Raw genomic sequence first — 144,179 nt, forward strand, 5'->3', positions numbered from 1 at the left:
CCTCAGGGATGGGTTTACTACTAGCTGTCAGAAAGCTATTGGGTATCCTAATGTGTTAATAGCTGAAACTCAGCTGTAATTTTCTCCTAAATCCTTCAGCATTTTGCATTCTGTACATTGTGGTGCTTTTTCCACCTTGTATTGTTATAACTGTAAGCTCCTAAGGGGCAGCCATTTGAAAGTCTTAGGCATGTACCCTGTTCAGTGCCTGGCAGCACCGTGTTTGAATCAGGGTCCTAATCTTCCTTTCCACTGATTTTCCCTGTACTTCGTGAAAGGATGCTCCAGCCATGCTGAACTACTTACGGTTCCTCTAACAAGCCAGGTATGGCTGATTCCGTGGCTTCAAGTGCCTTCACTTCCCTGAAGATAGACTTGCATCTGCATTCTCCTCACCACCCCCATCTCCCCCAAATCTCTTACCATCAAAACCATTTTTTTCAAGGCCTAGTTTGAGCTTTTTTTTTTTTTCTCCCCTAAGAGAAAAGATGTCTTACGAGAGGGTAGCCCCCTTCTCGGAGTTGATTTGTGCAGAATTTGAAGTGAGGAACAAATTTATTCTCATCTACTTTCCTTACACATTGTCCCTCCTGTTTGAAATTCTGTCCCAACCTTCACTTTAAAATGTGTTCCTAGAATACTTTATACCTTTCTCTTAGCTAATAACTTACCCCTTCAGCGTAGAATTAGAACAGACCTGCCTTATGAGACCATAATCTCCTGGAGGACAAGGACTTGAGGATTAATCTCTTTATTCCTCCTTCCTCCTGGAGGTACATGAAAGCATCCGTAAATGATGATTCACTCAATTAATAAGTTAATGTATTTCTGTTTTCTTTCTCACAAGGGAGGCATGCCTAGAGACCAGACTTAATTCAGTAAATTATAGGCCCTGTGCATTTCATAGTGGAGGGGATTGTTGGGAAATTTTGAGGGGTGGGTAGAGGAGGGAGGAAGTCACTGGTCATTTTGAAGTACTTCCATCCCCGGTCTGGGCCCTTAGCTATTTCTTTCTGATTGTGCGCAGTATATCCTGGGCACTTTGTGTTTATGCACAAGAATTGTATGCGCCAAATTTCAATTCCCAAACCTACTCTGTTCTCAGTTTGTCATCACCCATGCCATAAGTCTAAGTCACCTTAGACTTACATCTTAGTCACCTTAGACTCAGTCTTAGTCATCTGCTTCTTGCTTCCTTACTCCTCAAATCCAGTGTCCAGCTAAGTCCTGTCAGTTCTACCTCAGCAGTCTTTCACATCTTCCTCTTCACTTAGATAATTTCAGTGGCCTCTCAGCTTCCTTGACCTCTTCTTATTCCCAGCCTACTTTCTACATGATATTAGATACATCTTACTGAAACCTAGCTCTGACCATGTATCCCATGTATGTGCTCTATCCTCCCTACTAGACTGTAAGCTCCTTATGGGCAGGATCTGTGTCTGAGTCATCTTTGTATCTCCCATAGCACCTATCAATAAATATATCTTGAATGAACAGCATAAAGCCTTGTCTTAAGTGAAATGATGTTTTCCAGATGATATGTAGGTTCCTCTCGGGTAATGGGGAGATTTCAAAAGTTCTAATACAAAGTCGGTTAACTAGTAACAACTGTGAGTTAACCACAGGGAAAATTTCAGAAAACTTTAATTTTTTTTCCATTGGAATCAGCATGGATATGTGTATATGGATGGTTCAATAAATATATTTTTATATACATGTATCACAGAAATTTTACATTCCATCTTCAAACTGCAGAAATAGATTTTTTTTACAAGCCAAAAAATAACTGCCATAACATTTATGACTTCATGCAAAAAATGGGGAAGAATCAGGGACAAAGGGGAATTAATTGGTTGTTCAAGGTGAAGAGTCCAGTGAGAAGCAGAAAGGTACAGTAGGAAGCAATTGCTTAACATGCTGCTTCAGGTGGTAGCCAAACAAAGCCTTAACTGCAGCATTAAGGCCATACCAAGTGTGTACACATATACAAAGAAATTTCCATAGAAAAGGCATACTGTCACATTTTCTTCCAGGAGAGGATGAGGAGCTTTGTGACTAATCCTCACCCAATTTTCCAGGCCAATTAATTGTTTAAGATATCCCCAGGTTACTTAGAAATGTCTTCTACTTTGGCCGGCTGTCAGTTACTGCTCTGTGGGCTTGTGACTTTCGTAGTCTCTTACAGGGAAGGATGAATCATCTTGAACCTCTTCCATCATGGGTGATCAAGCACTTCGTAGCTTAACTAACACTGCCCAGCCCAGCATAGTTTTTGCATCTCCCCGAAGTATTGTAATTCGCATTTGTCTTAGCTGTAACAGACTGTGTAGCCAATGATGGCATTGTGACCTGAAGAACTAAACAGTGCCTTTCTGTTCTTTGGGGTTAAGGTAACTTTTTGAATAGTTAAAGTGTAATGAACCAAAGTGTGAGGTTTCAGGTAACGCCCCCTGGAGTTGTTGAAAGTTAATAATCAACTTTTATCCCCACTGTGTCACACATTTAAGTTGGCAGCTACCTTTTTGGAAAAAAGGAAATGTAAAATCACTTGCAGAAATATCGTAACATGGGACTTGCTCTTCTGCCTAAACATCAAGTCAGGCAACTTTTAAGACAAAGGGCATATTTTTTGTGCAAATATCAAATGGGTGAAATAGGGAAAACATGGGCAAGTCCTTTGGAGATGACTTCCAGTTATGCAGAAGTCATTTGCTTTGGCAAGGTTGGGGGGCAACTCTTGAGACTGGCCCATTTTAGTGGATGAATTGTCCAAAAACAAAAAAAATTAAATCTAAGATAAATTATGTAAATAAAATACAGTGACTGACTTTGAGCCTTTATTTGATGATGTTACCACTCATTTTGGAGTGTTTTAGATCAGTCTAACACTGCTTTTTCATTAGTGTTGTCTTAGCTGTGAATTGGATATCAAGTAGTCATGTTCGTCCCCAATTCTTTATGGACCAGTTTCCAAGTAGGGCCCAGGGTATTCACAACAACTGGCTGCAAGGTAATTCGTCTCCTCCTGTGGGTTCCCTGGGTCAGTCAAGTTTGAGAATGAGGTCTCTGGAAATGGCTTGTTCTGGGAGAGGACCAAATAATGTGTGATTTGGGAGCACTTTAGTATGTTTTGAACACTTAGAAAGTGAGCAGTCAGTATCCTTTCCAACTGCGTTTCACCGAAACTGATGCTAGTTATTTACATTGCAGTAATTTGCATCGGTTCTAGATAACAGCACTTTTGGACCAATCCAGACAATGAGACATGTGGATCCCCTTTGGCAACCTTGCTGAGAGGCTTAAAAGCATTAAGAGTTTTGTCTTGGACACTTTGTAGTTCATGTTGTACACCTCAAGTCTAATTACAGCAGGGAAGATGTGTATTGTGTTGTTTTTCAAACTTATTTGGAGGCTGCTGAGGTCCTTGGTATGTTTGTCTTGAAAGTAGAACTTGGCTATTTAACTTGCTTTAAAAAAATTTTTTTTTTTGAGAAAGTTGTACTTTTGTTTAATATGCGCAAGAATCACATTGGGTAGGTATTTAATCTGTGTCCAGTATACTAAGTAGCAAGACACACCCCTTTGGGATTTAATTCACTCATCTCATTTTCACTGTTGTTTATGCTGAAAATATTATAATGGATCACGTATTGGAAGGTTGAACCATTAAAATGTGAAATAGTCTGAATTTTAAATGCTCTGAAATGCATTGTGGGAATGTCCAATTTTTTTGTCTCTTGCATACTATTCTGGCTAAATGGCATGTTGAGCGTGGTACACCTTTAAATGTGGTAGAAATATATATCTAACATGGAAAAAACAGTTTAGCAAATTGATTATTTGATATATAAGCACCACTTCTAAAAAAGATGTGGGGCAGTCTTTCATCTATTACTAGGATAGGTAATACTAACCTTCTCTTTCCCCAAAATATTCTTTCTAAAGAAAGGCAAATCATTCTGAAAGAAATTATTCTTTTTACATACTTCCACAAGCAGTGACTTATTAAAAACCAGTTACGTTTTGTCTGTTTTTTTTGTTTTTTCTATTCATATTTGACTTTTTCACGCTCCATACCCTTTTTACTTTATAGTCATGATTTCGTGCTTTGAATAGATGCTCTTTGGGTTGGGAGAATCATTTTAGTTACAGCTGAAAATAAAAAGGACATGCTAGATTATTCTTTTCTTCTAGGTCATCTCTGTTTAATATTTCAGATCAACAAAATGTAATAGTACTAGGATCACAATCTCTTCCTTGCAAATAGCTACATTGTACTAAGAATTGCCTTGGTTTGAGATTTGACAAAAGAAGAAACTCTAGAAGTAACTTTTTTCAGAATCACTGTAGAATAGTGAGCTGAATGTAGAACCATGACTCTACTGTACCTTTATTGTCCCCTTTCTAGTGTCTACCTACCACAAACTAAATGCATAATACTTGGCTTGAATTGATGATGTCCTAGAAGATGTGAATTTCTAGTGGGTATTAACTATATCTGCTGCTGAGATGAAGGGAAAGGCAAGTTCCCTGCAACAAAGTACAGGTAAATTTGAATTAGGCTGGAAGTATCAGTTAATGGAGAGAGGGGATTGAATGAACTGCTTTGCAAACCATGAGGGAATATCCTATTGGTCTGTCTTTGAGAATTGCCATACTCAATAGAGTCCTGACCCTTTATTCTACATTTAAGGTTGTCCTGATGCATTCCAAGTCTGTCTTTCCAAACATGCCTACCGTTCATTAGACTTTAGCCGAATGGATAGTCACTGTGCCTTATATTGTGCCTCTTGTTATTTACCTCCATATTTTTTTTACTCATGTTCCTTCTGCTGGAATACTCGTACCATCCGTCAAAATCTCACATGTTTTTTAATCTTGCTACTGCTCAAATGGCTCTTAAGCCGTGAAACATATCATGTTTTATTTTCTGCATGGTCCGTGGTACCCTCCTTTGTCACATATTTCCTGCATTTCACATTAGTAAGTATTACCAAGTATTGGTAAGTACCAAGTATTTTGGTACTTCTTAGTAAGTACCAAGCTGCTTACTTATCAGTAAGTACCAAGTATTTTGGTACTTCTATTAGCCCCTCCTGTGATGTAGGAAAAGAAGGTCTGCTTTATTCTGGTGCCCTGCTTTCATTGTACACTGTCTTGCCACAGTAGATTTAATAAAGAGCAGGTAGGTGGAGACAGGCAGGTGTAGGGAGGTTAAAAACACAAAGCTGATAGAAAACCTGCACAGAATATGTACATTCTAGCCCTGGCTATGACACTTTCTTTTGAAACCTCCTCCTTGAGCTTTCAGCTCAAACCTTGAAGGGTTAAGCTGCTTTCTGTAGGCTGAGACATTTTGAAAAATCATCCAAAGGCAAGTACTTAACAGTTGCCAGGAGACCCGCTGAACCTGACTTGTGGTCACTAAACAGGGTCCATTCAGAGCGCCACTTTGCTCACCAGCATCCAGAGCTGCACAGAAGGAGCGGCCCTGGTCCTCAGAGCAGTCGCCAAGACCTTTCTGGTGTCACTGCTGGTAGCTGATGGTTCTGATAGGCCAGACGCCAAACTTGATGCAGCTGAAGAGTCATGGATGAGGCCAAAAGGGACGTCGGCAATGTAGTAAGAAGAAGCCTACCCCCATGAACTGGTCTGGCGAGATCATACACATCAAGTTACCTAGGCGATTGTTAAGTCAGGAACAAAAGGACTTGGAGACAAGCAGTAGCTTATTTATATTTTTTGAGTGTGTGGGGGAGGGTTACGTCCACATATTTACCTATGATTTTATTTTCCCACTTAATTTCCAGAGCCTGGATAGGAGTCAAGAGCTGTTAGAAGGCCCTCCTTTATTGGAACATTGGTCAGGCTGCCACTTGTCATACTCTTGTTTCAGTGGTACCTCATATAAACAGTTGCTCCATCTTTACCTCCGCAGCTGCCTGGGGGAAGTGGTTACCTTGTGTTTAACGCTTTCAAAGGTGGGTGAGACGACAGTTACATAAATCTAAAAAGTAAACTGCTGTGGAAAATAGTTTGTTTAGAGTCTGAGCTCAGATGTCCTATCCTGCAAGAGACCTGTCCTGAATTCTTTCTCTGCCTCATCTGTTATCAGATCTTCTCTTGAATTAGTTATTCATATCCATATCACATCTCACTTCACTAAATATAAGTTCTGTAGTTAGGAATGGTGCTTATCTTTGGTTCCTATGCCTTGTATTGTTTGTAGTAGGTTCTTAGTTGAGTGACTGTTTTACAGGGATTCTAGACTTAGGAAAGACTTTCAGAAAAGTTCTAGTCCTTACCCAGGAGTCCAGCCAAATCCAAGCCATTCCAGGACACAGTGACCTCTCATGCAAGACTACACACAAGGTGTTCTCGTGGTCCTCCAAATGCCATTTATTCCCATTCTGCCCTGTTTACTCATTTTGCTCTCTTCCACAATTCCTTTAGCCAGAAAATGGCCCCATATCAATTCCAAATCCTTCATGTACCAAAAACTGGATTAGTAGGCTCTCAACCTTTTAAGGTGGGCTGATTTATATTCATTGTTCATTACCAGGTTCTGAGAAGAGGAAGGCCAAGGATTGTCTTGGTTGGTTCTTGATCTAGAAGATGTTTGATTTCCAGTCTAGTACAAGATAGTATGCCTTGGCACATAACAGATTACAGGAGGTTAAATTTATGTGTATTGGAATGTACCTAGGCAAAAAGAACCATGTGCTTTATCAGTTAGAAGATACATTTGAGTTAAACTAATGTCTCTTCAATATACTTTTTAATGTAAACTAAACTAAATTATTTTAATGTAAACTACCACAACAATTACTTGATTTTATACTCAACAATTTGGGAAGATAAGAGCTTTTTACAGGCAGGTGACTAAGGTCACAGAGAGTGAAGTAATTTGTTGAAGTCAAAAACAGATGAGGTTAACACGTCATGCCTGTTCCAAAGCTTGGCTTCCCATCATCTCTATAATGATGTGAAACTTTCACAAGGCTGTGACTTGGGCTAGTAACGTAAGCTTTCTGAGCTGCAGTTTCCTGATCTATAAAAGGAGAAATAGGATTAGGGCCATTGTGAGAATTATATAATTTATAAGTTATATAATTTAAAGACACTGACATACAGTAGGTGCTCCGCAATATTATTGCGATATTCAAGGTTTGTTCATAATCTCTTAACGGTCTACGTATGAGTGACCACCATTCACAGAGCTTAATATGGTGCTTCTATTCAGCTGGTACTCATGGTATCCATGGGAAAAAGGGATGCAGGTGCTTGGTAACTGGAATTGGTTCTAGAATTTAGGTCTCTCAGTGTGTGTTCAGGCTCTGAGGCAAGTGTGGTGTAATTCGTCAGTGAGAATCCTTGGGGCTAGTCATGCAGTGCCACTGAATCGGCTGCTCTGCAGGGCGGGTGGATTTAGCCCTTTGGGAGCCAGCCTCAATTCTGAAAGAAAGATTTCTGGTGACCTCTTCTGGCAAACAGGAAGAAGTGATAAGGAGCTTCAGAGAGATTGAGATAACGGAAATGCTCTACAGGTTTACATCAAGGGGGTGGAGTTAGCATTCATTATGTCATTTTATCGAGACAGTGGGTCTGTGGTGTGAAGATTATCCCCAAATATATAAAGAAACTGAGGGCTGGAGAGGTGATGGTTTTGCTCAAGATCACTTGCCCACTTGTGTTTCAGCCTTCTAACTTGAAGCTCGTGGCTTTTCCACTGCACCAGGAAAATCACAAGTGGGTTTAGAGAGGAAAGCTGAGAGGAGAAAAGGGAGAGTGAGATCACCTTAGAGTCTGGGGATGTCTTTATGTTTTTTCTGCAACTATAAGGCAACTGGAGAAGTGGCCTTGAAAAAAACAACAGAAACTTTACAGCTGGGAAAACTCGTCAGGCTCAACTAATTCAGTACTTCTGTTTTACAGATAGGAAAACTGAGGGGAAAATAGGAAAGAATTTTACAGTGACTCTCTCTATTAACTACCCAGACTATACAACTACCATTTCACTGTATTTGTTTTATCACACATCTATCCATTCTAGAGGTCTTTTTAAATATCCCTGGGTTGAATCTTTCAGGGGCAAAGAAGGAAGTGGCTCTATGGTGACGGGGAGCAGGGGTAGGAAACGGTTTCCTAATGGAAACATTATGGTTTCTATTTTATTATCTTATGCAAAATCTATTAATTTATTTTTAACTTTGGAACCCGAAAAAAGTTCAATCTGCAATATTCTCATTAATTTCAGGGCCAGATGAAGGGAGAGTGAAGATCATTTGTCATAATGTCACCCTATAAATATTTTGAAGAGATTCTATTGCTATAAACCATAAACACATCCCTGTTGGGAAAGACAGGAGCAGTGTTTTCTGATTATAAGGAGTGTTTGTTGGAGCTACAGGCGTGTGGAAGCAATTTCAGGAACATCGCTGTGAGGGTGAGGTTTGTTTGGGGGTGGGGGGCGATTGGAGAGGGCTGGCTCAACTCCAGCCATACTTGCTGTAATATTTTTTCTCTTTCTTAGTATAACCTAGTTAGTGGTATGAATTTCAATGAACCTCCCCAGTGGTCTGGAGCAGTCCCATTTTTTTTCTGCCTGTAACTGCAACTAGAGTAATAGAGACAGAGGAAAATATTCATAAGTCTTGCTGGAATTTTCTTGTTATGATTAAACGGTGTGTGGGGGACAGGCTGGGAGGGGACTTGGAGTCATTGCAGTTATTTCCCCAGGGATATTTCATAAGTTCTGCTCTGATGCATTTCTCTTTGATCCTTCCAGAGTCTCTGGCAGAGAGAATTCAAACAACTGCCATAGGAAATGGGGTACAGTCTTCACAGGACATATATGCTAAAATACAGAGTGGAATGTTGTCCTGATGTTGGATGGGATTCTCAGGTGAGAAGCTAGTTTATCAGTACTGTGAAATAACTAGACTTTCACTGCCGGAAAATTAAGATTGTAATCTCCTTGAGGACCAAGACCCTCTGCTTTCTTAATTTCTCCCTACCTGCCTTCTGGGCAGGCCTGGGATGGGGTTCCAAGCCTGACACTGAAATGCGGAAACAGTGAAACCTTTTACAGCACACAGTACGCTCTTTTCTTCAGCCCATCAAAGTATACAGAATTTGGCTGTGATAAATCTCCTTCAACTCCCTCTTTTTACAGGGGGGTGATTGGGCCAAGGAAGGTGGAGTAGCTTACCCATGTTTCCATGATGAGCCTGAGGTAGCGCCAGAACGAGGACCCACTTCCCATTGACCTCTGTCTACTTCAGGAGGCAGGTGTGTTTAAATAGAACACTGGGTTTTGAAGTTGCATAAGGAAACAGTGGAATCTGAAGAAAGGCAGGCCTAAAACAAGGCAATGCGGGGAATTGGGAAGCAGGGCAATTGTGGGAATGGAAGACCCAATCTTGCTTGGAATCTGTATGTCGCCAGCGAATGTCTTTCATCCCCATTATTAGTTAGTTGGTTAATTAGCTGGTGTTGGTCTACAGCTGTTTAATGGCCTTACGTAGAATATAATTTTCATCACTGGGCTCTCTGAAGGGTATATTTTTGGCTTGCCATTCTCTATAGTCTGACTTTTCGACCCAGTGTTCCAGTGGAAATTTTCCAGAGCATTGAAATTTCAAAATGCAAGAGGAAGAATAGAAATCACAGCCTTAAAACAAATGAGACAGGAGCTACTAGTCCATTCTAGTCCCCATCCCAGCATCCCATTCTCCACCCCCTCAGAAATACATCAGCATATCTGGCAGAGCTGGGTTTCACAAAACAAGATGCACAGCTTGATGAAACAGGGATGCTGATGGAGGCAGTGAGAGGAGGCAGCGGTGGGGTGGAGAGCCAAGAGGGAGAAGGAGTGGTCTGGATGCTAGCTGAAGAAGCCTTAATGATCCTAAAAATTATTGGGCAATAATTGCTACCTTGGAACGCATTTTGCTGTTCCAAAGAATGATAAAGCACCTTAATTACTGCTTTAAATAACCACACAGCTCCATCAAAACAGCATGAAATAGCACCCACGTATGAGCAAACTTATCTACTGCCATTGCTGTTTACAGCCTGAGAAATCCTTAAGGAAACAACAGGATAATAACTTGGTAGAGTCATCATCTAGTCTGGGCCCTCAAGATTCTAGGTTACTCAGGCCTGGGAGAGGTGCTGGCACGTTGCCCTTGTTCTCCTTGACATTCTGAGATCTTTAACTGGGACAGTCAGAAAGAAGTCATTGCTTTCATTCTCTTAACCATTGGGCTGGGGTGGGGAGGGCAGTGTTTAGGGATTTTTTTAAAAGTTCCTCGTTACGACAGGAATTTCAACCTATCCACGGAGGTTCTTCCTATCCATTGGGATTTCAGGATACTCTGAGACCAAAGCCTTTGCAACACATGCTTTGCCTCACGGTGCTACAAGTAGTTAAGAGCAGCCCAGCTCAATCAAAACACAGCGTGTCTTTTACTCCTTCCTTGGTCAGGATAAGCTCCTGTTTCTGGCTTCCTAGAGCTGCAGGAAAATAGGAGGGTTCTTCATTTAAATTTCAGGAGTTGGTTTCTGAGAGAAGGGACTTAGTGGAAGAAAAAACAGCTAAATTATATTTTAGCTTTTCCCTGCTAGAGAATTTTTGGTCTGTTCCCTGTTTGGTCTGTTTCTCAGCAGACCTTACCAGCCCCTCAGAGTGCAAACCTTTTGGTCAACCTGAGAACCATAGCTCACAGAGGAAACCTCATCTTGCCTGCCTCTTCAGAGTTAGGGTAGAGGGCAGCCTTGTGAATGTGCAGAAGGTGCTCGTTGAATAAATCTGATAGCTTCCAGAGTGGTATTCATCGTCCCTGGGCTGGGCTTCCAGCCACACTAGGGGATATCTGCACATCTCAGATCTCCACCCCAGTCCTAAAGCTGATGCAGATTGTACCTGCTGCTTGCCAGCTTCTTCTCCTAAGGAGGCACTTACTGCAGACATGATAACTCCCTTCAATTTTGGTGTGTCGCAATTAACTAAGGAATCTAATTTTCACAAGACTGTTACCAGCGATGGTACCAGCTTAGCTGGGGCACCAATCTACTCTGCAATCAATATCGAGCCTCACAAAACACCATCTCATCTCTTTTTAATGACGTTCATAAAAGCACATACTTTCAAAGAAAGGAACCATCTCCCATCGTATATATTTTCTCCCCAGTATGAAAAAAGTAGCCTATGAAAAATATTGGTGAACTTCTTAGAGGGGTACATTTCTTATTTATTGACAGCTTAGAAGAAGAAATAATTCGGATCAAGTGACCTTTTGTCTTTGTAGACAAACTAAAAATAGAGTTAAGTTCAAGGTATCTATCTCACATATACACACACACATTTTGTGTTCTATTCATGCCTGTCCTTGGTCACTCCCTGTAGCGTTAGTCAAGAATGGACCCTTGAATATTTGAAAGGACCAGAGGATGGCAGAGCTGAGCCATTTATTTTGGCTGCTCTTGAAAAATGAGACATGTTGTAAACTAATAGATAAGAAGTTATTGGTATTATTATCTGCTTAATCGCTTTCTCCTAAATTTGGCTCCTAGGAGTTTGGGAGGTGGGTGAAATCACCCATTCGTCTATGCCAGTATCCAGTTTTTCCTTCATGCAGAAATAAATACTGGTCTATATACATAAGGGTTTGAAAACCAGTAAACCACTCATTATACCTAAATTAGTTTTCTCTGTACTGTAGCCCTTGGCATCTGTAGTCCCAAGGCATGATGTCCTCTGTGCACAAACTGAAGAGGAAATTAAGGAAGTATTGCCCTTTTTGTTAAAGCCAACTGAAAAGATATTGGGCTTAAATTACCTAGTTTGATTTTCTGTAATGATGAAATCCATGTAACTAGTTGCTAAATCCTTACTACATTACACATGAATGATAACGTGTTCTCCTTGAGCATATGCTCCATTCCTCATTCCTGATGGGATTTTTGGCATTATAATAATTGGTGTTCTTTCCCCACATTTGTTCACCTTTGATAAAGTGGAGCGAAAGGAAAAACAAATCTGCAAATTGTCCAAAGAAAGGCAACAAGAATTGTGTGTGTCCGTATACGTGTGCATATGTATATTCATAGCCACCCGGAGAGTTCAGAAGTCACAGTGACCTTAAACTTTCTGTTGTGTGAACTTCCTATAGACCAGTTCAAGCACATAGAGCAGTCGGTGCCAGGAGGGAGGTGGAAATCACCTGTACCACTCTCCCCATTATGTATTTAGAGAAACCAGAGCTTAGTGGTTTACCTGAGGTCACCCAGCATATTAGTGGCAGGACTAAAATTCACATTCTTCTTTTCACTGCTATCATGCATCCGCTCACGTTTACTTTCTATGAGAGATGCTGTGTTTGGAATAGTCTGAGAGAAGATCCCCTCTGTGTCTCAGAGAGATGATTCTGTTGTCTGTTGGGTACTATCAGCTAGACCTGGCGGCACCCACTGGGCACAGAGGTTGACTATTGTGGCAGAAGTTCAAGGATCCAGCAGAGGTTGGGCAAATGGCCCAGTGATTTCTCTGTCTTGAGGAGATTCCAGACACCTCATACAAGGAGTACGGTGTGATTTTGCAGTTTGAATGGAGGAAAAATGTCCTAGAACAATTGGTACTGTCTTTAGTTCCTGATAGTGGCCTAGCGCATTTGTTGCCTGATTCACCTAGACTTCAGACATTCTGAATTTAGTCTAATAATGAGTAAAGTAGAGAGAGTGGGTTCTTTAATTTTTTTAAATTAAAAAATGATTTGCCCCCTAAATTGAAAAAAGTGCTAGTGAAAGGGGATGTTAGCCTTTCCAGAGACCCATGCACCACTTGAGAATTGAGGGTTTTTTCCCCTCTCCCTTAAATAAAGTGAATATAGTGCTCATGAAAGGTGCTAATAGCAGTGCAAAGGCTGATATTCTAGTCTTGAACTGGCAGTATTTGTTCAAGTCCCTCTATTTAACTTTTCCTCCTTCAGACACATGTTAGTGGTGGGGAAAAGGATGGTCTTACATGAGAGACTCCTACTCACTTGGCTCCCATTCCTCAATGCTTCTTAGAAAAAAGGATTCCGGGTTCCCTCCCACATCCTCCACGGCTAGAATACAGTTTAGTTTTCTGGTCTACACAGGCCAAGAGAAGGGAAGGCAATGATTGGTTAACCTTGGAACTTGCATGGATGTAAACAGCTTTTTCATTAAAGCCACAAAGCCAAATCCTTTTTTGGCTGCATAGTGCATTTTCTTTACCTCGGTCACCTCTGGATCTTGTCTTAACCTGCTTCTTTGGGCTTCTGTGGGCATTAGTTATGGGCATAGGGAATGGGAGAAACTTCCCCTGGGGAAGGTGCTTTAGGGAGGAGTTAGGTTCCCAGTGTCTCATCTCTGTCCTGCCCTAAGTTGGGGATACTCTAAAGGCACAAGTGAACCCCAAGCCTCAGTACGACTGACTGTCAGCTGTGTCTCACCAGCTACCTACCACTTTGTTCCACTAAAGTGTAAAGAAAGAAATGTAACCCCAGTATTCTGGTCACGGGCCATAGCAGGGAGGATGCCACAAGCCATAGTGCAGTCGTTTCAGGTGCAGTGGTGTTGACAGAGGGTGGGCCAGAGGCTGCTGGACAGAGCGGCCCACCTTGAAGACCTCCCATCTGTGAACATCTGTGTCCTTGAGCGGGCTCCCCCACTCCTCGCAGTTCACTTCGCAGGCTCTCTCCTTTTTCCCCAGAACTATCCCACGATATCCCTAGCTATCTGGATAGTTCTGGCACTTCAGAGTTAGAAGGAGAGAGAAATGTTTGTCTAATGTTCTTAAATGTTAAAGCCAAACAAAGCACCAAAAAGGAAAACAAAAAAAAGACTTATAAAAATATAATGGGGTCTTCCCCCCTAAGCTTCCCACATTCTTTGTGGTATATGAAATGTCAGAATATAATGAACAGACTTTATAAACATTACTCTCTTTCCACCCGTATACACACACCTAAGTGGCAGCAGCCTCACTGCTACCCTTTCACCTCGCAAAACTTCACTCGGTAGAACCACGATATAATGCATCTGTTTCATCCTATGGACCCCACCTTCCCAAACATACACCCACTTGCAATTCCAGAGACTCTCCCCAAAAATAGACATCTGAAAAAAGTGCATCTGTTTATACTCAGTCTATCTGCATATTATTTCTTGAGATTATTACCTTTTTTTTTTTTAACCATAAAAAAGATTGCATATTAGCAATATGATGAGAAAAACCACAGCGGCCATTTCTGGGTGGTGGTGGAGGGTAAGTGGGGTGGGTGGTGAAGCACAGAAGCGTGAGGGCTCAGAGAGGGCCAGCTCAGAGAGACGTCCTCAGCCTGGAGATGTGAGGATGGAGTCTCAATCTTCGGGCCTCGGAAATGTTCCATCTCTTTAGTCACACCCTTCTCTTCTCTCCACTTTTCCCCATTTCCACTACCCATGCCTGGGCCGCACGACCCTCTTGAAGCAGAGGCAGAATGGCTTTTTGGCATGAGTCCGCCTGGGCGTTTGGAGGGGTGTGATGTGGGACACACACCAGAGCAAGCTTATTTGTGACTGTTTGCACTCTGGGAAAAATTGTCCATCACGTCTGTGACTTTAAAAATTTAAGCAGTTACTAGGCTGATAGGTTAAGAAACAAATCTTTTGTTCTTGTGGTTTTGGATTAATAATAAGCATGAATATATATCCTATATTCTATTGCTTCCCTTCTGCTCTGGGGCAGACTGCACGCTCCTTCCAAACAGGAAAACTGCACAGCCCACGGACTCAAATTTTTGAAAGCTGTTTTCTCCCACTCCCCCCGACCCACCCCGAACCCTCCCCTTCCTCCCTGGCCCCTCAGTTCCTGTATTAGAAAAGCCCCTCCCTCCCGCTCCCACCAGCCACCCGAGGTTAGATAGATAGTGCCGCATTCTAAGAGTCATGCATCGCCGCATGTGGAACTGCAGAGAAGGAGACGGTTGTGTGTGCGCCCCCTCCCTCCCGTCCCCTCCTTTTTGGCCCTCAGATTCCTGTGCTCTTCCCACTCTGCCCTCTCCCAGCCTCCCCCCATCCCAGACCCGTCACTGGTTGTGGACATCCTCCCTGCGGACGATCTTGTAGATGATCCAGTAGAACATGTTGAAGATGAGGAAGGCCATGGGGAAGCCTATGCGGGAGATTTTGTCAATCTTCTTGGCCCTCTGGATGAAGAGTTTTCGCATCTCCTCCGGGGACTTAGATGGCGCAGGAGGTGGGTTGGTGGTGGTGGTGTTGTTGGCGCCCTTGACCGAGATGCCGTCCTTGGCCTGAAGGCAGGCCGGGCCCATCCCATAGGCAGAGAAGTTGAAGCGGCCCTCTCCGGCCTCATCCTCCTGAAACAGATTCAACATGGGGCTCTACTTAAAATAAGACAGGGGCTGGGCACCCTCCCTGCAAGGCACTCCCCTGGGGGGCCAGGCCGTGCGCATCTGGCTCTCCCTGCCTCCATTCCAGGCTCCTGAAGGCTCTTTGGCTAGCTGGGGAGTTATGCCTTATAGAGGGGCGCCACTCACATACCAAAACAGATGCAAACCAGGGGATAGGAATGCAGCGTGGAGTCTGGAGACCTGTGTTCAGGTCTCTGCTCCATCATTTGCTGGCTGTGTGACCTTACGCAAGTCACTTCTTGGAAGACTTCCTTCCATGACTCTCAAAGAGTTTTTTAATTTCATTTTTTCCTTTAAGTGGGGATAAGATTCACTCCACTACTTCAAGGTGTTTTTCGACCGTCAGAGGTTATAGATGAGCGGATACTCTGAACGCTGTTTTGTTAGAAATCCAGGGGACAGTTTGGAGAGATCCCCTGCTTTGCCTCTGTTGCCTCCTTGCCCTCTCCCACCCACTCCATCCCCCAGTTAATGTCTTCTGTGCGTAGGTTGGGGGAGGGAGTGAATGGCCCAGGAGGGAGCAAGGGCTGTGGGCCTCACCTCCACTCACAAGCCAGGGCACCACAGCTGCTTCTTACCTCCATGTTCCTGTATCCCTGGCAGGTGTGACCTCAGACATACCTCTGGATTTTTATCACGTTATCATTCAAGCCCTTCATCATTTGGCTCCAACTTACCTTTGCAGATTTCCCCCCTCCCCCACCCTATGCTCTGCACCCCTGCCTGTTGTGTTGCATGTTCCCCCCTCCCTGCCTCATGCTCACTACCCAAATGTCTGCTCCCCTGAGCCTCCTCGCTTTTTCTGTTCCTCATCTGGATCGTGGAGACACTCTTGTCTGCGCTCATCATGTCCGGCTCTGTGGTCCTTCCTTGTGAGCTCTGAGGCACGCTGAGAGTCTCAGCTGGGCTGCTGATTCAGTGTGTGGCTCTGGGGGGTTTATGGGCTCACTCTGCCATCCTAGAGAGCGAGAGCTCTTCGGGTAGCCTCCCTGTCTTCTGCTTGTTCCTGTGAGGGGCAGGGCCAGCAGAGAGCAGGAAATGGAGCCCAGGGGCCCCAGTGCCTGTCCAGCTCTGCGCCTGCCACTCCATCCTGGGTCCCCATCTGGGCTTGTTGTGATGACGTCTAGCCTAGTTTCCCTCCTGCCTCCCATCTCCCCCCCCGCCCCCTCCAACCCATCTGGGTTGTTATGGCATAAATCTTACTGGTCGTCTTTTGCTTAGAACTTTTTAATAGGCTGCCACTGACTTGAGGATAATTAAAACTTTTACATGGTGACAAGGCCTTAGATGACTTGGGCAGTCCTGTCTGCGTATCTCCGTTGGGCACTTGGGCATTCTGTGCTCCAGCCACTCTGTGATATTTCCAGCTCTTGGAAAGTGCTGCACTCCTCTTTCACTCTGGCCTCTGGGAAGGTGGGTCTCTCTGCTGGAGCGCTCTCCCAGCCCCACCCCTGCTTCCATCTCCTTCTCTTTCCCTGAACTAATTCCTACTCAGAGGCCTTCCCTGAGCCCAAGGATAGGCTAGGTGTCCCTGCTGTGTGCTCCATAAACTCCCTCTACACCCCTCCCTCTTTTTCCTTTTTTGTATTTTAAAGCCCTTATCACATTGTTTTCCTTGATTAATGTCTGTCTCTTCCATTAGACTGTAAACTCCATGAAGTCAGAGGCAAAGTCTGTCATGAATATATTTCCTGGGCAGAAGTTCAAAACTCTGCCAATGTTTGTTGACTAAACGTTTACTTGTATACCCTCTCCAATCCCAGCTTCCCCACCTCCCAGCCTTTTTTTAAAATTTAAATGCGGTTGTATTCCTAGCGCCAGGAGGATTTTTTTTTTTAATTGGAGCATAGTTGCTTTACAATGTTGTGTTAGTTTCTGCCGTACAGCAAAGTGAATCAGCTACACATATGCATATATCCCCTCTTTTTTGGATTTCCTTCCCATTCAGGTCACCACAGAGCATAGAGTAGAGTTCCCTGTACTGTACAGTAGGTTCTCATTAGCTATCTATTTTATGCACAGTAGTCTGTATATGTCAATCCCAATCTCCCAGTTCATCCCACTCCCAACCTTCCCCCCTTGGTATCCATACGTTTGCTAGCACCAGGAGGATTTGACACATATGATGAATGCTCAAGAAATCTTGTGCAAATGACTGAATCTGGTCCAACACCCGTGTTGCACAAGTGAGGGAAAGAAGATGGGCTCCAGTGCCTGGCAGATCAGTGCTCAACCAATACTTGTCTATAAGGAGGACAACTAGAGGGTTTGTGCCAGAGCCGAGGAGAGGAGTTGGGGGAGGCTGGCCAGCTCCGACTCTGTTGCTTATCAGTATAAATAGCCCCCCCCCCCCCCCACCCCGCTGTGGTGGAGTGGGTGGGAGTGGGTGCTTGAAAATGTTTTCTCGCTGGGCTCCAGGTATGCAGGGGGTGGCCCAGGTTAACTCTCTGTATAGCTTTGGAAAGTTATTCTTTGCCTTCTTCATCTATTAAGCATGAGAGGGGATGGGATGGGGGTGTGGAGGCCTCATCTGGTGAGGAGATGACCAATTTCACATTGTATCCAGGAGAAAGGAAATTCCCTAGAAATGACTGGACCAAAGCTTGCTATTCCTATTTGAGCCAGTAGATGGCAGGAAATGAATGCCCAACTGCACCTGGGGCTGCGTGGGGCTGGAGCAGGGGAAATCTGATAGTTACTCTAGAGCCCAGGGAAGTTGGTAGTGTGCCTGCCCAGTCAGGCTCACAGAGGTTTCCTAATAATCTGAGTAATGAGGCTGGCCAGGAAATTCGAGGACCAGATGCTTTCTGCCCAGCAAATGAGGTAACATGGGAAGATAGAGGGAGATGAGGAGCCTGGCCAAGATCACAGGCTCCGAGAAACTCGGGCATATAAGCGAGTTCCTCTTCACTCCCATCTGGGGCTTAAAATCCCCCTAGGGCTCTGCGGTCCCAGCTTGTACACTGCCAGTGTACAGGCCGCATCCAGAGGGCCTTACTCCAAGGAACCTCTTCTTTATGGTGAGCCCGATTCTGTGTCCTTGTAGTTTCTGACATTTGTGCCAAGTTGGGAGCCCATGGGCACAAGGAAGGTCACGCTAATTCAGATGCACACCAGGGGCCAGGCAGGAGGAGAGCGTGATGAAGTGAGCCTGGGGCTGTGGAATGCATTCCCTACCTACAGGCATTTGCAGTGCGCCTGTACCACGTGGGATGTGAATCCAGCGGGACCAGAGGCTGCAATGTTTTGAGTGAAACTAGAAGTGTGACTTTTGAATGCAGGCACTTTCTTCCAGATTTTTAAGACACTGCTTAAAAACGGAAAGATATTTGCGTGGCAAATTTGACCTTCTAGGTACTAGTTTTTGACCTCCGCCTTGGGATGAATCTTAGTTTCTATTTAAGGTCTAATAAATGCAGGACTATTTTTATCTGCTTCGGGATGGAAACACTGATGAACAGATAAGCAGCAGCTGGTGGTATATGGTCAGTGTTTTGAGAATAGCCATGGGTCCTGGAAGGCCGCCTTGCCTTTGCCATCAGTGGCTCCATGAGCCTGGTAACTTGCCCCTCCTCTTTGTTGTCACCTCACAGGAGGAGTGGACCAGATGCTCTCTTGAGAGCGCTTCCAGCACCAGCGTGCTGTGAGAGAATGAGGAAGGAACCGAGCAGAGGAATCTGATCAAATCTGCATAGTGGCCTTATGCACACTTTACCTGGCCAGAGGTAAAACAAAGCTTCTGTTTTCCTCTAGTGTATAAAACTGGTAGGCATTTGGCAAGGGTGCAGGCAGCCTTTGGAAGTACTGTAGGCCCTGCATATTACATATCTGCAAGGAGCTTCATTCACATTTTCGTCTCTGTAAACGCTGCCCCCTGGAGTTGTGCAGGGCACAGTCTGGTGGACTGGTGCCAGTCAAATATTTTGGACATAGTCTTCCCAAATAACTGTCTCTGCAACACATTTTTGAACTTCTCTTAGCAGAGGGAAATGCAGAAAACGCTAGCCTATGGGGGAGAAAGGGAAAATAAAAAGTAAATCCCAGAGATAGTTGTGTTTGGTCAGTTCCTTGTTTAGACTACGTTAAGAGTCAGAGGCTAGGTATCTGGTGGACAGTAATGGAAGGACTAAAACTAGGGTCTTTCAAGAAGTCCTGTCTGGCTCGCTGCACCCAAGATGGTTTCCTCTTCCAGCGCAGGTTATATCCTAACTCCCATGGGCATCTTCTGTCTCGGAACGTCTGCCTGCCGCCTGCGGTTAACTGCTAGAAGTTAATTGAATCAGATTGCTGATGTTTAAGAAACATACTGAGGGAAATCTGTGCCTATGGAATCATTTTAATCCCTGGCACTTGTGTGGCAGGAACAAAACTTAAAGCTACTTTGGCATCTGATTTCATCTTCACCAGAGTCCCCCATTATACCCACTTAGTCCATTTTACAGATGGAGAAGCTGGGCCCCAAAAGAGGCTAGCTGAAAATCACATACCAAAGAGGCAGAGTCCTTTGTCACAGCACCTTGTAACTCGGTAGACAGCTATTTTCTGTAGGTCAACCTAAAGCAGCTAGGCCTTGGTGTGTGGCAGGTATGTGGTGTGTGGCCTGTATGAGCCCAGAGTGTATGAGCCCCTGGTTGTCCTTATCCATTGCTGGAAACACTTCCAAGTAACCTCTCTGACTGGCAGGTCTCCTCTTTTTTCATTAGGTTTTTTTTATCCCTTTGTCCATTTGTTCAACAAATGCCTATTGCGTGTTCACTATCTATCAGGCCTTGTGTTACGCACCAGGGATGTAGCACTGAGCAAGAGGAGACAGGGTCTCTGCCCTGAGGGAGCTTATCATTCAGTGGACGATGCGCAGTAAACAATCACATGATTGAATGCATAATTATAACTCAAGATAAATGTTCAGAAGGAAAGAAACCGAGTTCAACTAGAGTATGGTTTTCGCTGGCATAAACAGTGTCTTTGTGCAAATTAGAAGAAAGGCATCCGCCTCTTGGGGTGTATGAATCGAGATCCCTTCCTCTGGCTGATGGAGTCCACGCCAGGGCAGGATTTAGAGAAGAGCACCTCCTTGGCTGGGGGTCCTTGTAGGATACAACCTGCATGACCATACTTAACAGGCTGGCATACGCACCTCGGTACAGGACCTAACCTTGACTTAGGATATCAAGGAAAGATGCCTCAGCCGAGGACTGGAAAATGAGTGGGTTCATACCAGGCAGAGTGCGCTGGAAGAGCAACCCAGGAGGAGAGAACCAGACGCCTAACGTCCTGTGCGTATGCTTGAGGAACTATGGAAAAAGCCAGTGTAGGTGGTGCTCAGAGAGCAAAGGAGGAAGTGATGTGAAGATGAGGCTGGAGAGAAAAGCAGCTTCTCTGATCCGCAGGAGAAAGGTGTCCTGGGGAAGTAGTTATGGACCAGGAAGGATGTGGAGCCAGTTTTCTCCCACAGGCTGTATGCTCTCCAGTGGCGCTTGTTGGTTGGGACACACACAACCTCTGAATTAACAGAGGTTGGTGACTTTTCAGAGGTGGTGTGCCAAGTATTTCTTTATTCAGTTCCTCATAAGGTGAGAGGATCCACTCTGAGGGAGAATCTTGCTGGATGCCCTTTTCTTGGAAGTAGGAAACAAAGGTCTGGAAACTGGACATTCTACTCTAAGATCTCACCTTTTGTGGTGCAAATCCCTTCTGGAATCAGGCCCATTGAAATATTTTCCACCCTGTAGAAAACACCAACAGATACCCCCTCTGCCTGCCATGCTTTGGGTTTATAGCTAGTTTCTATCTTGACACCGTCAGTGTTTGCTCCCTCAGTTCTGTCTTCAGGTGTAACCTGATAGTGTTACTATCTGCCTATAGACCCAGTCGGCATTGTTTATGGGAGGGGAAGCTAGGACTTCCAGAACTTTGACCCCTATTTTGTGCGGGCTTTACCCACTGAGAAGGGTGGTCCAGTGAAACAAGTATCACAAGACAGGGTTGCCTGGCACTCTTCCGTTTGCCGCCAGCAGCGAGCCAAAGGCCTACCTTGTGATGTCTTCGCTTCCTCCTGAATCGGAGCAGCTCTTTGTGCTGCCGAGATACAAAGTTGACAGCGGCGTACTCGAGCAGGGCTGAGAACACGAAGAGCAGGCACACGGCCATCCAAATGTCAATGGCTTTCACATAGGACACCTGGGGCGGAGGTGGGGGGAAGAGCACAGGGAAGTGAGGAGAGAACAGAGTGAAGTCTTGAGTACCAAGGAATGTTTTCTGCTCGTTAGGACCCCCTCCCCCATCACTCACTCACTCACTGCTGTCCTCTCTCAGCTGGGATATTAGGGTGGAGGGTGCAGAGGGAAACAGAAGAGAAATGCATCAAGAAGACTGGACAGAATATTGGGGAAAAAAGAACATGGTGCCTAGAAGAGCACTAAAGAGAGGGGGACAGTGTGTCTAGCATTATTGTTCAGTGGAACAGAATGTGGTATTTAGACTAAAGCTCTAAATAGGAAGAGAATTTGTACCTAGGGTTAAAAGTAAGTAGAGGATGTCAGTGCGAATGGCAGAGTAAGATCTTCAAAAACTCTCTCTCCCCATAAAAGCAACTATCAAAAACGGTCAGAACCAACTTTTTTTCAGAACTCTGTTAATTAATCAAAGTCTAACAGCAATCCCGTAAGCATTTATTTAAGAAAATCAACTGGATCTCAGTAAGAACATCAAGCTTCATGGCATTAAAGAACCCCCAGCTTTATTGAGATATAATTCACATATCATACACATTTAAAGTGTACAATTCAAAGGTTTTATACATTCACAGATATGTGCAGTCATCATCACAGTCAATTTTAGAACATCTTCATCACCTCAAAAAGAAACCTGCTATCTTTTAGCTATCATTTCCTTATTCCCTCAGTTGTCTTCCTCCAGTCCTGGACATTTCATATGAATGGAATCATACAATTTGTGGCCTTTTGTGACTGGGTTCTTTCACTTAGCATAATGTTTTCAAGATTCATTCATATGGTAGCATGTGTCAGTATTTTATTCTTTTTTTATGGCCAAATAATATTCCATTGTATGGATATAACACATATTGTTGATCCATTTATCAGTTGATGGACAGTTGGGCTGTTTCTACCTTTTGGTTATTATGAGTAAAGCTGCTATGAACATTGGTGTGTAAGCTTTTGTGTGGATGTATGTTTTTATTTCCCTTGGGGCTTTGTGGTGTTTTAAGCTGCCCTATTCCCATCCTCTCATCCCCAGCTCTGTGCTAGCTTTGAAATCCAACAGCCTGCAAGCATGGTGAACACGAGTATCCTGACAGCCGCTGCATGGGGCAGAACAGAGTAGGAGCTTCTTTAAAGCTGCATTCTCAGGGAATTGTTATTGACCAGTTTTGTGGTTCTCGGAGAGACCCGGCTCACAAGGCTGTCTTTATTTGACCTGACTTGGAGCTGGTCCAGTGTGAACAGCCTTTTCCTTGAGGGCATTTGTTGAAAACAATCATCAGCAAGTGTTGAACATTACATCAGCCCCAGGCAGTTGGTAACAGTTGAGGCAAACAATAGGTTGAGCAAAAAGTATAAAAGGAAAATCTGGGGAATGAGCTGTCCATAGAGGGCTTTAGGAAGCTATGATATATTCCTGGGAATCTATGCACATTCTTAGGCCTGTTTGTATGCTCAGGGAAGACCTGAGAAGGCTCTTAGCACTCAACTCTGAATAAACAGGAAGTAAAGGCTAAGGCAAAGTTGTAAACTGCTTGGCTGAGTGTTGAAAGTACACACAGAGCCCCTAGGCAAAGGCTGGGAGATGTATAGGGTTCAGGCATTTAAGGAAATCTCTTAAATTCTTAGCTAACCACTAAGCTAACTGTAGAGACTTCAGTGGCCCCACACAGCAAAGAATACAGACATTACAGAATTAGTTCTGTAAAGTTACTAAACAAACAAACAACAACAAATCCTGAGGAGGGAGGAGAATCTGATTTCCAGAGATGCCACATTGTATAATGTAAAATGTGTAATTTTCAACAACAAATCTAATAAGACATACAAAGAAACAAGAACATACGGCGAATGCAATGGACTGAATGTTTGTGTCCTCCCAAAATTCATATGTTGAAATCCGACTCCCAATGCAATGGTATTTGGCAATGAAGCCATTGGGAAGTAATTAGGTCATGAGAATGGAGCCCTCATGCATGGGATTAGTGCCTTTATAAAAAGAGTCCAGAGAGCTAGCTAGCATACTCTCTTTCTGCCATGTGAGGATACAACAGTAAGTCAGCAGTTTGCAACTGGAAGAGGATCCTCACCAGAACCAGACTATGTTTGACACTCAGATCGCAGACTTCAAGCCTCCAGAACTGTGAGAAATAAATTTATGTCATTTATGAGCCACCCAGTCTATGGTACTTTGTTATAGAAGCCTGGATTGACTAAGTCAGGCCCATACATAGGAAAAAAAGCAGTCAAAAGAAGCTGTGCCTGGGCTTCCCTGGTGGCACAGTGGTTGAGAATCTGCCTGCCGCTGTAGGGGACACGGGTTTGAGCCCCGGTCTGGGAGGATCCCACATGCCGCGGAGCGGCTGGGCCCGTGAGCCACACTACTGAGCCTGCACGTCTGGAGCCTGTGCTCTGCAACAAGAGAGGCCGCGATAGCGAGAGGCCTGCACACCATGATGAAGAGTGGCCCTCTCTTGCCGCAACTAGATAAAGCCCTTGGACAGAAACGAAGACCCAACACAGCCAAAAGTAAAAAAAAAAAAAAAAAAGCTGTGCCTGAGGAAACCCAGATGTTGGACTTAACAGACAAAGACTTTAAATCAGTTACATTTTTACTATGTTCAAACAACTGAAAGAAACCTTGTCTACACAACTAAAGTATGAGAGGGAATTCCCTGGCCGTCCAATGGTTAAGACTCTGCGTTTCCACTGCAGGGGCCACAGGTTCAATCCCTGGTCAGGGAACTAAGATCCCACAAGCTGGGCACCCTGGCCGAAAAAAAAGTGTGACAACAAAGTCTCACCAAGTAGAGCATGAAATAGAAGTTACAAAAAAGAACCAAATAGAAATTCTGGAGTTAAAAAGTAAAATAACTGAACTGAAAATTTTACTAGAGAGGATAACAGCATATCTGAGTAGACAGAAGAAAGAATTAGTGAATCGGAATAAGAATCAATGAACTTGAGGTTATCCTGTTTGAGGAACAGAATGAAGAAAAGTTAACAGAGCCTCAGAGACATGCGGGGAACCATCAAGTGCACTAACGTATGTTTGATGGGTATTTCAGAAGAAGAGGAGCGAGAAAGAGGCAGAATATTTGAAGAAATAATGGCAAATATTTCCCCAAATTTGATGAAAAACACTAATGTACACATCTAAGAAACACAATATACTCCAAGCAAGATAAACTCAAAGAGATCCACACCTAGACATACCATAATCAAACTGTCAGAAGCCAAAGAAAAAGAATCTTGAAAGCAGAAAGAGAGAAGCAATGCATCATGTACAAGGTATCCTCAATAAGATTAACAGCTGATTTCTCTTTAGAAACCATGGGGTCTAGAAAGCAGTGGGATGAAATTAAAGATGACCTGAATAAATGGGAAGACATCCTGTGTTCATGGATTGAAAGACTTAATATTATTAAGATGGCAGTACTCCCCAAATTCCTATATGGACTCAATGCATTTTTAACTAAAATTCCTTTTTACTGTTGTTGCAGAAATTGACAAGCTGATCTTAAAATTTATATTCATGTTCATATGGAAATGCAGGTGACCCAGAATAGCCAAAACAATCTTTAAAAAGAACAAAGTTGAAGGACTCACACTCCCCAACTTCAAAACTCACTATAAAGCTATGGTAATCAAGAGAGTGATACTGACATAAAGATAAATATACTTACCAATGGAATAGAATTTAGAGTCCAGAAATAAATCCATACATCTATGGCCAATTGATTTTTGAGGAGAATATAAATTCAGTGGAGGGAAAGAATAGTCTTTTCAACAAATGGTGCTGGGATAACTGGATATCCACATGCAAAAGAATGATATCTCTCCATATACCATATACAAAAATAAACAAAAATGGATCGAAACCCTGTATTTAGAGCTAAACTATAAAACTCTTAGAAGAAAATGTATGTGTAAATCTTCATGATCTTGGATTAGGTATTAGTTTCTTAAGTACGATACCAAAAGCACAAGCAACAACAAAGTATAAATTAGACTTCATCAAAATTATAAACTTTTGTGCATAAAGAACTATCAAGTAAAAAGACAACCCACAGAATGGGAGAAAATATATGCAAATCACATATCTCATAAGGGTTTTAAATCCACAATACACAAAGAGCTATTACAACACAACAATAAAAAGGGAAATACCCCAATTAAAAAGCAGGGCAAGAGATTTGAATAGATTCTCCAAAGAAGATACAGAAATGGTCGATAAACACATGAAAAGATGCTCAACATTATTAGTTATTCAGAAAATGCAAATCAAAACTACAGTGAGATACCACTTCACTTCTATTAAGATATTGATAATCAAAGAGATAGAATAACAAGCGTTAACGAGAACGTGGAGAAATTGGAACTTTGGCAGGATTATAAAATGGTGTAGCCACTCTGGAAAATAGTTTGGCAGTTCCTCAAAAAGTTTAGCATATAATTACATATGACCCAACAATTCCACTCTTAGGTAGTATATACTTATAAGGGTTGAAAACATATGTCCACACAAAAACTTGTACACAGATGTTCATAGCAGCATTATTTAAAATAGGCAAAAATGGCATAACCCAAATGTCCATCAACTGATGAATAGATAAACAAAATGTGAAATATCCATACAATAGAATATTATTCATCCATAAAAAGAAATGAAGTAGTGATGCATTCTACAACATAAACCTTGAAAATATTATGCTAAATGAAAGAAGCCAGTCATAAAAGTACACATATTGTGTGATTCCCCTTAGCAGAAATGACTAGGATAGGCAAATTCATAGAGGTAGAAAGTGGATTAGTGGTTGCCAGGGGCTGGTGGGAGCGGAGAACAAGGAGTGACTGTTGATGAATATGGGGGTTTCTTTGTGGGGTGATGAAATGTTCTGGAATTAGACAGCGCTGAGGGTGTACAACTTTGTGAATATATTAAATGCCACTGAATTTTATGCTTTAAAAAAAGCAAAGGGGGAAGAATGTCAGGTTGAGTGTAATAGCAAACGAAGCCCAATATCAAGTCTAGTGTTAACAATGAGTGGAGTAGAATGTTGAGTCTCGTGAGGGGGAATGTGGCATCAACTATTAATAGAGAGTGGAGCAGCATGTTGAGCCTAACATAAGGAACAGGAAGCAGAATATTACTCCTTCTGTTGCAAATGAACAGAGCAGAAAGTGTTGTCCGTTGGTGACAGTAAACAGAATTTGGTTTCAAGCTTTTACAGTAAATGTAGCAGAATGAAAAGTCTAGCGTTAATAGTGCAAAGGGCAGATGGTTGAGTTTTCTCGTGAGGATGAATAGAGGAGAGAGTGGTGTCTAGTGTAGATGGCAAGTGGAGTAGAATGTCATGTCTCACATTAAAAGTTAATGGTAGAGGGACTTTCCTGGTAGCACAGTGGTTAAGAATCCGCCTGCTAATGCAGGGGACACAGGCTCGAGCCCTGGTCCAGGAAGATCCCACATGCTGTGGGGCAACTAAACCCGTGCACCACAACTACTGAGCCTGCGCTCTAGAGCCCACGAGCCACAAGTACTGAGCCCATGTGCCACGACTACTGAAGCCCACACGCCTAGAACCCATGCTCCACAACAGAGAAGCCGCCACAATGAGAAGCCGGTGCACCGCAAGGAAGAGTAGACCCCGCTCACCGCAACTAGAGAAAGCCCATGCGCAGCAACAAAGACCCAATGCAGCCAAAACAAAAAAAAAAGAAGAGTTCATGGAAGAGTCATGTCATGAAAAACAAAAAACAGTGAGGAGACTGTTCTAGATTAAAAGAGCAAGTGTATGCAGTATGAATGTTTATTGGATCCATGTCCATTGATGACAGTTTTTGGACAATTGGGAAATTTTAAAGGTTCTATATTAGATGAAATTATGGAATTATTTCTAATTCATTAATACTTATTCAATTAATGTTAATTTTTTAGATGTGATAATATCATTGTGATCGTTATTCCTTATTTAGAGGTGAATTGTCATGTCTGTAACCTTCAAATAATGCAGCAAAAGTTGCATCTATCTATCTACTTACCTACCTACCTACCTACCTATAAATAGAGATAATGTAAATGTGGCAAAACGATAACAATTGGCATGGAGGTGAAGGCTTTTAGGGTGTTTGTTGTATATTCTTACAACTTTTTCTGTATCAAAACAATGTTAAGTGCAGTACTGCATTGGAAATGGTGCAGAATGTTGCACTTAACATGAAGCTGAAGGGAGCAGAGTATGGCATCTGGCATTAACAGTAGAGCAGAGTGTTGTGTCTAGTGATGAGTGAGTAATGGGGAATGTGGCTCCAGTGACTGTAGTGAATGTAGCACCTAGCACACAGCACCTAGCATTAAAAGAGAGTAAAGCAGAATGAGGCATCAAGAGTTCATATGACAGAAATCTCTTGCATTCCTATACACGAATGATGAAAAATCTGAAATAAAAATTAAGGAAACACTCGCATTTCCCATTGCAACAAGAAGAATAAAATACCTAGGAGTAAACCTACCTAAGGAGACAAAAGGCCTGTATGCAAAAAAATGTAAGACACTGATCAAAGAAATTAAAGATGATACAAACAAATGGAGAGATATACCATGTTCTTGGTTTGGAAGAATCAACATTGTGAAAATGACTATACTACCCAAAGCAATCTACAGATTCAATGGAATCCCTATGAAACTACCAATGGCATTTTTCACAGAACTAGAACAAAAAATTTCACAATTTGTATGGAAACACAAAAGACCCCGAACAGCCAAAGCAATTTTGAGAAAGAAAAACGGAGCTGGAGGAATCAGGCTCCCGGACTTCAGACTATACTACAAAACTACAGTAATCAAGACAATATGGTACTGGCACAAAAACAGAAATATAGATCAGTGGAACAGAGTAGAAAGCCCAGAGATAAATCCACGCACCTATGGTCACCTTATCTTTGATAAAGGAGGCAAGAATATACAGTGGAGAAAAGACAGCCTCTTCAATAAGTGGTGCTGGGAAAACTGGACAGCTACATATAAAAGAATGAAATTAGAACACTCCCTAACATCATACACAAAAATAAACTCAAAATGGATTAAAGACCTAAATGTAAGGCCAGACACTATAAAACTCTTAGAGGAAAACATAGGCAGAACACTCCATGACATAAATCACAAGCAAGACCCTTATTGACCCACCTCCTAGAGAAATGGAAATAAAAACAAAAATAAACAAATGGGACCGAATGAAACTTAAAACCTTTTGCATAGCAAAGGAAACCATAAACAAGATGAAAAGACAACCCTCCGAATGGGAGAAGATATTTACAAACGAAGCAACTGACAAAGGATTAATCTCCAAAATATACAAGTAGCTCATGTAGCTCAATATCAAAAAGCAAACAACTCAATCCAAAAATGGGCAGAAGACCTAAATAGACATTTCTCCAAAGAAGATATACAGATTGCCAACAAACACATGAAAGGATGCTCAACATCACTAATCATTAGACAGATGCAAATCAAAACTACAATGAGGTATCACCTCACACCAGTCAGAATGGCCATCATCAAAAAATCTACAAACAATAAATGCTGGAGAGGGTGTGGAGAAAAGGGAACACTCTTGCACTTTTGGTGGGAGTGTCAATTGATACAGCCACTATGGAGAACAGTATGGAGGTTCCTCAAAAAACTAAAAATAGAACTACCATATGATCCAGCAATCCCACTACTGGACATATACCCTTAGAAAGCCATAATTCAAAGAGTCATGTACCACAATGTTCATTGCAGCTCTATTTACAATGGCCAGGACATGGACGCAACCTAAGTGCCCATCGACAGATGAATGGATAAAGAAGATGTGGCACATATATACAATGGAATATTACTCAGCCATAAAAAGAAATGAAATTGAGTTATCTGTAGTCAGGTGGATGGACCTAGAGACTGTCGTACAGAGTGGAGTAAGTCAGGAAGAGAAAAATACTGTATGCTAACACATACATATGGAATCTAAAAAAAAAAAAAAAGGTTCTGAAGAACCTAGGGGCAGGACAGGAATAAAGACTCAGACATAGAGAATGGACTTGAGGACACGGGGAGGGGGAAGGGTAAACTGGGACGAAGTGAGAGAGTGGCATGGACATATATACACTACCAAATGTAAAATAGATAGCTAGTGGGAAGCAGCCACATAGCATAGGGAGATCAGCTCTGTGCTTTGTGTCCACCTAGAGGGGTGGGATAGGGAAGATGGGAGGGAGACGCAAGATGGAGGGGATATGGGTATATCTGTATACATATAGCTGATTCACTTTGTTGTACAGCAGAAACTAGCACAACATTGTAAAGCAATTATACTCCAATAAAGATATTTTAAAATTTTTTGAAAAAAGGAGGAGATATGGGGATATATGTATATGTGTAGCTGATTCACTTTGTTATAAAGCAGAAACTAACACACCATTGTAAAGCAATTATACTCCAATAAAGATGTTAAAAAAAAAAAAACACGAAATAGTGACTAATTCCTTCTGCTCGCCTTGTCTCAGGCAGGGAAGGGAGATGTGTGTCCTCCTTATCTGTCCTGGTGTTCTGTGCTCTTGGGCAGTAGGACTTACCTTGGGCAGGGATGCTCGGGAGCCTGAGCTCTGGGTGGTCATGGTGAGCACGGTGGTGATGCCCAGGCCCACACGGGCTGGGGCAGCATCCATGTTGATCCAGAAGGAAATCCACGAGAGGATGACAATGAGCAGGCTGGGAATGTACATCTGGATCAGGTAGTAGCCCATCTGTCGCTCCAGGTGGAACCGGGCCTCGATGCAGGTGAATTTGCCTGCAAGAATTTATAGTGGGAAGGCCAGGTAGCCTTGGACAGGAACAAGACTTTGAGGTCAGAGCAACCTCGACTGGAGTCCTGGTTCAGCCTCACGATAGCTGTGTCCTTAGGTGAGTGTCTGAATCTTTCTGTGTATCAGTTTCCTCATCTTTGGTAAATTGGGGATAATGATAATGATGATAATAGTAATAATAATACCAACCTCATATGGTTACTCATGGTTACTGTGATGGTAAAATGAGATGATGCCTATGCCTATAAAGAACTTAGCACAGTCCTCACAAACCATTAATGCTGAGAATGTCATTTGCCATCATCCCCATCAACACTATTTTGTAGCTAAGAGTGGGCCCAAGTGGATCATTCTCTATCCTTCTGCCAGTTTTGTTCCCAAAAAGTGACTCATTTCTGTTACTTCCTCTTGTAGAACCTTTCTTTCCTTCCATCTCTCCCCATACAAGAAAGGCCCCATTACCTACAGGGAAAAGTTCAAACTCTAGTCTGCCCTTCACGGTCGACCTCTAGCCTGTTTCCACCCCATTTCCCTTGTTTCTTTACTCTACTCATGACCCCCTACACTCCATCCCTTGCCTTGAGCATCCTCTGTATTTTCTCACTTCTGAGTTTTTGAGCCTGATAATCCCTCTGCCCCGAATGTCCTTCTTCTGCCCCACAACCAGCCAAAGAAATCCTCCCTTTCCTTTATGGCAGTCTAACTGTGAAGTCTCCCCCAGGCAGGGGGCGCTTTTTTTCCTGTGTCCCTTCAGCTCTCTTCACATGATCATCAGAGCCTTTAAGGCATAGTACACTGAGTTAGTAGGCAAGTTGATCTCACTCTCTCTCTGTCTCTCTGTCCTCTGCACCAGACTGCGGACAGCTCGTCTCCTCCCAATCTGTGAATCCCTGGAACTGGGCTGGGCCATCCCATGGTGGCGTCTTAGCTCCAGTCCACTGATGCACAGTTACCAGGGGATTTTCTACAGCTCCCTGGACAGCCCCTTCCATGTGGACAGGGCCTTGCCAGTCTTCTCTCCTTGAATCCACAGAGCTAGCCCAGAACTCAGCTCTCACTTAAATGTGAATAGTGAAGGGCAACTGAGATGATGAATGAGAAAACGCTGTGTAAACAGTAAAGGGCTGTGTGTGGTATGTGAGAGTCTGTTGTGATTATTTGATTCATGGGGACTCACTGCTAAGGAGAGTACAGTTGGCCCTCTGTATCTGTGGGCCCTGCATCCTTCAGTGAGGAGGGCCAACTATGGTCTTGAGCATCCCTGGATTTTGGTAATTTAGCAGGTCCTGGAACCAGTTCCCCTTGGATACTGTCTCTGAGTCTCAGCTTGCCCAGGGATGAAGAGAGTATTTTTGAAGGTTCTAAGATATCTCCGAGGTCACTGGAAAGAGACAGCTGTCCTAAACAGACCAGCACCCAGGCTGCCTGCTTTTTCTCTGGGCCTTCTACTTGCATCAGAACCCACAGTGGTTTCTCTGAATCCCTCTCCTTCACCTCCTCTTCTCCTGGGCCCCTGTCCCAGCCTGTCATGTGTCTCTACTCCACTCGGCTGTGTTCAGACCGCAGCCCCCGGCCCAGCTCCCCAGCGTGGCATACTAACTGACTGCCTTTTGTCCACAATGTTCCACGAGCTCCTTCCCAGCCTGAAACAGGGCAGGCAAAGCCAGTCTTGATCCAGCCCCACTTCATCCCTGTGTTCAATCTTCCAACAAATGCTGGGCTAGGCGTGGGAGATAGAGAGCTGAGCTAAAAAGTGGGGTTTCCTCCTCATAGCTCACAGTCCAGGGGACCCTTTCCAACTTCACTGTTTACTAATCCTCAGTGCCAGCTCCCAGCTCCCAGCTCCCCACTGAGGTCTAATGTGAACATTCTCTGTGCTTTTGCCCTCTCAGAAATGCCAGTCCCGGGACTTCCCCAGCGGTCCAGTGGTTAAGAGTTCACCTTCCAATGCAGGGAGTGCAGGTTCGATCCCTGCTCGGGGAGCTAAAATCCCACATGCCTCACGGCCAAAAAAAACACAAAAAGAAAAACAAAACCAGAGCATAAAACAGAAGCAATATTGTAACAAATTCAGTAAAGACTTTAAAATGGTGCACATCAAAAAAAAAAATCTTAAAAAAAAAATAGAAATGCCAGTCCCTCTGTGATAGACACTGCTAGATGTCCTCCCACTGTCAGCTCTCCCTTCTGCCTTAGGGACAGGGTCCGTCCTGAGCTGGACATACAGCTACCTAGAAAAGAGACTGTATCTCCCAGCTCCCCTTGTCATGAGATGTGGCCCAAGCTCAAGTGACTTGTCCCAGGACTCACAGGAAGAAAGCGTGGGAGCCACTTTTTGGTTTCAAGGGACATTCTCTTGACCACTAGGTAATAAATACGGAGATAGATCCACCACAGGTACCTCGGAAGATCCGTTGGATCAGCGACTGAATGAATGTTTGCACTGACCTCTGGCCCTGGCTGGGTTGAGGTGGGCCCTCGCACGTACCTGTGTTGTAATGCTTGGTGCAGTACCTCAAGTCCTTCTCCTCCTTCAGGATAAACTGGGGCAGAGTCAGTCCATCTGCCACCTGCACAGCCCCCTGCTCCTGCCACTCAAAGATGAGGTCATTCATGGTGTATCCAACTGGGATGGGATGAGAAGGAGGAGAAGTCACCACCCGGAAGCTCTTATTTGAAGCATGTCAGGGGTGCTGCAGGAAGGGCGTCTAACATGAAGCATGTTAGAAGCAGAGAGGCATCAGACACTCAGTGGAACTCATGAGACTGTGTCGCTGCTGCGGTTTTTTTCTCCCCACACAAGAGGTTAGAGCTGGTTTCGTTGTTGACATCTACCCCACAGCCCTTCCACCTCTCTTACCCACCCCCGCCAGCCTCCCACCTTAGCTTGTCCTCTTGCCCTCACCCCTCAGTCCCATGTCAGATTCAGCTGACCTCCGCTCTTTTTGCCTGTGCACCATCCTTGCAAGCCCCCGTCTTGTGCCCCCAGCAGAGTTTCCTCTGGGGAATAACTGTATGGTATGCTATCCTGGTGGGGCTATCAGTTGGGGGCCAAGGTGTGAGATGGTGACTCAACTAGGCCAATCAGACTCTCTGCCCCAGGACTTTGTTGAGTAAAGTGACAAAGGGTTCGGAGATGGCTGGTGCAGACTCTCCTCAGAGGTGGTGCTCCGAGGGGATGGTCTGTTAGTTCCTGTTGCCTAAATGCTCTGGCCTGGTTCTTGTACTTTAGCTTTTCCTTCAAGTCCATGTGGAACCCCTATGTCCTTCCACTTAATTCCATTCTTTACATGAGTCAGATTGGTTTCTGTGTTTGCAGTCAAAGAAGTGAGCTCCCCCATCTGTTAAAATCTTGGTTCGCCTGTGATCTCCTCCATAAAGCCTTCTCCATACCCTGTCTCCTTCCCAGTCAGAAGGAAGTGCACTTTCTGCCTTGAGGCCACAGCATTTTGTACGTCTAACCACACACTTACCACTTGCTGCCTGCCTTAGAGTTACTTGTGCAGAAGACCTCTCCCTTGCTGGAGTGAGCATCCCTGTGAGTTCAAGGACCATGACTTATTCAAGCTATTGCTCCTCCATTCCTGGCGGGCATGTTCACAGGGGACATGGAACAGTGCCTCTTTGCAGAGTGCTGCTGGCTCCAGAGCTGAACTTCAGTCAGACAATGTTAGGGGAGTTATATTTCTAATGCGTTTTCTAAGAGCAAAGCTCCTCATCTGGTATTTTGGGCTATTACAGTAATCTCCTGGGGTCCAGTGGTTAGGAGCATCTGTGTGGGAATTTATGCTGGTCCCATGGGGATAGGAGAGTCTGGTTCTTTTAGAGGCCTCATGCAAGGGACTCACAGCTTTCCAGTTGCATAATGCACGTCTGGACGTCCATGGGGAAATTCTTCAAGTCCATGGGGCAGGCCAGTGTCAGGGTGATTCTGGGAAGAGAAAGGAGTTGTATGATGTTGAAACCACAAACCAGAGAAGCTGTGCCTCTGTTCCAGTTACTACTGGAAAATCAGTTATCTAGGAAAGGCCAAGGAGGCTAGGGAACCAGTATTTATTGAAATAATATATGTATATTTCCACGTCAGAGAGATAAAGTAGGTTGCCTAAAGTCACACAAGTCAGTGGAACTTCTGGGCTTCTTTGGCGTCTGTCTGGCTTCTAGAAACTTGCCTTTAGCAAGTTGCCTGAAGGCCTGTAGGCCATGGGCCACCTGCATCCCTTCTCTTCTGTAGAGCCCTCAGGTAGGGCAGAGCCTGAATTTTAAATTGAGCACCACCAGGCCTCAAGCATCCCCAGGTGCACCTGTATGTAGCAGGTGCGCAGGTGGTTCTTGGGTTCTCCCTTCACACACTAGGCTCATCAAAAGTGATTTCCAAGAGGCTCCCTGCACGCTGGGTGTCCAACACAGCCGACTCGCGTCTGCGGGCTCCTGCTGGGGTCAGTTGGGGAGTGGTGGTTGCTCCAGGCGTCTGGGCTAGCTGTTTATTTTGGGTTGTTCAGCCCTGGCAGAGACTGCAGCCTCAGAACCAGAGGGAGTCCCCTTAACAGAATCCGAGGTCTGCAGCTCAGCTGCGATGCGAGACTTCAGCTTGAAAGGCTTTGCCAGCATCTGAGCCCCTGCTGCAGGGAACAGAGAAGAAAGGCTCGTGGAGGCCAGAGAGACTTAGATCATCAGGCCAACTCCTGCACTGGACAGGTGAGAAAACGGGTGCAGAGAAGGCTAGGTGGGGAGGCAATGTGAGGTCACACAGCCAGCTGATGGCTCAGCCAGGGTTCAAAACCAGGTCTCCTGGCTTTTGGATTTTGAGCTTGTATGTTTGCTGGTGGGCTTTCTAGCACTGCTGTCCTGAAAAGCCAACCTCAATACCCGAAGACCCCTAACTGGTGGTCTTGTGGGGCTTAGCTGCTGGCACCTCGGCCCCACGTGGTGAGGCCCGCGGCCTGGCGCGAACTTCCTCCTCCAGCGCTCACCCACGGCTGTGGATGCGGGCCCTTTAAGCACAAGGCAGAGGCAGGGAGGGAAAGGGCAGGGAGAGGGAGGGGAAGAAGAGGGGAAAGAGGGAGCGGGAGAAGGAGGGGGAAGGGAAGGGAAAGTGCACGCAGTTGAATTTCTGAAGATAAAAGCTCCAAAGTGGGGCAGCCGTCACACTGGGTGAATTTCCTGAAGTTGAATGACCTTGGAACATCACTTTCTGCTGATTTGTCTTTCTGTCATGCTGCACTGGGGCTTAGCTTCCTGGAGATATGAAACTGAGCCTGCCTGCAGCAGAATCCAAGCCAGCCAGGCCTCGGTGGCCCTCCTGAGCCCGTCACCCTTCCAGTCTGGATGCGCACTGGGTGGGGCGGGCAATGGGTGAGGAAGGCCATGCTGGCCTCGGATTCCTCCCAGTCTGCCCTTCCATGGTGCCTCCTTTACCTGCTGAGGTCCCTGAGTCCCCTCTCCCACCCAGCCTGCTCTCAGGGGAGACTCTGAATCCATTCACATTTGGGGATTAGGATCTGTGCGGCCTCTCCAATGGGCTTGGACACTTAAAGCTCATCTCCTAATGGAAATAAAAAGATATATTCCCCTGAGGGACTGGAGGGGCAGGAGAGTCATTTAGGACCAGTGTCCCCCCCTCCTTTTTTTTTAACTGTTTATTTTATATTGGCGTATAGCCGATGAACAATGTTGTGATGGTTTCAGGTGCACAGCAAAGCGACTCAGCCACACATATACATGGATCCATTCTCCCCCAGACTCCCCTTCCATCCAGGCTGCCACATAACATTGAGCAGAGTTCCCTGTGCTACGCAGCAGTAGTAGGACCAGTGTCCCTTTAAGCTCTCTGAAATAAAAACATACTCATTCACTCATCAGATATTTGAGTGCCTGTTGAATGCTCTGCACTGTTCTTCTAGGCCCTGAGTGGGCATTAGGTGCACACTAACAGATGAGAATCTAGGTTCTGCTACTTTGTAGCTGTGGGAACTCTGGCAAGTTGCTTAAACTTTCAGATCCTCACTTGTCTAATCTGCAAAGTGGGCATAATAAAGCCTGCTTCATAGGGTTGTTAGGAGGATTATAAATAATACATACAAAGTCTGAGCCTAGTAGGTAAATTCCCAGTGAATGGTACGTAGTAAGGATATAACATGGACAGTGGTCCTTCTCTCCATGCCTTGGGGGAGGAGACTGAGAATTAGGTGGGTTGGGAGGGGCACAGAGTGTGGCAGGAAGCTCTGAAAGTTTGCCCATAACCAGTGTATGCAGGAGATCCCCCAACTGGGGAGGGGAGTCCCAGCAGACTCAGTGCAAGGAGTAGAGGATAGAAAGGCTTTCTAGAAGGGAAGGAGCAGCCCTGGCTTATCCCTGTGAGCAGCACCGTCCAGCTGGCAGGCCATTTATGTTGAAGTTGCTGTGATTTTTCAGACTTTGTGCCTTTGCTCGGCTATTATTTAAAATTATGATAGAAACGTTTAACATGAGATCCACCCTCTTATAAGTGTTTAAATGTACAGTATTGTTAGCTATAGGGTATCATTGTTCAGCAGCTCTCTGGAATTTATTCATCTTGAGTAACCGAATGTTCCTGGGGTCAGCATTGTCTTTGAGTATTCTTTTCCCATCTTGTTCGATTGAAATTCTGGGTAAGCTTGGGGGCCTAACTTTAACCTTCCCTCTCTAGGATGCTTCCTTGGTCCCCCTGGTTATAATGAACTACTCGCTTCTAGGAGTTCCCGTGGTATTTTATTCTTACTTGCTGAGTGTAAGCTGCAGAGCTGGCTCTGCCTATTCCGTAAAGGTGTTCGGTTGCCAGGGCCTGTTCACCTCTGTTTGGCCCTCCTCTTAGCGTCTGCCCCCACAGGGTATGTTCTGAGAATGGAGGGGATGAGCCTGTACAGAACTCACCGGATGCTGTAGAGGACATTCCCATTCCGGGAGATCCTCAGCAGTTTGTTGTCCGTGGTGATCTCGTGGAAGTGGGCCCCCTTCTCGTTGGCAAAGAACAAGTCAGGTTTCCAGATGGAGTCCAACATGGATGGGTCCAGGTCCAGAGAGTCATCCGGGTATTCGTTGTAGGCCAGCCGGGGGTCGTTCCACTGCTGCCGTAGGAAGATGTTGACCCTATAGTCCTACAGGCAGGAGATAAGGAGGTGGACTCAGAGTTAGGCCCTGGGATGTCACATCTTGGAAGGCCCAGGTGCTTTCGGTCAGCGCTTCCCAAAGCCCCTCCTGGAGGATGCTACCAGAGCATGGTTGCATCTTACATGGGGATGAGACGTAAAGTCTGTGCATCAGGCAAAAATCAGGGCAGTCATAATTATCCCTGAAAATTCTCTAGATGCCCTGTTAAGTATATTCAACTCTGAACTGAGATTAATTAGATGTTATTCTTTCTTCTGAAAAATTAAAAAAATGAAGTTCATACTGATGTAATAAACACCTGTTTTTCATCCTGTTAACATTTTGTTGTGTTTGCTTCAGTTTTTGTTAGGTAAGAGAAATAATACTTCACAGATAAAGCTGAAGTCCCCCTTTTATTATCAACCCCATCAGTGCAGTAATTCTTATGCCCACTAAGGTTTGAGAGTCACTATTCTAGACAGATTGAAGGAACAAAAGAAAAGACTAAAAGCTGATGCCTGAGCATTCACACCATTTTGCCCAATTCCCAAGCCGTGAAGGAAAGTTGGGTGGAGGGATTTTATAGTGTTCTGCTGGTCTTAGAGTTCACACCACTCTGTTTTAATACCGGCCTTCTGTTACCTTCTATAACGTGTTGATTTGTTTGTTTGGGGAGGACTAATAGATGCCACATCTTACTGGAACCCAGCGCTAAGTTAAATGCTCTCTGATGGGACAAAAAAAGTCACGATCAAACCAAGTAGGGAAGTGTTTGATTAAACCAAATGTATCAGATTTCTTTATGGCAGGACTTCTCAGAGGCCTTCATATGCTGAGGAGTTGTGTGCATCTCCAAGAGGGGAGTAGACTATGCAACATTTCCTTGATTTATTTTGGCCATAGGACTCTTTTGTTTTGTGCATGAGGCTCATCTTCTACAGAATGTGGGTTGGAAATTGCTGTCCTAGTCAAAACTACCCCCTTCCCCACCTTTTTTTTTTTTTTTCCAGATGAGGAAACTGAAATCTAGAGAGAGTTGAGACTGGCCGTGTCTCTCTGAAAAGGTAGAGCAGAGTTGATTTTGAAGCCCAGGTGCCTTGACTCCTAGCTGAGGATTTGTTCATTGGGTCTTAGAGGGTCTTAAAGGATCCATTTAGTTCCCATGAACAACCTGAGAAGCAATTTGTGGTAGGTCTCCACAGTGGGAAACTGGGTAATGAAGTTAAGAAATATTTCCATTAAGAAAAGTTTTAAATTTTGTTGGAGAGACATTGTAAACTTGGGGCCTGTGAATATTCCATTGCAAGTAGAATTTGGGGTGTATTTGTGTTTTCCTATGAAGAAGGGTATAGCTCTCTCTGTTGGATTCCCAAGAGGGTTTATAGTTCCCTAGAAGATTAATAACCTGTTCTCAGGGAATAATCTCTGCTCAGAAGCACCTGCTGCTGCGTTTTCTCTGAAGGTGCAGGATAAAGGAGGTTATGCTATATTTTCTTTTGGGGTGCTACCCGTAAATCCCGATCACCCTCGATCTGTCATCAGCAGGAATGGACTGAAGCAAACAGCCCTTCTGCCCCCCATGCTCCCACCCTGCCACTTCCTCCCACATTCTGTTTGCCTACAGGAATATCAGTAGCTTCCTGAAATGTTCCAAGACGTCTTATGGGACTGTTCTATAATTTAGTTGAAGCCTCTCCCTCCAGCCCCATAGAAAATGACATTTGGTCTCATAATCAGGAATAAAGACGCAGACGTAGAGAATGGACTTGAGGACACGGGGAGGGGGAAGGGTAAGCTGGGACGAAGTGAGAGAGTGGCATGGACATATATACACTACCAAATGTAAAATAGATAGCTAGTGGGAAGCAGCTGCATAGCATAGGGAGATCAGCTCGGTGCTTTGTGACCACCTAGCGGGGTTGGATAGGGGGGATGGGAGGGAGACGCAAGAGGGAGGAGGTATGGGAACATAGGTATATGTATAGCTGATTCACTTTGTTATAAAGCAGAAACTAACACACCATTGTAAAGCAATTAGACTCCAATAAAGATGTTAAAAAAATTTTTCCTATCTTATCAGTCCTGCGGTGGAGGGAAAACTTCAGGCCAGACTGGAGGTTGATTCTTTGTTTTTCCTGTTGATTGTAATAGCTCCCAACCTGGCCCCATCTCATCAGTTTGTCCTGTGGATTTTACATGAAGTGCGTGTGTTTGTGTGTGTGTGTGTGCGGGGGGTGTGGGTGAGAGAGAGGGAGAGAGGGAGAGAGGGAGGGAGGGAGGGAGGGAGGGAGAGATGAGGCACTGGGAGTCATGTCAGAGTAAACAGACTATGAATGGTTGGACAGAAAAAGCCTTCAGTCCCCAAACCCCAGCTGCACTTCTGATGTTCTTGCCAGCAACATGTCAAGCCAGTTTATGTGGCTGGAAGGAAGAAAAGAAAGTGGCATTTCTTAAAATGGCCTGTTAGGCACCAGGCACTGTTCTAGATACTGTCACATACATTTAATCCTTACAAAACCCCTGCAAGCTAGACATTCAGATTCTCCTAGTGAGGTTCAGGAAACTGAGGTTTGGAAAGGTTGAGCTAGTAAGCAGCAGAGCTGGAGTCTGAATCCACATCAGCCCGACCTTCTAGTGAGCACTTGTTGATTACATCCCCTGGCTATGGATGGCTGGTTCTGTGCTGGGGAGCCTCTTCTCTCACCCCCACTGCCTGCTCAGTTTAAGCCTTATCTCCTGTAGGAGGCTTGGTGCCCCCAGGCTTCCCTGACTTCTTCCTTTTCTGATCTCCTAGCAAAACAGAATGGCCAGAAACATTTAATTTAGCACTACCTCGCTGTGTGTGTCTTATCTCCTCAACCTGAAGGGCAACAGTTTGAGAGGATAAACCTGACCTTCTCTTTCTCTTGCACCATCCTACCTACTCACCCAGTCGGTGTACCTGGAGCTACCCACCACCCAGGAGGGGGAGCGGGAGGGGGAGGCAGAGCCGGAAAAAGTTGGGGTAGGAAGAGCTTTCCCCATTTTTTATTTATTTTTTATTTTTTTGACATACGCGGGCCTCTCCCGTTGTGGAGCACAGGCTCCAGACGCGCAGGCTCAGCGGCCGTGGCTCACAGGCCCAGCCTCTCCGTGGCATGTGGGATCTTCGCGGATCGGGGCACGAACCCGTGTCCCCTGTATTGGCAGGCAGACTCTCAACCACTGCACCACCAGGGAAGCCCGAGCTTTCCCCATTTTATAGCTGGAGAGACTGCGGGTCAGAGAGAGGAGGCATTGTCCAAGGTCACATAGCAATTCAGAAGAGACCTGGGATTAAAATCTGGATTTACTTCTCCGGGCCCCACTGTTAGAAGGAGGAGTTAGGCTAGATGGTCTCTGAGAACCCTTCCAAATCTAATAGGTGATCGTTATTAGTTTTATGTTTTCCAGCGACATTTAATGGAGCATCTAAGTGCCAGGCACTGTTCTCGGCACTGGAGAACACGTTGAGAACAAGAAAGACATGTTTATGCTGTCACAGAGCCTACGGTGTAGCGCTTACACCACACGGAGATTGGGCTCTGCTGGGGATTAGGTACAGGGCACTGGGGAGATACAGAAGTTAAGGTGAGACCAAATATGGCAGAGCCAAAAAGGAAAAGCATTTTGGGCAGTTGGAACTGCACCTGTGAAGGCCTAGAGACAAAGCAAGAGCACGGTGCTTTGGACAGAACAGCAAGTAGATGAGTGAGGGCAGGAGGGGGAGGAAGCATGCAGCGCCCAGCAGGCTGTCCTGGGGAATGCGGACTCCATCCTGGGACTAATGTGGAGTCTTCGAAGAATTTTAAGTAGGGAAGGACATTATTACAGTTGCATTTTATTACTGATATTTAAAAATACTTTATTTTTCCTATTACAGAAGTAATGCTTGTTGATTATAAAACAATAGAAACATACGTCACTTAAAAGGAGAAAGACAAAATGAAAACCATAGGGTCTTGCTTTGAAGCGATTCATGAGAAGTGAGGGTAAGAGCTGAGGAGACGGTGTCTGGTGTCCTCAGGCGACTTGTCCCCTTCTCCTAGTGCCCCCTTCTCCCCATAGCACCCGCTCCCCAGACGAGCTGCTGCATCGATTTTCTCCTCCCCGGTTGGTAAACAGCAGCAGGAAATGCCATTTGGAAGGGACCAATGTAACTGTTGTAATAGGCTGAAAGCTAAACGCCGTTTTGCTTACTTGGCTCTACAGTCACTCTGGTCAGTGTTCAACCTGATGGGGGTCCACGTTCAGGCCCAGAGGCTGGAAGAACAGCACTGGAGTTCTCCAGCTGAGAACCTCAGGTCCCACCTCTGGTAGTTGGCTTCCAGGCCTTGACCCTCAAGGTGACCCATCTTCTAAGTCCGAGGGGGAGGGACTGGTGGAGCTCTGGCTCAGCAGGCTCTAGCACCCACTCTCTAGTCTTGCATCTGAGATTCCCTGATGGCTTGATTTCTGGAAACTGGGCAGCTTCCATGCTTGCGAGACCAAGGTAGAGTATTAACTCATTCATTTGTTCGTCCTATCATTCAACAAACATGGATGGAAGACTTCCTGTGTGCACCCACCCCCGCGCCGTCCCCGCCCCGGTTATGTCTAATTTCAGACTCTAACCTCTCCCAGCAAACTCCTCTAAACTCAGTATTGTGGTGAAATAGGAAACATGAGGTGCTTTAGTAGGAAAGAGCTAAGAACCTGGTGGGTGTGTTGGTGGGAAGAGGACGTGAAGGGCAAGATGTGTGCCCACAGCAGGCAGAACCAAGAGCCATCACCCAAGAGGAGGATGAGGAATCAGATTCTTACACCCTCCTAAGTCTCAGCCTTCTAGCCGTTAAAGGGATGTTTCTTCTCTAAACTTGATTCAACTCTGTAAACACTTATGAGGCCCAGTGGGAGAACGGTGAGAGCAGAGGCTCAGGTCTTGGCTTCTACCCTCACAGAGCTCAGATTATCTAGCAAGCAAGGCAAGGTATGGACACAAATCTAACATACAAAACTGAAAGTGATAAGGGTCAGAAGAGGTTCTAACAAGCTGCTATTAGATATTGCTTTCAAGTCATTGACATTACTTCCAGGCAGGTTGGGTGATTCTGGAAGTGATTTTGGGGAGAAGGTGGCATTTGAAATGGCCCCTATCAGGTTGTTTCATCCTCCTGAAGTTAGCATCTCTAGATCTGGTGTTGTTCTGAGATATGAATAATACCTGATTTTGGCTGGAAAGGAGGCCAGTGATGTGTGAGGAGGAAGGACAGAGGTGAGGAATACAGGTGTAGAGCAGGACAGGACGTGAGGACCAGGGCTTTGGCCTTGGTGTATTTAGGGTTAGGATTTGTAGAGTTGGCGGGGGTGGGGTGAGGGGGGCAGGTTATCAGAGGAATTTCATGTGGAAGGAATAGCACCAGGAAAGGTGTATAGGCAGGGGCATTCAAACAGTTCAGTTTAGCTCAACCGTCAGCTGCGTAAGTAATAAAAGTCCCTCTTATTGAGGACCTACTAAGTACCAGGCATTGTACTAAGCATGCCACAAACTTCTGCTCATTTTATGTTTAAAACAGTCCTATGATTATAGGTGGTTTCACCTTAATTTTATAGATGAAGAAGGCTCAGGGAGATTAAGTAATTAGTCCAAATTCACACAGTAAATAATGGGCTTGGAATTCAAATCTGGTTTGTCTAATTATATAAAGCGCATTCTCTTAACCACTCTGCTGTGATGAGGCTGTAGAATGGATTGATTTGAAACTGTGGGTATCCTTAACTGCCAAACCAAGGTGTTTGGATCTTATTCTGTAGCCAGTTGGGCACCACTGAAGTCTTAAGCAGTGGAGCAATATCCCAGTTTGACTTCAGGAAGATCAGCGTGGGAGGCGTGACCGTGAAGTGCTGAATTGAGAGAAAACGGGACCAGGGAGACTTATTTTGAGGCCACTGTGACAGTTCAATGAAAGATAAGGAAGTGCTAAACTGAGATAGTAGGGATGGAGAGTGGGGCAGAGGAGAGAATCATTGTTCTTTGTCATCATCATCTTATCCTTCATCATTTTCATCACAAATATTACAGGTAGACTTCTGTCTCAACTCCTTCCTTTTACACACGGCCCAGAGAGGGAAAGAGACTTTTCTCAGGCCACACAGCAGTTCAGTGACTAAGGTGGGACTTGCATACAGAAATCTTGACCCCTTTCCCACTACTTTTCCTAATCCCTTGTACACCTTTAAGGGCAGGAGGAGGAGAACCGAGCTGAATCTGCCATCAGGCAGTCTCTGCTCTCCTTGGAGAAACTCTAATTTAGACTCAGCTCTGACAGGATTTGGGATTAAGATGTGTGAGAGCTGGAGCAGTCTGCTGAGAGCCAGGGACCAGGGGGCATTCAGAGTGGAGGGTCCCAGGCTTGGTTTATGAGCTGCTGCTGCTTCTCAAGCACTTTCCCAGACCTCTGGAATCAGAGTCAAAGATGTTGCCTTCAAATGTGAGAAGAGTCAGCCCCAGTCTCCTCACTGCCCTGTGAGAGTATGGACCTGGCTCACCGGCACATGGAGAGTTTACTGAATCTTGAGTGAGTGCCAGACACAGTGCTAAGGGCTTTAATGATCCCTCTCCCCAGATTCTCATAGGGATACCATTTTATGGATAAACTGAGCCTGGGGAGACGTAATGCTTTTTCTAAAGTTAGTGACAGAGCTGAGGCTCGAATCCATGACTGGCTGACTCCAAAGCCCTGTGCTTTTAAGTAGTACACTGTGTTCGCTTCTTTCTTTCTTTCTTTTTTGTTTTTCTTTTTTGTGTCAGTTCCTTTTATTAATAACGTCTCATACTTATTAACTGCTTTTTACTTTACAAAGCACCCTCACATTGGTTTTGTTCTATGAAGTTTGGCATGAAAGGGAAGATTCTTATCTCCATTGGATAGACGTGGACATTAAAGCCCTAACAGCTCAAGTTCCCAGCACTAGTTACTGGCAGATGCAGAATTGATAATAACAATGCACATAATACATTGAGATGTTACCACATGCAAGGGATGATGCTAAGTTCTTAATGTGTGTTGTTTTATATTTACAATAATCCTGTGATGTAGGTTCTATTATTCTCATTTTACAGTTAGGCAAATTAAGGCACACAGAAGTTAAAGTACTGTACCTGACGTCACACAGCTAGTAAGTGGCAAAGCTGGGATTTGAACCCAAGATGTTAATGCCAGAGCCCATGCATTTAGCTAGTAGACTACACCATCCAGAATCTCCCAGATTTGTACTGAGCGACACTTTTGTGATACCTCAATGCCATCAGCTACTGCCTCTGGCTGCTGTTATGTTCCTGTGGGTTTGTAGATACCCACAATTAGCAGGAAGTATTAAAACAAGGCAAAGGGAGGGGCGTGGGATGAATTGCGAGACTGGGCTGGATGGACATATATACACTATTGATACTATGTATAAAATAGATAACTAATGAGAACCTACTATATAGCACAGGGAACTCTACTCAATGCTCTGTGGTGACCTAAATGGGAAGGAAGTCCAAAAAAGAGGGGATATACGTATACGTATAGCTAATTCACTTTGCTGTACAGTGGAAACTAATAAAACATTGTAAAGCGGCTATACTCCAATAAAAATTAAAAAAAAAAAATAAAAACAGGCAAAGGACAAAAGGCTTCTGCCCCAGGTCCAGCAGTCTACTAGTACTCCTACATTGTTCCTGATTTGCCCCTTGAATTTTTTTTTTTTTTTTTTTTTTGGCCACGTCGCACAGCATGTGAGATCTTAGTTCCCTGACTAGGGATTGAACCTGCACCCCTTGCATTGAAAGCACAGAGTCTTAACCACTGGACCACCAGGGAAGTCCCTGCCCCTTGGATTTGACCCATTGTCTGCTCTACACTCAAGTACAGAGCTGGCAGACTCCCCGGATCCTGACCATTGCGTCCTTGGCTCCAGTTGCCTGCTCCATGCCTTCAACCTCTCCTAAGTCACCACCCTGCCTGTTGCATTCTCATTTGGATCGCACATAATCAGGGCTGCATTTGTTGTGAAGAACTGCCGATGGTTTGGACAAGTGGAGTGGAGCCTCTTTGTTTATCTTCAGGGGATCACTAAAGCCCAGCGTGAGTTTAATAATTACATAAAAATGCTAATTGCAGCCACTTTTATTGGATGTCTAACGTTTGCTAGATTTTATATGCATTGTATCTCTAAACTTTTCATCAGCCTAGCACACTGAATATTATTATACTCATTTTACAGGGGAGGAAACTGAAATTCAGAGAGGTTAAACAGAGCTTAAGTGTCTTGCCCAGAGTCCCATAGCTAGTAGGTGCTAGAGCAGGAATGTGAATCCACGGCTGTCTGGCTCCCAATTTCACATTCTTTTGACAATTGCATGCTGCCTATTTCCTTTTTTTTTTTTTGGCCACTCTGTGAGGCATGCGGGATCTTAGTTCCCCAACTGGGGATTGAACCCGTGTTCCCCGCAGTGGAAGTTCGGAGTCTTAACCACTGGACCACCAGGGAGTTCCCTCTGTTTCCTTTTTTTGAAAACCAAGTTCCTAGATGGGTAGGTGAAAGAAACGTAGTAGACATAGTATACTGGGATCTCACTGAGCCCATGTGACAGATTGGCTCATATGTATCCTCATAGTCAGTATCAGATGGAGAACTTTGTATTGTGATGCTAAACTGAGGTGGATCTGTAACTGGTTGCCAAAGGATGCAAATTGAAGTGTGGATATTAACCTGAAAAGGGGAAAGAGGACAGTATTGACAGTACAGGGCATAAAAGTGAGACATGCCACTAGCGAACTTGGAAATATGGAAAATAAGTTTGATCTCTGCGAGTTAAACTAACAGGTGAACATGCAGCAGAGAAATTTGGCAAGGCTCAGCATCAATCACTATGACCCATGTGTAATCTCAATGATTTAGAACAGGCCTGTGTTTGTAATTTATTAAGTGGAACCCTAGTTTATTGTATTATGTCTTTTTTTTTTTTTTTAAGGGTTTTTGCAGCTTTGGAGCTTTTTTTTTAAAATTTATTTATTTATTTTGGTTGCCCTGGGTCTTAGTTGCGGCAGGCAGGCTCCTTAGTTGCGGCTTGAGGGCTCCTTAGTTGTGGCTCGTGGGTTTCTTTGTTGTGGGTGGCCGGCTCCTTAGTTGTAGCACGCAGCCTCCTTAGTTGTGGCATGTGAACTCTTAGTTGTGGCATGCATGTGGGATCTAGTTCCCTGACTAGGGATCGAACCCGGGCCCCCTGCATTGGGAGCATGGAGTCTTAACCACTGCACCCCCAGGGAAGTCCCTACTGTGTCTTGTTTAGAGAACTATTTTATAAACATATTGGAGACATTCATTCGGTAGTATAAGAAAGGGCAGTTTGATGAGCAGGAATTTGGCAGTTGGTGGTCTAGCATCATCTGAAGGATAGGGTCGCACTGCTTGGGGGAACACCAACTTTTTTTGTGTCTGAAAAGAGGGTTTCTGTGTGGTGAGGAGGGATGGTTTCTTAGACCTCTCTCTGGCCCGGATGAGATTTTCCTCAAGACTGTCTACCTTCTTTTCCTCCAATTTGGTATGTCAAAAGCAACTTTTAATTTGTTTTCCCTGGTATTCGGCAAATGGCAAGGGAATGCTTTCATGGAGGACACAAGCATGTTGTTATTGGAATGGAAAGCCCCATCATAAAGTAAAATAACTTGATGGTCTTATTTACCCACTTCAGTCTTTTGTGGCTTTGATTGTCATTAGTCAGCCTTCCTGAATCTGATCTGATGGAGAGCCAACCCTGGGATGCCATAAATTCACGACTGTGATGCCTCCCATGGTGGTGTATTGGAGAGAGTCATCCAGCAGACGTTACCAAGACTGCCTATAACCCCATTTTCTGCCTCTTAGCAGACTCTATGGCATGTGTGAGGGCTCTCTCCTTGGCTTCCTCTCGGTCTGCGGTTTACCAAGGCTTTGGGAGTGTCGAGATATGTCTAACTGGATGGCCCTTAATAGACTTTTTCTTGGACTTCCCAAATCCCAGAGTGTAAATGGCCTAGCATTAGCTGTGTAGACAGACTGAACGTGTAATGGAAAAAGCAACAACAAACAAGGATCTCATCTACAATATTAACCAACCTCACACAATATTCAGTAATAAACCTAATGAGAAATGTGTGACTTGTGTGTATGTATATATATATATTTATATATATACACACACACAACGAAATGCTTCTAAAGCTTTACTGAAAGGCATGAAGGAATACCTATATAAATGGAGAGACATACCACATTTATATAATATTGTTAAGATGTCAGTTCTCTACAAGTGAATCTATAAATTCAGTGCAACCTCAATCAAAATCTGAGGCAATTTTTATAGCATCAACAAGCTGATTCTACAGTTCGTATGGAAGAGAAAATGGACTGGAAATGACAAGAAAACCTTATTAAAGAAGAAAAACAGAGGACTTTCTCTACCAGATATAGAAATACAGTGTTAAACCATAGTAATTAAAATAGAGTGGAAACAGATAATGGAGCAATGGACAATAAACTGAGACTAGAAAAAGATATATGTATATATGCGTGTGTGTGTGTGTGTGTGTGTGTGTGTGTGTATATATAGATAGATAGATAGATAGATAGATAGATTTAGTTTCTGAGAAAGGTAGCATTTCTGATCAGTGGAGAAATAATGGCTACTTAAGAATAATGCTGGAAAATTACTATCTAATCAGAGAAAAATAGAATTAAACCATCACCAAATACTTTACAGCAAACTAAACTCCAAATGGATTATGGAGGTATATGTAAAAGAAGAAACTTATAATATTATTCAAAATGCCCATTATGCAAAAAAAGAAAGAAAAAAAGCAAAGATACTCAAATCCACTTGGAATCTGGAGTGAAAATTAAAAATGACAGTGAAGTACCATTTAAAAAATCCCATTTGGTAAAATTAAAAATCTTGATAATATCTTGAGTTGGCAAGGATAAAAACGCTGTTGTGGGAACAATTATTGAAGCTTCTTTGGGAGCAAGTTGGGCAATAATATTTGTCAAAATAGTGCAGGTCCTTTGATAAAGTAATTCCACTTCTGTAATATATCCTAAGGAAGCACGCAGAGTCATGTGTAAGACTATTCATTGTGGCCCTTATTTGTAATAGTGAAAGCTGCATGAACCTACAGGCCCATCAGGAGACAAGTGGTTAAATACCATGAAGTGATGTTATGTCCAGAGCATGGAATTTTACAGGTGGGCTGTAAATCTGTAAATACTGATTAAAATCATTTTGTCACATACTGAATGTAATAATAATAAACCATTGTTATGTTTCCAAATTTGAGGGTGTGTAGAACGTTAAGAATGAGGTAGACCTGTATGTAGTGATGTGGAAAGATTCCAAGACATGGTGAAGTGAAAAAAGCAAATTGTATTGCACAATCCTATCTAGACAAAGATGTGTAATAACGAAGGGATGTATCGATACATTCAAGGAAAGAAGACCAGTAAGACATACACCAAAGTGTTTTCTGCAGTGGTTAACTCAGATGGGACAGGGGGAGACTGCAAAGCAGGGGCATTCCTGTTTCTCTCTCTCTTCTCTTTTTTACCGGACTTACTACAAAACTTGTTTTCATCTGTTGCTCATATACTTTAAAAAAAAGTTCCAGAGTTTTGCTGTCCATAAACATAGTGTCAGTCAACACTGTGACTTGTTACCTAAACTGAAATGTCTTTTTTTTTTTTTTGGCTGCACCTAGTTCCCTGACCAGGGATCGAACCCATGCCCTCGGCAGTGGAAGCTCAGATTCTTAACCACTGGATTGCCAGGGAAGTCCCTAAACTGAAAGGTCTTTAAGGTGGTGTGTGTAGAAATGATTTTAGGGTTCTGAGGAGGTCCCCAGAGCTACCTTGCAGGGGCCGATTGAGGAAAAGCCCCAGGCATTGAGATTTCTGGCTTTTGTTCCACTTCCTCCAGAATAGCCCATTTTCAAAAATCAGTGTCTTAAAGTGCTGCATAAGATTCACCTTAAAAATGGACTGTGGGGCTTCCCTGGTGGCGCAGTGGTTGAGAGTCTGCCTGCCGATGCAGGGGACGCGGGTTCGTGCCCCGGTCCGGGAAGATCCCACATGCCGCGGAGCGGCTGGGCCCGTGGGCCATGGCCGCTGAGCCTGCGCGTCCAGAGCCTGTGCTCCGCAACGGGAGGGGCCGCAACAGTGAGAGGCCTGCGTAACGCAAAAAAAAAAAGGACTGTGGTGGTGGGCTGCTGTTAAAAACAATGCTTTGAAGCCCACTAACCCAGAGTAAGGATGAGCATGGCCCTGGTGCGCTCTGCTCTAAGCACTCCTGAGGGTCTGGGTTCATTGCTTGGCCTTTCAGCTCAAGGTGGAAATTGACATGCTGGCTGTACTCGGAGAGCACCCTAGATGGGAAAGGGACTGAGAACTGGGGAGAATGGCCAAGGGAGCCAGGCATGGCCAGGGAGCGAGAGGACTGACCTCAGTTATTGGAAGGGCTGTCAGGTGCAGAGATTGGTTCTCTGTGGCCCCAGGATCAGAATGAAAGCCATGAGCAAATGGAGATGTCAGAGGTGTCCCAAGATGAAGTGGGCTGCCTGGGGGGGGTGCAGGGGTTCCCATCACTGGAGGTGTGCAAGCAGAAACTACAACATTTGTGGCAGAGGTTCTGACAAGAGATGGGGGTTCAAACTGGAGAACCTCCAATGTTAATTCTCTCTACAAATATTGATTGAGCTCCTATGGTCCAGGCAAAGTACTGGGCACTGGAAATATAGGGATGATTGAGAAAGACAGGGTCCCCACTCTCAATAAAAAAGCAAACAAGGGCTTCCCTGGTGGCGCAGGGGTTGAGAATCCGCCTGCCGATGCAGGGGACACGGGTTTGTGCCCCGGTCTGGGAAGATCCCACATGCCGCGGAGCGGCTGGGCCCGTGAACCATGGCCGCCGAGCCTGTGCTCCGCAACGGGAGAGACCACAACAGTGAGAGGCCCGCGTACTGCAAAAAAAAAAAAAAAAAAAAAAGCAAACAAAACAACAAACTAACAAGCAAACTTTTACTTTTTAGGTATTACTCCGAAGATAATAGAACATGATGCGACAGTGACCGGAAGGGGGGACATTTTTAGATAGGGAGTCAGGGAAGGACCTTCTGAAGAAATATCTGAGCTGAGACCTGAAGGATGAGAAAGAACCATTCATGCAAAGATTTTTCTGGGCAGAAGGAGCTGAGCGTAGTAAAAGGATTAAGCAGGTGTTGCAGGATTTGAAGCAGGGGAGTGCTGTGATGTGATTTAGGGTTTAAAAGGCACTATGGGAAGTGGTAGAGAAGGGGAGCAAGGGAGGCAGGGAGGCCGGTTAGGAGGCTGTTTCAGTCAAGCAGGATAGAGATGGTGCCAAGTTGAACTAGAGCTGACAGCAGCAGAGTTGGAAAGAAGTAGATGGATTTAAGTTTTATCTTCTATGATTCAAAATCAATTCATTCAATCAACTGATTCCAATTCATTCAATCAGTTGATTCAATTTAGTCAATTGATCCCAGAAGTAGGCTGGCGTTCAGAAATGACTGCTTCCTAAACAATGTGTTAACTTTTATGGTTGGACATAGGGGGCATTTAACCTCCTCGCATGGTAGCTGTTTTCATAGATCTTGAGGTCTCATTTGCAAATATCCAGAGGGATGGACAGCCAATGGCTTCTCTCAATACCAGTTCTGATAGAATTGCACAGATCCTACTTGTTAGCCAAACCAGAGTGCAGGTGAAGTCATGTCCTCCCACGACCCTGACACCCCCTTGGCTCTGCAGCCTCTCCTCTTGCCCCACACTCAGCAGGTGGCCTAGGCCAAGAGCAGGTCACCAGGATTCAGGCAGCCTGGGGATAATAACTGGTGATGGTGTTTATTGGCTGGAAAAGCTTGGGTGAATTAAGCCTCTCTGAGCTTCACTTTCCTCATCTATAAAATGGGATTGTTGTGTTATATGAAATGATCCCCATACTTTGCTAACCACAGATGCCTGGTTTTTAGAACAGTGCTCAGTAAATGACAAATGACGCCACCACCACCTCACCTTCTCTTTATAGCAGAGCTTTTTGAGAGAATTATCTTCCCACTGTCTTCACTTCCTTTTGTCTTGTGCTTTCGTCCTGCCCCTGAATCGCATTCTCTAATTTCATACACGCTCCCCTCCCCCATCCTCCATTGCCAAACCCATTGGATGAGATTCTCTTTTCTTACTTGACTTGTCTCCTCTTTTACTGCTGTTGAACACACACCAGCTTTTAATACCCCTCTCCTCTCTGGGTCATTCTACAACGCCATTCTCTCCTGGAAGGTTTTATTTTATTTTATTTATTTATTTTTAACATCTCTATTGGAGTATAATTGCTTTACAATGGTGTGCTCGTTTCTGCTGTATAACAGAGTAAATCAGCTATACGTATACATATATCCCCATATCCCCTCCCTCTTGCGTCTCCCTCCCAGCCTCCCTATCCCACCCCTCTAGGTGGTCACAAAGTACCGAGCTGATCTCCTTATGCTATGCAGCTGCTTTCCACTAGCTATTTTTTATTTGGTAGTGTATATGTAAGTCCATGCCACTCTCTCACTTCGTCCCAGCTTACCCTTCCCCCTCCCCGTGTCCTCAAGTCCATTCTCTACATCTGTGTCTTTATTCCTGTCCTGCTCCTAGGTTCTTCAGAACCATTTTTTTCCTCTTTCTGACTTACTTCACTCTGTATGACAGACTCCTGGAAGGTTTTAACATGCAGAGAACCATGATCAGATTTCTACTTCAGAAAAATGACTCAAAACCACACAACAGCATTTTCACAGCACCCAGCACATAATACATGTTCAGTAAGTGTTGCCTAGTATTGCTGTTGGTCACTGCTATTCTCTGTGTTCCATGGCATCCTGTGCATACCTCTGTAATCTCACTCATCATATTGCGGTATTCTCTTTGATTTCCTTGGCCACCTTCTCCAATAGACTCCTTGAAAGCAGAGACCTACCTGGCTCCTGTTTACTTCTGGGGACATGGGAGGATTTTACTTTTCTTCAGGTAGGGCCATGTGGCTCCCTTTGGGTAGTGAAATGTGAGCAGAAGTGCTATATGTCACTTCTGGGTGGAAAGCACTTACTTGCCGGTGTGCCACCCCTTAGTGCCTTCTTCCTCTCACAGCAAATGTGAAATCGCCTGTTGATGTGGAAATGCAAAGCTCAGCCATGACGTGGAGGACAGTAGTCCTGGAGAGTCCCCCAGATCTGTAGCAGACTTTAGGTGAGTGATACATCAGTCTTTGCTGTTCTAAGACACTGGGATTTCAGGGGTTGTTTGTTGCTGTAGGAAAGCCTAGCCTAATATGAGTAAAACGGATCTATATCCTTAGAGCCTATTCAGCACGTACAGTATAGGACCTTAAAAACGGAGGTGGAAACAATAAATGAATAAATAGGGAACAGAAGGAAAAAAAAAACTAGAAAGACATTTCCTTAGGCTTATGTGTTGGAGTCCTTGGCTGACTGGTTCAATAGTTAATAATCCTTTACATTTCTGTAGCATTCATAAAGGGCTCTCATACCCACTTCTTGTGTATTCCTACACGCCATTCTTAGAGCCAGGTGCCAAGGGGGAAGTGAGTCTCAGTGGTATTAAACTGTGGCAGAGCTAGAGCTCAAACCTTGGTCTCTTGTTTCCTGGTTCAGGGCTCTGTCCATTGCCCCCCTAATATCGACAAATAAGGCCAAACGTGTGGACGGTAGTTGCATAGGCCATTGCCAATCGCCAGGGGTCCTGGCCACAGTGTGCCTGTCTCTGTGCCAGGCTAGCCCGGCCCTTGGCAAGAGAGGCTGGAGCACACGTCCTCATAATGGAAATGCTGAGATTCATGCCCAAAGGACGTCAAGACCCACACACAGACACTCACAAACATATGCACACTCTGTCTCTCTCACATCTGCTGACATTTAGTTCCACATGAATTCCAGCTGTCTGCATGTCCCCACGTGTGCACACTCACATGTACACCTGAACACATGTATCGACATACTCGTACACACATACTGTTACACATTAAATATTCTTTCACTTATTCCTGTGTTTTTGTATTTACGCATTCACAGGCACATGCATATAGACATGTTGCTGGCTCAGATGCTGCTACATACTTAAGTATGTGCTTCACAAATATCCACACACAATTACCTATGTGAAAATAATACCCTTCATGCATTTTCACTCTTAAGCACTTTCACGTAGTCCTATATATATACTCAGATACGTGCACATCCTCACTACACACATTCACATGTGCATTTATAACCACAGAAGTACACATACTTATGTTCATACCTGTACGTGGTCAGATACATCTCTCTCTGAGGTTACCTGTCTAAATCTGTTCAAACTAGCATACACATATACACAGGCCAATGTGTACATTTGCACAAACACATGGTCCCACAATATACACATGCACACACATGCTCCATGACGTATAGATGCTGCAGAGCACACACTTAGGTGCACTCGTAAGCACACGTGTCAAGACAAGCTGGATGGTTCCCTCTAGGTCCTAGCTCCAGATCTTTCTCTTGTAGAGTGCCGAAGTTGCTGCTCTAGGCCAGGACTCCCTTCCCTCTTCTCCCTCGTCCATTCCTGTCCCTGCTTCTACCTTCGTCTCACTGCATAGACTCAGAGAGTCGCTGGAAAGGTCAGATGAAGGCCAGCCAGACTCAGCCCTCCCCTTGTCAGGAACGGATAGAGACCCCTGTTGCTTTGCTGGCTGCCTTCTCTGCTCTCAGCTCTGGTGAATAAAGCCAGGCTCTGAGAGGCAGACAGTCAGGCCTGGGGACTCCAGCTGTTTACAGAGTGGCTCTGCACTCCTGTTGATCTTAGAGAACAGACACAGCCTGGAAAGTTTCTGACATTGGGACTATGTCCATATTACCGTGGACCCAGGGTGCATGACCAGCTCTTTGCGTGGCTGGTGAGGCAGAGCCCTGGGATGAAAATCTGGGGGCCTGGTCATGTCTGTTCAATGAAGTTCCCCTTAGCTCTAACTTCTTTATGATGAAAAGAAACAAGCAAAGGCTGGGTAATCCCAAACATCCGGAAATTAAATGTTTCTGTTTGGCTCAGGAGGACCTGGGGTTTGGGGTGATATAGATCTGAATTCAATTCCCACTTCTGCTACCGATTAGCCGCATGTCCTTATGCAAGTGACCTAACCTTTCTGAGCCTCAGTTTACTTATCTGTAAAATGGGGATAACATGTCCTGCCTCATGGGGGTTGTGAGGTCTAAATGAGATGAAACATGTGGAAGTGCTCTGCATACTGCCTGGCACACAGTAGCATTTAATGTGTGGTTGTTGCCCTTGTTACTATATTTTTTTGTTTTTGTTCTTGTTTTTGTTTTGCGGTACGCGGGCCTCTCACTGTCGTGGCCTCTCCCATTGCGGAGCACAGGCTCTGGATGCGCAGGCTCAGCGGCCATGGCTCACGGGCCCAGCCGCTCCGCGGCATGTGGGATCCTCCTGGACCGGGGCACGAACCTGTGTCCCCTGCATTGACAGGTGGACTGCGCCACCAGGGAAGCCCTGTCTAAACATTATTGATCTCCACTCCAGGGGGCCATCTCTCTGTGCTCCCCTTGTTGGTTATCTCCGTTTTCATTACTTACTATTTTCTCCTGAGGCATGCTGAGCCTACCATGATTTGAGGTTGGATTTCCACATTTGAGAACGCTTAGGTTGTTGCTTAAGTGTGCTTTGTGGGCCTGGGGTCCCTCAGTTTCCCCCGTCTGTGCTCTTCAATGTTCTGGCAGTTACAAGGATTGGATCTTAATCCCTGCCTGGTCAATAACTAGTTCTGGGATGTGATTTCACCAAATCTTGGTTTCCTCTGCTGTAAATTGGGGAATATTGTGTCTGCCATGTCTACTTTGTAGAGTGGTCATTACAGTAAGTGTTTGGTGAAGGAATCAAGTGAGAGAATGAGTGTGAAAATGTGTTGAAAATTACTAGTGGCATTTAATAATAATAACTGACATTCATTGTGTGTGTACTATGTGTCAGACCCTGCACTTAGCACTTCTGTGCCTTATCTCCTAATCCTCACAACAGGTCACAAGGTGGCTGCTGTTGGTCCCCTGCTCTGCAGATGAGGAGGCTAACTTAGGCTACCTTGTCCAAAGCCACAGAGCTGAGCCTCAGATTTTGTCTGGGCATGGAAGACTGTGTCCTAACTGCTATACTGTCTCTGTAGAAAGCAGTATGCAGCAGGAATGAAGTCTGGAAAGGTAGACAAGAGATACCAGAGAAGGGTAAGGTTCAGAGAAGTCTAGGAATTGCTCAGGATCACACAGCTAATCAGTGGTGGCTTTGGGGCTTCAGTGCCCAGAGCCTCCATCATCGCCACCATCATCATCATCATCGAAAACATTTAGAGCACTTAACAAAGCATTTACTGTGATAAACACTTCCCTGCACGTAATTTCCATCCATAATAACTTGAGGAGGTAAAAAAAAAACAACAACTTGGTGAAGTAGTATGATGTTAATCACCCCTGGGATTTTACATACAACGAAGCTGAGGCTTAAAGATACGAACCAAATCAGCTTCTTACATATAGTGAGTGAACCCAGGTCTACGTCACTTCAGAGTCTCGGCTTTTAACCACCACACAAAATAAGGGCAAACCACTACGCCTTTAGTAATCTGTAACAAGGAAATAGGTCTCCGTGTGACAATTACAGGGAAACAGGTGGGGGTGGTATTGGAGTGCAGATATGTACACCTGTCCTCAGATAACCAAGTTCTTAACGTAACTGGGTGGCCCCTGACTTGGTTTGATGACTCTTTACCATTTCAGAAGAAGAGAGGAAGTGTCAACACTCACCGCACAGGGACTATGAAATGCAGATGTCAATGCACTTCTGATTTGGGAGGGAGAAGAAGAAAAGCAGAGTTCATTAGAAGCTCTAATAAGATATCCATTCACAGAGTGGAAAGACTTGGCTTTCGAACCTGGAGGCCCAGTGAAAAGCAGCCATGCTTGTTCCTAGTCGACAGGTAGGACCATCTCCATATGGAGATAAAAGACCTATGAGTTTTAGGGAATTGATCGCTTTTCCTTTGGATGTGGGCAGGGTCTCTTGACCATATTAAGACAGACCTCTCTGCAGGAGCATAGATTTTGGACCATTTGCCCCATGACATACGGAGCTCAGTGATTTTTGCCAGTCTGGGACTAGAAGGTTAGATCTAATCTCCATAAATGTTTAGGACCAAATAATGGTTTGAATCAATAGACAATATATCTGATTTGGCTTATTTATTTTAGAAAATGACTGAGACCTGTTATTAGATCACTGTGCCAGCTGCCAAGGTTACCACAGGAAATGAGACAAGATTCTGGCCCCCAGAGAACTGACATTATAGTGAGAGGAGGGACACATGAGCAGACTGTGAGAATGTAAGTGCAGGTGGTCAGTGCTGTTACGGGAATTGTAGCACGTGTCACAAGAATGGGTAGGAGGGACCCATCGCAGGCTTAGGTCAAGCGCACACATGAGCTCACACACGTGTACACACGTGTTAGAGTGTGAAGCCTTCCTGTGGAGGTCATTCTTTCTTTCTTTTTTTTTTTTTAAAGAATAGCTTTATTGCTTTGCCAGGCAAAGGGGGACACAGAGGGCTCCTGCCCTTGAAAACTATATGTCCCCTTGCGGAGGTCATTCTAAGCGGAGAGTTAAGGGAGCCTGGAGACTGGCAGTGGAAAGGAGGCTGGAGCGGGTGCTCTGGGCAGAGGCCTCAGCAGCATCAAGAGAAGGCTGAAAACCAGAGGGCGAGCATGGCCCGCGTGGAGAACGCCGGACAATTCCATTAATCCATAATGGGAAGCAAGAGGGAAGAGATGCAGCCGCGCAGAATCAGAGGGGCCCTCTAAGCTTAATGCTGACGGGGAGGGGGGTCCACAGGGAGGCGTTAATGCAGGGGACTGGCGTAGTTAGGTTTGTATCTGAGAAAGACCACGGTGTGAGGAAGAATGGATTGGAGGCGGGCAAGATGCAAGTCTTGGGACGCTTGCAGTAATGTGGGCCAGGCACCATGGAAGCCTGAGCTGGACCAGGGTCAGGCGGACATAGGGGAATGGGTGGTTTAGAGGATTTCAAGGCAGGAACATCTACAGGGCTTGGTGATCGACTGGCTGCTTCTGCCTCTGCTCATAAAGAGATGATTGAAACTGCCTTAATTATTTTCTCACAAGCTAGATTGCTCCCTTCAAAACAAGTATAATTGATTTTTTGTTTTCAAGGATTGAGGAAAAAAAATGAAAGTAGCATTACATTTAGTTATAATCACTAGTGTAAGATTTACTCTTTGTAGAGATGAGAAAAACATAGAAATACTGAAGGATATGAAATCATGCATAAGTCTACGATCCAGGGATAATTGCTGTTAACATTTTGGTATTTTTCCTTCTAGTCTTTTTTTCTAGAATAACTGATTTACTTTAAACTTTTTACTATGGGAATTTAAAAATACATACAAAAGTAGAGAGAAGAATCAATATACCCATTTTAGCTTCTGTGACCAGTCTTCTGCTGTTGCAGAGTTGAATTTTAAACTTAAAAGCAGGTCTTTACATTTGCTTTAATCTAAAACTTTCACCTGTTGATAGAATTTTGCTTTTGTAATCCTGAGTGTTTAGCATGTGCTAGCCCTGCTAGCTCTTTGGCCATTTTCAGATGTATGTCTTTACCCAAAACATTGACTAGGACAGTAAAAATGTCCAAATCCCACAGTATACCACTGAAGATGTGAAAAAACACCAGATTTTCCACCTCCTTGGGGAAGACCAGCGCAGAGGGTAGATATTTCAGGGAGAGAGATATCCCGAGCAGGAAATAGCAGCTTGTGTTTTGACTCACTCACCATAGTTGTCTCAGCAATGGAACCGAAGCTGTTGATGAAAATGTTGCAGCTCACGTTCACCGGGGGACCTGCCAATCAAGAGAGATTCCTGCTTAGTTCCAAGGCCAAGAAGAAATCCCCAGGATAGGACCAGTTTGTGGGATTTTGACTTCAGGGATGGATCCCCCTTGGTGGAGGAGACCATTGCTTGACCTGCACCGCACCCCCGAGCAGCGGGGACTCCCAGCCACATTGCTATGCCAGATTCCCTGGTCCCCAAGTGAGCACCAGGTATAGAGCACCAGAGGCTGAGCTGGGATGCACTTTCATTAACAGGATAATTCATCATCCTGCCATATGGTTGAAATCCCTTCCCCAAACCCCATCGGCTGCCTTCTAATTTGCGGCTGCAAGGTTACAGCTATAACATTTGGAGGCCATCTTGGGAATCGCAAGGAACAGCAAGTTCCTTGCCTTGAACTTATGAACCAAGAATGATTGTCTGAAAGGGCATTGATGGGAATTAACAGCTGCGGTATCCAGAGGGAACCTCAAAGGAAGTCCATAAGTCTTTGTTAAATACTTTCCAGGCAAGCTTTTTGAATGCTACTGCAAGGGCAGGAAGGAAGTGGAGGAATATTTGCTCTTTGGAATCTCATTGCTAGCGGGACCTCTGTCCAATTGAAGCCCAGTCTCTTCATTTTATACTATTAATCACAGCAGCTACCATTTACTGAGCACGTTTTGCTGTTGTGCTGAGAGTATTACTAACATTATCTCATTCTATCCTCTCAACAACTCCATGAGAAGACATGGTTATTCCCTCCATTTTACAGATGAGGAAACAGAGGCACAGAGAGGTTATTTGCCCACGGCTACACAGCTAGTAAATGGTCAAGCTTGAGCTCAGATTGATCTAATTCCAAAGCTAGTGGTCTTAATGGCTATACTTTCTGAAAGAGGTTCAGAGAAAGGAAGGGGCATCCTCAAGGTCACAGAGTGGCAGAATCCAGGATTTTAAGCACTGGGCTTCCACATGTGCTGAGAAGAGGGCCGGCATCAAATAACCAGGGAGGAATGTGAGAACGTGGGTAAGGGTCATAGAAGCAGTAGGAGTCTAGGTGTGAGAGAGGTTCTGAAGAGTGAGGCATTAGGGAAGACCTCATGAAGGTGATGACCTGGAGCTGACCTTGAAGGTGGGTAGGACTTGGATAATAGGTCATAATCCTTCACTTGAAGATTGTGACATGCCATTTGTGAATTTTTTCAGGTCCACTTTCTTGTTGATCCCCATGAGGTCCTGAGGTTGGCAGGGCAAAGTTACTGTCCCAGCTTCGTAAGTGGAGCACAGAGAGTTTTAGTAACTCACCTGGGCTTATTTACCTAGCAAGTGGTGGAGCCAGGACTCAAACCCAAGTTTTCTGATACCTACTTCTCTCTGTCCCTCTTGAAAAAGTAGCGCAAGCATTTCGCCCAAACTCAGCCAAGACTTCCTTCTTTTCAGAAATCCTGGTGTATAGAAAGGGACTCAATCCTGCTGTGAGAATCCAGGTTTTCCTTCCAAGGGATTGCCAGGATTCCTGGGTTTTAGACATAGCCCCAAGCTCTCCTTGGCTCTTTGCCCTGAGACACGCCCCTTCCCTTTCCTGGGTTGCAATTTCCCCATCAATTTGGTAGAGTAGATCTTGATCTGGGCAGTCATTCTCAGCTCCATGGGGTTGCAATTCCCTTATGGAAGCTACCCATTTGAATTATGATGTTACTGTATAGAATTTCAGGGCTGGAAGTTCTCTCTCTTTTTCTTTTTCTTTTTAACATCTTCATTGGAGTATAATTGCTTTACAGTGGTGTGTTAATTTCTGCTTTATAACAAAGTGAATCAGTTATACATATATCCCCATATCTCTTCCCTCTTGTGTCACCCTCCCTCTCAACCCTCCCTATCCCACCCCTCTAGGTGGTCACTCGGTGCTTTGGAAGGTCTCTTAAAAGTCACCTAGTCTATTGCTTCCCAAACTGAGGTGCAGACGGGATTGTCTGCCGTAGCATCATCTGGGAAACTTGTTAAACTACAGATTCCTGGGCCCACGTTCAGCCCCAGACCCAGTGAACCCAAACCTGTGAGGATTAGCCCAGAGTTTATTGTTTAACGAGCGATCTGGGTGATCCTCATGCAGAGCCAGGTTTAGGAACCGCTGCTACCCATGCAAGGCTTAGTGCTTGATCACCTCCAGCAGTGGGGAACTCATTTTGTCTCGAGCAGCCCTTTCCATAGTTGGATCTCTCTGCTTGCTAAAAACTTTGTCCTTATGCTGAGCGGGAATCTGCCTGCCTCCTTGGTTACTTTCACCCAAACAAAGGCCCACTAGGGTTTTCTTCCCCTCATTTAGACTCAGATCCAGGTTTTTCTTTTCATTTAGCTTCATACCATTAAGATGCCCCAAAGAATTACTGCCTGTTCCTTGAAATGACGTACACAGAGTTCCCACCTAGGCCCTGTGCCTTGAAATGACGTGCACAGAGTTCCCACCCAGGCCCTGCAAGTGTCTGGTGCTGTGACTCCCATATAAATTAGATCCTGATTTATGTGTGCGAGAGGACGCCAGCCAAAAATGATCCCATGGGGAGGTGCGGTTCATTGAAATAAATCTGAAATTAAATTATCCTCAAGAAAATTACAATCTGGCTGCCTTTGGCAGCAGCATAATGTATATATTTCATTAAATATTAAAGTTTAACTTTGCTTTTGTGTATATGTTTGCATTGGGCTGTACCCCTGATCCTGGGAGCCATTGTGATATGCAAAGTCTTAGCAAAGATACAGAATACCGATGCTGACAGGGCCTGGTCCTACTGGACCATTGTATAGATGCAGAGACAGAGGCCCAGATGTGTCAAGTGATTTACTCTGGGTCACAGATATCAGGTAAGTAGCGGGAGGGTTAGAATCCAATTTTCGAGCTCTTTACTTCAGTATTTCGAGTTACATTGCCACTATGTTCCGCAGACGGAGGCTGCTCTCCCCAGCCCCCCTATCTTTTTGTTTTTTCTTTTTTCAGGGTTGGATCTCATCTTTATTGAACATTTTGATATTTTGCTCATCGTGCCTTTTGTGCATTAGCTTTGATTTTTTCTTTTTTTTTTAAACATCTTTATTGGAGTATAATTGCTTTACAATGGTGTGTTAGTTTCTGCTGTATAACAAAGTGAATCAGTTATACATATACATATATCCCCATATCCCCTCCCTCTATCTAGAGAGTCAGGAGCAGGCAATTTCCGGTGCTTGAAGGAACCTGCTGTGTGATTAATCACGCTGTGGAGTTTTCAAAGCAGGCAGGCCTCTTCCTGTTGTGTCAGGGTCACGGGGCCTACTTGGCCTGGCCTTTTCAGGAGCTCTGTAGTTTGCGGGGGGCTTTTGGGAATCTCATGTGTGCCTGGGTGGAAGCATGAAAGAGGCCATGGGGCTCAGGGGCAGGGGTCCCCTGCAACCAGTGTCTCAGCCCTCACCACAGGGAGAGTAGAGAAAGCTTGCTCCCTGCCTCCTGGGGTGAGGTTCCAAGAAGCTGCACTTGTTGCTCAAAGCCCACATCGTCGAGGGGATTGTAGGGGTTAGAGATAGTGCAGGGTTGCGAGAGGACTAAGAGATTATCTAGTACTGTATATTTTGGGCCCAAGTGCTTGGAATAAGGTTTTCAAAGCGAGGAGGGGAAGGGCCCCGATTCAACGGTCTTATAGTCTGGGTGAAATTTTATTTCTTAAACATGTTCACTGCTAAGTAAGTAAGTAAATAAATAAACGAATCAGGAAATAAGCAAATAAATAAATCAGTAGTATTAGAGAATTGAGTCAGAGCAGCTAGCTGGGTTAAATTCCCCAGTCTTGGCAGTCTGACTTGGGAAAGTCACTTAACAGCTCTACTTAGCATATTTGTGGGGTCATTCGTTCATTCATTCATTTATGACAGACTTATTGAGGGCCTTCTTTGTGCCAAATACAGTGGTATGCACAAAGGATCACTAACACATGAACCCTGGATGCACCCACGTTCAGCAAACGAGCAGAAGACCAAGGCACTTCTACTCAGGCTGGAGTTCCAAGAGAGCCCACCAGGGGGCGCACTGGGATGGAATTCCTGAAAACTGCTGCAGATGCAACCTGGTGGTCGGTTCTCTGGTGTGTTTGATTTGGCCAATGGTGTTTCAAAGATGTGATTTAGCTGCGAACTTGGAAGATTTCACATAAACCCCCCGACTTAAGTCTTATCTTGGAAGGTCCACTGCCCAGGGCCTGCATTCCTACCTGGCAGCTCTGGGCAGGAGCTGAGAAGCGGCAGCCCTTAGAGGAGCCTGTGCTTTCTGGTTTTCTCTGCTTATCCCCAACCCACTTCAATCATGTACCATATCTGCCGGGCCCCTCTGGGTGTTGGGGGTGTTTGAGATTGTGACCCTGGTGAAGGGCTTGGGTGCTGACTTATCTGCCCTTGAGGGAAGAAAGTTTATGCTAACGATCCTGGAGGATAACGGCCTTAGGAGCAAGGCACCTTGAGGTAAACAGGGGTGGGAGGTGGGCCCCCAAACAAACCTCACTGCATTTCCCAGACTGTTTTCTGTTTGCAGAGCGCTTTGAGAAGGGGACTTACAGGGTGGGGGACAGAGTGAGCAGATATTAGGAGGCTGTTACCAGCTGTCACATCCCTTGTTTGGTCTTGGACTTGAGCCAAAAGGAACAGTGAGGAAGGGCATCTGGAATCAAGAATTGATTAGGAGGTTGTCTGTGGGTCTTTGAAATAAGATTTTTGCAGGGGTGCTAGGAGGAAGGTGAGGGTCACAGACTCCCAAGGAGGTCCTTAAGACTGTGCCTGCAGAAAACCTGCCCAGCAGTTAGAGATGGTTAGAGCCTCCTAAGGCATCAGTGGACAAAGGGAACTGGTCCGCTCTTGATGTAAGACATTAAGATCTCATAGGATTGTGAGCTGAAAGAAACTTCCCAAATCACTTCAGTTATGGTTTGTAAATTGGCTACCCCACAGGGCATATCTGGCTCCCAAACGTGTTTTGTTTGAATTTACATGTTTTAGGATTCAAGACGTTTCACGTAAATCTTGATTTCTGGCTCTCGTTGGACTTTTGGATGGTCTGGCAACATGGGACCCACATTCCTGTAGGTTAACTACTCGCTGGGGTTAAGCAGGCGCTGCCCACTTTCGAGGGGACTGCTCCTCTATTTCTTCATAGTCTCTCCCTGTCGCCTTATTAGGCATTTGAAATTGAGACTGTGATTGGGCAAGAGAGTTCCAAAATTATTTGTTAATCCAGGGGAAGCTTTCAGTGGATGAATGGTAGTTGGCAGCTTCTCATGTAAGACGAATAAAAGTGCAGCTGCTTGGGGGAGAAGCAAGGGTGGGCTTGCTCATCCCGTCCTCTGTTTCTCCCTTTTGGGACACAGGGTAAAAGCCCCAGAACTCCACGAAGCATAGTTTAAAAAACACAGAGACAGCCAACTCCATGCCTGCGGAGAAGAGGAGACTGTGAGGCCCAGCAAAAGCAAGAGGCTTATCTAAGCTCAGAGACTAATTTTGTGCCTGAAGCAAAACTTGAACCCATTTTTCCACATTCCACATTAATCTCTTGTCCATTATACCGGAGCTAGCAAGTAGGTTTAATTCACGTACTGACTCTGGTAACCAGAGATACTGTTGAGTTGGACTCTCCGAGCCTTTGTTTGGTCTTGGTGAATTGACGAACAGTATCTGCCTCCGGTAGAGGAAAGAGTCATGGAATTCATACCCTGTATATATCATCTGCATACAATTCCATGCGGCTCGCTGCCACAATCTAGGAAAGCAGACCCCTGGGGCTCCGAAAGGCAAGTTTATCTACCTTTAAAATTGGGCCTGATCCTGGCATCGTATCCAGAGGTCCTCCCCATTAGCTTATCCAGGAAATCCGAGGGTGACATAGGCTTGGATGCGGAACGGGCAGCTTCAGCCTCCTTAGAAGCAGCAAGGCTAAGAAAGGAGAGAGAAAGCAGAGGGTTAATGATGGCCCTTTCTCACACTGTGATCAGATCCCAGTCTTGCTCAGCCCCTGTCGCTTACCCAGCCATAAGAGCCACTAGAGAAATAGGTGATAGGAGTCCTTAATGAGGTAAGGCCCACGCAACCTTGTTTACCCAGCCTAGGTATTAGCCAGTGTGGGATCCTGGCAGGCAGCCGAGTGTCTGATTGATGCTGAGAAGCTGCTGACTCTTTTAAGGCTGTATCTCTAAGGTTTAGGGCAATCACAGTTGGCTGCTGGTTTCCCTGGGAGAGGAGATTGAAGGGTTAACCTCCCACTAGGCCCAGCCCTGTGCTTTGGGTGCCTGTACTTTCATAGGTCCGTGGAACAGTGCAGCCAGAAAGAATGTTAGAGATCAAATAGTCCAGCCTTACCCCAGAGTTTCTCTTCAGAATCAGTTACTAATTTTCTAAAAAAAGATGCCAAAGTCAAATGCATTTGGGAACACACATTGAATCAGGCGTCTTTACCTTGGGTCTTCTCAGAACCTGCAACAAGTCTAGATCCTGTACTTATGGGACTATCTCATATACTTTCAAAAATGCTCAGTTGGGGGCTTCCCTGGTGGTGCAGTGGTTGAGAGTCCGCCTGCCCATGCAGGGGACACGTGTTCGTGCCCTGGCCCGGGAAGATCCCACATGCCGCGGAGTGGCTGTGCCCGTGAGCCATGGCCGCTGAGCCTGCGTGTCCGGAGACTGTGCTCCGCAACAGGAGAGGCCACAACAGTGAGAGGCCCGCGTACTGCAAGAAAAAAAAAAAAAGCTCAGTTGGGAAAACTGAGGCACAGCTAGTGAAGGGACTGACATAGGTCCCAGAGTCAATCAGTGGCAGCTTGCCTCAGTGTATCAAGAGTTGGGGGATTTGAAATCCAACTGCCGGGGATGCTACACATTGTTTCTGTCACCACCACCCTCAACAAAGTAGTTATAGGTCTTCATTCGTGCCACAGTAAGAATTATTGATATCTAAGAACAGCGGCCCTTCCCCTGCCACACTCTCAGAGGCATGCACATTCTTAGAACCGTCAAGACTGGAAGCTTAAGGGTTGAGGATCAATTATTTCTCAGTTGCTTTGGGCAACTGAGCTTCCCTGTCTTGAAATTATACCCAGGAGTTAGCTGGAAGCTAGTGCAGCCCTGCTGTGCATGCTGTAGGGCTGGTACGTTGGAGGAAGTGCATGTATAGAGATGCCTGTGTGTGTCGCATAAAATGAGAGCTTCTGTCACCTAGCCAAGCAGGACGTCCTGTCCCCCAAGGGTTTGTACTGCCTGTCTTGTTCTTTGCCTCGGTTCCTTTTCTGATCTCAGAGTTGTAACTGTTTAAGTGATCCCCTCTAATGGGTGGCTCTCAAATCTCTCTCTCCACCCTGGCCTCTCCCTTAAGCCCCCTTTCTTCATTTGCAAATGCCTGGGGGTGGGGGCGCGTGTCCATCTCGATGTCCTGCCAGGCCTCAAGTTCATTCCAAACCAAATGCCGCAGTTTCCTTCCCAAACTTGTTTCTCCAGACCACAGATGCCCAGGTGGCACCGACGTCGTCTTCCCATTCTCTAGGACTAGATGCTTCAGAGCCATCTAGTCTCTGTGTCCCCTCTCCTCTCGCGTCCCCTCACTCACGGGGGCCTTTCCTGTCTTGCACATGTCATGGCCATGCTACCTTGTCAGGTAGTTACTTGTGTTTTTGTTCCAAGACCAGCAATCATGGTGGTTGTATTTATTGTTTGTTTATTTAATCTCCTATTGTGTCTACCACAGTGTGTCTCCCACATAACGTGCTCAGTAATAGCACAGTGAATGAACGAATGAATAATAGGCTACTTTAATTAATCACATGTCCTGGTTAGTAGAAGTATTCATAAATATACATACATGGACTAACAATTTTAAAATAATTAGACCATTATACCCACTAATGAAAAATAGTGAAAATAATCTGTTATTCCTCTGAAGGTTCAGAGGTATTCCAGGATGATTTAGACACTCATGCTTAGTAATCTGAACATTCCTTATTTATATCCTGAAGGGCTCGTTTTGATGAACAGAATGAGGGACAAATGCATTATCCTGTTTTCGTAGGTGTGAATATGGATATTTGTGAGTTTGTGTGATGTGGGTAGGTTTCTAGGTGTGATGTGTATGCATGTTATGTGAATAAATGGATGGATGTGTACGAGTGTGTGTGGGGACTAGAGCATGCATGGGGGCATCTGTGGATGTACAGTGGATTGTGTTACAGAGATTCAGATATGCAGAAATGTGAAGACCTGTGTTCCTGTCAAAATGTGTTGTTAAACGTGGTATTTAGTGTGGACATTTTTGTGTGTACATGTGGCATGTATGTGGACATGGGGTATAGAGTGTGAAAGTGTCAAATGCTTTCATGGCTGTATGTATGCGGTGGGTATATTATGTTTGTGTTACTGAAACGTACTGTCACATGTAATGGAGAATACTTCAAAAAGAGTGGAAAGAACAGGTGATATGGAATCAATCCTGTCTCAGTCATTTACTAGCTGTGTGACCATGGGAAAATTACCTAGCCTCTCTGAACTTTGGTTGCCTGATATGTCAAAGAAGTTTTGCACAAGTAGTAACTGAGATAGCACAGGTAAAAAACGCCAAGGATGGTTCGCCGTGTGTGTGTGTGTGTGTGTGTGTGTGCGTGCGTGTGTAGCAGTTGAGATTCAGGCTGGAGGTTCTTCTGGCCTCACTGCTGCTTTCAGCTGCACCATAGTCCCCACATGATGGGGAAGTCCTGCCAGATGCCTTCCATGGCTCACAGTTGGTACCACAGTCCCAGCCTTTTCTCCTTTCAGCACCACACCCATGGCTGCTATGTGGCTCTGGTGTGGCAAAGGGGACCACAGGCACGCAACTGGTGATTTATGACTTTGCTGCTGCTATGATTCACTTCTCAAACCACTCTAGGAGTGGCAGTTATGAAGCTTTCATAAGCTCCTGTTCTCTCTAAGCCCCTGCTCTCAGATAATAAGATTTGGGAACGTGGTACTCCCTCCCAGCAATTACTACAGCGCAGCCATCTCTGGCCCTTAGGACTCTTTAATAAGCCTGAATCCCATTAGGCAGTACAGTGAGAGAATGAATTCACCCCAAATTATCTGCTGCCATTTGCTGTTAGCAAAATATGCCATTTAATATCGGAATACTCCACAAATCTGAAGCGTCATCTGGTTATTCTAGCTCACACATCTGCAGCAAGGTGTTTACAGTCTGGTCACCTGGCCATTGCCTCTCTAACAACCCTTGCATGGGGAGCTGAATTGGTGGGAATGGAGACTCGAGAGGTTAAGTAACTGGCCTCAGGTCACACAGCACTCTAATGAAAGGATTAGAACTCAGATTTTCACGTCCTGCCTCATCCAAATGCTACAATGTATAGGAAAAAACTTTTATAACCTGTGAAGGGTATAGATCATGATAGTAGCTATTATTACTACTTGTTTGTGAAGCTTGTCGTGTTGTTATCCAAGAAAATCAAAACACGTATCCGACTGCCGGCAATCCCGACATACACAACTCTAATTTTCCCACATTTAAAAATGGGGAAGAAGTAGTTGTGACTTGTCGAACGGTCCTGTGTTTTGTCAGGTGATTCACAGCAGAATTCTTGGAAATTTTGAGATTCTCTAGTCTAGCCTCTCTCATGTAACGTGGACCAGTGGTTTCTTGGATATCATCACGTTCACAATTCTCGCCCTGTTTCTGTACCACTTCAACTATTAGTCACTTAAAAGTTTTCATTGAATTGTCTCACTTCTTTAAAAAAAAAAAACTTACTTCACTCTTCCCAAACGAAAAACCAGTATTACTTGCCGTGATAGAGGACAGCCATAACAGTGTGTACAGTGAAAACCAAACAGAAAGAGAAGTGTTTAAAAATCCTAGTTATATACTGTTGCTGGCTGAAGTCCCGAACCCGAGGCCTCCCCTCAGTTCCAAAGGAAGATCAGCTAGTGTAAGAAAGGTGTGAGAGCATAGTAACGCCTAACTGAGACTTTTCTTCCCGAGATAATGAGAAGGACTGAAATAATCATTCTACGTTATTATGTGTTGGACGACCTAAAATCATCCCCCCATCCCTTACTGCCCTAGTCCAAAATTTCTCTAATTCTTTTTCAGATAAATCCTCCATTTGAATGTCGAAATAGCCATGCCTTTCCACTTGATGGTCATTGTACATTTCTGGCTATATTTAGACAGCACATTTTGCACAGAATTATTTCCAGGGCCCTCTCAAGTAAATCTATGCTTTGCGCCTTTGTGCAGAGAAAATATGCATCCAGGGGCCCTTTGTGCACATTCGGAGCCACTGCCTCTGGTGAGCTGAAGACTTTGCTTATAGACAGTAAGGTACTGGACACGGAAGCTGGGAATGAGTCCGAGAAATGAAACACGTGATTGTTAGGATTTGCTGACCCTATAAAAGTATTTGGAAATGATGCAAATTGTTTCAGGGATTACTGAAATGTCATGTGGTGAATCAGACTTGGTTTAGACAGATTTGATTACTAGTCATTTTCAGAAGGACCGTAAGGTCTCCCGGGACCAAGCATTCTGTCCCTCGCTGAGAGGGCTTATGGGGATGGCTGCACTGACTGGACAGAGCCTGGAACTGTCTATCGCCTTTTAGTGGGGGCATTTGTCACACTAGGAGACTTTGGCACTTAAAGGACCATCAGCTTTCACTCCTGATGACAGAGACTGTGGAAGAGTCCAGGGGCCGGTTCCACAGTGGCACTGGAGGCAAGGTGACAAAGATGAGTGGGAGCTTCAAGACCTTTGGTGAATCACTTCCCTTTCCAGCTTTCAGTTTCCCAAGCTATGAAATGAGGGGATTAGAATAATCTCTAAGAGTCCTTCTGGCTCTAAACCATCCTTCTAGTAACTGTTAATATTCCCTCTCTTGTTTTTTTTCTTCTTTTTGCATCTGGTCTCGGGACCTGAATTTGTCTGGACCCCTTTGGGGGAGTATGATTGTGTTCGTGTCTTGCTTCCTCTCCACGCAGTCTCCACATTTCTCTCCAGTAGAACAGCTCATTTCTCAGGGATTTGCTGGAAGACCGGCCAGATCAATGCTCAGATTCTCATTCTCTAGTTGCAGCATCGTTTGGAAATAGGGAATCAATATGCAGCTGTCAATCTGAATTTCAAATGAGCTGGGGTTGGCAGTGAGGCTGGGGAGAAACAGTTTCAGTTAGACCCTTCATGGCACCACACACCCGAGTTCCCCATGGGCAGAGAAGTCAGGAGGTCGGGTGGGAACAAGGGAGGAAGGACGAAGTGAGGGGCAGAAGAGGGACTCCGAGGCTGAGGATAGCCAAGGGAGGGGTGCATAGGGCTGGGGGAGGGAGTCGGAGGTGCAGAGTGAGAAGAGAAGGGAGGTAGGAAGGAGAGAGGAAGAGGCAAGTGGAGGTGTCTGAGGTGTGGCCAGTACTGTAACCGAGGAAGTCTGTGAGCACAGAGGACGGGCACCCAACTGCACTTGGTGGGAGTGGGGTGGTCTCCAAGAAGCTTTGTGGCGAAAGTGGCTTTTACAGTAAAATATGAAGGTTGGGTATGGAATTGGCCCGGAAGAAATAGGGAAGGAAAGTGTTTTGAGTAGAAGGAACAGCATGTATAAAGTCTAGAGGTGAGTGAGGACTTGGAGAATTAAGAGAAGTTTAGTGTGCGTGTGAGGAAGTGAAGGGGGAGTGAAGGAGAGAGAGAAAAAGGGCAAAGATGAGAGCTGAGGATGGAACACTGAGTCTGCAAGGTTGGGAGTAGCCAGGGTTTGACCCCCTGTTCTGTGTCCTTATGGTGCGTCTGAAAGTTAATGAAGACTGTGCCTCCTCAGTGCCTTTACAGGAAGAATAATCCATCTGGATTTCTCAGCTGTTCGCTGGTTAAATTGACTTGTGGCCTGGCCAAGCTTGGGAAATGCACTCTCCAAAGACACCTCCAAATGGTGGGTGTCCAACTTGGTTCCCAGGCGGTATGTCCTCTGACTTGGGCCAGAACATCCCCTTTGCCTTGGCAGGGAGGTAATCTAATGAGCTGGTTTTTATTCCGTGCAGAAAGTATTGTACCAAGTCAACTAGTTGGATGTTGTTTGAAGGTCTCTTCTTCCATGAGCATTTACTTAAGATACAATTTCACTGTGGGATAGAGGGAAAAACATGAAGGCTGGGCTGGGAAACAGGGATATAGTCTCGGCTCTGTATCTAACTTTCTCTCTGGTCATGGGCTAATTCTTTTTCTTTTCTCAGATGGTTCCCAGTTTCTTCATCTGTGAAATGGAAGTTTTGGATTAGATCAGGCATGGTAAACAGTTTTACTTTGAATGATTGCTCAGAGATGGGTTCTGGGGCCTGACCCAGCTGGGAAGGGTAGCAGGATGGATTATCAGTCTCTGTCAAGGGACTAGATTGTGGAGTGGGGGGCTCCTCTGATCTCCAGGGGTCCTCTTGCTCTACAGTCCTCTCATCCTTTAAATTTATTACACACCCACTATCTGAATAAGGCACTGTGGAGGAGAGGCAGATCCATATGTCACTGCCCACAGACGAGGCCCTCTATGTGGACCGGGTTTGTGTCTGTCTCATTCAGTGCCTGACAGGTGGTAGCAATCAATGATCAAGTCTTCTTTTTTTCTTGGCCGTGCAGTGAGGCTTGTGGCATTTTAGTTCCCCAACCAGGGACTGAACCCAGGCCCTCAGCAGTGAGAGCGCGGAGTCCTAACCACTGGACCGCCAGGGAATTCCCAATGATCATTTGTTGATGAATAGCTTTTGTCCTCTTGTTGTTTATAGTTCAGCAGATAGACTAGGCTAGGTAAGTATAAACAATTATAAGAGGTTGCCACCTAGCCCAGGGACATAATTGGAGTGCCATAGTGCTTCAGAGGAGGAAGGTAGTATTTGGGGGCCGGTGGGGACAGGAATCAGAATTTTTCTGAGTTTTATGAATTTTTGCCTCTGTGCACTTTTGGAAAGACCTGACATTTGTCAGTGTCCACGTTGTGTATTTTGGGGGAGAAAGCTTTCTTCTGCCTGTAGGCTGTCCTTGGAAAGGAATGGAGAGATGGTGGGAGGGCTGGGTGTCCTAGACTCCTGGGAAGGAGTGGGGCTGGGTGAGGCTGGCACTCTCTGGCCTTATGGGCTGAACCAGTTTCCTGTCCATGGCTCTGACACCGGGGGCTTGGGCCTTGCTGGTCACCATCAGCTTTGCCTGGGTTGCATCCTCAGGTCAACAGCTGGCTTCCCCTGGCCAGCTGTGCAATTCTGATTTTATTTGATTGCAGTAAGGGGCTTAGGCTGACCTGGGAGTGCTTGACATTTTATTAGTCTCACTTCATGATCTGCTAAGCACCCCCGGGAGCAGAATGTCACAGTTGGCATGCCCTGAGCCCACTTCTCCCCAAGGTCTTATGAAACAAGACACCCTTCTCCCTTCCTGTCCCACCTCCTACAGCTGTATCTGCCTCTTTTAAGGAACCGTTATCTGGGTAAGAAGCACAAGTATTTGAACATGATTCTCTCTGCAGTAAGATAAAATCTTGGATCTTTGGAGCTGAAAGGAACCTTGAGATTCCATCTTGTTCTTCCCCTGTCCCTAGGGAAGTCTGATTCTCTAGGGATGTCTCGTATTCCTTATCGTTGTCTCCAGAGTGGTGTTCTCCATAGCCTTCCCTCCACAAACAGAGAGGCATGGACATATATACACTACCAAACGTAAGGTAGATAGCTAGTGGGAAGCAGCCGCATAGCACAGGGAGATCAGCTTGGTGCTTTGTGACCGCCTGGAGGGGTGGGAGGGAGGGAGACACAAGAGGGAAGCGATATGGGAACATATGTATATGTATAACTGATTCACTTTGTTATAAAGCAGAAACTAACACACCATTGTAAAGCAATTATACCCCAATAAAGATGTTAAAAAACAAAACAAAAAACTATTGCTGAAAAAAAAAAAAAAGTATCCCCACAAACTAGGGTGAGACGAGTGAGGCTCCTGGCAAAATTTAAGGAGGCGCTCACTCTCAGGGTTGTGTACATTCCAGCCCTGCACCTGCGGAGACCTGAGAGTGAGCGCCTCCTTAAACTTTGTGCCCTGGGTGCCTCACTTGCTTCACCCCAGCCCTGGTCCTCCTAGAGCATCATAGCTCTTTAAACCCAGTCTATCTAGGGTAGAGTTTCCTGCAGATAATCAAGTGTGTTCTGGAGAGGGAGTGTCTACCACTCACAGCATCTCATTTTATTTTCAGAAAGCTTCATTTTAATTATTCTTGTCCAGTGGCAAAAGACAACATTACATATTTTATCACAGTTTATCCTTTCAACAACCTGAGAGGTAGGGATGTCTGTCTCCATTTTACAGATAAGCAAATTAAGTCTTAAGGAACATGTGGCTTGATTGTGTAACTCTGGCATACCGCACTGCATTTGCTTAAACTATATCGATGTTTTCTCTTTTCTCACTTCCCTTCTTCTTACCCCCTGTGCATGTTTCAAGGCTGGAATCATGGCAGCCCTTGGTGTTTTCTGGTTCAAGCTCAACCTTCAGCTCTCTAACCTTCCTTTCCCCCAAATTGAGGCAATCATGTGTTATGTAGACAAGACCCCGAGAGCATGACTTAGGCAAGCTTCTTCCGTGTGGTTTTCATGAAGTACAGAGCCTGGCACATGGTCAGGGCTCAGTAAATATTTGTTCCATGGATGATTATACACCTGGCACTTCAGAGGAAGTGGAATTCAGCTGTGTGGGTACTTGGGATCAATGATGTGATTTGACTGGAGTCAAAAAGCCCTGAACTCTGGCCCTGATATCTTTAATCAGTCCCTGGGGAAAACCCTAATGTCCTCTGGGAAAATCCAAGGCAAGAAAATAGAAGAAACCATCCCATTTTCTTTTAGGAGCATCTACGGCCCTCCCACAGAATGACTCAGATCAGTGTCCAAGGTCAAACCTATGTCTGCGCATTTCTCCTCCCTTAGGTCACTAATTATAATGCTACAACAGCCATCGCACTTTGCCCTGACTGTCCCTGTGTATCTCACTTAGGGAAGTTTTCCTGTGCCTCTGACCTTCAGTGTCATTCTGCAATCTGGTTCCATGGTTAAAGAATTCTTGGCTTAGGGCTGTGGGCATCAAGTAGCCTCCCAGATGAGTTACAATGAGAGGAATTCGGGGCTGGTGGGGGGGTTTCTTCAGAGGCTTGAGTGCTGAGGAACAGGCCTATGGGGCTTACTCTGCCTGAGTCTAAGCTCTTATCAGGCCTTGGGTAATCAGCGTGCATCCCACAAGTCGGACAGGAGAGCAAATGGCTCTCATTACCTTCAATGCAGTTTTCTTTTTAATCAGATAAATCTCCCTGGAAAAGTATGTCTTTGCAGAGAATGGAGCTCAGGGATTCTAGACAAAAAGTTTTGGGAAAAAATATTGCATTGATCAGCAGGTAATGGTCATTTTGTTGAAAAGACCCAGGAGTGTAAATATTGAGGAGAAATAGTAATATGATAAAAATAGATAAAGTTGTGATATTAGCTAATGATACTAATAGCTACTACTCACTAAGTACTTACTATGTGCTGGGTCCTTTACATATGTTACTGTATTTAATCTTCTCAACAATCCTATGAAGATGACAGCATTACCTCCTTTTTGTGGATGGGGAAACTGATGCTTGCATTTTCGGAAATTTAGCTGAGGTCGTATAGCTTATAAGTGTCAGAGCCGAACAGTCTGCTGGTCTCTAAAGCCCACACTACTCTGTTGACTCTCCCAAATGATGGAGGTTTGCAGAGTCCCTCTGAGGAGCTGCTCTTGTTTATAATAGAAATGTTTGTATGATTCTTTGGAACTATGAGTGAGAACTCGTGGAGCTCTGGGAATTGGAAATTACGGATTGAGAAGAATATGTTATTTGTGTGAAAGTGTGATCCCTTTCACACAAATAACACTTTCGGTTTACTTGGCGCTTCCAATTCATTTGATCCCCATGCCACCCCCATGACAGCATCTCCATGTACAGGTGATGACATTGAGGACCAACCGAAAGGTTAAGAGACCTTCTCAGAGTCTCAGATGGCAGAGACCTAACATGACCAGGGTCTGGGGCATCTTCCGCTTGACTATTTGGCCAGTCCCAAAAGACGGGAAGGGGATGGATAAACCCTTCTTGACTATTTATTAAATTGTCACTCAGAATTTCTCTGTAGTCAACTTGTCTTTCATTTTATTTTTCTCTGTCTCAGTTCACCCATCTTTAAAATACCACCTGCCTTTATCAACTGCAGGTGTCATTTGAATGGCAAAAGGCCATGGTGCTTAAAGATGCTGTGGGAATAAATTCTTTCCCTTAGGCCAGTGAAATTTTTTCATTCACTAGGTACATTGAGATAATCATCTCGTTTGAGATGGCATTAATTTGTTACTTCACTTATTTACTTATCTCAAGTAATTAGGAAGTGCCTACTGTGTGTCAGAGACTGTGCTAGGTGACTGAGCAGAATATAAATAATAAAAATATAACAGCCCTTATTGAGTGGTTATAAAGTACCAGGCCGTACACAAAGAGCTTTGTCTGCAGTATTTAATCCTGAATATAATGCTTTGGGTTGGATATCGTTACCCTCATTTTACTCATGAGGAAATTGAGGTTCATAGAGGTTAAATAACCTACCTAGGTACACCTGACCCCAGAGTCTTCTCTTAAAAGTATCTCAGTAATAGATATGCCATAGCCTTTGTTTTCCAAGAACTCCCAAATTAATAGAGAGAGTGTGAAGACAAGTAAGTACTTGAATATCTGAGCCTATTAGAAAAATATATCACTTCTCCCTCCGAGATCTATACTAGTTCAAACTTATAGTGGAAAATAAGCCAAGGTGCAATGAACCCATAGGAAATGCATCAGCAAAAGGGATCTGTTTGTCCCAGAGAAAAAAAGAGGTTTTCATAAGAGTGAAGCTTGGACGTGTGTGGTCTTCAAGCATCCAGGAGACTGTGATTCAAAGGAGGATGTTGAGAAAATAATAAATAATCTTCACTGGGCACTGAGGAAGAAATGACCTTAAATTGTAGAAAAAGCAACTTGGATTAAAATCTGCATCTGCCTTTAATAAACTGAGTGACTGGTCTTCAGAAAGAGAATACTTTACTGTGAGTGGAGAGGATTTAGTTGAAGTGGGTATTTGTATGTAAATACAGAGTTTTACAGAAGCTCTGGGGCTCTAATAACTCTCTAAATAGCCCTCCTTGATTCCCCTGTATCCTCTAAGATAAAGAGCTGCAGCTATGCTCAGCGGGGTGGAACTTCTTTGTCTCACTCAGCAGGTTCCAACATCTTGGGGAAGAAGTGGGAAGAAGAGTCATAGAATTATGGGACCGGGACATCCTGTGCATTAAGAAAAGATGTTTTTTGAGCACCTGCTATAAATTAATGACTGTATATTACGGCTCTGCAATGTCAGTAGGGATGATCATCTTCGTTTATAGATGAGGAAATTGACTCAGAGATTAACTAACAATGATAGCAATGGCTACCAATGATCAAACGCTTTCTGGGTGCCATGCACAATGCTAAGAACTTTCCCATACATGCTTTGTAATCCACCCAGCCACTCTATGAGGTGGATACCATTTTCTTCTCTAGTTTTCACTTGAGGAAACCGAGGCTTGGAAAGCTTAAATGACATAATCAAGGTAATTTGGTGGCTGAGTTGATATATCAATCTAATTGAGGTGGAATTTTGCCATATGTTTTGGAGCAGCTGTTCAAATGTGCTAATACAGCTCACTCAACTTTAATATATGCATTGTTTTAAGTTCCTGCTCCTCTGTGGTTTAGTATAAGCTCCTATAAGGAATATTTACTGAGGAGTGTTGAGGAGAAGACGTGTCAGTGAAGCCTGTGGGACTCAATGAGCTGAAAGCAAGGTAGGTGTACGATGAGGGAAGGACAAGGTGCCGTGGCTAGTGTCCCTTCCTGATTTTAGGAGGAAGGAGGGCTAATGGTGAAAGCATGGCAAGGGTCATTACTGAGACTTCTTTTCCTTCTGGGATTTCCTTCCTTTCTACCCTGTACCTTCAGGATCCTCCAGCAGGGTCACCTCCCTGTAGCTCATAGGAGGACAAAACGTGGGGCCCAAATTCCACTGCCCTCTGTTTCTTGTTGCACGGCTCAGAGGCAAATGGGACAAGCTGTGGCTGTAGAGTCAGAAGTCTTAGGTTTGGCTACTACCTCTTTTGACTTTTTCTTCTGTGATTGTGAGCATGTCCTTTAGTATATTGAAGCATCACTTTCCTCATCTATAGAGTGTAGATCCCTCCTATCCTAACTTATAAATCACTATTTGAAATTATGTGGAACTTCCCTGGTGGTCCAGTGGTTAAGAATTCACACTTGCACTGCAGAGGGCGCGGGTTCAATCCCTGGTCGGGGGACTAAGTTCCCACATGATGTGCGGTATGGCCAAGTGGGGGGAAAAAAAAAGAAATCATGTTGAAGAGAGCATAAGATACTACACAAATAAGAACTCATTTCTGGATTGAAACAGGAGCATGGTCCAGGGTTAAGCATACGAATTCTGCCAGGCTCTGCTGTTTACTAGCTGTGCGGCTTCGGACAAGTTACTTATCCTGTCCGTCTTTGTTTCTGCATCTGTAAAATGGGTAAAAGTTGTTGCTGCTCACAGGGTTGTGGTACAGAATAAATAATTCTTCTGCAGTGTTTCTTTGGTGCCTGGAACATTGTAAATGTTCAGTACAATTTTTATTGATTCAGATTTTCATTGGTTGATCTAAGCTCTATGACAGGGAATGAATATATGAACTTCCAGAGGCTTCTTTGCATTTTATGCTTGAATCTACAAGGACCACCCACACTCACATCTAGAGGAGTACCACAACATTTTCTGGTAATTCTCCTGCTCTGTTCTTAGTAATTTATCGCTTAAGTAGTAAATTAATAGAATTACTTTGACATTTCAATCAATAGGATTAAGATGATCTGATGATAACGGAGTAGTAATCGCTGCCGCACAGATGGAAACCGTCCAGTGGCAAAAACTGTTCTTCACAAGCTGGCCGGCAGCCCTCAGACCAGATTCTTTCAATCCTTTAAAAAATAACGTTTTCCTCTGATGATAAAAGCAATGAACACGCATTGGAAAAATACAATGCGGTTCAAAGAAAAAAAAAAAAAACCCACCTGGAAATCCCATTATCTAGATACCTACTGTTAACATATTAGTAAATTTCCTCTAGGTTTTTTTTTTCCCTCTATAGATTATAATCAGTTTTGTTTCCTGGTTTTTTACTGAAGATTCTAAGGAGAATTTTGTTTTCTCTTGTTATTACACCTTTAGAAACACGATTTTAGATGACTGCGTATTTCAGTGTGTGGTGGTATTAGCATTCATTTAGCCACCCCTCTTTGATGGCCATTTATATTGTTTCCAATTTTTTTTTTTTTTTTTTTTTTTTTTGCGGTACGCGGGCCTCTCACTGTTGTGGCCTCTCCTGTTGCAGAGCACAGGCTCCGGACGTACAGGCTCAGCGGCCATGGCTCACGGGCCCAGCCGCTCCGTGGCATGTGGGATCTTCCCGGACTGGGGCACGAACCCGCGTCCCCTGCATCGGCAGGCGGACTCTCAACCACTGTGCCACCAGGGAAGCCCCTATTTCCAATTTTAAGCTATTATAATCTATGCTGTGAAAAGCCCCCTTGGTCACAAACCTCTGTCCATGCCCTGGAAGCAAAATTGCTGAGTCAAAGGGTATGAATATTTCTAAGGCAGAAAGACTCTACCAGTGTAAATGGGCCCGTCCCCACCGCAGGACCAGCAGCTTGGCTCCTTTTTGAAAATGAATTTTTCATCAGGTGGAGTCTACTAGGGGCCAGGGCTGAAGGTAGTGGTGAGTAAGTGAAAGAAGAGTAAGTGAAGAAGAGAGATGACCAATTCTTTTTCCTTTTTCTCCTTTAACTCACATTGCCCGAGAAGCCATAGACACTGGAATGTGCTGGAGGGGAGTAGGAGAGATCTTTGTGACAGTGTAGTTCAGAAGACCAGTGTAGCTTGGTGCCATACATTTCCTTTTCTATTAAACTGCCCTGCCTATGTCTTCTCCCTGTGTCATATTCTTTTTATCCCCGAAAGTGCATGTATATAGTAAGCATCCCATAAACGCTTGAAACGGGAGGTAGGATAGCTTGGTGAACTTAAATCTGATTCTGACACATAGCTGTGTGATCTTGGGCAAGTCACTTAACCTCTTCACATCTGTTTTATTAATTTTTTATCAGTAAAGTAAGGGTAATGATAGTGCTCTTAGGATTGCTGGGGTTAAAGGAGAAAATCAAGTGTTGATGCAGTGATAGATAGAAACCACTTAGTATCTTAGCCATTATTACAAATAAAAATAAAAATTTCTGTTTGTAAGATTCAAATATTCTTCACTAAAATTTTATGCCAGTCTAGGTTACACCTGATGATTCTGAAGAACTTCAGAAAAACCTGAAGACTAAAAGAAGCAGGTATGGCAGGAAATACTGGATGTGGGCTGTACTTCAAATCGTGGCTAATTTATTCTGCATCTTAAGAGGGACATTAATAGGTTGGAGCAGGTCCAGAAAGGAACAACTAGGCTGGTAAACAAACTTGAAATTGACCTGTAAGGAATAATTTGGCTCAGAGAAAACATAGACAGATCATTTTAAACAAATCTCTGTAGGCTATCATGGGAAGAGAGACTCAAATTAGTAAAATAATATTCTTGAATATTTACTATTTGCCAGGCACTGAACTAAGCCCTTTGCAAATACTATTTATTTCTTCTTCTCCAAAAGACTATGCGAGGTACATATATGTGTTACTATTGTCCAGGTGAAGCAAACAAGGCACAGATGGTGGAAGTTACATGGCTAGTAGGTGGTAGGGGAGGAATAGAAAGAGATCTTTCTGATTCCACAGTTTAGGTACCTTCTATAGCCCACTCACTTGTTCCAAGTGACCAGGGAAGGCAGATGGGACTCTCCTATAGGGAGGTGGCTGCCTGATACATGTGAGGAAAGAATATTTTACCCATTACATCTAGCCGGTAATAGGAGAGGCTGCCTAAGGAGATGGTGAGTTTCTTGTCTCCGGCAGTGTCCACGTACAGGCTGAACTCTTGGTATCATCTTGTAAGGATGAATCAGCTGACGAGTGGGTTAGAATCATGAATTTGCTACTTACTTGTATGACCTTGAAAGTTGCTTAACCTCTCTGAGCCTCAGCTTCTTCATCTGTAAACTAGGAATCCTTAATTCTAATTTTAGGTCTGTTGGAGGAGTAAAAGGTTCAGATAAACTGCCTAGCCAAGAACCTGGCTCATTCTATGTTAAGTGAACAATTATCTATGGTCTTTTAAATTTATTTGTACCTGTGCTTCTCATTTCATAGGGTGATCCTATCTATTTATTTCTTCCTTGAGGTCAGTTCCAGATTTGGAGATGTCACCTGCAGGGTGAGTATTCTAGCTCACTTCTGCAGAGGCAGGTATCTGCCAGGCTCTGTCCCCTCAGGCAAATGACAGGTTGGACTTTGGAACAGGGGCAGTGGAGTAAGCAGAAGGAAGGATGTTTGGACTGTAGTGTTAAGCAACAGGATAGATATTATTGAGAGAGCAAGAAATTAGAAGCATTTTATTCTATTATCAATTATCAGATGGGTGTGAAAAGCCCACTGTGTGCCCAGCACCTGCCATGTGGATTAAGGGTATATTCAATCAGTTGGAAGCATTCTCTTTGTCTTCAAGGGCCTCAATGCCTGGGATGCCTCAGACAACTATGAAAAGATTAGAGAATAGGACTGAGTGTCATTCTGTGCTAAGTCCTTTGGCACAGGGCAGTTAGGGAAGGGCTGCTTAGAGGCAGGAGGTTGGAAAGAAATGACCTTGGAAGATTGCTTCCTGGCCTGGGGGATTTTCTCAGTTTTATGGTTCTCTGGATTGCATCCTCGCAGGCACAATGTGGTAATGTTGCTGTTGTAGCTCCCTTGGGCATATTTTCTAGTCATTTCCCTAGGACATCTCCCAGAACCTGGGAATATGCTAATCATTTTTGCCCATTGTCAGGGAGGGGCTGTCCTCTTTCTCAGGCCAGAGAATAAGGCAACATCCTCCCTCCTTCCACAGTTCCCTTCAGGCCCCTGTTCCTTAGACATCAGTCATGCCCCCCACCAGCATCAGCCATGCCCCCAGCCAGCATCAGCCATGCCTCTCACCAACATCAACCATGGCCCCCACCAACATCAGCCATGGGCCCCACCAACATCGGCCATGGCCCTCACCAACATCGGCCATGGCCCCCACCAACATCGGCCATGTCCCCCACCAACATCAGCCATGGCCCTCACCAGCATCAGCCATGGCCCTCACCAACATCAGCCATGGCCCTCACCAGCATCAGCCATGGCCCCCACCAACATCAGCCATGGCTCTCACCCCCTCACCAACATCAGCCATGGCCCCCACCGATATCAGCCATGGCTCTCACTGATGAGACATGGAGTTGGCTGCCTGAGAATAAAGTTTTTATTGTTGTAATTTTTGATGTGAAAGTCCTTCCATCTCCTCTTTCAACAAAATAAGCAGAATCCACCTGCTTTGGGAGATGCCTCCTTTTTTCCTCCTCCTTTCATTTTTCCTCCTTAACATTTGCTTCTTCCCACCAACATTTCTCTCCCCTTCTGTTCCTCTACCTTCTTCCTTTCCCTTCATTTGTTTCTGAATCCTAGAATGATGGAGTTGAGAGAGATCTTAAAAGTCATCTTGTACAGTCTACCCATGCATTTTACAGATGATGAGAATACTGTAGTCCAGGGAGGGAAAGAGACTTCCACAGTGAGTTCTTGGCTGAACCCAGAGTAGACCTGTGTTGAGCGCTCTTTCCTCTTTATTTTCTGCGTGTCTCCCACTTTTCTCCCACTTCTTGTCCTTTCCCCCCTTTTATTTCTTGCCTAGTATTATTTCTTATATTCTTTAGTGTCTTCATAAACCCAATGGTGATAGATGGGAAGGAAATCAGGGCCTCGGGTAGCAGAACTGAGGGGAAGTGTGTTGTCAGGTTCTCCTCACCTCTCTTCCTCACTGGGAAAGGCTGTGGTTTGGAGTGAGCCTCTCAGTTTTCTTCCTCAGAGACTCTACTCCGTCTACCCTGCCCCTCCACATCTCTGGAGAGGTTTGTACAATGTCTTTCTGCATATGAAGACTTTGAGCTGGATTGGCAGGGTGGCCTACAGGCATCCCAGATTGGGAAGATCCCCACCTCAGTTTCCTCATCCACAAAAGGGGTATGATAACAGTGCCTACTTCATAGCATTGCTATAAAGATTAAATAGTTAATGCATATGGCACTTTTAGAGAAGTTCCTGGCAACCTATTGGTAGGTTTTAAATACATGTTATGTAAATATTATTATTTAGAGGAATTCCTGTCTGTCAGGCACAGGGTTGGGAGTCACAGATGTCATTTTCACATGAAAAGGGAATGGAAGGGACTTCTCTGGCAGTCCAGTGGTTAGGAATCCACGTTCTGAGCCCACTGCAAGGGGCACGGATTCGATCCCTGGTGGGGGAACGAAGGTCCTGCATGCCACATGGTGTGGCCAAAAAAAACAAAGAAGGGAATGGAAAACTATGAATGTAGCTTAAATAGACACTCGTTGGTGACCTTGTCCCCGCTGTGCTCTGCCTCCAAGTTTGATTTTGTGCCCATGCTTTCTGATATCCTCTTTTTGTTTTTGAAAAAAACAAAACAAAACTACTTTTCAGCTTTCAAAAGTAATATACATTGTTGTAAAACATCCAAGCATTACTAAAATATGTAATGTAGGAAATAAAAGTCCCCCATAGTCTCATTCTCAAGAGATAATAACAACTATAAACAGTTTTGGGTCCATTTCTCTAGACTTTTTTCCCCATATGAGAACAATAAAACATTAAAAAAATAAAAACAGGATCCTACTATACATACTATTATGCTACTTGCTTTTTTCCCCTATTTAATCTTTCATCCTCAGTATTTTTGACTTTTCTGCATGGAATGAGGTCATCTGCCTTTGGCACTTACTGGCTGTGAGAGTTTAGATGAATCACTGCTCCTCTCAGAGTTTCAGTTTCCTCATCGGTAAAAGGAAACAGTCCTTTCCCACCTGCTCACCTCCATGTGATATAAGCTTTAAGGGAGATAGTGGGCATGTGTGAAAGTGTAGGCATCCTGTGATGGACTCCAGTGGACCATTCTCTGTCCTATACTCCTGTTTGACTGGGTTTGGAGCACTGACCGTGGCCTGAAATTCTGTAGTTTCCCAAGTTGTTCCTTTGTTTGTACCCACCTGTAGAAGTTAAGCTGTGTGAGAGCAAGGACCACATCTGTTCTGCTTGTCACTGTATCTGTCCCCAGAATGTAGAAAGATTACTGGCTTATAGTAGGAAGTCAATAAATATTTTTTGGATAGTGAAGAAATTATCCACGCTTAGCCAGGCTTCCAATTGATAAAAGACCAATTGGGAGAGAGCAAGGCTGAGCAGGACTGGAGTGAGCCTAGGTGATGGTGGACGGCTGGCCCATCAGTGTCCTTGAACTCCACATCACCCAGCTTGCCTGTTCTGTAAGCCCTTGTCCTTTGCCTGCATCATCCTCTCTTGGCACTCTTTGCCACCTGGTGAATTAGTCATTCTTTATGGCCCAGTTTAAGTGTCCTGACTCCTATTAAAATTGTCTTCAACTTTGTACTGTCCTCCCACCTCCAGGCAGAGTTAGTCAGACTCTTCTTGATGCTCCCACAATGCTTTGTACCTATCCCTTTTTAATAATAGTAATCATGGTTTTCCCGCTTTGCACAGTTGCTATGTGCCATAAGCAGTGCTAACACTCTACATGCCTTCTCATATTGAATTCTTAGGGTGATTTGTCAGGGTAGGGTGATTTGGCAGGGAAGGATAATTATTATTGACATTTTATTTATTTTTATTTGTTTAAATAAATTTATTTATTTATTTTTGGCTGCGTTGGGTCTTCGTTGCTGCGCGTGGGCTTTCTCTAGTTGTGGCGAGCAGTGGCTACTCTTCATTGTGGTGCGCGGGCTTCTCATTGCTGCGGAGCACGGGCTCTAGGTGCACGGGCTTCAGTAGTTGTGGCAAGTTGTGGCTCGTGGGCTCAGTAGTTGTGGCATGAGGGCTCAGTAGTTGTGGCGCATGAGCTTAGCTGCTCCGCGGCATGTGGGATCTTCCTGGACCAGGGCTCGAACCCATGTCCCTTGCATTGGCAGGTGGATTCTTAACCACTGCGCCACCAGGGAAGTCCCCAAGCCAGAGTTTTTAACTTCTGGGTCTTCTATGAGCCAACTTAATTTAAGAATTATGCAATGACAGCTGGAAAGACATGGAGTCTTTATGTAGTCCAGTCTTATTTTAGGGATGGAAAAACTGTGACTCAGTTACAAAGAGCAGCGCTTACAGGGGGAGGAAGATCTTTTCTAATCTCTAGGCTGTACAATTTTGAGGTAGAATGGGGATTGACTCTTTTACTAAACCTTGTTGCCTTCTTTGTCAGGAAGTGTAGCTTTTCATATTTCAAGGCATTTTCCATGAATTCCTCCAAGCACCTTCTCTCTGGGCATGATGCAGTCTTTTCTTGGCTCCTGTGAAGAGTTTTTCTTTTCTACTAGATGTTCTAGGTCACATCAAGAAAACTATCTCCAATGAGGTCCATGTTTTCTGCACGATTGAAAACCATTTAAGAAGTTTGCCTTGTCCTATGGAAGGGGCCTCTCTGCAGACCCAGGTCATGGTGGGAAGCAGCCTTATCTGCAATGGCTTCGATGTTTTGAGAGGCCCAGAGTTTGAACATGCTTGGCCAGACAGCAAGGATAAGGCTGAAGAACTCACTGCAACAGCTCCTGAACCAGGGCTGAGCTGCATGTCTAGCTCACTCTCACTGTGACTCATTTCTTGGAGCAAAAAGGGGTCATGGTGAGACATAGCACCAGTGCTTTGGGTTGGCTGGTTGGAAGCCTCCAGTCCTGGGCCTCTTCAGAGTCAATAAAAGAAGGATAGGAGCAGGCATATGGGGGCAAAATAATTCAATTCAATAAGCACTGGATATCTAACATACAGTTCATGAACCCCTGGGGTGATACTATCTATGAGGAGAAATAGAGCAAGTTGAAAACTCTGGGACGCACCAGGGGATGTGTCCCTTGTCTTCGTGTTGGCCTTTCACATGAACCAAGAAATCCATTAAGTTCCTAGCCTTTGAAGGGCTTGCAATCCAGCAGGAAGGTTAGAAGGGCACCCAAATGTATGGAAGGCCACATTGAGCAAACTGACTGCTGAGGGTTAATGCCTACATTTCCCAGGGGGTTTAGGAAGGAGAATCCATGCCCAGTTGGGGGTAGTGATGGTGGCAGTCTGGGGTTGCTTCGTGGAGGAAGTGTTGCTAGCAGGAGCTCTTGAGGCGTGGATGAGATCTCAGAGAAGTGGAAAGGGAATTCACTCAGGGCTTGTGCTTTGCTCAGAAAAAGGGCTTAAAGGTGACTGCATTTATCTATCAGTAAAGGTGTTATCTCCATTTTTTAAGATGAGGAACCCGAGGCTCAGAAAGTTTGAGCAAACTGTCAAGATAATACAGCAAGGAAGTGACAGAGGTGGGATTCAAAAATCACCTGAGCTTGAATCCAGAGTTGGTGGGTGTGCCTTTCAGGGCAGAAGTGAGGGGAGGGGTTTTTCTAGATATGTGGAGGGAGAGGGACCAGTGTGAGAAAAGTACAGAGCTGAGCACAGTGGGCGTGTAGCAGACCAATAAGAAATTCATCTGAGGTGGAATTTGGTTTGTGTGAAGGAAAGGAGCTGGAGGTGGAGGTGCGGTTACATTGTGGCAAAGCTGAGAGTGGGAGCGCACTAAAGCCCCGTGTTCTCAGCGAAGGGCAGCACAAACACACGAGATGCATCTGTATGTGCACTGACACAGTATTGCTGAGGGTAAAAAAGGGACGTCACAGAGCTTGGTGTTTAGTATAACCCCATTTTTGTCAAATAGGAACAGCTTACGCCCGCAGCACAGCAGTTAAAGACTCTCTGAAGCTGGACTGCTTGGATTTCAATCTGACACTGCCATTTCCAAGCTGGCAACCCTAGGAAAATTATTTAACTTCTCTGTTTCCTCATCTGTAGCCTCATCTATACAATGGGATGAATAATAGTATATCCTTGCAGGATTGTTCTGAAGATTACATGGGTTAATACATAGTCAACTTTGAGAAAGGGGTCAGGCACACAGTAAGCATTCTTGCCATTATTATGTTATTAAAATTATTTGGAAAGATGAATATTGAATTGTTAAGTGATTTCCCTTAGGGAGTAGGATTTCTGTGCCTTTTGGTTGTAAACACATCTCCCTATGTGGTTTAAATATTTTATGGCGAATGAATAATGTTTATAATACAAAAAAAACAAACCAGCAAGTTTATTTCAAAAGTTGACATTAGGAGACTTTATTTCTATTGTATTTTTTCTTCTACTAGCAACAGGCCTGCTAGTGACACATTCAGAACTGTCTCTGGTGTCACTCAGACAGCTATTGGAAACAGGTGTCGGAGACAGAGTTGTTTAGGCTTCCCACAGGCCTTGTCTGGAGTGATGTTCCTGATTATAAAGGAGAACTAGCCCAGTCCTTGCTGCCTCGCTCCATGCTGCTCCCCTGCCCTCATCTGGACTGGGTATGTTTTCCTGGCCTAGAGATGTTCTGAGAAGTCCTTTAGGTCTGCTTTGGGAGCAGCAATTCTGGAGCTTGTGGTGAGATCTCCGATGCTGGAGATCGGGCTGCCTCTCCAACCTCCCATACAGAAGATGAAGGGAAACTGGGTACCCTCAGTCTTGTGTGTCTGGGGGTTAGAGCCTGAGGCTTGAGAAGGTCTTTGGTCTGAGTACTAGAGATCCGCAATGAAAAACAATTTAAAAACGGGCCCGAGATTATGCTGCCTTTCTCCCTTGCGTCCCCACTCAATCAGACATTCTCTCCCATAATCCCCGATAGCTCTTTCATTGGAGTGATTTGGGGACGAAGAAGCAAGGATGTGCTGCAGGGACCTGTCCCTACCCTGAGACGGAGCTCTAACCACATACTCTCTGCCAGGGGTGGAAGGTAGTGCAATTTCCCTCCTCTGTGAAGGATGGAGATTAAAAACTCACATCTATTTTTGGATGTGTGTTAACTTTACTGTTATCTAGAACCACCTGCAGGAGATGAGTCCTTGGTGTTTTGAAGAGGCAAACTCCTCCCTTTTTTGCCTCCATCTTCCTCATCCAGTTCAGTCTCCTCCCTCCTCCTCCTGGGTTCATTCTTGGAGTAATAGTGGCAGTACAATGGTTAAAAGAATGTTTTCTGCAGTCAGACTTATTTTTGAATCATGGCTCTGCCTCTTATGAGTTGTTTTACCTTGGGAAAACTATATAACCTATTTATGCCTCAGTTTTGTCACCTGTAAAATGGAAATATAACAGTACTTTTGTCTAAGGATTTATGACATGAGGCATGTGATGTTAGCACAGTAGCTAGCATTCAATAAACACTCAATAAATAGTAACGATTATTGTTGAGTTGTTGCAGTCAAGGCTGAGATGGAGCATCATAAGGGAAGAAAGGAATGTCTGCCTGCAGTGTCTGTTAACACAAAACATGCACATGCCCTGTGACCCAGCTAGTCCATTTCTGTTCTTGTTATCTGCCTGGAAAAATGTCTTGTGTTCGTTCACAAAGATGTAGGTACACTGTGGTTATTGCAGCACTGATTTCAGTGGAAAAATCAGAAGCAAGTAGAAATGCCCATCAATACAGGAATGGCTGGAAAACAATGGGATATCCATAACATAAAATGTATTGCTGTAGTTAAAAGAATGAGGTGGAGATATATGCCTCGACAGATAAAGCTTTCCAAGACATGTTGATATGTGAACAGAATAGGTTGCAGAATCACATGGGCAATTTGATTCCATGAAATGATAGTATATATATTTCAATAGATAGTATATATAGTTCAATAGATTTCAATATTTATGTCAACATGTGTATAACTATTGAAATATACATACTGTCATTTCATATGTGCATATATATATGAATAAAAATGATCAAGTAGGATACCCCTTAAAGAAATAAAAGCTGGGAGGGACCTGGAGATCATCATCAAAGGGGATTTTAGGTTTAAGTCTAGTATCAGAGTTTTTTAAAAAGAGAATGTATGCATATATTGTACAATTAAAAGCGATCAAGAAGAGAGAAGGAAATACCTATCTGGCTAAGAACTGGAAAACTATGACTTTGTCAAACCAAAACCCTGATGGGAAATTCCCAGCTCATAGGCTTTTTTCTACCCCCGTGGCCCACTGGTAGAGGGTGAGGGCTATTAGCCTGATATCTACATCAGCTCACAGTGGTTGCAGCTTTGAGAATATATAAAAGAGGAATACCTATATCTATCTATCTCTATCTATGTCTATATCTATCTATCTTTCTATCTCTCTACTGATCATCTATATATTTAGGGATGTATATATTCCAGCTGTAGGTTAGGAATATAGACATATGCCAGCTTTAAAAGGAAAGAGGCAGTGTGGTGAGCTAGGAGGAAGGAGATTTGTATTTGAGTCCTGACTTTACCCTGAGATAAACAGCATTGTCTTAGGGAAGTCACTTTTCTTCTCCAAGTCTCAGTTTTCTCAACTCTAAAATGTGGATAGTAACCACTGCCTCGTATCTATTTTTTAAGGTGATTGGGAAGCTCATATGAGATTGCGAAATACTCTATAAACTGTAAAGTGCTCTTGTAAGAGAATTCTGCAAGTCTGCCTGGCAGCCAGGGTTGCAGCAGCCTTGCTGCATTCCTCTGGAGCTGGGGACTGTTGTAGAACTGAGCGCACAGCAATAAACACGGAGCTTTCAAAGGCTGAAGATCATGACAGTCACTCTATTTGATGTATAAGATACTAATATGCTTTCTGGAAAGAATGACAGGTCAGAGGGAGAGAGAGGAAGGAAGGACATGGTTTTCAGAGGTCAGACAGATGGCAGAACGGGGCGGCATTCTCTGAACATCTGGGAGTCCTAAGTAAGCGTCCAGTTATGCAGAGTTGATAGTGCAATGTGCACAGGAAGACTGGCCAGTGAGATCATCCTTGGAGGAAGAACCCACCGATTCCCTCCTTCTGACCCCCTTTGCTCTACCTCTTCCATCCATCCCTATAGGCTCTCACTGCTGTGTCCCAGGGCCCCTTGGTGCCAGGATTCAAAGCCAGTTCCTCAGTTGCCCCTTCTCTTTATCCAGATGTCACACAACTGTAGTTGCCATCTGTGTGAATGAGAACTTTCTGGTGCACCAAGACTGCCTTCAGTGTGGGGATGGGGATAGTTCCCTGAGGAACCCTTCTTGAGGTGCATGTTTATGTTTATGAGGGAGCACAGTGTGTGAAAGGGCTGAAGGACGGAAAGCACAGTGGCAGAGTTCAGGGCACGTGGGCTGTAGCGGAATAAGTCTGGGGGATGAGCACAACTGTGTAGGGCTTTGGGAGCACTGACATTCACTCTGTAGTCTTGAGGAAGTCATTTATCCTCTCCTGATCTGCAAAATAAAAGGGTTGGTCTATGTCCAGGGTCCCCAGTCAGAATGATTCAGAGCCCTGGTACGCAAAAACATTCGGTCCACAGAAGCATCAGCATCACGTGGTGGCTGCTAGAAATGCAGTCTCTCAGGCCCCACCCCAGACCTCCTGAGTCCGAATTAGCATCTTAATGAGATCCTCAGGTGATTCGTACACACACTGAAGTGTGAAAAGCACTGACTTAGAGACTCTTGTTACCTTTAGAGGTTTCTGGGTCCCCATCCTGAAAGATTCTGTTTCAGTAGTCTAGTATGATGGTAGGAAGCTGTACGTTTGATAATCCCCTCACAGCTAGATTTGAGAGCTGTTGAATTATAGGACTGCTCTAAGTCTTCATGATTCTGTTGGTACCTAAGACCCCCTGAAAGAAAGTGCGATTCTCTGTGGGTGAATGCGTGGGAGATGGAGAAAGGACCTTGCGAGTAAGGAGACTTGTTCTCTCGGTGCCTGGGGCTGCCCAGTGTATGAGGCAAGAGAGAACCACTGCCCATTTCACAGCTGGGATTAATGACTGTCAGCAGCTCCCCTTTAAGACGGTAAACTCGTTTAGCAACGGACACTGAAAACCAGCCGAATTCAAAGGCAGAGAGTGGTAATCTACTTGCACTGAATTAGCCTTGGGAGACTCGGACAATATCAACTTCAGAAAACCACAAAGGGATCCTTTATAAGGAGTTTCAAAAGCGTTGGGGCCTCAGCACCCCTCATTAGGGCTTGCATTACAAAGCGTAGGCACTGTGCGCATAAGCCCCTCTCCTCATCATCTCAGGGCACTGGTCCCTTCTCATGTGCTTTCTGAATGAATTTCCTGGCTGGCCCGATGGTGTTTACAGTTGTGTGTCAGGCTTAACAGGAAGTTTGTTCAGGAGAGACAGCTGGAGTTCAGGGCTGAGAGGCCTTTAGCCATACAGGCCATCAGTCCTGTGAACACCATCTGTGCCTGAGGACTTGTCCGTGGACCAGTGCATTTTCTCGTGGTCTTTCTGGTTCTGACGTTTTCTTATTCTGAGGTCCTTCTCATATCTTAAGACCAGATTCTTACATCACCAAGGTGATTTCCTTTTAATAATCCTTTGTCGCATCGTGAGTTTGTGTGTTTGCGTGCGTGTTCATTGCCCAATTTATTTATTATCCAATCCATTTTAGAGAAGGAAAAGGCATGAGTGAGTGTGTGTTTATGGCATGACTCCGAGAGCTTACGATCAGATGGGTAATTTGTTGATGAGGAAAGGGGGGGAGCATAAGTATCGTGAAGATTTGTCTCTGACCTGCATTCTATTTACTTTTCTGTTGCAAATTGCAAATCTCAATGCACAAAAGTGGCTTGAATTTCTTCTGCATCCCTCCTGGGAGGTGGATTTCCAGTCTCTGCTTGCACGCCTCCACTGACAGGGACCCTCACTACCACTGAGGCAGCTGGTACACATTTGACAGATCTATCAGAAGGTTCCGAATTACATTAAAACAGAATTTGTGCATGCACCTTAAAAATATATTTATCTATTTACTGCAGTTCTTCTCTTGGAGCCATATAGAATAAATCAAATCTAATGTTTCCCAAATGGGGTCTCTGGGTACCTAGGGAGTTCATGAAATAGTAATGAGGACTCAGAATCCATTTTAAACATTTCAGAGACTAACAAATTACATATTTATTTCTGACAAGGCTCTATGGGCTAACAAAAAAGCATTACACCTTTTCTTTTGTTTTTTCTTAGGTTAACTCAGCGTGGTGACATTGCTTATCCCATGATGTTCAGTATTTCTGGCAGTTATGTATGCCTTTGGTTGATAAAGATGGGGAAAACAAGTTAATGGTGAATGGGGTTTGGTAAACAAAATTTAAAAAACATAGTCTTATAGGGGAGGAAAAAACCAAACAGAGTCACTGATAAAAGTATAGAAACCTTTGGTCTTTTTCTCAGGCCCCTCTGCAGATCTCTGAGAATAGTGATCAGACATCATGTTTTCTCATCATACAAAGCATTTCCTGGGGAAACTGACATATTTATAAATGGGATCTGTCAGTAATTGTGTCCAGATCGGGATAAATCTCCAGGGAGTGAAGTTGTTCATTGAGGGCCTCAATTCTTTTAGATCTTTGAGCCTGAATATAATTCTTGTAATAATTGAAATATACTGCAATAGCTGTAACCAAAACTATTCTATCATGAAGGAGATTGGGAGGCGATAATCCTTGACTGGCACAGGTAAAAATGATTTTAGGGACAGTGATTTGTCAATTCTCTTTATGTTAGAGCTGAGGAAACTGAGGCCAGAAAGGTCATGAAACCCTCTCAAGGGCATGCCACTAGCTAAATTCTGGATCCTAGGTCTTGTGCCCTTGGTGCCAAGGCCGCTTTGCCTAAAGCAGCAGAAAACCTGCAGAATAGCATCAAGATGGCCAGGCAGGAGACAGTGCCATCCATCTTCAAAATCATTCTGACTTCTGCCAGCTGATGAAGGAAATAAAGTTAATGACGCCCACATAAATGTGATGCTGTCGCAGGCCGTGCTCGCTGTCTGGAGGGGAGCTCTGTCTGAAGGAGGAAAAAGGTTTTTAATGTCGCTTTAAAGGGAGCAGTGTCTCCCCTTTCTGCAAGGACACGGACTGTGGCATCTGTTACCTCTGTCTCCCCTGCAGAGTGCCTAGTTTCGGACTGGACACGTAAACACATAATAAATAAATGCGTGATGTAGAAATGAAGGCAGTGTCAGCACTGATGTAAATTCAGCCTGAGCCTTCATGGGTATGGGCCTCTGTCTTTCATGAAGACCTTATCTGAGACTGGGGGGAACTTAGGGGTTTTGGAGTCAGTTACTTGAGTTGATTGGTAAGAAACCTGAGTCCCCATGAAGGAAAGAGATTCGCCAAAGCTGTGCTGCAGGGTAAGAGCAGAGCTGACTCTACCAGGAAGACTCTCAAGTCGTAGCCTAACTGCTCTTTCCACGGCACTGCTTGGTCGCAACCTCTTTCATCAAGTGGTCTCAAAAATAAAATTCCCTACATTTCCCCTGATAGTTCATTACCAGTTTTGCAAATATGCAGAAGTTATGTGCTGATTCATAACTCCATTTACCAGCCTAAGGTTCTTGTCCAAGATGTCCCTCGGGAACAAAAACACGCCATTTTCTTTTCTCTGTCTCAAGTTTCCTAAGCCCCCCAAAGAGGGCAGACTGACATTTTGATTGGCCCTAATGCGAACTTGCCCAAGGGGCATCTTTCCTTAGGGAAAAGTCCTTGGCCCACCCCAGAAGCTCCTAGGCTCTTTCTGCAGTGCCCAAAATGCAGCGGGTAAGATTTGAGGAAGAATACGGGTATGCTACCAGGAGGAAAAGATCCAGGCGGTCACGTGCTTCTCTTGGCAAGCTTGGAGAACGGGAAGCCGGAAGGGTCACCTCAGAAGAAAGCTCATTTACCTTTCAACTGGGTGGTTTTTCAGGACTGAGGTATGAAGCAATCTACTTGCCATGCTCCTTTTGACCCTAGAGTGGGTAGAGACATCTTTCCTTCAAGGTTCTGTTGACCTTTCTTAGCAAGTGAGTACCATATTCAGTACAAAACCCTGTTCAAAGAAACATCTACTGGGTTGGCAGATGGAAATGACACATAAAGAAAAGCACATAAAGATCGTCTTTTGGGAAAACCACCCATGGGTTAGACTTGGTTTATCTCCTCTGCCTTTATTCGCTTCTCAAGCACAAGCTAGGTCTCTGTTTGCTTCACTCTGGTGCTTTGTGTGTTCCACGGGGGCATTTTCTCAAGGAAACTAGACTTTCCTCCTCATTACAATTGGTTCATCAGAGCCCCGGGTTAAATATTTGGTCATTCTATACCAGTGGTTCCCAACTGTGGGCAATTTTTTGCCCCACCAATCCCATCCCAGATTTCTGGCAGCGTTTGGAGACATTTTTGACTGTCATGACTGAGGGGGGCGGTTATGGGTGCTGAGGATTCTGATAAACATCTTCTAATGCACAGTTCAGCCTTCATAACACAGAATTTTCCAAAATGTTCAAAATGTCAGTAGTGCCAAGATTGAGAAACATGGTTATATACCATGGGTCTATCTGAGTTACTCAGAAGGTGAGAAAAATTGAGGGTCACCCTGAACCCTTCCCAGTCATAAGCCAGTGTAAAGGCTCTGGGAATGAAATCAAGTGTCCTTTGACTTGAAAGGAGGTTTGAAAGGAATATGCTTCCATAAGAAACCATATCTTTGCCTATTATTTTTTAACCGGTCTGGATATAAAGCCCCATCCCCAATTGAAAACAAAGAGACAAAATTTAGTTTATTGAATACTTGAATATCACTCATAGAATTTTAGAACCACAGGCTTTTAAAATATCAGAGCAAGAAGTTCAGCCTCATTTTACTTATGGGGACACAGCTGGTGAGCACTGCAATGCTGTTTGTCCCCCAGTACCCTCTTTCTCTCTCCCCCTCAGGGCTTCCTAAGGCCTCAGTTCATTCTCTTTGTTGGCACTGTGTGAGATTTCTCCCTTACTCACTTCAGTTGTTGTTTTGTTTGTTTTGCTGTCATGATTGCCATTTTGCTGGTTATGTGCTGATGCACCAGCACTTCTGTTATCGAGAGCCTTTCCCTTTCTAGCCCCCAGATTTCCCCAACAAGGTGAGCAGCTGGCATCATTTAATCTAAGGAGTACCTGGGTGTCTGAGATGATTGGATTGGCTCGTTCCAACGCGGTGCCTGTCCCTTGGGGGAGAAGGGGTTATTCACATGGAACCTGCTAGGGAGCCAGTCTCCATTTACCCCTACACACATTCTATTGAGCCCCCAGATTTTAATGCTTCTGTATTTTCACCTAAACTTAAAAAAATGAGAGAGTTAGTAATGAAAATGCCAATTAGACAAAGAATACCTTCCCTCTTTGTGACCTTTTTTTTCTCGTCTCTCTGAAAAATTGCTGAGGGTATTTCGCTAGTTCAATTCTTTTTATTATTGTTATGTTTCATGTTCTAAAACAACATTTATTCCCCAAATGATGTAGCCATTTCTATATTTTGAAAATGCAACAGTACCATCCCCTTTCCAGCTCTCCATAGTCATGACTCTTCTTATAAACACATGGCATTATATCCCATATCCATTGTAGCTCATGTCTGCCTTGATATACGTAGGGGAAGGAGATGTGGAGTGATACTTCCTGATAGGCCACCACCAGTAACTTAAAGAATTAACACGGTAAATTCATAACCTTATCAAAATGACTACGATGCAAACCTTTTAGACTGTCTCCCTATTGCAAAAGACAATGTCTGGGAGAAGAAAATCAAGCATTACATACTGTTCATCAAGAAAAAAGGAGTTGGGGGGGGAGGATGTGCTTGGTCCTATTAATTTGCTCTTTAATCTCTCTGGTTCAGTTCTGTCTCAGAAAGCCAAACAGAGCATCAATTTGCATACAAATGTTACTAAGTATCCCACCTCCACAGCATTTTACAGTTCTACTATGTATGTAGAGGAGAAATGATTTGATATTGTTAAGAGGATACTTCCTGCCCTCTTGCCAATAGTGTAGCTATATTTCACAAGGCCCTGGATTGTTGCACTTTTTTCCGTTCTGACTCCTTAGCTATTTGTATTCTGAGTAGTGGGCAGGACTATGACCTATCAAAGAATTATTTGAACTGGAGATTAGAAGCTTTAGCATTGGGTATCTCAGAGAAGGAGAGAGGTCTTGTCTTCATCTCAAGAGAAAGACATGAAGAGAGGTTCACATATAGACCCTTACGACCTGGAGAGAGTTGTCATTCATTTAATTAATCCAACCACTGGATTAGTCAAACCAACAATTCATATGCAGAGTTCTCTATAATGTAAAAAAGAAAACAACAACAAGAATTGTTTGCTGGTTTATGATGGGAGAGACTAACATTTGTTGGTTACTTATTTTTAAAAACAACCTAGAGTGGGTTTTTCAAATGACTGTTAATCCAATGCCATGGTAAAACATGAGAGTCAGACATCTAAAATGAAGAAGATTAATGATCCCTGCAGGTCATAGAAGAAGACTAATTTTTTTTCAATTCATATAAATGGAATTTATCATAACAATCTCTGAAGATGGCATGATTCGCCCACTTACAAAAAGACTGTATATTTCAATGCTTCCTGAAGAGGTGATTTTTCACTTGTGCTGTCATAAGAATGCTAAGCCTATAGGCAGAAAATTTTAACCTGGGAGACCATGGGTGGGGGAACTCAGCTACTGAGTTGCAGATAGACATAAATTAAAAAAACAAAGCAAACGAGACTTGTCCATCAGTTCAGGATCTGCAGCTAGCAAGTAGAGTTTGGAAAGGTGAATGGGGGAGAGGAGGGAGTCAAAGTTTCAAAAGAGAAATGTTTCCCGGAATCTGTTCCCGAGTAGATCCACTCTGCCCGCAAGTTCAGGGCTTTCCAGCCTGAGGTCATAACGCTGTTGTTTCCAAGCACTGAGCCTCAGCAACACTCCCACCCCCACCCCGCAGCGAAAGAAAACAACAAAAAAGGAGAGAGAATGATTTTTCTGTGTCCAGCGAGTTCGAGTGCAACCTTCCCCGTCACCGCTAGTTGTCACTTGGCTCCCAGACGGGAGAGCTGAGGTTTTCGGCACTGCGGTTAGAGAGAATGCAGTCCTAATTAAACTGAGTAACTCCTAAAGCTTCCCCTTAAAGTCCTCAGCCGAGCGAGAGCCGATATGCAGGGGGGTTGGGGGCCAGTGATGGGGCGGGGGTATAGCAGGCAGAAGGACAAACAAATCACAAGAAACAGGCAAACAGCTGCCAGGGTAGCGACTGTCTCAGACCTCCACGCACAAGCCAGACACCCTGCGGGCGGGAGGGGTGGGGAGGGGGGAGGGAGGGAGCGGGGATGGAAGGACCCGATTGCAGCGGTATACAGCACCCTCCTCCCCCGAAAAGAGGGGACCACGGACAGATTCAGCCTCCGTGCTCCTCTTCCCCATTTCCATCAGAGCGATGTGGTCAGTAGAAAATTGCATACCTGAAGAATACCAGGGTCTCCCAAAGGTAGAGGCGAAGAGTATTGAAGCTGTACATTTTTCAGGTCCTTGTGCTTTGTAGTCCACGAGTTACGGGGGCAAAAATGTTTCAAATTGGCACTTACAAAACAGCGCTGTTGAAAAAAATAATCCAAATCCTAAGGGGAGGTGGGGAACAGGGGCGCGTAGGGAGAGCCCCAGGGGAAATTGGAGCGAGGGGGGCTCTAGGTACCACGGACAGAGACAGCCTCGAAGCGGTTCAGCACCACGGAGAGCGTCCAGCCCTGCTTTTCAGGAGCGCGAAGAGTATTGCTGTTTGTGAAACTCCAGCGTGTCTGTTGGCTCCCTGCGGCGCTGGGGAGGCACGTCTGGGGGCGGGTATATTTTCTTTTTTACCCCTGTTTTTCTGTTTAAACGGCCAGCCCCGTGAAGGGAAGAAAAAAAGATCTTCTGTGGAGATCAGAGCGCTGGCCTCGGACCGTTAGATTGGGCGAGCATCCTGGGTAGGGAGAGCAGGGCTTTATGCCCCTGGGCTGGCCTGAGGGGGTTACGGGCGAGGGGAAGCGATTGATGGTGCTGCCTTCAGTTAAATCCCAGAGAATGTGCCAGGCTGGCGCATCGCGACAGAGTCCCGGAATCTCATTCCCCTGGCTGCGTACCCGTCTGCTGTTGCCTTGCGATCCCTGTTCTCTGGTCCTCGCCGAATAAGTTATGATCGCTGCAGGAAAGGTGTCCCATTGCTCGGGGCTGCAGGCGTGAGACAGCTCAGGGCAAGTTTCAGGGGCTGCCGGGGTCCATGGCAACCCCGCGGGGCTCAGGAGCCCAAGGCTTCAGATGCATCTCGGTTTTCTGAGCTCGCCCATCTTCCTTTGGCCAGGACTCCCTTAGATCTTCAGACTTTCTTACTGCATTAATTTAACAAACTGGTGGCGAGGGGGATTGGGGGGGGGGGGCGGGCGATGGCCGACGGGAGGGGGTGGAGAGGAAAAAAAGGGGGGAAAAACTCCTTAGTATCTTCAAACCCTCCCACTCGAGGTGTTCATTGGCCCGCGGCTGCGAAAACCAGATCTTTTCCCGGTTCGGCCAATCGAGTATTAGACTCTGGGTTGAGTTTAACGCTTAGAGTGCTGGAGGAGATCCGTGTCTCCCCTCTCCACTGCAGGCTGGTGGTGGAGTGGAGGAGGTTATGGAGTTAATCTCTCGAGGTCTCTCAAATTATTGCCTTTATTTTTAAGGAATGTAGTTGTATGTGAGTAAAACAAACACCACGGGTCCCAGTTCAGACGTGCTTTTTGGCTCAATTTATCATCTTAAAAGGGAAGCATTGAACCAGATCCCTGAGTTTCTTTAGAGCCCCGAAGTAGTAATATTTGGCTCCAGAAAGAAAACGGAGAGGTTTCAAAAAGAAGTCTGATCTATAAAGGAAGAGTCCCCCCTCTCCCTCCCCAGGGCCTCAGCGAAAGGAAAATACAGGAGAAATTCCTTGAGCAGTTTTCAGGGTCAAGAGAGAGCAGCCCTGGCCTCACTGCTGGCACTCTTTGGGGAGATAAGGAAGATATGCCCTCTTTTAACTGGACAGGAGACAGTTTTATTTACACTCACAGGTTTGGGAAACAGAGCCTCAGAGAGCTGTGGCTTGCTACAAAATAATGGTAGTGCCAACCTGTACATACAGGTATCCAGTACTTACCAACTCCCCTCTGTTTTTTCTTCCTCCTGCTTCTCTGTTTTCCCAGCTTATTTGAATCTCAGAAAGCAACTATACATTTCACTCTAGAGCCCAGCTGGGGAGGTGGAATTAATCAGATTTTCTCCAAGCTACTGGACTTTAGTGGATTAATAGCCTCTGCAGGATTTTCTGGCGGATTTGAACTGACTGGGACAGTGGGGTCTCTCTCTCCCAGCCTACTGAAAGGGGATAACCCCTCCCGCTCACCTAGTAGCTTTACGAATTCCTTCTTCTGAGTTTTTGGAGGCTGGTTCTCCCTAGAATAGTTCTTGACAGCTCAGTTCTCTCCAAGCCCAGGCTTTCTTCCCAGGAAAGAAGTCTGGAAATCTTTGTTCACTAGCCTCCTATCAGCATAGATTCACCCCCTACCCGCTACACTGTTACAGCACACCCTACATTACTTCCTTTTTCGTTGGCTGCCACACACCAGAACAGTGAGAGGTTGCTTAGAATTTCCATGAGATTCCGAGTAGTGACTGAGAAGGAAATTTTGCTTTGAAGGTGAATATTCACACGAGTTTGATACAAATTTATATTGTCAATCTATTATCTATCTATCATCTATCTATCTATCTATCTCTAACCCTTATTAACGTGTCTTCAATGTACCAGGCACTATTGTGCACCTCATATAATCTCATTTACTTCTTATAGTCATACCTTGAGGTAAATATTATCTTTGTGAATGTGTTTGTATACTTATGTATGTGCACATTTGTGAGTTTGCTTGGGAAAGACAAACACACATATTTCTGTGTATATAACGTCACTTGCCACACCTGACTAATTCTGAAGTGAATGTGAAGTACATATGTGTATTTGTACATTTGGGTTTGTAAATGGGTTTCTGCCCACATAGGCACATATGTATGCATGTATGTGTGTCATTGGTGTGCCCCTAGAGGTACTGAAGTAAACTGCGAGCTGACAACTTTGTTTTTCCTCCTCACCTGGCTAGGAAGCACCTGTGTACGTGGGTGTGGATGCAGTGTGTAGAGTTGGGTTTTCTTCTCCTTTAAGAGATGCTGTGTGTGTGCGCGCGCGCGCGCACGTGTGTGTCTGTGTGGTGTTGCTGTTCGTGGGTGTGAATGGCTCTAAGGCTGTGGCCTGTGCAGGAGATGAGACTAATTATTACCCGTTTTCTAGTAGGCGTTTAATCTGAGGGTGCTACTTTTGTTTAGCCAGCACGCATGAACTGAGAGTGTACCAAGCATTGGGGATATGACAATACGTAAGATAAACAATAACTTGAACCTCTGGAATATGCGGTCACTTCAGAGGTTCTGTGGGAAAAGTTCCTCATGTTTTACCTCGTACCTCACATATTTCTTATGCCTATAAACAGTATACCCAGGTCTTCCTGTCTTGTGTAGGTCACTTTTGAAAATAAACAACCATAGACTTGGAGGTCAGGGATTTATGTTCTTATTATCTCTCTGCCTCCAAAAGCCTGGCTGACATTGGATAAATGACCAAACCTCTCTGGCCTAAGTCGAACGAAGATAGTCATGCCCACTCTTCTCCCCACAAGAAGCTGTAGAGAAGCAATGGCATTCAGGTCTAATCTTAGGGTGACTACCATGCTATGAAACAGAACTCTTAATGGAATGGGATGGACTGGCTTCCTCTGATGGTCCATTTCTAGTGGTAAGCATCCTTTGTAGCCTAATTCCAATACTTGATTGGTCCCTTATAGGTCCCAGTAGCCAGATTTGAGCCCTCCTAAGTATGACTAAATTATGACATGCACTGATAGTTATTTTATTACTAGAGGAGACTCATTCTTTCATTAACTCAGCAAACAATTATTGAACATTTACTATGTGTCAGGAGCTGCTCTAGGCACTGGGGATATAGCAGAGAACAAAACAGGTAAAGATCCCTCTTCTATTGAAGTATATCTTCTAGAAGATGGAGGCAGAAGATAAACAAATTAAGATGTATCAGGCAATCATAAGGATTAAAAAGAAAAAAAGCAGGGTAAACCTGGGTAAAAGGCAGAGACTAACACAGAGATGCTTGTTTCTACAGGGTGGTCAGATCAGGGACTGACTTCTGAAAAGGAGACATTTGAAAAAATGACTGAAGGAAGCGAGGGAATGAGCCTTGTAAACCTCAGGGAGGGGAGGAAGAGCTTTCCAGGCAGTAGAAAAGAAAATGCAAAGGCTGGGCTTCCCTGGTGGCGCAGTGGTAGAGAGTCCACCTGCCGATGCAGGGGACACGGGTTTGTGCCCCAGTCCGGGAGGATCCCACATGCCGCAGAGCAGCTGGGCCCTTGAGCCATGGCCGCTGAGCCTGCGCGTCTGGAGCCTGTGCTCCGCAACGGGAGAGGCCACAACAGTGAGAGGCCCGCGTGCCGCAAAAAAAGAAAATGCAAAGGCCCTGAGCGGGGAGTATGCTTAGAGTGTGCAAGAAAAAGCAAGGAGGCCAGTGTGCCTGGATGGAGTGAGTGAAGGGGACGGTGCCAGGAAAGAGGTTAGGAAGTAGTTAGGGGCTAGATCGTGTTCTACATTCAAGGCATAGCAAGGGCTTTGGGTCGTATTTTGAATGAGACCCATTGGAAGGTTTTGAGCAAAGCATTAACAATATCTGACAACATTTTAACAAGATTAGTCTGGCTACTGTGTTTAGATTCAATGTACAGGGAGGAGAGGGGCAAAATGAAAGCTGGAGACTAGTTAGGGGCTAACTGAAAAAAAAAAATCTATGTGACACTCTTAGAGACTGCTCTTGTTTCACTCCAGAGAGGTTAAACAACTTACCCCTTAAACTAGTAGCAGAGTTGGGATAAGAATACAGGTACTGTAATTATGGCTAAAGGATCTTTCCACTGTTTTTTGCTCCAACTAAGATAAAGTTTAAGGAAATCTACAAGGGAAGAACTTTACCTGGCTTGTTACTGATATATACCTAGCACTTGGCACACCTAGTGCCTGACATATAGCAGGTGCGCAGCAACTTTCTTGCAAGGATAAATGAGTGAATAAATGAAAGCATAACAAAAAAATTCAGGCAGAGGGCCTGAAGGGAGGAAAAGAAAAGAAAGGAGTAGTGTTAATCAGGTGCGATTATGTTGTCCTGAGCCAGCTAATGTAATTAACACAATGGCAAGCCTCTGTCCAAAATGACATTCACAGAGGAGAGTGCTTGGGGCTTCAACACTGCTTTGACAGGCTCCAGTGATACTTTGTAAAGAGAGATGGATATTTGGAGCAACTAAGCGGCTTGCCTAATTGTGCTGAAGTATTATGATGAATATGGGTCTGAAAATGGGACTGTGGAAGAGCCTTTCCTCCAAGGAGCTGGTGGCTTACTGCCAGCCTTTCCTAATCCAACTTAGAAAATGAACTTGCTATTTTTTAATTTTAATTGCAAAGCAATAGTCTCTTCTTTGTGCTTTAAAGAAGGGAACTCAGAGCTACTTAGGAAATCTCAGTGGCACCAGAGAATTTTTAGCCATAGGGAGTAGATGATAAAATACTGAGAGACCGTTCCTCCCATTTTACAGACTAGTCACCCAGGGGCCAGGAAAGTGATGTGACTGGCTTAATGTATCACCACAAAGTTGAATCTAGAACTCAGGATTCCTATCTTTCAAGTTGTAGCTCCCAACTCCTTCACTCAGAGACCTAAAATAAAAGAAGAGAAGGTAAGATGAGAGAGGACAAAAGCTTCATATCACGGCTGATCAGAACCTGGATTTCTGCCTGAAGACTCCTGGATTTTCTTTCTCTGCTGGGTCTGTGCTTGTACCCTGTAGCTTGACATCCATGTGAGACTTTTTATAACCTCCTAGTTCTATATTTTCTTCTTTCTTTCCCTCAAGCCATCTCTGCCCCTTTCTTTCCGGCTTTCTGCTCAGTCTGCCCTTAACTCTGATTTCATGTTTCTTCAGTCTGTTCCTCTTATTGCGGCTCTCATCTTCTACTGCCTCTGCAAGGACTTTTGGCATCAAGAAGGTTCGACAGAGGATACACCATTTTTTCTGAGTTTTCACTCAGTGGTTCATTCATTTGTTTAAAAAGGACGTGTATTTTGAATACTGGCTGTGTGTCTGACATGGTGCTGAGGTTTTACATGTCTAGCAAATGATTTGTTCAGTTTATTTAAAAAATTTTTTATATATATACATTTTTAACATCTTTATTGGAGTATAATTGCTTTACAATGGTGTGTTAGTTTCTGCTTTATTTAGTTTTTAAATTTAATTTTATTTATTTTTTTATACAGCAGGTTCTTATTAGTCATCTATTTTATACACATCAGTGTATACATGTCAATCCAAATCGCTCAATTCATCACACCACCAGCCCCACCCCCCCACCGCTTTCCCCATTTGGTGTCCATACATTTGTTCTCTACATCTGTGTCTCAATTTCTGCCCTGCAAACCAGTTCATCTGTACCATTTTTCTGTGTTCCTCATATATGCGTTAATATATGATATTTGTGTTTCTCTTTCTGACTTACTTCACTCTGTATGACAGTCACTAGATCCATCCACATCTCTACAAATGAGCCAATTTCGTTCCCTTTTATGGCTGAGTAGTATTCCATTGTATATATATACACCATATCTTCTTTATCCATTCATCTGTCAATGGGCATTTAGGTTGCTTCCATGACCTGGCTATTGTAAATAGAGCTGCAATGAACATCGTGGTACATGACTCTTTGAATTATGGTTTTCTAAGGGTATATGCCCAGTAGTGGGATTGCTGGGTCATATGGTAGTTCTATTTTTAGTTTTATGAGGAACCTCCATACTGTTCTCCATAGTGGCTGTATCAATTGACACTCTCACCAACAGTGCTAAAGGGTTGCCTTTTCTCCACACCCTCTCCAGCATTTGTTGTTTGTAGATTTTCTGATGATGACCATTCTAACTGGTGTGAGGTGATACCTCATTGTAGTTTTGATTTGCATTTCTCTAATGATTAGTGATGTTGAACAGCTTTTTTTTTTTTTGCAGTACGCAGGCCTCTCACTGTTGCAGCCTCTCCCGTTGCGGAGCACAGCCTCCGGACGCGCAGGCTCAGCGGCCATGGCTCACGGGCCCAGCCACTCCGCGGCATGTGGGATCTTCCCGGACCGGGGCACGAACCCACGCCCCCTGCATCGGCAGGCGGACTCAACCACTGCGCTACCAGGGAAGCCCCTGAGCAGCTTTTCATATGCTTCTTGGCCATCTGTATGTCTTCTTTGGAGAAATGTCTATTTAGGTCTTCTGCCCACTTTTGGATTGGGTTGTTTGTTTTTTTGATATTCAGCTGCATGAGCTGCTTGTAAATTTTGGAGATTAATCCTTTGTCAGTTGCTTCATTTGCAAATATTTTCTCCCATTCTGAGGGTTGTTTATGGTTTCCTTTGTTGTGCAAAAGCTTTTAAGTTTCATGAGGTCCCATTTGTTTATTTTTGTTTTTATTTCCATTTATCTAGGAGGTGGGTCAAAAAGGATCTTGCTGTGATTTATGTCATAGAGTGTTCTGCCTATGTTTTCCTCTAAGAGTTTGATAGTGTCTGGCCTTACATTTAGGTCTTTAATCCATTTTGAGTTTATTTTTGTGTATGATATTAGAGAATGTTCTAATTTCATTCTTTTACATGTAGCTGTCCAGTTTTCCCAGCACCACTTATTGAAGAGGCTGTCTTTTCTCCATTGTATATTCTTGCCTCCTTTATCAAAAATAAGGTGACCATATGTGCGTGGGTTTATCTCTGGGCTTTCTATCCTGTTCCACTGATCTGTATTTCTGTTTTTGTGCCAGTACCATGCTGTCTTGATTACTGTAGCTTTGTACTATAGTCTGAAGTCAGGGAACCTGATTCCTCCCCCTCCATTTTTCTTTCTCAAAGTTGCTTTGGCTATTCGGGGTCTTTTGTGTTTACATACAAGTTGTGAAATTTTTTGTTCTAGTGCTGTGAAAAATGCCATTGGTAGTTTGATAGGGATTGCATTGAATCTGTAGATTGTTTTGCGTAGTGTGGTCATTTTCACAATGTTGTTTCTACCAATCCAAGACATGGTATATCTCTCCATCTATTTGTATCATTTTTAATTTCTTTGATCAGTGTCTTACAGTTTTCTGCATACAGGTCTTTTGTCTCCCTAGGTAGGTTTATTCCTAGGTATTTTATTCTTTTTGTTGCAATGGTAAATGGGAGTGTTTTTTTGATTTCACTTTCAGATTTTTCATCATTAGTGTATAGGAATGCCAGGGATTTCTGTGCATTAATTTTGTATCCTGCTCCTTTACCAAATTCATTGATTAGCTCTAGTAGTTTTCTGGCAGCATCTTTAGGATTCTCTAAGTATAGTATCATGTCATCTGCAAACAGTGACAGCTTTACTTCTTCTTTTCCGATTTGGATTCCTTTTATTTCTTTTTCTTCTCTTATTGCTGTGGCTAAAACTTCCAAAATGATGTTGAATAATAGAGTGGTCAAGCTTGTCTTTTTCCTGATCTTAGTGGAAATGGTTTCAGTTGTTCACCATTGAGGATGATGTTGGCTGTGGGTTTGTCATATTATATGGCTTTTATTATGTTGAGGCAAGTTCCCTCTATGCCCTCTATGCCTGCTTTCTCAAGGATTTTTATCATAAATCGGTGTTAAATTTTGTCGAAAGATTTTTCTCCATCTATTGAGATGATCATATGATTTTTATTGTTTAATTTGTTAATATGGTGTATCACATTGACTGATATGCATATATTGAAGAATCCTTGCATTCCTGGGATAAACCCCACTTGATCATGGTGTATGATCCTTTTAATGTGCTGTTGGATTCTGTTTGCTAGTATTTTGTTGAGGATTTTTGCATCTATATTCATCAGTGATATTGGCCTGTAGTTTTCCTTCTTTGTGACATCTTTGTCTGGTTTTGGTATCAGGGTGATGGTGGCCTCATAGAATGAGTTTGGGAGTGTTACTCCCTCTGCTATATTTTGGAAGAGTTTGAGAAGGATGGGTGTTAGCTCTTCTCTAAATGTTTGATAGAATTCGCCTGTGAAGCCCTGTGGTCCTGGGCTTTTGTTTGTTGGAAGATTTTTAATCACAGTTTCAATTTCAGTGCTTGTGATTGGTGTCCTTATACTTTCTAATTCTTCCTGGTTCAGACTTAGAAGGTTGTGCTTTTCTAAGAATTTGTCCATTTCTTCCAGGTTGTCCATTTTATTGGCATATAGTTGCTTGTAATAATCTCTCATGATCCTTTGTATTTCTGCAGTGTCAGTTGTTACTTCTCCTTTTTCATTTCTAATTTTATTGATTTGAGTCTTCTCCCTTTTTTTCTTGATGAGTCTGGCTAATGGTTTATCAATTTTGTTTATCTTCTCAAAGAACCAGCTTTTAGTTTTATTGATCTTTGCTATCGTTTCCTTCGTTTCTTTTTCATTTATTTCTGATCTGATTTTTATGATTTCTTTCCTTCTGCTAACTGGGTTTTTTTTGTTCTTCTTTCTCTAATTGCTTTAGGTGCAAGGTTAGGTTGTTTATTTGAGATGTTTCTTTTTTCTTGAGGTAGGATTGTAGTGCTTTAAACTTACCTCTTAGAACTGCTTTTGCTGCATCCCATAGATTTTGGGTCGTTGTGTTTTCATTGTCATTTGTTTCTAGGTATTTTTTGATTTCCTCTTTGATATCTTCAGTTATCTCCTGGTTATTAAGTAGTGTATTGTTTAGCCTGCATGTGTTTGTATTTTTTACTGACTTTTTCCTGTAATTGATATCTACTCTCATAGCGTTGTGGTCGGAAAAGATACTTGATACAATTTTAATTTTCTTGAATTTACGAAGGCTGGATTTGTGACCCAAGATATGATCTATCCTAGAGAGTGTTCCATGAGCACTTGAGAAGAAAGTGTATTCTCTTGTTTTTGGATGGAATGTCCTATAAATATCAGTTAAGTCCATCTTGTTTAATGTATCATTTAAAGCTTGTCTTCCTTATTATTTTCATTTTGGATGATATGTCCCTTGGTGAAAGTGGGGTGTTATAGTCCCCTACTATGATTGTGTAACTGTCAATTTCCCCCTTTAGGGCCGTTAGCATCTGCCCCATGTTTTGAGGTGCTCCCACGTTGGGTGCATAAGTATTTACAATTGTTATATCTTCTTCTTGGATTGATCCCTTGATCACTATGCAGTGTCCTTCCCTGTCTCTTGTAATAGTCTTTATTTTAAGGTCTATTTTGTCTGATATGAGAACCGCTACTCCAGCTCTCGTTGGACTTCCACCTGCATGGAACATCCCCTTTCATCCCCTCACTTTCAGTCTGAATATGTCCCTAGGTCTGAAGTGGGTCTCCCATAGCACATATATGGGTCTTGTTTTTGTATCCATTCAGGCAGTCTATGTCTTTTGGTTGGAGCATTTAATCCATTTACATTTAAGGTAATTATCGATATGTATGTTCCCATTACCATCCTGCCAATTATTTGGGGTTTGTTATTTTAGGTCTTTTCCCTCTCCTGTGATTCCTGCCTAGAGAAGTTCCTTTAGCATTTGTTGTAAAGCTGGTTTGGTGGTGCTGAATTCTTTTAGCCTTTGCCTGTGTGTAAAGGTTTTAATTTCTCCATCGAATCTGAATGAGATCCTTGCTGGGTAGAGTAATGTTGCTTGTAGGTTTTTCCCTTTCATCACTTTAAATATGTCCTGTCAGTTCCTTCTGGCTTGCAGAGTTTCTGCTGAAAGATCAGCTGTTAACCTTATGGGGATTCCCTTGTACGTTATTTGTTGTTTTTCCCTTGCTGCTTTTAATATTTTTTCTTTGTATTTAATTTCTGTTAGTTTGATTTATATGTGTCTTGGCGTGTTTCTGTTTGGATTTATCCTGTATGCGACTCTCTGTACTTCCTGCACTTGATTAACTATTTCCTTTCCCATATTAGGGAAGCCTTCATCTATAATTGCTTCAAATATCTTTCTCAGTCCCTTTGTTTTTCTCTTCATCTTCTGGGACCTCTACAGTTTGAATGTTGATGCATTTAATGTTGTCCCAGAGGTCTCTGAGACTGGCCTCAATTCTTCTCATTCTCTTTTCTTTACTCTGCTCTGCAGTAGTTATTTCCACTATTTTATCTTCCAGGTCACTTATCCGTTCCTCTGCCCAAGCTATTCTGCCATTGCTTCCTTGTAGAGAATTTTTAATTTCATTTATTGTGTTGTTCATCATTGTTTGTTTGCTCTTCAGTTCTATGTCCTTGTTAAACATTTCTTGTATTTTCTCCATTCTGTTTCCAAGGTTTTGGATCATCTTTACTATCATTACTGTGAATTCCTTTTCAGGTAGACCGCCTATTTCCTCTTCATTTGTTTGGTGTGGTGGGTTTTTACCTTGCTCCTTCATCTGCTGTGTGTTTTTCTGTCTTCTCGTTTTGCTTAACTTACTGTGTTTTGGGTCTCCTTTTTGCAGGCTTCAGGCTTGTAGTTCCCGTTGTTTTTGGTGTCTGTCCCCAGTGGCTAAAGTTGGTTCAGTGGGTTGTGTGGGCTTCCTGGTGGAGGGGACTGGTGCCTGTGTTCTGGAGGATGAGGCTGGATCTTATCTTTCTGGTGGGCAGGACCGTGTCCGGTGGTGTGTTTTGGGGTGTCTGCGACCTTATATTGATTTTGGCAGCCTTTCTGCTAATGGGTGGGGTTGTGTTCCTGTCTTGCTAGTTGTTTGGCAAAAGGTGTCCAGCACTGTACCTTGCTGGTTGTTGAGTGGAGCTGGGTCTTAGCGTTGAGATGGAGATCTCTGGGAGAGTTTTTGCTGTTTGATATTACATGGAGCTGGGTGGTCTCTGGAGCACCAATGTCCTGAGCTAGGCTCTCTCACCTCAGAGGTACAGGCCTGACACCCAGCTGGAGCACCAAGACCCTGTCAGCTACACAGCTCAGAGGACAAGGGAGAAAAAAAAGAAGCAAACAAAGAAACATAAAATAAAATAAAAAAGTTATTAAAATAAAAAATAATTATTAAAAATAAAAAAATTAAAAAGTAAGAAAAAATGAAAGAAAGAAAAGAGCAACCAAACCAAAAAACAAATCCACCAATGATAACAAGGGCTAAAAACTATACTAAAAACAAACAAACATACAAAACGTACAGACAGAACCCTAGGACAGATGGTAAAAGCAAAGCTATACAGACAAAATCATAGAAAGAAGCATACATATACACACTCACAAAAAGAGTAAAAGGAAAAAAATATATATATCGTTGCTCCCAAAGTCCACCTTCTCAATGTGGGATGATTCGTTGTCTATTCAGGTATTCCACAGTTGCAGGGTACATCAAGTTGATTGTGGAGATTTAATCCGCTGCTCCTGAGGCTGCTGGGAGAGATTTCCTTTTCTCTTCTTTGTTCACACAACTCCCGGGGTTCAGCTTTGGATTTGGCCCTGCCTCTGCCTGTAGGTCCCCTGAGGGCGTCTGTTCTTCGCTCAGACAGGACGGGGTTAGAGGAGCAGCTGATTAGGGGGCCCTGGCTCACTCAGGCCGGGGGGAGGGAGGGGTACGGAATGCAGGGCGAGCCTGCGGCGGCAGAGGGCAGCGTGACGTTGCACCAGCCTGATGCGTGCCGTGTGTTCTCCCGGGAAAGTTGGCCCTGGATCATGGGACCCTGGCAGTGGTGGGCCGCACAGGCTCCTGGGAGGGGAGGTGTGGATAGGGACCCGTGCTTGCATATAGGCTTCTTGGTGGCTGCAGCAGCAGCCTTAGCGTCTCATGCCCGTCTCTGGGGTCCGTGCTGATAACCGCGGCCCCGAGCCTGTCTCTGGAGCTCGTTTAGGCGGTGCTCTGAATCCCCTCTCCTCGTGCACCCCGAAACAATGGTCTCTTGCCCCTTAGGCAGTTCCAGACTTTTTCCCGGACTCCCTCTCGGCTAGCTGTGGCACACTAGCCCCCTTCAGGTTGTGTTCATGCAGCCAACCCCAGTCTTCTCCCTGGGATCCGACCTCCGAAGCTCGAGCCTCAGCGCCCAGCCCCCGCCCCCCACGGCGGGTGAGCAGACAAGTCTCTCGGGCTGGTGAGTGCTGGTCGGCACCGATCCTCTGTGCGGGAGGAGTCTCTCTGCTTTGCCCTCTGCACCCCTGTTGCTGCGCTTTCCTCCGTGGCTGCAAAGCTTCCCCCCCCTGCCCACCCCCCATCTCCGCCAGTGAAGGAGCTTCCTAGTGTGTGGAAACGTTTCCTCCTTCACCTCGCAGAGGTGCAGGTCCCATCCCTATTCTTCTGTCTGTTTTTTCTTTTTCCCTATCCAGGTACGTGGGGAGTTTCTTGCCTTTTGGGAACTCTGACGTCTTCTGCCAGCGTTCAGTAGGTGTTTTTTAGGAGTTGTTCCACATGTAGATGTATTTCTGATGCATTTGTGGGGAGGAAGGTGATCTCCACGTCTTATTCTTCTGCCATCTTGAAGGTCTCTCTGTTCAGTTTTTAACAAACATTTAAGTACCTTCTCAGTGCTAGGAACTATGACAAATGGTAAAACAAGAATTTTACCATTGAAAGAGATTTCAGTGATGAAAAGAGATTCTTGTACTACATATTTAAAAACCATTTAATATGGAAATACACACATATAAAGTGCATAAATTATTTCTAAAATGGAAGTTTTCCGTATCATGACAGAACATTACCAGCCCTTTAGAAGCCTGCCTCACATCCCCTCCCAGTCATTATCTGCCAAAGGGATCTACTATTCCACATTCTATTACTTCTGATTTGCTTGTTTTTTTTTTTTTTCTGATTATAATCGTCTTTGTTCACAATAGGGATTGACTTGTAACTTTCCTTTTTAAAAATGTCTTCAGGTTTTGATATAAAGATTGTGGTGGCTTCATCAACAAGCTGTGAATATTTCCTCCTTTCTCTTCTTTAGAAATGTTTGTATAAGATTGGTGTTATTTCTCTTTAACAGTGTTTGGAAGTGTTCATTGGTGAAGCCATTTGGACCTGGTGGTTTCTTAGTGGAAGGTTTTAATTTACACATTTAGTAGATGTAAGACTGTTAAGACTGTATATTTCTTCTTGTATCTATTTTAATAAGTTGTATTTTCCTAGGCATTTGTCCATTTTAGATAAATTTTCACATTTAATTGCATAAAATTTCTATCACCCTCTTATCTTGTTAGTCTATAGAATCTGTAGTGATGTCTTCTTTTGTTGTTGTTGTTATATTGGTAATTTGTGCTTTCTCTTTTTCTTCTTGATTACTCTTTCTAGGGGATTATCCATTTTATTTGTTTATTTATTTATTTTTTATTTCAAATAACCAGCTTTAATTTTTTTCTATATTATAAATTTGTTTTCTATTTCGTTTTTTTCCCCTCTCAACTTATGCATTTTTTTGGGGGGGCGTTAATTTGCTTGTTTTTCTGGCTTCTTAAAAATGGATGCTTAGATAATTGATTTTTAACTTTTCTTATTTTATATATATATAACTTTGTATTTTCTCCTGAGCTTTACTTTAGGTACATCTCCCAAATTGTTATATTTTCAATATCATTCAGTTCAAAATATTTTCTAGTTAAAATATTAAATCCTTAGGGGTATTTGGAAGTGTACTGTTCAATGATATAATTCCATTTTTTTTTTCTGCCTTACATCGTGTGTTTGGAAAGTCAGCTAAAAGTCTTATTTTTGATTCTTTAAAGATAATGCATCATTTTTTCCTGGTGATTTTTAATATTTTACTGTCTTTGGTTTTTGTCAGTTGTTTTAAAATTGAGGTATAGTTGATGTACAATATTTATAAGTTTCAAGTGTACAACATAGTGATTCATAATTTTTAAAGGTTATACTCCATTTATAGTTATTATAAAATATTGGCTATATTCCCTGTATTGTACAATATGCAGCTTACTTTTAGCTTATTTATACACAATAGTTTGTACCTCTTAATCTCCTACTCCTATCTTGCCCTTCCACCCTTTCCTCTCCTTCCTGGTAACCACTAGTTTATTTTCTGTATCTGTGAGTCTGTTTCTTATTATATTCATTAGTTTGTTTTTAGATTCCACATATAAGTGATATCATACAGTATTTATCTTTCTCTGTCTGACTTATTTCACTTAGCATAATACCCTCCAAGTCTACCCATGTTGTTACATATGGCAAAATTTCATTATTTTTTATGGCTAAGTGATACTCAATTGAATATATACACCACATCTTATTTATCCATTCATCTGTTGATGGACACTTAGGTTGATACTATATCTTTGCAATTGTAAATAATGCTACTATAAACATTGGGGTACAATGTATCTTTTTGAGTTAGTGTTTTCAGTTTTTTTTCAGATATATACCCAGGAGTGGAATTGCTGGGCCATATATTAGTTCTATTTTTAATTTTTTGAGACACTCCATACTGTTTTCCACAGTGGCTGCATCAAATTACATTCCTACCAACAGTGTACAAGGGTTCCCTTTTCTCCATATCCTCACTAGCATTTATTATTTGTAGTCTTTTTGATGATGGCCATCCTGAAAGGTGTGAGGTGATACCTTTTTGTGGTTTTGCTTTACACTTCTCTGATGATTAGCAATGTTGAGCATCTTTTCATGTGCCTGTTAGCCATCTGTGTGTCTTCTTTGGAAAAATGTCTGTTCAGGTCTTCTGCTCATTTTAAAACTGGGTTGTTTGGTTTTTTGAGGTTGAGTTGTATGAGATGTTTATATATTTTGGGTATTAACCCCTATGGGTTATATCATTTGCAAATATTTTCTTCTATCAGGAGGTTGTCTTTTCATTTTGTCGATGGCTCCTTTGCTGTGCAAAAGCTTTTAAGTTTAATTAGGTCCCATTTATTTATTTTTCCTTTTGTTTCCCTTGCTTGAGGAGACAGATCTGAAAATATATTGCTAGGACAATATATCACAGAGTGTACTGCCTGTATTTTCTTCTCGGAGTTTTAGGGTTTCAGGTCTTACGTTTTAGGTCTTTAATCCATTTTGAGTTTATTTTTGTTTATGGTGTTAGAGACTGTTCTAATCTCATTGTTTTATGTGTAGCTGTCTAGTTTTCCCAGCACCACTTATTGAAGAGACTGTCATCTCTCCATTGTATATTTTGTCTCCTTTGTTGTAGATTAATTGACCATAAGTGTGTAGGTTTATTTCTGGGCTCTGTATTCTGTTCTACTGATCTATGTGTCTGTTTTTGTTCCAGTACCATACTGTTTTGATGACTGTAGCTTTGTAGTATAGTCTGAAGTCAGCAGCATGATTCCTCCAGTATTTATTACTTTTATATGACATGCCTACATTTGGTTTTCTTTTTCTTTTTCCTGAGGAGTCAAACACAATTTATTTTAGAACTAAATAGAACACATTGAATAAACGAAAGTTTTATCCTAAAATTTCCCAATAGATTTTCTTACCAGGCTGCAAGTTATTGATTGTATCAGTCCCAGCAGTGCCCATCATAATATTAACAAAGATGTACAAATTGTGTCAGTTGATTGAAGAGTCAAGTTTGAAAATAACAGTCTTTTTATTCTTTGTGCCTTAGAATAATTTTCAAAATACATCTATTATGGGCTTCGCTGGTGGCACAGTGGTTGAGAGTCCGCCTGCCAATGCAGGGGACACGGGTTCGTGCCCCGGTCTGGGAAGATCCCACGTGCCGCAGAGCCGCTGGGCCCGTGAGCCATGGCTGCTGGGCCTGCGCGTCCAGAGCCTGTGCTCCACAACGGGTGAGGCCACAACAGTGAGAGGCCCGCGTACCGTAAAAAAAAAAAAAAAATCTATTATGCTCTTAGCCCATACTTGTTCAATTAAAATTTTCTTCTAAAAATAACTTAGAGCAAGAGAATAATTTATTCATACTGAAAAACAGAACTCATCCATTTTCTCCAGTGCTCCATGGAGGAAAAAACTCGTCCAACCACATAGATGTAGCAATAACCATGTTTCCTATTTTGGCTTCTTTGTTTTAATAACCAGAGAAAATCCTTTGTTCTTATCTTAGTTTGAACACAATGGTATCAACATCCTTTTCTTCCTCTGAATCTTGATTTGGGATACAAAATTGATCTTTTACATTTGAAAAATGGGTATTTCAAAGTTTTGCAGTTTCCTTCCTTCAAAAAAGGTACTTCCCAAGTACTTCTCAGTGTACTTCCTTTCCTTGAGCACACAGTGCAACTGAAGCAGACATGTGCCTTGATCCTTTATCATGCCTGTGTGTGAGCTGCTCACTGGCTTTTCCTTGTAATACTGGGACGGCATCTCCCTCTGCTGCAGCCTTAATCTGCTTCAGTCCACAATGACTGCCTAGGTTGTTTTCCTTCCTCCCTTCCTTCCTCCCTTCCTTCCTCCCTTCCTTCCTTCCTTCCTTCCTTCCTTCCTTCCTTCCTTCCTCTCTTCTTTCTTTCATTGAATTATAGTTGATTTACAATGTTGTGTTAGTTTCTGGTATACAGCAATATGATTCAGATATATATATATTCTTTTTCATATCTTTTCCATTATGGTTTATCACAAGATATTGAATATAGTTCCCTGTGCTTATATGATCTGTTGTTTATCTGTTTTATACATAGCAGTTTGTATCTGCTAATGTCAAACTCCTAATATATCCCTCCCTCTGGTTCCCCCTTGGTAACCATAAGTTTGTTTTCTATGTCTGTGAGTCTGTCTGTTTTGTAAATAAGTTCATATCTGTGTCATATTTTAGATTCCTCATATAAGTGATATCACATGGTATTTTCCTTTCTCTTTCTGACTTATTTCACTTAGTATGATAAGTTCTAGGTCCATCCATGTTGCGTAAATGGCATTATTTCATTCTTTTTTATGGCTGAGTAATATTCCATTGTATATATGTACCATATCTTCTTTATCCCTTCTTCTGCTGATGGACATTTAGGTTGCTTCCATGTCTTGGCTATTGTAAATAGTGCTGCTATGAACATAGGGGTGCATGTATCTTTTCGAATCACAGTTTTCTCTGGATATATGCCCAGGAGTGGAATTGCTGGATCATATGAAAACTCCATTTTTAGTTTTTTAAAGAATGTCCATACTGTTTTCCAGAGTGGCTGCACCAGTTTACATTTCCACCAACAGTGTAGGAGGGTTCCCTTTTCTCCACACCCTCTCCAGGTTTTCTTTATGAATACACTGCTTGGAGCGCAGAGCCTTCCGAATTTGTGTCTTGATGTATTTCATCAATAGTCAGTATTTCTTTAATTATTGCTTCTTTAGTCTCTCCTTTCCATCTAGAATCTCAATTTCACACGTTAGACCTTTTCATTATGTGCCTTATGTTGCTTATGCTTATTTCTGCGTTTTCTATTCTTTTTCCCTCTCTCTCTGCATCAATCTGGATCTTTTCTACTCTTTTGATTAATCTTCTCGTTGTGTTTAATCTGTTTTTTCACTTATCTATTGAATTAATTTAAATTATTTTAATATTCAGGTTGGCATTTCCACTTGCTTCTTTTTTCTTTTTAAAAAATAGACTCCAGTTCTCAGAAGAAATTCTCCATCTTTTCATCTGTTTTCTGGAACATATTAATCATAATTATTTTTTACAGTTCCTGTTTGATAATTCTAGAATCTGGGTTTCCTATTGCTTGATATTTAAAAAATTGGATTTAGGTCATTTGTGCCTGTATACTGTCATGCCTGGTATTTTTGCAGTGAACACCTTAAATTGTCTAAACATTTAAAAATTATAGTGGCTTTGAATCATTTTATCTTCTAGAAAGGATTAAATTTCCTTGTGGCTGGCAGAGTTTGGACAGCTCACCTTGATCCAACCATGGGTTGAGATGATTTGAAGCTGTGTTTCAGGCTTTGTGAGGGGTGTCTATTTCTGATTCCCTTTATCCTTGGGCATAGCCTATCAGAGTCTCAACTGAAAACCAGTACCTTCTCTTTGGTGGGCCCTAAACTCCAACTTTTGTTTCCCCAAATCTATGGGATTGCTAAAATTATTGCTTAGTTTTTTTTTTTAACCTCTTTGCAGCTGCTTTTTCAAAAACAATCTTTTAATTTTATTTTGTAACAAAGCCTTCCCTGACCATCCTCCATAAAGTATCCCCCATCACTGTCATTCATTTTGTTTTATGTTTAGATTTACAGAAATTCCCATATACCCTTCACTCAGTTTTCCCTAATGTTAACATTTTACATATCATGGTACATTTGTCAGAACTAAGGAATAAATATTGATACATTACTATTAACTAAACTATAGACTTTATTTGGATTTCTCCAGTTTTTATTTTTTCCTGATCGTCCATTTACTGTCCCAGGATCCAATCCAGGATACCACATCACATTTAGTCATCACGTCTCTTTAGTTTCCTATGAATTGTGACAGATTCTCAGTCTTCCCTTGTTTTTCCTGACCTTAACGGTTTTGAAGAATCCTGGTCAGGTATTTTGGAGAGTGTCACTCAATTTGAGTTTGACTGAATTTTTTTCTCATGTTTAGACTGAGTTTATGGAAGAATACCAGAGTGGTGAAGTGCCCTTCTTGTCACATGATATCAGCAGGTCTGTGATGTCACCATGACTTATCACTGTGGGCGTTAACTTTGAGCATTTGGATAAGGTAGTGTGTGGCAGTTTCCTCCACTGTAGAGTTATTCTTTTTCCATTCCCATTCTCTGTTCTTCGGAAGTAAGTCCTTAAGTCCAGCTCTTACTCAAGGATTGGGAAGTGAGCTCCACCTCCTAGAAGAAGTTATCAGTTAGGTTTGTTTGTCCTCTCAACACATACATGTGCATCTGAGAATTTGGCAAGCGCCCTGAGAAGCTTCATGCAAAATATTAAGCTCCCTTTTCTGTCGTTCCTTTTTCTCTAGGATATCGGCTCTTCAATTTCTGGCTGCTTGTAACTCATTTTTTTGTCCTTTCCAGCCCAGTGGAACTGCTAGGCCCCTGTTTTTCGTTTTGCTTTTTTGTCCTGCAACGAGAATCAGAAAATACCTCGAGTGGGAGAAAGCACCAATTTAGGACCAACTTCAGTATGTTTTCCTTTCCTCCAGCCCTTCAATTCACAGCTGTCTTGTTGCTCCCCTTTGCCTTCAGGCTCCTGATTTTATTTTTGATCCAGTTTTTATAGTTGTTCTCAGTAGGGGGGTTTGTCAGATACAGATTACTGCTTCATAGCCAGGAGGCAATAGGGAGCCACTGATGGCTTCCCACAACTACTCTGCATGATGTGCATGGCTTCCCTCAGCTGGCTCGCTTCTGGCCCATCTTTCTGTCTTTCTCACCTGACGCTTTCCTTAGGGATCAGCTGTACCTTTTCTACTTCTTTTCTTCCCTCAAGCAGTTTTTCTTTACTAGCTCTTATTTCTACTCTTACACCCAACTCATAGTCCATTGTTTACACAGTAGTGGAGTAATCTTTAAAATATTAAATTTTTGCATTGAATCTCATTTGCTTGTAGAATGAAACACAATTCCTCACCATGGACTTATATGATCAGCCCTGATCTCCTTCTCCAATCACACCTCATGCCTCTCTCCCTTTATCTCAGCAAGCTAAAGATGTTTTTTCCACTTGTCTTTGAGCTCAGACTTTCACACAATTAGTTTTTTCATCATTCATGTATCACTTAAAATGTTACCTTCTCAATAAAGCCTTCCCTAACCATCCTCTCTGAAGTCCCTCTCCCCCATCATTATCATTCATTGTTTTCTTCATATTTATTATCCTCATCTAAAATTTTTTTTGCTCATTTACATATTTACCTTTTCATTTTAAAATATAAGCAGCAGGGGTTTCCCTGGTGGTGCAGTGGTGCAGAGTCTGCCTGCCAATGCAGGGGACACGGGTTCGTGCCCCGGTCCTGGAAGATCCCATATGCCACGGAGCGGCTGGGCCTGTGAGCCATGGCCGCTGAGCCTGCGCGTCTGGAGCCTGTGCTCTGCAACGAGAGAGGCCACAACAGTGAGAGGCCCGCGTATGGCAAATAAAATAAAATAAAATAAAATAAAATAAAATAAAATAAAATAAAATAAAATAAAATAAAATAAAATATAAGCAGCACAATAATAGGAGCTTTCTTCTCCACTGTATTGCCAGTGCCTATAGTAACTCTTGGCACATAGTAAGCATTAAATGAATGAACGAAATCCTATAAGATTTCTTTATTATATGACACACACTGTATTTGTTCTCCTGATGAACTCTGTCATTAAATTATCACCATAACCGTATAGAGTCTATTATTGCCCTCATTTTACAGAGGAATAATGTTTAAGGCACAGAGAGATCAAGTGTTTTGTTCAGTTATAGCAGGTACTGGTGGTACTGGGATTTGGTCCCAAGCCTGCACTTTAAAAAAAAAATTATCTTTGGCTGCATTGGGTCTTCATTGCTCTGTGCGGGCTTTCTCTAGTTGCGGCAAGCAGGGTCTACTCTTCGTTGTGGTGCGCGGGCTTCTCATTGCGGTGGCTTCTCTTGTTGTGAAGCACGGGCTCTAGGCACGTGGTCTTCAGTAGTTGTGGCACGTGGGCTCAGTAGTTGTGACGCACGGGCTTTGTTGCTCTGCAGCATGTGGGATCTTCCCGGACCAGGGCTCAAACCCATGTCCCCTGCATTGGTAGGCAGATTCTTAACCACTGTGCCACCAGGGAAGTCCCCCAAGCCTGCACTTTTAACCCCTAACTTCATTTTTTAGACTTATGATCTGTACTATATACTTCAGGTTATTTGTTATAATCAATTAGGTTTTCTATTAATTTTATGTGTGGCAACTTCCTCTCAACGAAATAATAGTTTCCTTGATGACAAAAATGTGGTGGTGGTGTGGATTTGCACCAGAGGAGTTTTGAGAATACGTATCTGCTGTTTTTGCCCAACCAGCTTCCATTTGTTGCTCTTCTGGTAACAGGACCTGGATTTTCCTTGACGAACTCCCCTCACCTCACCCACTGTCACTCCAGATGGTTTGGGTGGAGTTAGCCCAAGATCCAGGGGTGGGAAGGCCTGACACAGGGCTGTGTAATCAATATACTCCAGCTCCTGAACAGCGACTTGCTCAGGAATAAACAAATGACCCAAATCTATCCAATTACAATGAATTAAACTTAGTGCTTTGAGGATGTAAATAGGAGAGCCCACTCCCCTTACCCCCCCTCCACCCCCATTAAAAAGAAACAAAAAGAATGAAGCCAGTACTGAGTGGCGAGTCGGAGAGAAGCTTGATTCCCAATGATATTGTTTGAGCACCTGCATCTAGCCAGCCTCAAACCGTGATCTCCTCTGGCCTTTTTAAGTTAAATGGATCAATCCATTTATTTTGTGCTTAAGCCAGTTTTAGTTGGATTTCTCTTCCCTTTACACCTGAAAGAGCCCTGATTAATATAGTTCTCCATAAATACCTATTGATGGTTGATTGGCTCTGTGGACATGCAACTTGTACCTAACCCAAGAGTGCATCCATTTAGCCTGACTAGAGGCAGAAGGGTGTCTTAAGTGACCTTGCAAAAATCTCACCACGCACCTTCCTCTGCTCTCTCCTTGACTCTGTGTGAGGGCGGGCTCTCCTTTCTCAGGTGGTGGTAATAGTGAGTCAGATGGAGCAGTTGTCGATGCTTGGATATCAATTGGTGAAACTCTAACTGCCTGAAAACCTCTCAGACATGTCCTGAGTGTCTTAATCTCTCAGTAGGCCTTCTCCTCTAAAGGCTTAGGTGGCTGATAATATGTTTGAGCTGTTGATCCTTCCTTTGATCACCCTTATAGGATTATTCTGCAATGAGACGGAACAGCCGAGGAACTGGGGCTGTTATTTGGTTGTCTTGCTTACGATTAGGCCATGTTGCTTCACTCTGGCATTTCAGTTTTCTTTCTCCTCCTTTTGTTGGTGCTGGAATAGAAACCCTTCAGTGGCATTCTCACCAAAGCTTGTGTCTTCCGATTCCTCCAGCTCTCATGAAGTTGTAGAAAGGTCAGAGGAATCCTCAAATAGGAAAATAGGGTTTATCAATTCCTTGCACACCCAAGGCAGTTTCGCCTCATTATCATCTTATTTCAAAACCCTGGTACCTGATCCTTAAGGCAATGTGGGGACAGTCAGGGCAGGTGTTATTCGTTCCAGTTTACAGATGAGGAAAAGAAGGTGCAGAGGGATACAGCTACAGGGCAGCAGATCCATTCCAAGACCAGTGCTCTCATTCTTACAGAATGCCAGGACACTCTGACCACCCAGGTCTTTGCAACAGCAGACAGTCGGTAATACTTGTCATTCTTCAAGACCAGGCTGCAACGGCATCTCTTCTAGGCCGTCTTCACATATGACCCAGCTGGAAAAGATCTCGTCGGAACCTGTAAGGGACTCTACCAGGTATTCCTATGGTTTTGTAACTTTTTACCTTGTAATGTAATCATTTGTGTATATTTTCATCTTCTTTCTGAGAATTTAAGCTCCGTTGTCCCCTCAGCACATAGATAGCAGAGTGTTTGATCTGTGGTAGGTATTCAGGCAATGTGTATTTAGATTGTGAACAAGTAAATAAATGCCTTAATTTTTTTTTTTTTTTGCAGGGGTGGCAGGTGGGAGGGTGGTATATCTGAAGGGACCAGAATTGTTTTCACAGTACCTGGAGGACTGTTCGGTTGAAGAAGGGTTGAATTGGTTCTGTGCCATCCCAAAGGGCAGAAATAAGCCCAGTGGGTAGACATTTCAGGGGAACATAGGATGTCCCTATGTTCAGCTCAATATAGTATTTCCTATAGCCAAACTCTTGCAAGGTTATGGGTCTGTCTTATAAGGTAGTTAATGTTTGTGTCATTAAAAGTATGAAAGCAGGTATTAGATGATGACAAAGATAGTGCAGAGGACATTCCAGCATCTTAGGAGGGACTGGGCTTCTAGGCTCCCTTCCTACTCACACAGTAGTATTCAAGAGATCTTCAACGTGGTTTGCTGTGGAATGCTCTTGGGAGAAAAACTTATACTCAGAAGGTAACTCCGGGCTTCCCTGGTGGTGCAGTGGTTGGGAGTCCGCCTGCTGATGCAGGGGACACGGGTTCGTGGCCCGGTTCGGGAGGATCCCACGTGCCGCGGAGCGGCTGGGCCCGTGAGCCATGGCCGCTGGGCCTGCGCGTCCGGAGCCTGTGCTCTGCAACGGGAGAGGCCGCAACAGTGAGAGGCCCGCGTACCGCAAAAAAAAAAAAAGGTAAGGTAACTCCTCACTCATTTTATATACATGTAGATGGTGGTCACAATGACTAGGAATGTGGGCTTCGGGGTTTAAGTTCTGGCTTTGCTACTTGCTAACATGTGACCTTGGCAAAGGTACTTAACAGCTCTGAATCTCAGTTTCCTGATCTGTAAAATGGTGATGGTAACGATACCCACCTCATTGGGATATTGTGTAGTCATGCATAAAAAAACAGCCTGGCACAGAGAAAGTGCCCAATTATCATTATCGTGATTATTACCACCACTCTCCCTGGCCCGCCATGATCCCTAGCCTGTGAGTGTGTCCTGAACTTCCTGGGAGCTGTGTCCATCCTTCCTCCTGGTAGCATCTCAGGCTTCAGGCAGAAGAGGTCCAGGCAGGGCCCCCAGAAGTCCCAGAGCTTGTGCCTCTGAGCAGTCAGTTGACAGCTGACTGTGAGACTGGGGATCTGCGTCTTTGAGGCCTCCAGCCACTTTCCAAAGCCAACAATGCAAGATAAAAACACAGTATCGTTTCTCTACTCTCTCCTGGGATCCTGGTTGCCATCGCTAATTAAAGGCAGTTTTTCCCTGAATTTCAGAAGTAAAGGGGTCCTTTTTAAAAAATTTATTAATTAATTTTATATTTATTTTTGGCTGCGTTGGGTCTTCGTTTCTGTGTGAGGGCTTTCTCTAGTTGTGGCAAGCGGGGGCAACTCTTCATTGAGGTTGCGCGGGTCCTCTCACTATCGCGGCCTCTCTTGTTGCGGAGCACAGGCTCCAGACGTGCAGGCTCAGTAGTTGTGGCTCACGGGCCCAGTCGCTGCACGGCATGTGGGATCTTCCCAGACCAGGGCTCGAACCCATGTCCCCTGCACTGGCAGGCAGATTCTCAACCACTGTGCCACCAGGGAAGTCCCAAGGGGTCCTTTTTTGTTTTAAAAGCTTTGCATCTAACATTGGGTTCCCAAAAGGCTGATGACAGTTTCTTCAGTTTCCCTCCAAATCCCTGACCTGAATTTCCAGTGCCTGGGTTATTAGTGCATCAACAAAACATGTACTCTGGGATTAGAAAATCCATACTTGTCCTTTGGTCATTTAGAAAGTGGCAAGAGGAGATCTCAAGTCCCCAGCTCATCCTTTGGTTGAGAGCAAAGGTGCTCCCAGAGTAATTTTCTGTCCTGAGTGGTTTGAGATTTAATAAGGGTGGAACAAAATTGGCTTAAAGACTCTCTTATATAATTCTTCTTTTATATAAGCTCCTTGATAAGAAATTGTTACATATGGTAGGTGCTTAATAAATGTTTTATCTACATAATATCATCTCATTTTAAAGAAGAGGAATGAGGTAGTGTTTTCACTTCTGCTTTAAACATAAAGAAACACAGAGGCACAGTAACTCATCCCACCTAGTTAGTAAGGGATAGAGTTGAGACTACAAATCTGGCCCCCCAAACTTGTATAATTTATGGTGAATCATGCTGTATTCTGTTAGGAGGGCTATAGGGGACGACTTATTATTTATATAATAAATTAAGCAAATTAACAAAACAGTTGTAGAAACCTCAGACACGATAACATACACATACAATGAGCTGACATATACATGTTCATGTTTACCACTCAGGCCACCCCTGAGACGTCGATGTTCATATCCTTGATTTATAGGTAGGAAAAAATAGACTCCAGGAAGTGAAGGAGTTTTCTCAAGCTAGCAAAATAGCCCAGAGAAGCAAAGCAGGATGCAAAAACTGCTTCCTAAACCATTGGGTGGTGCATTTTCCATCACATCACAGTTGTAGCCCTCCAACAAATAACTTTTTAAAAATCACCCTCAGAATATACCTTCTTTAACTTTTTCAAAGCACTTTAGGGGATCTTTGTGGAGTCTCTCCATGATCCACCAAGTTTGGCAGAACAGGCTTTCAATACCCTGTTTTAGTAATGACAGGTTTGCCTCATGTCAGACAAGGGGACTGATGGGCAGGTGAGAACCAGCTCTTCTCACTTACGCAAAGCTCAGCTCTGGTTCTCCTCTGCTTCATATTTTGTTTTGCTCAATTTCCCAATCCCTTGAGTCATTAAATTTCTTTTGACCCCTCAGGGTCTCCAGTCTGGTGCTTCCTTGGGCCTCCCCTTCCCAGTCATTCATTCAGTCCACACATTCTACGCCAGGTAGCTGCTGAGAGAAGAGTTTACCTGAAAACCAGTTATTCTGCTCTACCCCTCACTTCCCCACTCCTTATCTCTCTCCCAAACCTATTTACTGGAACCTATCCTACCCCTCAGGGACCTCAGAGCTCATAAACACATCGGGTTTTATAGATACACATTTAAGTTTATGATAACCTAAAGTGTTATCCCTGTGTAACAGAGGTCACTGTGAGGATGGGGAAAAGTCAACAACAAGTTCTTAGAGACAAGGAGAGAGCTTGAGATTGAGGTTATGAGATCAGTCTTTGGAGTCAGATAATGTGTGTTCGAGTGTCTGTGTGGCCTCTTGTTAGCTGTGTGACTGTAGGCAAGTTATTTAAGTCTTTCCAGCCTTGTTTCCTAATCTAGTAAATATGTCCAATTTATAGGGTTATTGTGAAGATCCCAGGAGGTAATTAATATAAACTGTTTAGCACAGGCATGCATTCTTTTGTTACTGTAGTAAGTGCTAAATAAATGGCAGCACCATTAATTGGGTAGATAAGACTTATGTAGCTTAATTCAGATACAAAGCAGGGACTCTCTTTCAACAACCATAGAATCTCCAGTGCCTTCTTCAGGATCTGGCTTAAAGTTGAGGTTCTAGGTCTGTATCTGTGGGTATCATCTTAAATGATTTTCTTGCTCCGGGCATGTGCTAAGAGTTTAGTGTGTATTATGTCATTTAATCCTCCCAGTACCCCCGAGGAGGGTATTCTGACTCTCTTACAGTTGTTACAGATGATGAAGTGAGGTTTGGAGAGTTTAAGTGAGTCCTTCATGGTCACATGGGCTACTCTAAAGACTATGAACCAACAGAGTCTAGGTTTGAAGCCAGTTATATCTGCCTCCCAAGCCTGTGTTCACTCTCTAATTTGAGGAGTGATTTATTGAGTCAAGCAACATTTCCACTGGGAGAGCTACTGGATCTAGTGCTGGGAATGCAGTGGCAAAGATGGCACAGTTGTTGCCCATAAGGAGTTCATCATCTGGGAAGTGGACTCCTATAACACGGGGAGGGAGGATGAGGACCGTGAAGTGGGCAGCGTGGGAGCTGTGAGCACGCTCCAGAGGGACTTGTCGTCTCCTGGAGGAGGTGGAATTCAGACTTTGGAGATGGGTAAATAGTAGATCAATGAGAGGAGGGCATTCTAGAGAGTAAGCTTAGCTGGGGCCAGCGGTGGGGGCAGAACTCCCTTAGGAGGTGGCCTGTGGGTCTCAGCAGAGGGTTTGGAGGAGAGCAGTGGGGAATAAAGCTGAAGAAAGAGCAGCTTAAGGAGGGCAGGGCGAAGGTAAGCTAGGCAAAGTGGAGTTAGAAATTAACACAGGCTTGGGAATGTGGGAGCTTGCATACACAGAAAGTGTTCGCCAGAACGTGGGAAGGCAACGATGAATTTGAACCAGTTTTGATTTTTTTTGAGACGACCTTCCTTGCCAGAAGGGAGGCTCTGAACATCAGGTAGGTGAGCAGGGTCAGGAGAGATCATTTTAGGGAGTGGGAGTTCGGGGTCGTCTCACATCAGACACTGGGTCTCAGCTGTCTTGCCCCACTTCTCTCCCAGGAGATTGTGAGCATGGAATGAGATATGGTAAGCCCTCCACAAGCCTCAAAGCCCTGTGTGCACTGTGGGGTGACTATGTCTAAGGGGGCACAGGATGGGCCGTGTATCTCTGGCGATTCTGCCGAGGGCCAGTCCTGCTGCCTCCATAGGAGCTCCTGGGAGAGGCCCTGCTGGGCATTTTCTGCAGCTGCATTGCAGTCACATTGCCTTACACTGTTACTCCACTGGCCAATTATGAGGTTATCGAGTTATCGAACACTCCGGGAGCCCTGCAGGTGGGAGGCAGCTCCTGCAAACTGCATTTGCTTCTCTGTGATTACATTGTAGTCTATAAAGGAGAACAGTTCCCATATTTACGTATGGGTTTCCAAATGAAAGAGAGAGCGAGCAGTTGAGCATTTGATGCTCTCTCCTTTCTTTCTCTTTAAAAGTTACCATCAGTGCTGCTCCATTCTCGTGCTGGTTCTGTGCGGTGTAATACATTTGGTGGCCCTGGAGAACTGGCCCTGAATCCATATTCTGTGTGTGGGTTCGGAGCAGGGTAGTGGGGTCCAGCTTTGAGAGCACTTAATTTGGAGCCAGACAGAGTTCCTCACTACAGTCACCCAAATGAGACCACCTCAACTAATTCCCCGGTCAGAGCTCCTCCTTCAGTTTGGCTGGAATTTGAGCAACTCAGTATGGTCAATACCAGTCTCTCATGGTAACTGGCAAGAATGTATGTCATTGGTTAAGCAAATAGAAGGACAATCACTGAGACTTAAATCATGCAGGGCTTAAATCACTGAGCTATTTTGAAGCCAGGAATGCACGAGGGTAAATGACAAATGGGTCTTCAGTGGTACAAAAGTCCAGAGCCACCGGTCCTAATTTTTGTCTCTGTCCCCATGGGCCTTCTCTAGAGACCCTGGTCCACATCTCTTTATCTCCTTCTCAGAGAAGAACCTAAAAATATAGCCTTGAGCATCTACTGACTTGGGGAACATTGAGAAAACAACAAGGCTTGTATCCACAGCCCTCAGCGTGCTATTCCAGGCCATTCGCAACTTAGAAGCCACACCTTTTTTTTGTCCCATCTCCATTCACTCCTTTTCTCAGTCAGTCTGGAATACTCTTCCTGAATTTTATGTCTAATGAAATGCTAGACATTATTCAAAGTCCTGCTGAAAAAGGCCACATCCTCTCTACAGTTTTTCCTGCCCTCCATCTGGTTGGTTCTCTCTTGTTTGTACAAACCTTGTCGCACTTGGCTTGTGTGACAGCAGTTTCCAGAATGTGGACCTCGTGGGCCTGGTGTCTGGGAAGTCGTGGACAAAGATGTAGAAGTGAGGTACATGGTGAGGAAGTTGTTTCCTCTTCAGTATTTCTGACTATACCAAGAAGAAGGTCTCCTGTTGGTGCCGCTATGACTTTTAACACCTTTTTGCCACTTGCCAGTTTCTTTTTTTCAAATAAGGGCAGAGGACAGAGCAGGCCTCAGTCCCAGAGTGACTGTAGACAGCTAGAATTTAATAGCACTCATTTAATTTTATGGTTTTTGATTAGGTTCATCTTATACTTTTGGCCAGTAATACGGATTTTCTGTTTATAAAAGTGTTATAACATTAAAAAAGAAACTCATGGAAGTAAGAAAAACGAGTTGATGGAGAAAAAAGGATTAAATAATAAAAGTTTCCTGCGGATGAGGCAAGTATTGTGGAAGTTGTACCACAGTGAGTGAAATTAATTCTGTAGGAGTAGAATTGGTTATGCCTCCTCTTCTCTCAAGTCTGGGAGGGTAAGGGGTTATGCCTCATTCATCAGTATGATATTCTAGGACAGGAATTGGCAAGCTACCATCCCTAGGCCAAATCTGGTCCACTGTCTGCTTTTGTGTGGCCCACCAGCTAGGAATGGTTCTTACATTTTTTCAAAGGTTGGAAAAAAAAATCAAAAGAATAATATTTCATGACACATGAAAATTATGTGAAATTCATATTTCAGTTCTGTTGTAAACACAGCCACTCCTGTTTGTTTATGTAGGTCTATGGCTGCTTTCATGCCGCAAGGGCAGAATTGAGCAGCTGTGACAAAGATGGCACAGCCCACATGCCTAAACTGTTTACTGTCTGGCCCTTTGCAGAAAAAGTTTGCAGACCCTTGTTCTAGAGGGTCACTGGGCTTGGAGTCAGGAGGCCTGGCATGGACCCCTGGAACTTATACTTACTTACCCAGTGACCTTGGGCAAATCAAGCCCATTCTCCCACCTTCAGTTTTTCCATTTATAAATGGCGATATTGATAGTACCTACCTCCTAGGGCCATTGTGATGATTGGATGCATGTGAATCTACTTTATAAACATGAAAGCATTATAAAAACAAGGTATTTTGATTTCCCTCAGTAGTTCTAACTTTTGTGAAAGACTGTATACTCATAAATACCTGCTTCAGTTCCTCATACTTTCTAATGGAATCTGGAGGTCTTCTATCTTTAAGCTAAGGAGAGATTATTTTCTCTCTTGTTTGCTGCTTCTAACATTTATTATCTCACTATATTCCACTATTTCAGGTTTTTAATTTTTCTCTCACTGGTAATTAAGAAGCACTTCCTCCCCCCTTTTTCTTTTGAACTTCCTCATCTTGACCACGGTAATCAACTCTGTCCCAAACTCAGGATTCTTCCTCCAGACCAAGTTGTGCTTAAGGAAAATACTATCAGCTTTGAAGCAAGGAAGTATTTCTTCTTGGTATCGTCCTAGATCTGCTGTGTTGTCTAAGAACATCCTTAACTTCTCTTTGCCTTTTCGTATAGAATTTGCTCAGGCAGCGATATTTGCATGAAACTGTGTGCGTGTGTGTGTGTGTGTGAGTGTGTAAGAGATAGTATTTGGATGAAAGATGCTGAAAGAAATTATTTGGCATTTATTAAGCATTTACTATGTGCTAGGCACTGCGCTAAAGGATTTTGCATTCATTGTCTCATTTAATCCTCTCAATAACATTAAGAGGAAGATAACATTATTATCCTTACTTAAGAGACTGGGAAACTGGAACTGAGGTTGAAGTGACTTGCCCATAATCTCCTAGCAGGAAAGGGATGGTGCTGGGACTTGTGTCCGTGTCGGATTACACTAGAGCTGGTAGGCTTAACAGTAACAATACACAGTTGACCCTTGAACATGGGGGTTAGGGGAGCTGACCCTCTACACAGTTGAAAATCTGTGTATAAATTATATACAGCTGTTCATCTACCAGTTTCCTCTGTATCCACAGTTCCATATTGGTGGATTCAACCAATCCTGGATTGTGTATTACTGAAATATTTACTATTGAAAAAAATCTGCAAATAAGTGGACCCATGCAGTTCAAACCCATGTTATTCAAGGGTCAACTGTACAGCTACCCTTGCCCCTTATTGGTCCTCTGAGTGTCATGCGGTTCCCCCATCCCAGTCTTTGTGACCCTGCATTGCAGTTGCCTGTGTAGTTAGTCAGTCTCCCCAACTAGCCTAGAAGCCTGAGGAAGGCAGGGACCTTGCCTTTCCTGTTCTTTGCTGTATTGGGCGCAGGACTGATAGGGAGTGGGTATCTGCAAATGTTTATCAAATGGATGAATAAATAAATGAGTATAATGAGCATTTATATAGCTCAGAGCATTCACCTAGAGTCTAAGGGAAAGGAAGATGATACAGTCGTATTTCATGCAAAGTCCTCTGCTGCTAAGGAAGCCTTGGGAAAACAAAGGAAAAAGGAAGTGGAAGCGCCCCAGTTTTCATTTCAGCTGGAAAAACAAGGCAACAAAATATATTGTTTAATTTGAGAAAGGAGGAAAAAAGTTGCACTCTATGTGTTTCTTTCCCATTAATCCAGTATTTCTTCAATTTTAGTGTTTTGTATTATAGCTTTATGCTTGTTGCCATATCTGGGACCCAACTACATTATTTACTTAATATTTTTTAAAAAATCAGTCCCCTTTAAAAAAATACATATATTTATTTTAAAAGGATCTTTATAACACTACAATAAATGGGAAGCCATTACCACTTGCTTCAAAAAGTAGGTGATGTGAAAGTAAATATAACAAAAATAGAAAAAGTAATTACATTCTTGCAGATATTGTTGCCTAAGGGACCTCGGCCAGGGCCTGCTTTTTTTGTTGAAAAGGATAATTAAGAAGTGGTAGAAGAGTGTTAAAGACACGCTAGTACCAAACAGAGGCTTTCTTCTTCATAATGAGAAGGTTTTAAGGAGAGTTGGAGAGGAAATAACTTCCTCACGAAGTGACTCAATGTGATTTAATGTTGTGTCTGAGTCTTACCTAAAATCATCTCCTGTATGGCAGGAAGCGAGTGTTGCACTGATTGGAAAATGCTGAATCAGTGGAAGTAGGCCTTCTCTCTCCTCCGGTATGATATCTTAGACAATCCTGCTAAAGGCTATCTTCCTTCTGAAAAGAAACAGAATGGTTTATTTCTTCCTGTCTCCACTTAAAGCTCTGTTCCCAAGAGAGGAGAGGGGACAGGGGACAAGCTACCAATGGTTGGGACCCTTCCATCCAGGGTCACTTATGCTCCAAGTCTTCAGGGCTCACCCCAGGCCATGCTGGTTGGCCTGGAGGTGGGTGGCAATCCCAGGAAAGCAAGGGGGTCTGGGAACCTCTGCAAACAAAGCAGATCTACTTCAAGTCACCTCTTCAGCCAGAACATTTTATTCTAGTGAACTCTCTCTCCTGCCCCAATTCACTCATTGCAAAAACCAACATAATTTATCTTCTGGAGGGAAGGGTGCAGAATTCAGCCTGGTTGTTTTTTTTTTTTTTTGGCTCAAGTAACAGCTCAGCCTAAAATCACTTGAAGAAAAAGAGGGGAAAAAGAAGCTTACAGCAGGTTGCCAAGTTGCAAGTTTGGAAATAAAAATCAACATGGGCATTATCTCGAAGGTTGGGGAGAAGATCGCCTCAGTGCTCTTGAGAGACAGGAAAGGAGGTTCCATATCAATGTTTTGTTTGTCCTATTTCTGTTGGAATCAGACTTGAAAAAATATCATGAGTCTTAGGATCAGGGGATCTTGGAATTCTGTGTGCTCCCTTAGAGGGAGGGAGGGAACTAATACTTGCTGAGGACCAGTGTGCCTGCAGGGTGCAGGTCACACACCCCCACCCCAATTTTCACCCCCACTGATAACCCAAAGAGAAGAGGAAGGGCCAGCCACAGTTTACAGATCAGGAACACTCCCCACAAGGTCATACAGCCTCTAAGTAGCAGAGCCGGTACTGAACTGCATTGTCCTGCTTCTAAAATCTGTGCTATTTGAACCCCTGCCCTCCAAGAATCATGGGAAAAGAACCCAAGATTTGGAAGGGCCTTCAAGGCCTCTACTTAATTCTACCCACACAGGATCTGCTACAGCAGCAGTCCCGAACCTTTTTGGCACTGTCGCTGAGACAGTTTTTCCATGGACCGGGGGGGCTGGGGGGATGGTTTCAGGATGACTCGAGAGCATTACATTTATTGCGCACTTTATTTCTTTTATTATTACATTGTAATATATAATGAAATACTTATGCAACTCACCAAAATGCCGACAGGAGGCGGAGCTCAAGCGGTAGTGTGAGCGATGGGGAGCAGCTGTAAATAGAGATGAAACTTTGCTCACTCACCTGTTGCTCACCTCCTGCTGTGCGGCCCAGCTGCTAACAGGCCATGGACTGGTACTGGTCTGTGGCCCGGGGGTTGGGGACCCTTGTGCTGCAGGGCCCCCAACAGATTCAGCCTCCCTTTGACTCCTTGTCCTGTGGAGCCAACCCATTCCATTGACAAAGGACATTAATTGTTAGTGGGCTTTCACTGATGTAAGAATTGCCTTCCTTCTCTGCTTTCCTCAATGCCTTCCTTATTCCCCCTGGACATCTCAACACAGACTCTTGGAGCGGAGTTACCATCCCTAGCTTCCACAGCAAAGGGACCCCAGGAGATTGGGCATTTTGAAATCTTGTTTTGTATTTATTTAGGCTGTGCAGGGGCTAAAAGTCTGTGTTAGGTTAGCCCAAGGGTGCTCACTTGCTGGGACCGGCAAACAGCTCAACCAAGACTCCAAGAAACCACAGGCCTCTAATTAAGGCACTGCGCAGATGGTGGCACCCAACCTTCTTGCACATAGTGTGTTTTTCTGCAGAGGCTGGAGACATGCCGGGGCAGAAGCCAGATGGTTGGGATTTCCCAGCTGCCTGTCCAGTGAGTGATGGTCCCCTGTCTGGGCCTGTTGGGTGCTGTAGGGGACGTGTCTGTCTGGTCAAGAGAGAATAAAGGGAGAAGCCCTGGGTTTCGTTCTTTGTGCTAATTTACTCGTTTGTCTTGGTCCAGTCCTTCCTCTCTCTGAGCCTTAGTTTCATTTCCTCTAAGAAGGTGATGACACTACTGACTTTTGTAGATCGTATAGTCCCCGAAAAAGAGAAACACACACGCACTGAGTCTCCATCCTTCACTGGATATATAGAGTGTACAGCCTTGGGCTAAGCACAGCAGCCTCACGACTTCTACCTGAGGGAACAGAATTGTCAGCATTTGCTCCCTGGGACCTGTCACCACCTCTTCCCTGGATCCTGAATCTTGTCTGTGGCCACACCTTGGTCTCCTCCCTGATCCCTGGTAATGTCTCAGAACTATGGATCTTTGGTACAAGCTGTGCCACCTCTGGGAGACATTCCGGTGTTGGTTGCAAGACTTAATTACAAGCCTGGTGCTGGGGGTGTGGGTGGGGGTCCGTGAGGCCTGGATCCCCAGAATGATCATGTACCGAGTGTGCTCCTTTGGCAAGTTTCCTAACTGAATCAACAAGACTTCCTGGAGGAGGAAAGCTTTAACTGGTCCTTAGAGCCTGGCTAGGGGTGGGGAAATTCTAGGCCAAGGGAAGAATGCAGGCAAGTGCTAAAAACAGATGTTGGAGAGAGTAAGGTAACTTAGGGGGAAATCTACTTCTGAAATGCTAAGTTGTTGAATGTATCTTTTTTTTCTGGATCCCACGTGTATGTGTGGCGGATGCTTTTTTGTTTTTCTCAGTCAGGGCCGGGCTCTCCCTGAGCGCATTTTGGGGGAAAGGTGGAAAAGGAAGAGAGCAAGGTCTTCTCATTGAGACAGGCCTGGGTTTGAATCCTAGCTTTGATCCACACAGAGAGACTTTGGGCTAAATTATTCAACCCCCTTGAGTTTCACTTTTCTCATTTGTAGGCATATTGAGAAATGATTTAAAGGAAGAGATATCTTTTTCTCTCCCTCCATCCCCCTGCCTCTCTCCCTCCTGCCCCCTGCCCCTCCTTCACCTCACTGTCTCTGCTCGCTCTCTGGGAGAAGGAATCTCTTGCCTGGCTCCAGTACTGCTTCCCATGAGTGCATCTTGCTGCCAACTCTGGTAGGATGCCAAGGAGATGGTGCCATGGGAGAAAATTGTAGATACCGTTGAAAGAATGTGAAAGAGAATTCCATAGAATTGGAAAGGTCCTAAGTAGCTCTGTTTTTTTTTTTTTTTTTTTTTGCAGTACCGGGGCCTCTCACTGTTGTGGCCTTTCCCGTTGCGGAGCAACAGGCTCCTGACGCGCAGGCCCAGCGGCCACGGCTCACGGGCGCAGCCGCTCCGCGGCACGTGGGATCCTCCCGGACCGGGCACGAACCCGCGTCCCCTGCATCGGCAGGCGGACTCTCAACCACTGCGCCGCCAGGGAAGCCCCTAAGTAGCTCTTTAATGTGGTTTACAAACAAGTAGACTTGTGAGAGTTTTGTTTTGCTGTGTTTTTTGTTGTACCCTTCCCGGGTTTTAGTCAGGTGACATGACCTGCGGCTAAGCAGCTTTGCACCATCGCCATCTGCCCAGTCATTTTAGATATTTATATATACGTGTAAACTGCCTCCCCACAATCACTTAAATTTGTGCACCCTGATCTAGCTCACCCTCTTCTCCTTAGAGACGAGGAAGCTGAGGTCAAGAGGGCAGAAGTGGCTTGCCCAAGGTCACACAGTGGCTGGGCTAGACCGCTTGGGTCTCAAAACTGAGTTCTCCTTTTGGCACAGAGAATGGTGTCTAAAGCAGAAGGACGGGGTTGGGACAGGAGGAAACACTTTGCAGGAAAAAGGGAATTTGTCTCCTGGGTGAGGTCGAGCTTTCTTAGATTGTTTTGTTTAGTCCAGAATGAGGGATTCCTCCTTGGATTCTGCTCCCAGCATCCTGTGGATTGGATGTTTCTCACCGTCCTTTTAAGGTCTGGTGAAAAAGAAAAAAAAAAAAAGATCACAGCCCTGAATTTCACTGAGAACCTGCGGCTTCGGCTCCCCTGCTTCCTTTCAGGGCCCCTCCTGTAGGCAGGTTTTTACACATGATGAATTGCTGTGGTCAGCGCGGCAGCACGCTGTGCCCAGGGGAACCCATGCTCAGCTCCGTGGCCAGTCTGCATCTCTCCAGCCGGACAGCCTGCTGCATGCGTCCCCGCGTAGACACTGTCACCGCTGCTGCATTCCCTCCGTCCCAGTGGAGGCATCGCAAATCACCGGGAGGGAAGTGTCCACCCCCTGGCCTGGCAGAGCGGAGAGAGAAGGTGGGTATTGCAGAGTCGGGAGAAATTGCTTCTGGTCACCGGGGGCTTGAATCACCCCACTGGACTCATTAGGTTTCTCAATGTTTCTTTTACGAATGGACTTGGCTGGAGGCTGTGCTATGGACGCGCCTGAGACCCTGGTCACTCTGTCCCATAGACGCAGCCGATGCTTTGCTATTCACTTAGGTCTTTCAGGAAGCCTTTGTTGAATCTCTAATGCCCTGCTGCATGCAATGGGGGATATGGAATTGAAAGACCAGTCTGAACTTCCATACTTGCATTCTGGTTGAGGTGCATTTTCACAAGTCAGTAAGTCAATAAACCTGTGGGAGAGACGGCACCAGGGAGCATATTAATACATAGGGTAAATGTTCATTGGCTGCCTACTGTATGCCAGGCATTGGTTTATTATGGTTGAAGTTCACTGGTCAGTGAGCTCGAGGGGTCTGGAAGAAGGAAAAATGTCAGCAGGCTGCCAAGTTTCATCGTCCCAATAGCCACTTACATTTATTCAACACCTGCATGGGGTTAAACACATGATGTGGAAACCTTGTTATCACCCTGTGAAGGAGGGACAGTCATCACCCCACTTCACACGTAGACCCCAGAGAGGCTCAGAGAGTCTGAGAACCCTCCCCACCAGGTCACCAGCTGCTAAGTGGTGGGCGGAGCTAAGACCAAGCCCCACGTCTGTTTGACTCCAAGGCCTCAATCCCCAAAGACTTGACTCTTCTGGTTGGAACTGAATTTGAAGAGTAGGCAGAGTCAAGGAGGAAATAGTATCATGGGTTGAGCTTCTCCAGAAGTTTGCACTTTCCTAAATGTGTCAAACTTGCTTCCTATTCCGTAGACAAAAGAAGACTCTAACAATATAACCTTCTAAATGCCCCCTGGGCCTTCTAGGCTGCTCAGTTGTTCAAAGCAAGGACATTAACTTCTCCATTATTAAACTTGTTTCTGAGAGGAACAAGCAAGAAATGGTTCCATCTTGCCAAGCACATTTTCTCCCTCTGCCCTATGGTGGCCCAGCTCCCCGGCCCCCCGCCCAACTCACAACCTGCATGACTTCAGGTGAGTTACCTGAATTTATTGAGACTCAATTTCTTTTTAAATCAGGGTAATAGTAGCTACCTTTGAAGGTGCTGTGAGATTAAATAAGATAATATTAAGTGCACAGTTCCTAGAGTAAGAGTTCAATCAAGTTAGCTTTTCTTAATTATTATTCTGTATTTTCTATTTTGCCTTAATTTTGGTCACCGTACTAGATGCTAATCCCCCCCCCAAGGTACTTTTTACCTCACAGAATTGAAATATCAGTCTGGAAGTACAGTTTGAGGCAAAAATGAATGGATGTCTAAAGAGATATTTTCATTGTTTATATGGGGCAACGGTGAACAGGAGCTCAGTTAGCCCCTCATGCTTTAATCAATTATATTTTTGCTTGTTTGTTTTTTCACTCTTACCCACCCACTCACCATTTCCTACTAGGACTCATTTACTAGGGACGAGTAATAGTTCCAGGAATTAAAGGTTTTTTGTTTTTTCTTGCAGTGGAGCTGTTTAAAAGTACAAAAAATAGTAGAGAATGATATAACAAACTTATCACCCAGTTTTAACAGTTATTGTCATTTTGCTAATCTTGTTTTAGCTATCTCTCCACTTTTTTTTTAAACTGGAGCATTTTAAAGTAAATGCAAAATCATGTCATTTTAGCTGTAACTACTTCCTAACTAGCTTAACTGATAAAGACTTAAAAATTATTGTGTCTAGCAATATTTATCATAACCCTTTAATATCATCTGTCATGTTTAAATTTCCCAGATTGTTTCAAAAACTGCCTTTTAATAGTTGATTTGTTGATAGCAGAATTTAAGCAAGGTTCCCACATTTTGTTTGGTAATTATGTCTTTTAAGTCTATATTTCATTCTCCCCACCTTTTAATACCACTGACCTGTTTGAGAAATTGGGTTCTTTTGTTGATGATCACACATTACGGATTTAGTTGATTACTTCTTCCTGGTGTTATTTTAGTTGTTCTTCTATCCCCAGTATTTCCTGTAAAGTGGTATTAGGTCTAGAATGTGATTATATTCAGTGTCAGTATTTTTGGCTAGATGACATTGTAGGCAGGTATGGTGAGTGGGTTCTTCCTTTTCTACCACATCCTGGGCATGTAATGTCAGGCTGTCCTAAGTTTCATGATGTCAGCCTAGTCTCACCATGACAAAAGTTCTCCATCAACTTTTTACCTAATGGGTTTAGCATCCACTGATCTTGTCCAGATCATCTTCTCATTAGTGGTTGCAAGATGGTGATTTTCTAATTCTTTCATTCTTTCCAGGTCCCGTTTTCTATGCTTTTCCTACCCTAATCTTTTTTTTTTTTTTAATAGTATCCAGCAAATGTGAACATATATGGGGGCTCCAATAGTTTGGAGTTGGGCTGGCTATGTAAAAATCAATGGGGATCTTTATAAAAATACAGATCCCAGGGTTCCACTCTTGGGGTTTCAGACTTAGGAGGTCAGGAGAAGAATCCGGAAGTGTTCTTAGTTTTTAAATCAAGTTGCTAAAATGTAGCCAGTCCAGGGAAGTGGAGCTTTAAAATCCATCACTGCTTAACATTGCAAAGGACAAAGTTTGCCACCATGTATGCATGTCCTTGTTTGATGGGACACCAGATTGGGGACAGCAAGGGTGAGAGAAGCTGAAATGAACTTGCAACGTTCCAGGGTTATTGTGGCTCCCCCATGCTGCCCCTCACTTGGACTTTGTGGCTGTGCTTTCCTTTGCTGCTCCTGGTCTCCCTCCATCGCGTGAACCTCAGAAACTTCAAATTGCATTAATATATGATTCCTTTGTGCCTCTCCCCAGTCTAGGTCTAATTACTCTGAGCTGTTGGGACTTGAGCGTGATGACAGAGGATTTTCTAGGATTATTCTCAACATGTGACATTCAATTACCACTCCCTAGGAGGGCAGGGGTTAGCCAGGCAGGGAGCTGGTAGAGATGGATAGGATTTCCAGATAAGAATGGCAAGAGACTCAGTTTCTGGATGGATTCTAGAGTTGTGCTGCCTAAACTTTAGTGCATGCTTGTTAAAAAATACCATTCTGGGATCCCACGCCCGACAGTAGGTTTTAGTAGGTTTGGGGTAGAAACCGGCAGTTAGCATTTCTAATAAGCTACCAGCTGATTTTGGTGTATGAGGGTCATGGACCTTAAAGAGTCACTATAATGGGCCTCAAAAGCCTTGGGAGGGCGTCCCTGGTGGTGCAGTGGTTGACAGTCCGCCTGCCGATGCAGGGGACACGGGTTTGTGCCCCGGTCTGGGAAGATCCCACATGCCACATGCTGCGGAGCGGCTGGGCCTGTGAGCCATGGCCGCTGAGCCTGCACGTCCGGAGCCGGTGCTCCACGATGGGAGAGGCCACAACAGTGAGAGGCCCGTGTACTGCAAAAAAAAAAAAAAAAAAAAAAAAAAAGCCTTGGGAGATGGGAGACTCAAAGGCATCTAGAAAAGCAGACAGTAATATGGAGCAGGTACCGACCTGGAGATTAGGAGACTGAGTCCTAACCCCGCTCTGTCAGTGACCCCTGAGGGATCCTGGGCAAACCCTTCTCCTTCTCAGCCCTTACTTGCCCTTGTGTAAAATAACAGCGTTGATTGGGTCTGTGATCTAATTTTTTAAAGCAGAGACTCTTTTTGCACTCTCAATATTTAAATGGATTAAATGGGGGCTGTTCTGGTAGAAACAGGGATATGGAGTCAGCATACTTGGCATAACCACTTGCTTCTCTCATCAGATTTTGGGACTCCCGCCGCTGACATCCACACACAGCCTGAGGTCTTTGCAGAGCTGGTTTGAAAACCACTGATAGCTAGAGTTTCTTCTCACCCTAACATTCAGTGATTCTGGGTTTGATCCTTCTGTACATGACCACGGACTCTCAAATCCCGGCAGCACTCTTCTTATAAACTTAATGAGAGGGTGAGAATGCTGTAAGGCCGCTTATCCCGCCTAGTAGAAATCTAAAGTAAATGCACGTCTGCTGCTGCTGATAGGTGGGGCGAGGCAGGCTTGAGTTCCTACTTTGAACAGCATGTAGGATACTAGGCATCATGGAGTCAGGCAAACATAGCTCCTTTTTTTCAAGGACTTACCTTTTATTTGGGGAGGTTCTTTTTTTGAAAAATTGAAATATATTAGACATATAAAAGACTTAAGGTGTACAGGACTTTGATTTGATACATTTATATGTTGTAATATGATTGCCATTGTAGCGATAGTTAGGACCTTTATCACATTACATAATGATCTTTTTTTATTTTTTTTTTTGTGCGGTACGCGGGCCTCTCACTGTTGTGGCCTCTCCCATTGCGGAGCACAGGCTCCGGACGCGCAAGCCCAGCGGCCATGGCTCATGGGCCCAGCCGCTCTGCGGCACGTGGGATCTTCCCAGACCGGGGCACAAACCCGTGTCCCCTGCATCAGCAGGCGGACTCTCAACCACTGCGCCACAAGGGAAGCCCTGATCACTTGTTTTTAATGGTTGGAATAAATAGGATCTAGTCTTTTAGTAAGTTTGATGATTATCATACAGTATTGCTGCCTATACTCACTCTACTCTGCATTAAATCTCTAGGGCTTTTTCCTTTATGACTCATTGCAAGTTTGTACCCTTAACCAACATCTCCCCAATTCCCTGCCCTCCAGCTCCTGGTAATCATCATTTTACTCTCTGTTTTTATGAGTTTGACTTTTTTAGATTACACGTATAGATGATATCATACAGTATTTGTCTTTCTCTGTGTGACTTATCTCACTTAACATAATGTCTGCAAGGACCGTCCGTGTTGTCGCAAATGGCAGATGTCTGTCTCTCTTATGGCTGAATAATGTCCCATTATGTTTATGTATGTATATATCTATATATACACACATACACATACACACCCCATCTTCTTTACCTATTTGTCCTTTGACACACACTTAGGTTGTTTCCATAATTTGGCTATTGTAATAATGCTGCAGTAGACATGGGGGAGCATACTATCTCTTCAATAATCTGTTGTCATTTCCTTTGGGTATATATCCAGAAGTGGAATTGCTAGATCATAGGATAGATTTATTTTAAATTTTTTGAGGCACCTATGTATCGTTTTCCATAGTGGCTGCACCAATTTACATTCCCACTAACCATGTAACCATTCCACATCCTTGCCCAAACTTATCTTTTGTCTTCTTGATGATAGCCATTGTAACAGGTATGAGGTGATATCTCATTGTGGTTTTCATTTGTATTTCTCTTATAATTAGTGATGTTGAACATCTTTTCATGCACTTTTTGGCCGTTTGGATGTCTTCTTTGGAGAAATGTTTATTCAGTTCCTCTGTTTTTAAATTGAATTGGCATATGAAAAACGAACTAATTAACAATATGTGGGAATATGGAGTACAAAATTGGTGCTATAAAGTGAGAGAAGAGAGCTTTGAGGAATACACTGAGAGCTTCAAGAATGATTGGGGTTATTTACCATTGTTCACAAAAAGTATTACACACACACACGTAGTTGCTGATTAGCAAACACACGTGTTAGGTCTGTTACAGAAATCCAATTCAATGAGTTTAAGAAGGGATCTATTGGATCACAAGATGAGGAATTTTAGGATCACTGCAGCTTCAGGCATGACTGGATCCAGGATCTCAATGATTTGGGCTTTTTCTCCATTTTTTGGCTCTGTTTTCCACACTGTCTCGCCTTCATTCTAAGGCAGGATTTCTCTATATAGGAGAAGCAACATAATAAATCTCCCAGCGATTCTTGGCTTATTATGATCTTTTCAGCTTGAAATTCCAGAGGAAGAGCAAGGCGCTCTCTCTGGCAACATTCAGATATTAAGTTTTAGAGGCTCAGACTGGGCCAGGGCTCTCTCGGAGCCGTCTACTCTGCGCAGAGGAGCAGAGAACTTGGCCTGGCTAGCCTGAGGCATGTGCCAGTCTCTGGGGTGAGTGACAGTGAGGGAGGCAGGGACAGGAGCACTATGGCTGTCCTGCCACAGCAGTGTGGGTGGGATGGCTGTTCCCCAAAGGAGAAGTAGAATGTGAGTGTGCCAGAGTCAACCACTGTCCACCAAAAATATGGAAGTAAGAAAGAGCAAAGTCGCTAGTAATCTAACGTAGGAGTTCATGCGCGCACATGTGCAGAAAGACGTTCATGCTACTTTAAGTAAAAAACAAAAGACCATGATAGAACACAGTTCATACAATAACATCTTATTTTTAATTTTTAAATGTGTATTCTATTTGCAGATGCACAAATATATATGCTTTGGAAGCATAAAAATGAAATCGGCTGTTTTCTCAGTACAGGGTTTTTCCACTTGACAACCATGAACATTATTCGTTGCTGTTAAGTGTCATCCTACACTGTCCTTCTCGGGACTGTATTTTGTTATGTGGTCGTAGGATGATTCAGCTGATACCTGAGTTCCCTTAGGAGTGCAGAACAGCACTGACTGAGCTGGCATTGGGGTCTGCGGTCCCAGCTGTTCCTGCTAACTTGTGTTTCAGAGTAGACAGTGTCTGCCTTGCATTTCCTTTTTGGGTCCTTTTTAATGGGACCCAGTCGCTCAGGTCCCCAGCAGGCTTGGGGAGTTGAGTGAGACCTTTAAGCAGGAATGTATCGACTGCTTCTGAAATAGGAATTCCAGGGCCCTGGCATTTATATATAGCCTTTATCTCAGCAGCCTTGTGCAGAGCTGGCGTTTTTGGGGGTCAAGGCAGAAAAGATCAGGGACAAGTGAAAGCTTCAGGAATTGGTTGGTGGAAAGTAGGTTCTTCCAAAGCCGAGGTTGGGGTTCAGGCTTGACAATAACCTAGTGAAACTCCAGAGAAGTTGTATGCACACCAAGGATGCAGCTGTCTCGTCCACCTTGCAGAACTGCTGGAGACGAAAGAGCCGCAGGTGAAATGGGGGAGGGAGGGAAACATGGAGTTGGCTGCAGTAAGTGCTCTGTGCTTTGGGCTCTAAGGAGCCCTGACTGGACTTGCTGGTGGCCTCAGTGATAGCGGGAGACCTGTCAGGTCACTAGTGTGTGTCAGGCCAGTGGAGGACACAGTTTTGCTGAGACCCTCACCTGGCGGCCATGCCAAAGGCCATCCACTTCACTTCCGGGCAAAGGTTGACCCGTTTGCTGACTCACCCACCTAAGACACAAGGTGAGGAGATTGGGGAGAAAAGAAGCCAAGGTGTTGATTCTCCATCTCAGAGCGGGGCCTTCCAGACTGAAAAAAAAAAAAAAAAAGAAGAAACAGAAAAGAAATGATAGGTGGGCTGAGAGTCCCTTTCTTCCAGAAGAATTGTGCTTAGGTGGGAAAACATGGGGGTTGCCAGTATAGGCCCTGAGGATGTGACTGTGGCTCTGCTTCTTGCTGGCTGTATGGCTTTGAGCAAGTTACTTGATTCAACTGCCAATTTCCTCATGTCTAAAATGGGAATAAGAATAACAGCTACCTTACAGGCTCATTGGGAGTACTAAATGAGGTCATGATGCACAGGAAAACGCTTAGCATAGTGCCTGATAGATAGTGCTCAATAAATGTTAGCTGATCCTGTTAACAGGCATGAAGACTGGCTTTGATCGAAGCCAAGGTATGAGAGGTTACCTTCTAGAACACTATATTTTATATCATGCATGTATAGTCACGCAGAGACAAAAGATTGAGCGTCCCAGTGTGTTGTAGTAGAAAGTGCCCTCACCTAGAACCTGTGAGTCCTGAATGCTAGTCTGGGTTCTGCCCTAAACTCGCTTTGAGACTTGGAGTTACTTCGTTCCTCTGGGCCTCAGTTTCCTCATTTGTAAAATGGGCTCTTAGGTGGATGGTCTTTGGACTGTTCCCTGGCACACCCAGGTTTCAAAGAGGTCTGGTGATTGCTCTGTGCCCCCGATTCTATGACAACCAGGACAGTAGTTGGGGTTTGATCAGTTTGGTATGTTGGGGTACTACACAAGATTCCTTTTGAGAATAGGGTCTGCTACTTATAACCTGCTCTGCTAGTTGCTTTCTAAGGATTCTTGCAACTCTAGCACTTTACAGCATGGTATTAGAAATCCAGGGGGCAATTCTGTGTTCTTGTCACAGCATCATTACGATGACGGCTCACACAGTGTCCTCATTTTAAAGATGAGTAAAGTGAGGGGAAGGGGGGGAGGGTTAAATTAGGAGTTTGGGATTAACATGTACAAACTACGATATATAAAGCAGAGAACCAATAAGGACCTACTGTACAGCACAGGGAAATATACTCAATATCTTATAATAACCTATAAGGGAAAAGAATCTGAAAAGAATATATACGAATATATATGAATATATGTGAATATAAATATAGATAAATGAGTCACTTTGCTGTACACCTGAAACTAACACAACATTGTAAATCAATTAGAATTCAATTAAAAAAAAATGACCAGGGCTTCCCTGGTGGCGCAGTGGTTGAGAGTCCGCCTGCCGATGCAGGGGACATGGGTTCGTGCCCCGGTCCGGGAGGATCCCACATGCCGCGGAGCGGCTGGGCCCGTGAGCCGTGGCCGCTAAGCCTGCACGTCCGGAGCCTGTGCTCCGCAACGGGAGAGGCCACAACAGTGAGAGGCCCATGTACTGAAAAAAAAAAAAAAAAAGAAAAAAAAGACCAAAAAAAAAAAAAAAAGAGCAAAATGAGACTCAAAGCAAAGGGCTCGAGCAGCAAAGTCCAAAGACCAGCAGCTGATGCCAAGACTCAACTTGTGTCCTGGGTTCCCTGCCTTCCAGGGCTCCACTGCTTTCACTCCATGTTTCTGTCTTTTGAAACTCTTGGACACTGCATTTTATAAAATGGGGCTGCCACAGGCTGGGTGAATTCAGTGTTCCCAATACGCTGCTCATCTTAAAATATCACCATCTTGCTGTGCTCACATCTCAGACACATTTATCATGAAAGAAGGGCAGATAGACATCCAGCCTTCGCTTGACCTTTAAATTACCTCCCTCTCATCGGCGGTGGCTGATCAGCTGCTCTTTTGGAGAACAGGTGGGTCGACATGAGATTGATTGGTCTTCTCTGCAGGGGATGTGACTTGGCCCACTCTAACCCTCTGACCTGCAGAGGACCTCTGAGCTCTGGGAGCCTCAGCCAGAAACAAGAGCATGGATTAGTAAGGCAGGAGGAGGGGTCCTCTGTGCCTGGATCTAGGAGCAGGAGAGAACAGCTTCTGAAGACTCAGAAAGAAGGCCAGTATTTGGGACCTTGGATGAGTCCCTTGGTCTCTCCCTCCCTGGGATCCTAGGATGTTTTTGATAATCAATGAATGTCACTCACCATCTGGCTCTAAAAGGATCAAGTCACTGGTCACTGCACTTGCTGACATTTAACACACCCTGAAAGGAGTTCAGGGAAGAGATCAGGAATGAGGCACTCTGTGCTCTGGGAAAACTGGCAGGGCAGGTCTTCAGATAGTTAGATATTTTCAAGAGAAAATTTTGTGAACCCGATTTCTTGCATCTTCCCATACTTAGAAAGGCACTAAAATCATCAACTGAGATATCTGTTCATCATGACTAGCAGTAACCTCCTACCAAGGTGTGTGCTTGATTGCACGTACCCCTTCTCCAAAATCACATCTATGCTGACCTCCCTCCTTGCCTCTTTGGAACAGTTTCTCAGGGCTATCTGAGAGACTGTCTCCCTGGCTATAGGCCTCAGTAAGTCCCCAGAGAAAACCGAAACTCACAGTTCTCATATTGTGTGTTTTTATTTCAGTCAACAGAAATTGGGTAAGTAGATAGAAACTCCACAGCCCAGGATGCACCAATGCACCAGTGACTCAGAAGCCATTGTGCTGTGGTAGAAAAAGTATAATCTTTGGATCGAGCAGACCTGGATTTGAATCTCAGACCTGGTGCTTATAGGAAAGAAAATGTTGAGGTAGTTGTGAAACCTTGGGCTGGTCACTAAACTCCTCTGTACCTCAGTTTCTTCATCTAGAAAAAGGAAATAATAATGCCAACTTGCAGGATTATCATAAGGGTTAGGATCATCAATTTGCCTGGTGTCTGTCTTATAATAGGTGCTCAAAATAATAGTTTGTGTTGTTATTATTTTTTTAAAATTAATTAAGTTTATTTTTGGCTGTGTTGGGTCTTTGTTGCTGTGCTCGGGCTTTCTCTAGTTGTGGTGAGCAGGGGCTGCTCTTTGTTGTGGTGCACGGGCTTCTCATTGCGGTGGCTTCTCTTGTTGCGGAGCAAGGGCTCTAGGTGCGCAGGCTTCAGTAGTTGTGGCTTGCAGGCTGTAGAACGCAGGCTCAGTAGTTGTGGTGCATGGGCTTAGTTGCTCCACGGCATGTGGGATCTTCCCAGACCAGGGCTCGAACCCGTGTCCCTTGCAATGGCAGGCGGATTCTTAACCACTGCACCACCAAGGAAGTCCTACTTTGTGTTATTGTTAGGAGAATGTTTTATGAAATAAAGACCTAAGGGCTTATGAGAGATGATGATTATTTTATTGGCTAACAGGATGTCTATTCCTATTGGACCAACTGATAATAATTAGTTACCTCACAAAGAAAGAAGAATGTGGAATGGGACAGGACACATGAGTTTCCTTGGGTTTTGTCTGTGGGTTCTGTTTGGTTGCATTCAGCTATGAAACAACCAATTGTTGACCAGTGGAGCTGAGTTACACACTGGCTAAAGAAGTCCACTTTGAAAAAAGCTTAGAGAGGTCTTAGTTTTCTGGGAGCAAGCCCATCAGAAGCCAATGTGTGACCAGGCTGCCAATACAGATAATAGGCTCTTGGAGTGCATTAAGAGAAGTAGCAAGCCTACAGTGAAGGAGGAGATGGCCGAGATACGCTTAGAAATCTGGGTTCCGTTCTCTGAGAGTCTCATTGTCAAACTTAAGTGTGTCCTGAAGAAGGTGATTAAGATAGGAAGGGTCTGGAGAACTTGCCAAATAGGGAACAAGGACAAGGATGGGAGATTTTTATCCTGGAGAAGACAAGTGTCAGCGTGATCCATTTAAATCCCTGAAGGGCTGCCTTGGGGAAGAGGGAGATGTTTGGTTCTGTGGGACACCAGGGTCACAGGGGTGGGGGGTGGGGGAAAGGCAGAGTCAGTGCTTTTTGCACAAAGTTTTCAAGAAGGCATATTCAGTTCAATTTAAAAAGATACCTTGTAGCAAAAAGACATCTACCATGGAACTGGGCCACATTCTGAGGTAGCGTGTACCAGAGGCCAGCCAGAGTGACGCAGGACGATGTGGAGGTCGTGAGGACAAGATTTGATGTCAGATCTGGGTTCACATCCTGACACGGTCATTTACTGTGTGGGCAAGGAAGCAAACCCCTCTAGATGTAGTTTCGTTAGCAATAAAATGGAGATAGTGTCTAAATTCCTGGGTTGTGAGGATTAAATGAGCTAATATACGGAAAACCCTTAACAGTTGCTGTTCCTATTATTTTGGTTACTTATGGCGGATGTTCTGCTGGCCGGGTTTCTTTCCCGCTCCTCATTCTTGGGATTCTGTGAGTAAACAGGCCACTGCTTTTTCTCCTTCATTGTTCTCCTTTGTTCTCCACTTGCAACCAGTTTCACTGTGTTGTGTGAATAACATAATTCTAGAGAAAGCCGGCCTGATG

The 144,179-nt window shown here is 44.1% G+C and overlaps 1 protein-coding gene across 1 annotated transcript; it reads right to left on the minus strand.

The window, feature by feature from the left end:
* Nucleotides 1–14,939: 14,939 nt before the first annotated feature.
* On the minus strand, nucleotides 14,940–96,622 carry GLRA1 (glycine receptor alpha 1). Its single transcript, XM_065873893.1, has 9 exons — nucleotides 96,343–96,622; nucleotides 64,460–64,587; nucleotides 58,599–58,666; nucleotides 37,406–37,629; nucleotides 34,360–34,442; nucleotides 33,000–33,137; nucleotides 30,281–30,495; nucleotides 21,477–21,623; nucleotides 14,940–15,413 (listed from the first exon to the last, which is right to left on the minus strand). The coding sequence occupies exons 1-9, from the start codon at nucleotides 96,396–96,398 to the stop codon at nucleotides 15,099–15,101; spliced, it is 1,374 nt and encodes a 457-aa protein (XP_065729965.1). The 5' UTR covers nucleotides 96,399–96,622; the 3' UTR covers nucleotides 14,940–15,098.
* Between the last annotated feature and the right edge of the window lie 47,557 nt (nucleotides 96,623–144,179).

The sequence above is a fragment of the Phocoena phocoena genome, chromosome 3 (genome assembly GCF_963924675.1).
Source record: "Phocoena phocoena chromosome 3, mPhoPho1.1, whole genome shotgun sequence".
Classification (NCBI taxonomy): domain Eukaryota; kingdom Metazoa; phylum Chordata; class Mammalia; order Artiodactyla; family Phocoenidae; genus Phocoena; species Phocoena phocoena.

Coding starts and splice junctions, on each gene's coding strand:
- GLRA1 (XM_065873893.1), bottom strand. CDS start 96,398: ATGTACAGCTTCAATACTCTTCGCCTCTACCTTTGGGAGACCCTGGTA. Junction 58,667..64,459: donor GATCAGGCCCAATTTTAAAG/GTAGATAAACTT, acceptor CTTGATTGGCAG/GTCCCCCGGTGAACGTGAGC. Junction 15,414..21,476: donor GGAAGCGAAGACATCACAAG/GTAGGCCTTTGG, acceptor TATTTTAAGTAG/AGCCCCATGTTGAATCTGTT.